Here is a 144,179-nt window from a genome sequence, read left to right on the forward strand (position 1 = left end):
TATCTTGTCGCCGCTTCTCCACGTCGAGACTATTATGCGCCCTTTTGATCGTGGTCAGCCCGGACTTGCGTACTGTTAACGCCGTCCTAGCCCTAGGTGTGTTTCTTGCTGTGATGTCTCTTTGAATGTTTATTTTATGTTTTATCCTCTTTCTAGCTTTATTAAATGTTTGTGTGTGTTTTTGAAACCAACAGCTTTGTCCTAAATTGGTTTCTCGGAGGCTCCGCCTCAGAGAACAGTCTGAACCCTTAAACAAAAGAACCTGCTTCACAAATTGGAATCCGCAACAGGACAAAACCGTTCGTTTGGATTTTTTAAAATTTCTAACGGCTCGGAACCATGACTAGCACGTAAGATCTGCTAGCTTTAGCTGAATACATGGGGCTGGTAGGAGCGGAGTTAAAGGCATGGTTGGACGAGCAGGAGGTGCGGGTGCGAGAAGAGCGGGCGGCGGAACGCGAGGCTAGGAAGGAGCAGCTTGCATTTGAAGAGAGGAATTTACAGTTACGGCTAAAAGTAGCAGAAGCTGAGGGCAATCGTGGAGAGACAAGTCAACGCCAATTAGAACTGTAGGAGCGAACGCTTCAGTTGCGCCTTCAAATGACGGACTTAGTCACCGTGGCCCAGCGGTTAGGTTAGCATGGGGAAGACTTGGACAAGTGGGTTCAAGAGCGATGGTCGATAATATGCGAGAAAGCTCAGATGAAGCGCGAGAAGCGAGTGGCTGAACAGGCTGCTGACAAAGCGCGTCTGGAAGAAGAGCTTCGCAAGGTACACCTTCGCATCAAATGCCTATATCCATCACTCACGGACGCTAGCTCCAAAGGGACAAGTTCCATTGGGGATACAACACAGCAGTGCAAAGGCGACCCGAAAGCTCTCTCCGACATAGCGTCAAACCTTAATGAGCAGAAAGTGTCTCATGCGAAGACAACTTATAATGATGCCATCATAGGCAAAGATACTGTTTCTCCCAAAGAATATGTTTGCTCACGAAGCAAGGAGCCTATTTCTTCCGCATCTCAACCATTGTTGCGTGAGCCCAGCGCAGGCGATGACTGGTTCGTACATGCTTCCGAGCTACCGTGCATAAGCCTGGCTGAGGAAACTAAAGTTAGAAGGTATCATCTCCTAGAAGCTAAAGATAATATGTTGGATGATTTGCACCATGGCAAAGCTAAACCTGAAGATACCAGAGCTTCTGAGGAACCGTGTTTGGTTTCCATAAAATGTATTGAGGTGCCTTTACCGCATTCCTCGAATCCAACAAAAGCAACTGCTTGTAAAACTATGTGCACCTGGGAGGATTCATCTCTGTCTGCCAAATCGACTCATGGCTTTAAGGACGCAGAATCTCCTGTGTGTTCTCATGTGCTCGTGCGAGGTTCAACCATTCGCAGTGATGCTGCAATAACACATCACAACGTTGGGTACCTTAGAGCGCAAGCAGTGACTTGGTCGATGCCATGCAGAGACCCGACTATAGCTTCATCTAAATACGTCTGGGTCAAGCCTACAGTCGACAACACTAGAGGTCTGATTTTATGTAGATACAGAGACATTAATTCCTGGAGCAATATAATCGCAGACTAACCAGTGTACTCTGACCAAGAACATAGATGTCTAGTTCGGTTGATGTGGGAACGGGTCACCTAAAGGAGCCGTAATGCTTCACTTATGGCTTTTGTCGGACTCCTGACCTCAAACATGGTGACATAAAGACTTGATTATGATTATTCAAATGGAGTGTGTTCTGATAGTCTGTCGAGCACTTAGCGGCAGTTTTCCCTCAGAAAAACTGTAAAAAAATGGGGCTTATGTGATGTGTGTATTGCGCGACACGGTGCGGTGGTTGGAGAGGACAAGAAGCAGATGACAAGCAGTGCGCGCGCCGAGGCGAATTCCGTGCTGGATGGAAAACGACAACGCCGAAGAGCGTTCCGCACGTGAACGTGCAGCGCAAAAAAAGAAACAAAAAGGGAGAAAGCCAATCCAATCAGAAAAGACCACGGAGCTTCAAGCAGCGAATGAGCAAACGACGAATCGGCCAGAGCGGGAGAAAAAGTGAGGTGAGCTGGCAGAATGGCAGAAGGGGGAAGACGCAGGGAAAGTTCCAGGAAGTGACGCCAGGAGAAGGTTGGCCACCGGACCGGGAGTTGAAGACATGCTGTCGGGTTCAGTACCCGAGCCACCAGGACTTCACCCAACCGGGGCCTCCTGCTAACCCGTTCCTGTGCGTCGCCACTCTATCCGATCGTGAACTGTTGCCTGAGGCCGGCGATCAAGCTTCTGTGCCTGTGGGCAGGACGAGAGCAGTCAGGCTACAGGCCCGAGTTCTACATCCAGCTGCCTGGCCAGAACGCTGCCGCCATCTGCTCGTGCCGCCTGCTGCCCAAGCCCGGCGATCGAGCTGCTGCGCCCGTGGGCAGGACGAGAGCATTCGGGCTATGGGCCCGTGTTCTACGCCCAGCTGCCTGGCCAAAAAGCCGCCGCCATCTGCTTGCGCCGGCAAGCCGCCTGCCTTCGCTCTCCAAGCTAGAGCTGTCGCGCTCTGGTCGCCCTACCAACGGTCCAACACCCCGACCTTTGGTGAGACCGGCGCCACTTCTCTCGTCATCTTGTCACCGCTTCTCCACGTCGAGATTATTATGCGCCCTTGCAATCGTGGTCAGCTTAGACTCGCATACTGTTAACGCCATCCTAGCCCCGTGTTTCTTGCCGTGATGTGCATCCACACCGCCAGCACTATTGGTGTAGTTCGCTGGCACTGGGTATGGTTTGCCTGCCATTACAGAAATTCAGTGCTTGTGGAATTGAACTTGCTTTTCAATTGACTTGCCCTACATTTGCTTGACATTCCTTCTGCATCAACGATTCTCCCAGTACTGTATCAATGGATATCATGGAGACAGAGCCATTCAAAGAAGAATGTCCACACCTTTGCCAAGTGACATCACCCAATACACCACACTCTGGACTTTGCACAACACAATAGCAGCGGCATGTATAATTTATCTAAATGCAACATTCTCCGCAGCTTTACAGAGCTTTGATGCTATCTTTTCGTAATTGGAATGCCAAAACGGCAGCGGCATGGTCATGGCTTTTGCCAGCATCACAGCTACAGAATGGCCCTTGCCTAGCTGACACACTGCGTAGACCAGCTGCAGGTTATTTTCAGTTGTACTTCCGCCACCTTAGACAATTCAAATGAGTGTTCATATGCACATGCATGACGTAGAACATATGCAAAGTATATTCCATGCTGCGAGTGCCCCTGCAGTCTAAGCGAGGTGTTCTTGCATTCCGGGCAGGTCAGTTTTACAAAAAGAAATTAAAGGATCTTCACATTACTGACCCCATTACCTTGCAGTAAATGAACTTGCAGTGGCACCTCACAGCTGTCCTCCAAACTGCTAGGCTTTGTCACACTTGCCGATATATTCAAGTCAACGCGATTTTCAGTCGGAGCATTCACAGTGTGCCGAATGTCAAACAACTTTTGTTTAAACCGCCGTTTTACACTAAACTTGGCCATACTTTAAAAAAAAATAATTCAGTCTATCTTGCCAATAAAAAGACGAACTAGGTAGCCTTCACAGCGATAGCACAAAGCGGGTGCAAAGTAAGCAACAGAAATGCTTGTAGCGTCGCACGGCCCCATTACAGGTATTTAAAGCAACGTTGGCAAACAGGAAATGTAACAACTTCCCTTTGAACAAATTTTGACATATTAGACCCAAATATAGGCCAACTTCAATATATACTGCCGATCGGGCCACAAGCCTTTCTTGTGTGGGTCATGAAGGGTCCCGCTATCACTATCACCAATGACGTCAATGCCTTTTACCAACTTCTCACACGAAGCTTCGTACTATCTGAAGAGAATAAAAAACTGGGCATGATGGTATTGATTTTTGGCTAATAACAACAGTGCACTGAAAACAACGATGAAGGTAGACACAAGTTCCCTCTTCGGGCTCTTTCGTTTATGGCTGTGAGAGGATGAAATGTTGCCTCGGAGGTAACCGAAGCAATGCTATAGTACTTAAAAACCAGGCCTCAAGGGCTAAACTGCATCCTTATCATTAAAATACATGATTAAATCAGTCCTTGTTAAAAAACACTAACAATCATTTTTGGTAGCTCTCTCTGCTGCCGTTAATGTCTTCTAAATAAATTAAAACGTACATGTATCCACGTCATCGAACAAAGTAAATTTTCAGAAGGCTTATAAAGGTGAGTGGGTCATGGAAGGTTTGTACTACTAAGAGGGGTCACATATTGGAAAAGTTTGCAGAACACTGTCCAAGAAAACATTGTCCAGATGCGGAGTGGAGCCCTTCATTTCACAGGGGAAATGCCCCTAAGTTCCACTCCTTCTAACTCCTCAAAACGGTGAGAGTTGGACCATTCCTGGAATGGGAATGGTCCAACTCAGCAGCACTCAGCGGCACAAAGTCAGTGTCATGTTTCACTCTGGCAGCACCATGGGCATCGTATTCCAGCATCACCCACCAGCTCGATTTCATTTCGGTTTCTCATTGCCGATTGCAAACACTGCACAATAGGAAAACTGCAATGTGCACCTCAAGTCACTTGGGCCTCACCAGATGGACGTGCATTGGCATCTCCTGCCACAACGATTCGCACCTTATGGTTACATCAAGACTTCCCGCCAAAATTTCCTGCTTTAAGAAGCTGCTGACCCAGGCCGAATCTGAGGAACGCAAGCGTAAGCTTGCCAAAACTGCAAAAACGACAACATGCGTCTTGAGCCACTCGGGCCCCACGTCATCACGTGCCGCAATGATTTGCATATCATTTCGCACTACATAGATGTCAACTACAGTTGAGTCTGCCAAATTTTTAGCGACTTCAGATCGTATGTCTTCCTTGTTTGTATGTTTTTTTTCGTGCTTTCTTTTCAAAACTTATGAATGAGGTTCTACTGTACTGTCATTCTTATGCATGTATGATTTGCCACATAATGCTTGTCTTCATAAACGTGTGTTGAAAAAAAGTAAATTTGTTCAGCAATGTTTGCATAACTTGATAATGCAGAAATTATTAAAAATATATTTAATACTGTTTCCATAATTCAGTCACATCACACCTGTCAAAGAAAGTTGCACTTTAGTTCTCACGCTTTGAACCTAATGCTTATTTTGCTCATACTACTAACACGTTAAAATAGCTTTCTTCTTCCATTGTACAAGAGAATACTAGAATTTATTGTCAGGTACTGTTTATACCATGCCCATAAATCAGCTTTTAGCCATCATTGGAGAATATTTTTCAAATACAGATAATTTGCATTACCTGTAAGATTTCTTTCTGTGCTTGTGTTTGCTTCTTTACGTTACCTGCTTCAGTTGTCTGCTTGTGTTTGCCTTGTAGTTAGCCAATTTACCAATCTCTACCTTTTTCACTCCTACTATAACTTTGTACACGGCTGTATTATGTATAAGTAGATAAACACGACATCCTTGAAATCAACTACTGCAAGTAAAAATGATGAGCAGGCATCATCTTTGATGCAAAACCACAACAAACAGATACATATACAAGTAATATATTCTGCACAGTAGATAGTGTCCCAAGAATGTCTGAGGTTATTTACATCCCTCAGGTGCCATTGTCTTCATCACTTTCATCATCCATTTCTTCATCACTTGTCACATCTGGCTGATCAGCTTCTTCACAACACCTCTTGCAGCAGCACGTGAGCAAGTGGTTTTCTCTGCAAAAAGAAGAATACAAGTAAGCAGTGAATTCAAAACATTAGGAGAACTTCTTCAGAAAATTGCTGCTGTGTTTGAAATATTGAAAAATAATTAAATTTCTTCAATATGATTTAAACTGGCCATCACATGGCTGACTGACATACTAGTGGAGTTCTACATTTCAGTGAAAAGTATGGAAACAAATTGACCTAAGCGAAAAATTTTTCTATACGCTCTAATTATATTCCAAAATGGGCTACAAAAATTGTCAGCTTGAAGCTTGTTTACTGGCAGCAACCGTGGCATATAGGCACATAGTTTAAATACATACCGCTCAGCTAAACTGAGCTCCTCACAAAGCCCATGAGTCAGCTAATATGGACCCCAATTTACTATTACTTCCAAGTCTTTCCAGGAGCTGCCAAACATGACCATGCTTGACCTGTGTTACCGGACTCAATCTATGTGAGCATGACGCAGATGCCGACAGGATGCTGTTGCCATGGAGGAAAAAAAAATGGCTGTCGCGAACAGTACACTCAGTCATTGGGACATTTGGTGCTGCTGATGTACTACCATCCTGCCATGCTGCACGGACAACAACAGCAATACCAAATAGAAGTGAAAATTGTTGCGGTGTGGCTGGCTGTTGTGCCAATAATATAGACAAAAACAGCCTGCTGATTACCATCGAGCTAGTCTCCAATGCTCATTGCACTGGTGCCTGGGATATCAGACACTGAGCAAGCACTTACTAGTAAAAAAACATTCTGCATGGATGCCCATGCTTCTATCTATTTTACTAGTGCTCAAAATAAATCAGAACAAGCTTCTGGTGCTTAAACACACAAAATTCGATATTTGTCAGCCATAACTGCACCGATTTTTACCACTATCGTCTCTATTGCATGGATGTTAAGGCATTTAGTGTGCCCACTAAGCTTGTGCCGAGCAGCAGCTGAGTCTAGAAGTTCACTGTCTGAGAAGTTCAAGCGCAATGTTAAACCTTGCTACCGATGTCAATGCTTTGCTTTTTGTATGAATCCGGCAAACCTTTTACTACTACTATCTCATAAACTGCTCCCGTGGCTAGTTCAAATACAATAGACTACTCTCATGGCAAACCCCTTCTTAATTTGGGCAGAAGTGTATTTAGTATTCTTTTATGTCCTCTATGTGATGCCAAAGCTGACTGTTCCTAGAGCGAAGCACTCAAGCTGATGAACAGACATTCAAAAGAGGAGCCTGCTTTTGACCAGCGCAGAGAACCAAGCTTTGCAGGAGCACTGTGTAGCACTGAGGTGGATTTGCGCTCTTGTAATATGATGCCTTTAGATGGCAGTCATGAAAGCAGAATAATCACAACATCTAAGCAATCCATGTACCCTCAGATAATACTACATAAAATCTAAGCTCGACGAATGCAGCATCGTTACAGAATACCGCATTTACTCAAGTCCAGGCCGGCCCCAATTCTAAGCCAACCCCAAAGTCCGAAGCCAGAAATAATAAAAAACAAATCTCGAATGTAGGCCGAACAAAAAAAAAAGTGAGGACAGCGCTTACAAAATGAAAACAGCATTTATTTAATATGAACAGGCTGAGCTCTCTCTACGTTATCATCGCTGCTAGCCCAGACCACACACGCACTTGCGGACACATGCAAGCTCGCGTCCGCAAGCTCAGACAGTGCAGCACAACTCGCACGCATCGAAACGAGGCTTGATCTCGGTGAACAGCTCCTCTCTGTTATCGTGCACTTATTTTCCTTATCACTGTCATCGCCTCGTTGTGGCACACGCAAAAGGCATCCCCCTTGCCCCCTCCAATGACGGACGTTTTTCTCATCGATACCGAAGTCCCACCTGGCTTGAATGCTTGACGATGCCTCCGCGGCTAACACAACTTTTTGTTTGAAAGTTGTACTGTAGTGGCATCGTCTGCCTAGTGCTATTACAACACCACCACATTATGGGCCATGTCGCACATGCAGAGATGCGGCACGCTGATACGACACAGGTCAAGATAGCAATGACGATCGTGTACTTCACTGGCTAGTGGCACGGCTAACAGCGGCTGTGATACTGACTTTTCTAGATAGTGCTGCCTATGCACCATATTTATCGTAATCAATTACAAACTGGCAAGTTTCTTTAAATCCTCGAATCTAAGCAAACCCTAGAGTTTGGTATACAATTATTTAAAAAGACTATTAGTAAGACTATTAGTAAGGTGCCTGGTGGGAGTAAGGTGCCTGGTGGTGGTCTCGTACGGACGATGCCCTCTCGGTGAGCGCAAATTTCCCCTCATCTTTTAAGAGGTTCAATACTTACAAGCATTTGTCTCGCAAACCATATTTATTTCAAGGAAATTTTCCACGTCTCAATAATTTCTCTCGTCGTATTCGAGTTCTGATTGCGGTGTTATAGTTTGTTAACGAAGCTTTCCCTCAAGTCTAAATATTTTAAGGCAGTTTGTCGGGTGCGTACCATGGCCACGTACGCTTATATCGCCTTCCTTTCTCTACCACGGGTGGGCTTTAAAACCACGGCGCTGCAATTTTGCTTCAGAGACTTTCCTTTCCTTCCTTCTTCGCCTCCCTTAAACTGGCTCTCTCAACTACTACACGCAGAGACAAAGCAACAGCGCGCGCATTAGACCCCATAGATGATATGAATATTTACAATTATTATTAGGGTTATAATTATATTCGAGTGCTGATTGCCGTGCTAACGTTTGTTAACGAAGCTTTCCCTCAAGTCTAAATATTTTAAGGCAGTTTGCCGTGTGCGTATCATGGCCACCCACGCTTATATCGCCTTCCGTTTCTCTACCACGGGTGCGCTTTAAAACCACGGCGCTGAAATTTTGCTTCAGAGACTTTCCTTTCCTTCCTTCTTCTCCGCCCTTAAACTGGCTCTCTTAACTACTACATGCAGGGACAAAGCAACAGCGCGCGCATGCGATCCCATAGACGAGATGAATATATTTTATATATATATATATATAGAAAACTATCAGTCATAGCTCTCGTAGTATAGCCCTCTGGGCCGTTTCCTTTTTTTCTTTCGAAAGTAGTCCTATTAGGGTTATTATAATTACACGAAGGTATTTCGCCCTCGTCAGCAGCAGTCCTTGAGATTGTTATTCTGGCGGCTAGCTTCCCACACTATGCGTGCCGCCATTGCACCTGGTTAAGCTTCTCCTAGACGCTAGAGTTATACTATGTCCGCGCAACCTTGAGCGATCGGAAAGCGCGTTTCCCCCTCTTGGCCGGCGGGGACGGGAGGCTTTGTTCCGGCCGCAAAGCTCTCCACGTCTCAGTAAGGTGCCTGGTGGTGGTCTCGTACGGACGATGCCCTCTCGGTGAGCGCAAATTTCCCCTCATCTTTTAAGAGGCTCAATACTTACAAGCATTTGTCTCGCAAACCATATTTATTTCAAGGAAATTTTCCACGTCTCAATAATTTCTTTCGTCGTATTCGAGTTCTGATTGCCGTGTTATAGTTTGTTAACGAAGCTTTCCCTCAAGTCTAAATATTTTAAGGCAGTTTGTCGGGTGCGTACCATGGCCACGTACGCTTATATCGCCTTCCGCTTCTCTACCACGAGTGCGCTTTAAAACCACGGCGCTGCAATTTTGTTTCAGAGACTTTCCTTTCCTTCCTTCTTCGCCTCCCTTAAACTGGCTCTCTCAACTACTACACGCAGAGAAAAAGCAACAGCGCGCGCATTAGATCCCATAGATGATATGAATATTTACAATTATTATTAGGGTTACAATTATATTCGAGTGCTGAGTGCCGTGCTAACGTTTGTTAACGAAGTTTTCCCTCAAGTCTAAATATTTTAAGGCAGTTTGTCGGGTGCGTACCATGGCCACGTACGCTGATATCGCCTTCCGTTTCTCTACCACGGGTGCGCTTTAAAACGACGGCGCTGAAATTTTGCTTCAGAGACTTTCCTTTCCTTCCTTCTTCGCCTCCCTTAAACTGGCTTTCTCAACTACTACACGCAGGGACAAAGCAACAGCGCGCGTATTAGATCCCATAGATGAGATGAATATTTACAATTATTATTAGGGTTATAATTATATTCGAGTGCTGAGTGCCGTGCTAACGTTTGTTAACGAAGCTTTCCCTCAAGTCTAAATATTTTAAGGCAGTTTGCCGTGTGCGTATCATGGCTACGCACGCTGATATCGCCTTCCGTTTCTCTACCACGGGTGCGCTTTAAAACCACGGCGCTGAAATTTTGCTTCAGACTTTCCTTTCCTTCCTTCCTTCTTCTCCGGCCTTAAACTGGCTCTCTTAACTACTACACGCAGAGACAAAGCAACAGCGCACGCATGCGATCCCATAGATGAGATGAATATATATATATATATATATATATATATATAGAGAGAGAGAGAGAAAACTATCAGTCATAGCTCTCGTAGTATAGCCCTCTGGGCCGTTGCCTTTTTTTTCTTTCGAAAGTAGTCCTATTAGGGTTATTATAATTACACGAAGGTATTTCGCCCTCGTCAGCAGCAGTCCTTGAGATTGTTATTCTGGCGGCTAGCTTCCCACACTATGCGTGCCGCCATTGCACCTGGTTAAGCTTCTCCTAGACGCTAGAGTTATACTATGTCCGCGCAACCTTGAGCGATCGGAAAGCGCGTTTCCCCCTCTTGGCCGGCGGGCACGGGAGGCTTTGTTCCGGCCGCAAAGCTCTCCACGTCTCAGTAAGGTGCCTGGTGGTGGTCTCGTACGGACGATGCCCTCTCCGTGAGCGCAAATTTCCCCTCATCTTTTAAGAGGTTCAATACTTACAAGTATCTGTCTCGCAAACCATATTTATTTCAAGGAAATTTTCCACGTCTCAATAATTTCTCTCGTCGTATTCGAGTTCTGATTGCCGTGTTATAGTTGGTTAACGAAGCTTTCCCTCAAGTCTAAATATTTTAAGTCAGTTTGTCGGGTGCGTACCATGGCCACGTACGCTTATATCGCCTTCCGTTTCTCTACCACGGGTGCGCTTTAAAACCACGGCGCTGCAATTTTGTTTCAGAGACTTTCCTTTCCTTCCTTCTTCGCCTCCCTTAAACTGGCTCTCTCAATGCTACACGCAGAGAAAAAGCAACAGCGCGCGCATTAGATCCCATAGATGAGATGAATATTTACAATTATTATTAGGGTTATAATTATATTCGAGTGCTGATTGCCGTGCTATCGTTTGTTAACGAAGCTTTCCCTCAAGTCTAAATATTGTAAGGCAGTTTGCCGTGTGCGTATCATGGCTACGCACGCTTATATCGCCTTCCGTTTCTCTACCACGGGTGCGCTTTAAAACCACGGCGCTGAAATTTTGCTCCAGAGACTTTCCTTTCCTTCCTTCTTCTCCGGCCTTAAACTGGCTCTCTTAACTACTACACGCAGAGACAAAGCAACAGCGCGCGCATGCGATCCCATAGATGAGATGAATATATATATATATATATACAAAACTATCAGTCATAGCTCTCGTAGTATAGCCCTCTGGGCCGTTTCCTTTTTTTTTCTTTCGAAAGTAGTCCTATTAGGGTTATTATAATTACACGAAGGTATTTCGCCCTCGTCAGCAGCAGTCCTTGAGATTGTTATTCTGGCGGCTAGCTTCCCACACTATGCGTGCCGCCATTGCACCTGGTTAAGCTTCTCCTAGACGCTAGAGTTATACTATGTCCGCGCAACCTTGAGCGATCGGAAAGCGCGTTTCCCCCTCTTGGCCGGCGGGGACGGGAGGCTTTGTTCCGGCCGCAAAGCTCTCCACGTCTCAGTAAGGTGCCTGGTGGTGGTCTCGTACGGACGATGCCCTCTCGGTGAGCGCAAATTTCCCCTCATCTTTTAAGAGGCTCAATACTTACAAGCATTTGTCTCGCAAACCATATTTATTTCAAGGAAATTTTCCACGTCTCAATAATTTCTCTCGTCGTATTCGAGTTCTGATTGCCGTGTTATAGTTTGTTAACGAAGCTTTCCCTCAAGTCTAAATATTTTAAGGCAGTTTGTCGGGTGCGTACCATGGCCACGTACGCTTATATCGCCTTCCGCTTCTCTACCACGGGTGCGCTTTAAAACCACGGTGCTGCAATTTTGTTTCAGAGACTTTCCTTTCCTTCCTTCTTCGCCTCCCTTGAACTGGCTCTCTCAACTACTACACGCAGAGAAAAAGCAACAGCGCGCGCATTAGATCCCATAGATGATATGAATATTTACAATTATTATTAGAGTTACAATTATATTCGAGTGCTGAGTGCCGTGCTAACGTTTGTTAACGAAGTTTTCCCTCAAGTCTAAATATTTTAAGGCAGTTTGTCGGGTGCGTACCATGGCCACGTACGCTGATATCGCCTTCCGTTTCTCTACCACGGGTGCGCTTTAAAACGACGGCGCTGAAATTTTGCTTCAGATCTTTCCTTTCCTTCCTTCTTCGCCTCCCTTAAACTGGCTTTTTCAACTACTACACGCAGAGACAAAGCAACAGCGCGCGCATTAGATCCCATAGATGAGATGAATATTTACAATTATTATTAGGGTTATAATTATATTCGAGTGCTGATTGCCGTGCTAACGTTTGTTAACGAAGCTTTCCCTCAAGTCTAAATATTTTAAGGCAGTTTGCCGTGTACGTATCATGGCTACGCACGCTGATATCGCCTTCCGTTTCTCTACCACGGGTGCGCTTTAAAACCACGGCGCTGAAATTTTGCTTCAGACTTTCCTTTCCTTCCTTCCTTCTTCTCCGGCCTTAAACTGGCTCTCTTATCTACTACACGCAGAGACAAAGCCACAGCGCGCGCATGCGATCCCATAGATGAGATGAATATATATATATATATATATATATATTTATATATATATAGAGAGAGAGAAAACTATCAGTCATAGCTCTCGTAGTATAGCCCTCTGGGCCGTTGCCTTTTTTTTCTTTCGAAAGTAGTCCTATTAGGGTTATTATAATTACACGAAGGTATTTCGCCCTCGTCAGCAGCAGTCCTTGAGATTGTTATTCTGGCGGCTAGCTTCCCACACTATGCGTGCCGCCATTGCACCTGGTTAAGGTTCTCCTAGACGCTAGAGTTATACTATGTCCGCGCAACCTTGAGCGATCGGAAAGCGCGTTTCCCCCTCTTGGCCGGCGGGGACGGGAGGCTTTGTTCCGGCCGCAAAGCTCTCCACGTCTCAGTAAGGTGCCTGGTGGTGGTCTCGTACGGACGATGCCCTCTCGGTGAGCGCAAATTTCCCCTCATCTTTTAAGAGGTTCTATACTTACAAGCATTTGTCTCGCAAACCATATTTATTTCAAGGAAATTTTCCACGTCTCAATAATTTCTCTCGTCGTATTCGAGTTCTGATTGCCGTGTTATAGTTTGTTAACGAAACTTTCCCTCAAGTCTAAATATTTTAAGGCAGTTTGTCGGGTGCGTACCATGGCCACGTACGCTTATATCGCCTTCCGTTTCTCTACCACGGGTGCACTTTAAAACCACGGCCCTGCAATTTTGTTTCAGAGACTTTCCTTTCCTTCCTTCTTCGCCTCCCTTAAACTGGCTCTCTCAACTACTACACGCAGAGAAAAAGCAACAGCGCGCGCATTAGATCCCATAGATGAGATGAATATTTACAATTATTATTAGGGTTATAATTATATTCGAGTGCTGAGTGCCGTGCTAACGTGTGTTAACGATGCTTTCCCTCTAGTCTAAATATTTTAAGGCAGTTTGTCGGGTGCGTACCATGGCCAGGTACGCTTATATCGCCTTCCGTTTCTCTACCACGGGTGCGCTTTAAAACGACGGCGCTGAAATTTTGCTTCAGAGACTTTCCTTTCCTTCCTTCCTTCTTCTCCGGCCTTAAAACTGGCTCTCTTAACTACTACACGCAGAGACAAAGCAACAGCGCGCGCATGCGATCCCATAGATGAGATGAATATATATATATATATATAGAAAACTATCAGTCATAGCTCTCGTAGTATAGCCCTCTGGGCCGTTTCCTTTTTTTTCTTTCGAAAGTAGTCCTATTAGGGTTATTATAATTACACGAAGGTATTTCGCCCTCGTCAGCAGCAGTCCTTGAGATTGTTATTCTGGCGGCTACCTTCCCACACTATGCGTGCCGCCATTGCACCTGGTTAAGCTTCTCCTAGACGCTAGAGTTATACTATGTCCGCACAACCTTGAGCGATGGGAAAGCGCGTTTCCCCCTCTTGGCCGGCGGGGACGGGAGGCTTTGTTCCGGCCGCAAACCTCTCCACGTCTCAGTAGGGTGCCTGGTGGCGGTCTCGTACGGACGATGCCCTCTCCGTGAACGCAAATTTCCCCTCATCTTCTAAGAGGTTCAATACTTACAAGCATCTGTCTCGCAAACCATATTTATTTCAAGGAAATTTTCCACGTCTCAATAATTTCTCTCGTCGTATTCGAGTTCTGATTGCCGTGTTATAGTTGGTTAACGAAGCTTTCCCTCAAGTCTAAATATTTTAAGTCAGTTTGTCGGGTGCGTACCATGGCCACGTACGCTTATATCGCCTTCCGTTTCTCTATCACGGGTGCGCTTTAAAACCACGGCGCTGCAATTTTGTTTCAGAGACTTTCCTTCCTTCTTCGCCTCCCTTAAACTGGCTCTCTCAACTACTACACGCAGAGAAAAAGCAACAGCGCGCGCATTAGATCCCATAGATGAGATGAATATTTACAATTATTATTAAGGTTATAATTATAGTCGAGTGCTGAGTGCCGTGCTAACGTTTGTTAACGATGCTTTCCCTCAAGTCTAAATATTTTAAGGCAGTTTGTCGGGTGCGTACCATGGCCACGTACGCTTATATCGCCTTCCGTTTCTCTACCACGAGTGCGCTTTAAAACCACGGCGCTGCAATTTTGTTTCAGAGACTTTCCTTTCCTTCCTTCTTCGCCTCCCTTAAACTGGCTCTCTCAATACTACACGCAGAGAAAAAGCAACAGCGCGCGCATTAGATCCCATAGATGAGATGAATATTTACAATTATTATTAGGGTTATAATTATATTCGAGTGCTGAGTGCCGTGCTAACGTTTGTTAACGAAGCTTTCCCTCAAGTCTAAATATTTTAAGGCAGTTTGCCGTGTGCGTATCATGGCTACACACGCTTATATCGCCTTCCGTTTCTCTACCACGGGTGCGCTTTAAAACCACGGCGCTGAAATTTTGCTTCAGAGACTTTCCTTTCCTTCCTTCCTTCTTCCCCGGCCTTAAACTGGCTCTCTTAACTACTACACGCAGAGAGAAAAAATTAAAAATTAAATTATGGGGTTTTACGTGCCAAAACCACTTTCTGATTATGAGGCACGCCGTAGTGGAGGACTCCGGAAATTTCGACCACCTGGGGTTCTTTAACGTGCACCTAAATCTAAGTACACGGGTGTTTTCGCATTTCGCCCCCATCGAAATGCGGCCGCCGAGGCCGGGATTCGATCCCGCGACCTCGTGCTCAGCAGCCCAACACCATAGCCACTGAGCAACCACGGCGGGTACGCAGAGACAAAGCAACAGCGCGCGCATGCGATCCCATAGATGAGATGAATATATATATATATATAGAAAACTATCAGTCATAGCTCTCGTAGTATAGCCCTCTGGGCCGTTTCCTTTTTTTTCTTTCGAAAGTAGTCCTATTAGGGTTATTATAATTACACGAAGGTATTTCGCCTTCGTCAGCAGCAGTCCTTGAGATTGTTATTCTGGCGGCTAGCTTCCCACACTATGCGTGCCGCCATTGCACCTGGTTAAGCTTCTCCTAGACGCTAGTTATACTATGTCCGCGCAACCTTGAGCGATCGGAAAGCGCGTTTCCCCCTCTTGGCCGGCGGGGACGGGAGGCTTTGTTCCGGCCGCAAACCTCTCCACGTCTCAGTAGGGTGCCTGGTGGTGGTCTCGTACGGACGATGCCCTCTCGGTGAGCGCAAATTTCCCCTCATCTTTTAAGAGGTTCAATACTTACAAGCATCTGTCTCGCAAAGCATATTTATTTCAAGGAAATTTTCCATGTCTCAATAATTTCTCTCGTCGTATTCGAGTTCTGATTGCCGTGTTGTAGTTGGTTAACGAAGCTTTCCCTCAAGTCTAAATATTTTAAGTCAGTTTGTCGGGTGTGTACCATGGCCACGTACGCTTATATCGCCTTCCGTTTCTCTATCACGGGTGCGCTTTAAAACCACGGCGCTGCAATTTTGTTTCAGGGACTTTCCTTTCCTTCCTTCTTCGCCTCCCTTAAACTGGCTCTCTCAATACTACACGGAGAGAAAAAGCAACAGCGCGCGCATTAGATCCCATAGATGAGATGAATATTTACAATTATTATTACGGTTATAATTATATTCGAGTGCTGATTGCCGTGCTATCGTTTGTTAACGAAGCTTTCCCTCAAGTCTAAATATTTTAAGGCAGTTTGCCGTGTGCGTATCATGGCTACGCACGCTTTGTCGCCTTCCGTTTCTCTACCACGGGTGCGCTTTAAAACCACGGCGCTGAAATTTTGCTCCAGAGACTTTCCTTTCCTTCCTTCTTCTCCGGCCTTAAACTGGCTCTCTTAACTACTACACCCAGAGACAAAGCAACAGCGCGCGCATGCGATCCCATAGATGAGATGAATATATATATATATATATACAAAACTATCAGTCATAGCTCTCGTAGTATAGCCCTCTGGGCCGTTTCCTTTTTTTTTCTTTCGAAAGTAGTCCTATTAGGGTTATTATAATTACACGAAGGTATTTCGCCCTCGTCAGCAGCAGTCCTTGAGATTGTTATTCTGGCGGCTAGCTTCCCACACTATGCGTGCCGCCATTGCACCTGGTTAAGCTTCTCATAGACGCTAGAGTTATACTATGTCCGCGCAACCTTGAGCGATCGGAAAGCGCGTTTCCCCCTCTTGGCCGGCGGGACGGGAGGCTTTGTTCCGGCCGCAAAGCTCTCCACGTCTCAGTAAGGTGCCTGGTGGTGGTCTCGTACGGACGATGCCCTCTCGGTGAGCGCAAATTTCCCCTCATCTTTTAAGAGGCTCAATACTTACAAGCATTTGTCTCGCAAACCATATTTATTTCAAGGAAATTTTCCACGTCTCAATAATTTCTCTCGTCGTATTCGAGTTCTGATTGCCGTGTTATAGTTTGTTAACGAAACTTTCCCTCAAGTCTAAATATTTTAAGGCAGTTTGTCGGGTGCGTACCATGGCCACGTACGCTTATATCGCCTTCCGTTTCTCTACCACGGGTGCACTTTAAAACCACGGCGCTGCAATTTTGTTTCAGAGCCTTTCCTTTCCTTCCTTCTTCGCCTCCCTTAAACTGGCTCTCTCAACTACTACACGCAGAGAAAAAGCAACAGCGCGCGCATTAGATCCCATAGATGAGATGAATATTTACAATTATTATTAGGGTTATAATTATATTCGAGTGCTGAGTGCCGTGCTAACGTTTGTTAACGATGCTTTCCCTCAAGTCTAAATATTTTAAGGCAGTTTGTCGTGTGCGTACCATGGCCACGTACGCTTATATCGCCTTCCGTTTCTCTACCACGGGTGCGCTTTAAAACGACGGCGCTGAAATTTTGCTCCAGAGCCTTTCCTTTCCTTCCTTCTTCTCCGGCCTTAAACTGGCTCTCTTAACTACTACACGCAGAGACAAAGCAACAGCGCGCGCATGCGATCCCATAGATGAGATGAATATATATATATATATATATATATATATATATATATATATATATATATATATATATATATATATATATAGAAAACTATCAGTCATAGCTCTCGTAGTATAGCCCTCTGGGCCGTTTCCTTTTTTTTTCTTTCGAAAGTAGTCCTATTAGGGTTATTATAATTACACGAAGGTATTTCGCCCTCGTCAGCAGCAGTCCTTGAGATTGTTATTCTGGCGGCTAGCTTCCCACACTATGCGTGCCGCCATTGCACCTGGTTAAGCTTCTCCTAGACGCTAGAGTTATACTATGTCCGCGCAACCTTGAGCGATCGGAAAGCGCGTTTCCCCCTCTTGGCCGGCGGGGACGGGAGGCTTTGTTCCGGCCGCAAAGCTCTCCACGTCTCAGTAAGGTGCCTGGTGGTGGTCTCGTACGGACGATGCCCTCTCGGTGAGCGCAAATTTCCCCTCATCTTTTAAGAGGTTCAATACTTACAAGCATTTGTCTCGCAAACCATATTTATTTCAAGGAAATTTTCCACGTCTCAATAATTTCTCTCGTCGTATTCGAGTTCTGATTGCGGTGTTATAGTTTGTTAACGAAGCTTTCCCTCAAGTCTAAATATTTTAAGGCAGTTTGTCGGGTGCGTACCATGGCCACGTACGCTTATATCGCCTTCCTTTCTCTACCACGGGTGGGCTTTAAAACCACGGCGCTGCAATTTTGCTTCAGAGACTTTCCTTTCCTTCCTTCTTTGCCTCCCTTAAACTGGCTCTCTCAACTACTACACGCAGAGACAAAGCAACAGCGCGCGCATTAGACCCCATAGATGAGATGAATATTTACAATTATTATTAGGGTTATAATTATATTCGAGTGCTGATTGCCGTGCTAACGTTTGTTAACGAAGCTTTCCCTCAAGTCTAAATATTTTAAGGCAGTTTGCCGTGTGCGTATCATGGCCACCCACGCTTATATCGCCTTCCGTTTCTCTACCACGGGTGCGCTTTAAAACCACGGCGCTGAAATTTTGCTTCAGAGACTTTCCTTTCCTTCCTTCTTCTCCGCCCTTAAACTGGCTCTCTTAACTACTACATGCAGGGACAAAGCAACAGCGCGCGCATGCGATCCCATAGACGAGATGAATATATTTTATATATATATATATATATAGAAAACTATCAGTCATAGCTCTCGTAGTATAGCCCTCTGGGCCGTTTCCTTTTTTTCTTTCGAAAGTAGTCCTATTAGGGTTATTATAATTACACGAAGGTATTTCGCCCTCGTCAGCAGCAGTCCTTGAGATTGTTATTCTGGCGGCTAGCTTCCCACACTATGCGTGCCGCAATTGCACCTGGTTAAGCTTCTCCTAGACGCTAGAGTTATACTATGTCCGCGCAACCTTGAGCGATCGGAAAGCGCGTTTCCCCCTCTTGGCCGGCGGGGACGGGAGGCTTTGTTCCGGCCGCAAAGCTCTCCACGTCTCAGTAAGGTGCCTGGTGGTGGTCTCGTACGGACGATGCCCTCTCGGTGAGCGCAAATTTCCCCTCATCTTTTAAGAGGCTCAATACTTACAAGCATTTGTCTCGCAAACCATATTTATTTCAAGGAAATTTTCCACGTCTCAATAATTTCTTTCGTCGTATTCGAGTTCTGATTGCCGTGTTATAGTTTGTTAACGAAGCTTTCCCTCAAGTCTAAATATTTTAAGGCAGTTTGTCGGGTGCGTACCATGGCCACGTACGCTTATATCGCCTTCCGCTTCTCTACCACGAGTGCGCTTTAAAACCACGGCGCTGCAATTTTGTTTCAGAGACTTTCCTTTCCTTCCTTCTTCGCCTCCCTTAAACTGGCTCTCTCAACTACTACACGCAGAGAAAAAGCAACAGCGCGCGCATTAGATCCCATAGATGATATGAATATTTACAATTATTATTAGGGTTACAATTATATTCGAGTGCTGAGTGCCGTGCTAACGTTTGTTAACGAAGTTTTCCCTCAAGTCTAAATATTTTAAGGCAGTTTGTCGGGTGCGTACCATGGCCACGTACGCTGATATCGCCTTCCGTTTCTCTACCACGGGTGCGCTTTAAAACGACGGCGCTGAAATTTTGCTTCAGAGACTTTCCTTTCCTTCCTTCTTCGCCTCCCTTAAACTGGCTTTCTCAACTACTACACGCAGGGACAAAGCAACAGCGCGCGTATTAGATCCCATAGATGAGATGAATATTTACAATTATTATTAGGGTTATAATTATATTCGAGTGCTGAGTGCCGTGCTAACGTTTGTTAACGAAGCTTTCCCTCAAGTCTAAATATTTTAAGGCAGTTTGCCGTGTGCGTATCATGGCTACGCACGCTGATATCGCCTTCCGTTTCTCTACCACGGGTGCGCTTTAAAACCACGGCGCTGAAATTTTGCTTCAGACTTTCCTTTCCTTCCTTCCTTCTTCTCCGGCCTTAAACTGGCTCTCTTAACTACTACACGCAGAGACAAAGCAACAGCGCACGCATGCGATCCCATAGATGAGATGAATATATATATATATATATATATATAGAGAGAGAGAGAAAACTATCAGTCATAGCTCTCGTAGTATAGCCCTCTGGGCCGTTGCCTTTTTTTTCTTTCGAAAGTAGTCCTATTAGGGTTATTATAATTACACGAAGGTATTTCGCCCTCGTCAGCAGCAGTCCTTGAGATTGTTATTCTGGCGGCTAGCTTCCCACACTATGCGTGCCGCCATTGCACCTGGTTAAGCTTCTCCTAGACGCTAGAGTTATACTATGTCCGCACAACCTTGAGCGATCGGAAAGCGCGTTTCCCCCTCTTGGCCGGCGGGGACGGGAGGCTTTGTTCCGGCCGCAAACCTCTCCACGTCTCAGTAGGGTGCCTGGTGGCGGTCTCGTACGGACGATGCCCTCTCCGTGAACGCAAATTTCCCCTCATCTTCTAAGAGGTTCAATACTTACAAGCATCTGTCTCGCAAACCATATTTATTTCAAGGAAATTTTCCACGTCTCAATAATTTCTCTCGTCGTATTCGAGTTCTGATTGCCGTGTTATAGTTGGTTAACGAAGCTTTCCCTCAAGTCTAAATATTTTAAGTCAGTTTGTCGGGTGCGTACCATGGCCACGTACGCTTATATCGCCTTCCGTTTCTCTATCACGGGTGCGCTTTAAAACCACGGCGCTGCAATTTTGTTTCAGAGACTTTCCTTCCTTCTTCGCCTCCCTTAAACTGGCTCTCTCAACTACTACACGCAGAGAAAAAGCAACAGCGCGCGCATTAGATCCCATAGATGAGATGAATATTTACAATTATTATTAAGGTTATAATTATAGTCGAGTGCTGAGTGCCGTGCTAACGTTTGTTAACGATGCTTTCCCTCAAGTCTAAATATTTTAAGGCAGTTTGTCGGGTGCGTACCATGGCCACGTAAGCTTATATCGCCTTCCGTTTCTCTACCACGGGTGCGCTTTAAAACAACGGCGCTGAAATTTTGCTTCAGAGACTTTCCTTTTCTTCCTTCTTCGCCTCCCTTAAACTGGCTCTCTCAACTACTACACGCAGAGACAAAGCAACAGCGCGCGCATTAGATCCCATAGATGAGATGAATATTTACAATTATTATTAGGGTTATAATTATATTCGAGTGCTGAGTGCCGTGCTAACGTTTGTTAACGAAGCTTTCCCTCAAGTCTAAATATTTTAAGGCAGTTTGCCGTGTGCGTATCATGGCTACACACGCTTTATCGCCTTCCGTTTCTCTACCACGGGTGCGCTTTAAAACCACGGCGCTGAAATTTTGCTCCAGAGACTTTCCTTTCCTTCCTTCTTCTCCGGCCTTAAACTGGCTCTCTTAACTACTACACCCAGAGACAAAGCAACAGCGCGCGCATGCGATCCCATAGATGAGATGAATATATATATATATATATACAAAACTATCAGTCATAGTCTCGTAGTATAGCCCTCTGGGCCGTTTCCTTTTTTTTTCTTTCGAAAGTAGTCCTATTAGGGTTATTATAATTACACGAAGGTATTTCGCCCTCGTCAGCAGCAGTCCTTGAGATTTTTATTCTGGCGGCTAGCTTCCCACACTATGCGTGCCGCCATTGCACCTGGTTAAGCTTCTCCTAGACGCTAGAGTTATACTATGTCCGCGCAACCTTGAGCGATCGGAAAGCGCGTTTCCCCCTCTTGGCCGGCGGGGACGGGAGGCTTTGTTCCGGCCGCAAAGCTCTCCACGTCTCAGTAAGGTGCCTGGTGGTGGTCTCGTACGGACGATGCCCTCTCGGTGAGCGCAAATTTCCCCTCATCTTTTAAGAGGCTCAATACTTACAAGCATTTGTCTCGCAAACCATATTTATTTCAAGGAAATTTTCCACGTCTCAATAATTTCTTTCGTCGTATTCGAGTTCTGATTGCCGTGTTATAGTTTGTTAACGAAGCTTTCCCTCAAGTCTAAATATTTTAAGGCAGTTTGTCGGGTGCGTACCATGGCCACGTACGCTTATATCGCCTTCCGCTTCTCTACCACGAGTGCGCTTTAAAACCACGGCGCTGCAATTTTGTTTCAGAGACTTTCCTTTCCTTCCTTCTTCGCCTCCCTTAAACTGGCTCTCTCAACTACTACACGCAGAGAAAAAGCAACAGCGCGCGCATTAGATCCCATAGATGATATGAATATTTACAATTATTATTAGGGTTACAATTATATTCGAGTGCTGAGTGCCGTGCTAACGTTTGTTAACGAAGTTTTCCCTCAAGTCTAAATATTTTAAGGCAGTTTGTCGGGTGCGTACCATGGCCACGTACGCTGATATCGCCTTCCGTTTCTCTACCACGGGTGCGCTTTAAAACGACGGCGCTGAAATTTTGCTTCAGAGACTTTCCTTTCCTTCCTTCTTCGCCTCCCTTAAACTGGCTTTCTCAACTACTACACGCAGGGACAAAGCAACAGCGCGCGTATTAGATCCCATAGATGAGATGAATATTTACAATTATTATTAGGGTTATAATTATATTCGAGTGCTGAGTGCCGTGCTAACGTTTGTTAACGAAGCTTTCCCTCAAGTCTAAATATTTTAAGGCAGTTTGCCGTGTGCGTATCATGGCTACGCACGCTGATATCGCCTTCCGTTTCTCTACCACGGGTGCGCTTTAAAACCACGGCGCTGAAATTTTGCTTCAGACTTTCCTTTCCTTCCTTCCTTCTTCTCCGGCCTTAAACTGGCTCTCTTAACTACTACACGCAGAGACAAAGCAACAGCGCACGCATGCGATCCCATAGATGAGATGAATATATATATATATATATATATAGAGAGAGAGAGAGAGAGAAAACTATCAGTCATAGCTCTCGTAGTATAGCCCTCTGGGCCGTTGCCTTTTTTTTCTTTCGAAAGTAGTCCTATTAGGGTTATTATAATTACACGAAGGTATTTCGCCCTCGTCAGCAGCAGTCCTTGAGATTGTTATTCTGGCGGCTAGCTTCCCACACTATGCGTGCCGCCATTGCACCTGGTTAAGCTTCTCCTAGACGCTAGAGTTATACTATGTCCGCGCAACCTTGAGCGATCGGAAAGCGCGTTTCCCCCTCTTGGCCGGCGGGCACGGGAGGCTTTGTTCCGGCCGCAAAGCTCTCCACGTCTCAGTAAGGTGCCTGGTGGTGGTCTCGTACGGACGATGCCCTCTCCGTGAGCGCAAATTTCCCCTCATCTTTTAAGAGGTTCAATACTTACAAGTATCTGTCTCGCAAACCATATTTATTTCAAGGAAATTTTCCACGTCTCAATAATTTCTCTCGTCGTATTCGAGTTCTGATTGCCGTGTTATAGTTGGTTAACGAAGCTTTCCCTCAAGTCTAAATATTTTAAGTCAGTTTGTCGGGTGCGTACCATGGCCACGTACGCTTATATCGCCTTCCGTTTCTCTACCACGGGTGCGCTTTAAAACCACGGCGCTGCAATTTTGTTTCAGAGACTTTCCTTTCCTTCCTACTTCGCCTCCCTTAAACTGGCTTTTTCAACTACTACACGCAGAGACAAAGCAACAGCGCGCGCATTAGATCCCATAGATGAGATGAATATTTACAATTATTATTAGGGTTATAATTATATTCGAGTGCTGATTGCCGTGCTAACGTTTGTTAACGAAGCTTTCCCTCAAGTCTAAATATTTTAAGGCAGTTTGCCGTGTGCGTATCATGGCTACGCACGCTGATATCGCCTTCCGTTTCTCTACCACGGGTGCGCTTTAAAACCACGGCGCTGAAATTTTGCTTCAGACTTTCCTTTCCTTCCTTCCTTCTTCTCCGGCCTTAAACTGGCTCTCTTATCTACTACACGCAGAGACAAAGCCACAGCGCGCGCATGCGATCCCATAGATGAGATGAATATATATATATATATATATATATATATATATATATAGAGAGAGAGAGAGAGAGAGAGAGAGAAAACTATCAGTCATAGCTCTCGTAGTATAGCCCTCTGGGCCGTTGCCTTTTTTTTCTTTCGAAAGTAGTCCTATTAGGGTTATTATAATTACACGAAGGTATTTCGCCCTCGTCAGCAGCAGTCCTTGAGATTGTTATTCTGGCGGCTAGCTTCCCACACTATGCGTGCCGCCATTGCACCTGGTTAAGGTTCTCCTAGACGCTAGAGTTATACTATGTCCGCGCAACCTTGAGCGATCGGAAAGCGCGTTTCCCCCTCTTGGCCGGCGGGGACGGGAGGCTTTGTTCCGGCCGCAAAGCTCTCGACGTCTCAGTAAGGTGCCTGGTGGTGGTCTCGTACGGACGATGCCCTCTCGGTGAGCGCAAATTTCCCCTCATCTTTTAAGAGGTTCTATACTTACAAGCATTTGTCTCGCAAACCATATTTATTTCAAGGAAATTTTCCACGTCTCAATAATTTCTCTCGTCGTATTCGAGTTCTGATTGCCGTGTTATAGTTTGTTAACGAAACTTTCCCTCAAGTCTAAATATTTTAAGGCAGTTTGTCGGGTGCGTACCATGGCCACGTACGCTTATATCGCCTTCCGTTTCTCTACCACGGGTGCACTTTAAAACCACGGCGCTGCAATTTTGTTTCAGAGACTTTCCTTTCCTTCCTTCTTCGCCTCCCTTAAACTGGCTCACTCAACTACTACACGCAGAGAAAAAGCAACAGCGCGCGCATTAGATCCCATAGATGAGATGAATATTTACAATTATTATTAGGGTTATAATTATATTCGAGTGCTGAGTGCCGTGCTAACGTTTGTTAACGATGCTTTCCCTCAAGTCTAAATATTTTAAGGCAGTTTGTCGGGTGCGTACCATGGCCAGGTACGCTTATATCGCCTTCCGTTTCTCTACCACGGGTGCGCTTTAAAACGACGGCGCTGAAATTTTGCTTCAGAGACTTTCCTTTCCTTCCTTCCTTCTTCTCCGGCCTTAAACTGGCTCTCTTAACTACTACACGCAGAGACAAAGCAACAGCGCGCGCATGCGATCCCATAGATGAGATGAATATATATATATATATATATAGAAAACTATCAGTCATAGCTCTCGTAGTATAGCCCTCTGGGCCGTTTCCTTTTTTTTCTTTCGAAAGTAGTCCTATTAGGGTTATTATAATTACACGAAGGTATTTCGCCATCGTCAGCAGCAGTCCTTGAGATTGTTATTCTGGCGGCTAGCTTCCCACACTATGCGTGCCGCCATTGCACCTGGTTAAGCTTCTCCTAGACGCTAGAGTTATACTATGTCCGCACAATCTTGAGCGATCGGAAAGCGCGTTTCCCCCTCTTGGCCGGCGGGGACGGGAGGCTTTGTTCCGGCCGCAAACCTCTCCACGTCTCAGTAGGGTGCCTGGTGGCGGTCTCGTACGGACGATGCCCTCTCCGTGAACGCAAATTTCCCCTCATCTTCTAAGAGGTTCAATACTTACAAGCATCTGTCTCGCAAACCATATTTATTTCAAGGAAATTTTCCACGTCTCAATAATTTCTCTCGTCGTATTCGAGTTCTGATTGCCGTGTTATAGTTGGTTAACGAAGCTTTCCCTCAAGTCTAAATATTTTAAGTCAGTTTGTCGGGTGCGTACCATGGCCACGTACGCTTATATCGCCTTCCGTTTCTCTATCACGGGTGCGCTTTAAAACCACGGCGCTGCAATTTTGTTTCAGAGACTTTCCTTCCTTCTTCGCCTCCCTTAAACTGGCTCACTCAACTACTACACGCAGAGAAAAAGCAACAGCGCGCGCATTAGATCCCATAGATGAGATGAATATTTACAATTATTATTAGGGTTATAATTATATTCGAGTGCTGAGTGCCGTGCTAACGTTTGTTAACGATGCTTTCCCTCAAGTCTAAATATTTTAAGGCAGTTTGTCGGGTGCGTACCATGGCCAGGTACGCTTATATCGCCTTCCGTTTCTCTACCACGGGTGCGCTTTAAAACGACGGCGCTGAAATTTTGCTTCAGAGACTTTCCTTTCCTTCCTTCCTTCTTCTCCGGCCTTAAACTGGCTCTCTTAACTACTACACGCAGAGACAAAGCAACAGCGCGCGCATGCGATCCCATAGATGAGATGAATATATATATATATATATATAGAAAACTATCAGTCATAGCTCTCGTAGTATAGCCCTCTGGGCCGTTTCCTTTTTTTTCTTTCGAAAGTAGTCCTATTAGGGTTATTATAATTACACGAAGGTATTTCGCCATCGTCAGCAGCAGTCCTTGAGATTGTTATTCTGGCGGCTAGCTTCCCACACTATGCGTGCCGCCATTGCACCTGGTTAAGCTTCTCCTAGACGCTAGAGTTATACTATGTCCGCACAATCTTGAGCGATCGGAAAGCGCGTTTCCCCCTCTTGGCCGGCGGGGACGGGAGGCTTTGTTCCGGCCGCAAACCTCTCCACGTCTCAGTAGGGTGCCTGGTGGCGGTCTCGTACGGACGATGCCCTCTCCGTGAACGCAAATTTCCCCTCATCTTCTAAGAGGTTCAATACTTACAAGCATCTGTCTCGCAAACCATATTTATTTCAAGGAAATTTTCCACGTCTCAATAATTTCTCTCGTCGTATTCGAGTTCTGATTGCCGTGTTATAGTTGGTTAACGAAGCTTTCCCTCAAGTCTAAATATTTTAAGTCAGTTTGTCGGGTGCGTACCATGGCCACGTACGCTTATATCGCCTTCCGTTTCTCTATCACGGGTGCGCTTTAAAACCACGGCGCTGCAATTTTGTTTCAGAGACTTTCCTTCCTTCTTCGCCTCCCTTAAACTGGCTCTCTCAACTACTACACGCAGAGAAAAAGCAACAGCGCGCGCATTAGATCCCATAGATGAGATGAATATTTACAATTATTATTAAGGTTATAATTATAGTCGAGTGCTGAGTGCCGTGCTAACGTTTGTTAACGATGCTTTCCCTCAAGTCTAAATATTTTAAGGCAGTTTGTCGGGTGCGTACCATGGCCACGTAAGCTTATATCGCCTTCCGTTTCTCTACCACGGGTGCGCTTTAAAACAACGGCGCTGAAATTTTGCTTCAGAGACTTTCCTTTTCTTCCTTCTTCGCCTCCCTTAAACTGGCTCTCTCAACTACTACACGCAGAGACAAAGCAACAGCGCGCGCATTAGATCCCATAGATGAGATGAATATTTACAATTATTATTAGGGTTATAATTATATTCGAGTGCTGAGTGCCGTGCTAACGTTTGTTAACGAAGCTTTCCCTCAAGTCTAAATATTTTAAGGCAGTTTGCCGTGTGCGTATCATGGCTACACACGCTTATATCGCCTTCCGTTTCTCTACCACGGGTGCGCTTTAAAACCACGGCGCTGAAATTTTGCTTCAGAGACTTTCCTTTCCTTCCTTCCTTCTTCTCCGGCCTTAAACTGGCTCTCTTAACTACTACACGCAGAGACAAAAAATTAAAAATTAAATTATGGGGTTTTACGTGCCAAAACCACTTTCTGATTATGAGGCACGCCGTAGTGGAGGACTCCGGAAATTTCGACCACCTGGGGTTCTTTAACGTGCACCTAAATCTAAGTACACGGGTGTTTTCGCATTTCGCCCCCATCGAAATGCGGCCGCCGAGGCCGGGATTCGATCCCGCGACCTCGTGCTCAGCAGCCCAACACCATAGCCACTGAGCAACCACGGCGGGTACGCAGAGACAAAGCAACAGCGCGCGCATGCGATCCCATAGATGAGATGAATATATATATATATATAGAAAACTATCAGTCATAGCTCTCGTAGTATAGCCCTCTGGGCCGTTTCCTTTTTTTTCTTTCGAAAGTAGTCCTATTATGGTTATTAAAATTACACGAAGGTATTTCGCCCTCGTCAGCAGCAGTCCTTGAGATTGTTATTCTGGCGGCTAGCTTCCCACACTATGCGTGCCGCCATTGCACCTGGTTAAGCTTCTCCTAGACGCTAGAGTTATACTATGTCCGCGCAACCTTGAGCGATCGGAAAGCGCGTTTCCCCCTCTTGGCCGGCGGGGACGGGAGGCTCTGTTCCGGCCGCAAACCTCTCCACGTCTCAGTAAGGTGCCTGGTGGTGGTCTCGTACGGACGATGCCCTCTCGGTGAGCGCAAATTTCCCCTCATCTTTTAAGAGGTTCAATACTTACAAGCATTTGTCTGGCAAACCATATTTATTTCAAGGAAATTTTCCACGTCTCAATAATTTCTCTCGTCGTATTCGAGTTCTGATTGCCGTGTTATAGTGTGTTAACGAAGCTTTCCCTCAAGTCTAAATATTTTAAGGCAGTTTTCCTTGTCTCTAAAGCCGCTCGAGTTCGCTCTTCTCCTCGGGCAGTCCCTTTCCACGTAAGTGTGAGGCTCGGAGCAGGAGCTGTGGCGCTTGAAAGTAGCCTGGGGCCCAACAAAAAAACCGACTGAGCTATCTTTCCGGGCAACATCGAAGGGTCACGAGTTCAAATCACCTGTTATGTTCTTTTTTTCGCCCCTTTTTCTTTCTTTTTTTTTCTTTCTTTTAATGTCTTTTCCTTTATTTTATCACTGTACGGGAACCCTCCTAAAATAAAAAAAAGAAAGATATATATCTTCAAATATGTATGGCCTCACATGTGCAGGTCATAAACACCAGGTTCTCTAGCCGAGTGCCATCCGTGCGGTATAACCGAGCTCAGATTGGTCCACCTTGACTGATCAAGTAGGGCACCACTGTATATTAAATGAGGCGTACAACTCCTGCGGAACCCGCCGTGGTTACTCAGTGGCTATGGTGTTAGACTGCTGAGCACGAGGTCGCGGGATCGGATCCCGGCCACGGCGGCCGCATTTCGATGGGGGCGAAATGCGAAAACACCCCTGTACTTAGATTTAGGTGCACGTTAAAGAACCCCAGGTGGTCGAAATTTCCGGAGTCCTCCACTACGGCGTGCCTCATAATCAGAAAGTGGTTTTGTCACGTAAAATCCCACAATTTATTTTTAAATTTCACTCCTGCGGGGACGGTACAGTATCCGCCTCCCGTGCAAGAGGACCGTGATTCAAATCCCGGGCCGCACAATTCTCCACCGGAAAATACCAGAAGAAAAAACCGTGTGTTGAGAAAATTGCACAAACAGGCCTGGAGTGCGGCCTGATCCCGGTGACCAGAACCGGTAACGCACTCTCTCACCAGAGCAGGATTGGCCGCCCTGATGCATTACTTGGCCACAACCTCCTATATGAACACAACAATCAAACCCCGGCCGTCAGTCCCCAGCAGCTGCGAAGCAACTGACCACGGCGGCGGTCAGACCTGCGACGCTGCAGAGGGTGCTAAGAATGCCTGGCTCCGGACAGGCCGCCATTGGAATATGAACCTGGCAACGTTTAACGTTAGAACGTTATCTAGTGAGGCGAGTCTAGCAGTGCTTTTGGAGAAATAAGAGGGCAGTAAATGGGATATAATAGGGCTCAGTGAAGTTAGGAGGCCAAAAGAAGCATATACAGTGCTAAAAAGCGGGCACGTCTTGTGCTACCGGGGCTTAGCAGAGAGACGAGAACTAGGAGTCGGATTCCTGATTAATAAGAACATAGCTGGTAACATACAGGAATTGTATAGCATTAACGAGAGGGTGGCATGTCTTGTTGTGAAACTTAATAAGAGGTACAAAATGAAGGTTGTACAGGTCTACGCCCCTACATCTAGTCATGATGACCAGGAAGTCGAAAGCTTCTATGAAGACGTAGAATCGGCGATGGGTAAAGTCAAAACAAAATACAGTATACTGATGGGCGATTTCAATGCCAGGGTGGACGTGGAGGAGCCCGAATGGTGAGACTCGAAATGAAATCGACTTCATACTTTGCGCGAACCCTGGCATCATACAAGATGTAGACGTGCTCGGCAAGGTGCGCTGCAGTGACCATAGGATGGTACGAACTCGAATTAGCCTTGACTTGAGGAGGGAACGGAAGAAACTGGTACATAAGAAGCCAATCAATGAGTTAGCGGTAAGAGGGAAACTAGAGGAATTCCGGATCAAGCTACAGAACAGGTATTCCTCTTTAACCCAGGAAGAGGACCATAGTGTTGACGCAATGAACGACAATCTTATGGGCATCATTAAGGAGTGCGCAAAAAAAAAAAAAAAAGATCTGATCAAGAAACGCCAATGTATGAAAGCCCCTAACCCTACAGCTAGAATAGAACTGGCAGAACTTTCTAAGTTAATCAACAAGCGTAAGACAGCAGACATAAGGAACTATAATATGGATAGAATTGAACAGGCTCTCAGAAACGGAGGAAGCCTAAAAGGAGTAAAGAAGAAACTAGGAATAGGCAAGAATCAGATGTGTGCGTTAAGAGACAAAGCCGGCAATATCGTTACTAATATGGATGAGATAGTTCAAGTGGCTGAAAAGTTTTATAGAGATTTATACAGTACCAGAAACACCCACGACGATAAGGTGAGAGAGAATAGTCTATAGGAACTTGAAATCCCACAAGTAACACCGGAAGAGGTAAAGAACGCCTTGGGAGCTATGCAATGGGGGAAGGCAGCTGGGGAGGATCAGGTAACAGCAGATTTGTTGAAGGATGGTGGGAACACTGTCCTAGAAAGGTTGGCCGCCCTATATACACAATGCCTCATGACCTCGAACGTACCGGAATCTTGGAAGAACGCTAACATAATCCTAATCCATAAGAAAGGGGACGCCAAAGACTTGAAAAATTATACACCGATCAGCTTACTGTCCGTTGCCTACAAAGTATTTACTAAGGTAATCGCAAATAGAATCAGGAATACCTTAGACTTCTGTCAACCAAAGGACCAGGCAGGATTCCGTAAGAGCTACTCAACAATAGACCATGTTCACACTATCAATCAGGTGATAGAGAAATGTGCGGAATATAACCAACCCTTATATATAGCCTTCATTGATTACGAAAAAGCATTTGATTCAGTCGAAACCTCAGCAGTCATGGAGGCACTACGGAATCAGGGTGTAGATGAGCTATATGTAAAGGTACTGGAAGCTATCTATAGCGGTTCCACAGCCACCGTAATCCTCCACAAAGAAAGCAACAAAATCCCAATAAGGAAAGGCGTCAGACAGGGAGATACGATATCTCCAATGCTATTCACAGCGTGTTTACAGGAGGTATTCAGAGACCTGGAGTGGGAAGAATTGGGGATAAAAGTTAATGGAGAATACCTTAGCAACTTGCGATTCGCTGATGATATTGCCTTGCTTAGTAACTCAGGAGACCAATTGCAATGCATGCTCACTGACCTAGAGAGGCAAAGCAGAAGGGTGGGTCTGAAAATTAATCTACAGAAAACTAAAGTAATGTTTAACAGTCTCGGAAGAGAACAGCAGTTTACGATAGGTAGCGAGGCACTGGAAGTGGTAAGGGAATACATCTACTTAGGGCAGGTAGTGACCACGGATTCGGATCATGAGACTGAAATAACCAGAAGAATAAGAATGGGCTGGGGTGCGTTTGGCAGGCATTCTCAAATCATGAACAGCAGGTTGCCACTATCCCTCAAGAGGAAAGTGTATAACAGCTGTGTCTTACCAGTACTCACCTATGGGGCAGAAACCTGGAGGCTTACGAAAAGGGTTCTGCTGAAATTGAGGACTACGCAACGAGCCATGGAAAGAAGAATGATAGGTGTAACGTTAAGGGATAAGAAAAGAGCAGATTGGGTGAGGGAACAAACGCGGGTAAATGACATCTTAGTTGAAGTCAAGAAAAAGAAATGGGCATGGGCCGGACATGTAATGAGGAGGGAAGATAACCGATGGTCATTAAGGGTTACGGACTGGATTCTAAGGGAAGGAAAGCGTAGTAGGGGGCGGCAGAAAGTTAGGTGGGCGGATGACATTAAGACGTTTGCAGGGACAACATGGCCACAATTAGTACATGACCGGGGTAGTTGGAGAAGTATGGGAGAGGCCTTTGCCCTGCAGTGGGCGTAACTAGGCTGATGATGATGATGATGATTGGCCTAGATACGAAAAAATATGGTATATATAAGAAAACTGTCTTACAACTTAGTGACACACGATTAATGCTGACTTCCAATTAAGGTACTTCAGTGATGGCAGCATTGCACGCAAATGTTCAACGCAGAAACAAGTTCTCCCTCCTCCTGTCATTACAAAAAAAAGGTACATCTGATGCATGCCTGTACAGCGTTAAGTGCTCACCTGAGAAGCTTGGCTCGACTGTGACGGCTCCTATTCAAGCTGCATTCATCCAGGTAGGAAACGGTGATCTCCTGCACACGATAGTGTGATTCTATTATTGCAATCAAGGGAACATGGAGTTGCTTGCTAAAGACAATATTTTAAAAAATTGATGGGGAAAGTTGCAACACCCAATTAAATTGATGAATTATTAATTTGCATTACTGAGCTGTTTATTGCATATTTCACTAAAGTCAGAGGTGGTAAAGACACAGGTCTCGAAATTGTGCGTAAAGGAGTGGGGAGGGTCCACAGGATGATGCGATAGTCGCATAGCATCCTGATGCATGCCACCAGACTTGTAAAGGAGATCAAGGAAGCTATATCCTTGAGGCCTTAAGGACCAGCATCCAAGCCAACCAGCCGGTTCTTTGAAGGATGACAGCCAACACAGTGCATGGGGCACAGAGCAAGATGAACATGAGCACCAACTCGCCTGATGAGGCATTCCAACTGGTGTCCTGGCGAGCCAGCTGCTTTGTGGCTCAACTCGTACATGGCACGAAAACTCCTTACTAGCACTAAGAGCTGCGTTGCACTACGTCGCCCACCACCCCATGCGTGGCAAGGCATGTAGCAATGCAAAGAGTGTTTTATTTTGATTGACTAATCGCTCGTAGAATCATGGGCATGTTTTCACTGTTGCCTGCATGGCACTGTATACTGCTGTGTCCACTTGTCACCTACCAAAGTTCGTAGGATATTTTGTTGCTTTTAAATGGATGAAAATTTACCGCAGTAAGTGCCAGTGTCCTGGTAGCAGCTGCTAATCACATTTTGCACATTAGTATTGGCGGCAAGGAGTTACGGAGTCGCTATCTGTCGGAAGCGCCTCCCTTGCGTAGTATGAGGGATCACGCGGCGTGCTCCTCATAGGTCTCGCTTACGGCGCTCAATAAAAACACCCCGTGGCAACCCTCCTGGACATTTATGTAGGTACTCTCAAAACGAGGGAAGTTTTTAGTGTTGGTATAACAATCTTGGGCAAACTGAAAACACAGAATCGTTTACAGACGCTTTCTCTTTACCAAATAGTACGTACAGTGACCTGTGCACGGTCGCTGTGATGGAGTCTCCCAAACCGGCTTCTTGCGTGAAAGGTAGGCACACGCTGAGAGTAAACTAAGTGAAATGTGTTCTTATAGTGGGCTGTCTGTATAACCAAATGGGGCATAACAACATGAAGCCTAAATGCAGCGATCACACGGGTTCGTAGCGACCGACTGCGCGTCTGCATGCATGTCCGCGCACAATGTTTTGCTTTCACTGTGAGCGCGTTCTCGCTCCGTGCCGTGAGCCTTAGGCCGCAGCATATGAGCATTTTACAGTACACTAGCAACCATTGTTGCGTGGACGCTATCAGAACTGTTCAAAAATAATTTCGTTATTGAGACTTCGACACCTACGGTGACTGTGATGTGCCGTCGTGATGATTCAATCTTTTTTTGTCTTCTAAATTCTCGGATATTTGAATATTATTTCTCAAGTTGCGTCGCACCGTATGTTTATAGGTGTTCTCAGCGTGCGATTTCCCTGTGCTTCTTTTTCGTACTCCAGTGCGTTAATTCATAACACAAACATGACCATATGCCATGCCTTTTTTTAATGCGCTTCTTACCGCTCCCTTTCCATTCTAGTGAACTTGCCAGATTCTAGTATCAACAAGTTCATAGACCTAATAAAGCGTCATGACATTAGCCGGGCAGCAAGCGCGTGCGAGCGTCTCAGTACGCGCTTTCTGCTACTCACTGAACATCGCGCAGTCCCGGTGCCGTAGCAGAAATATTCCTCGCAACTGTGCTTGCTGCATACCCGAGTTGTAGCCGATGGCTGTCAGCCAGTTCTAAGTTTCGCCAGCCAAGCTTCATGCAGCTCCTTGCCCTGTGGCTACGTGTGAATAAGGCTGATACCGAGCTCCATTGCGTACGTCCGGCACTGCGGCACTGACCAGTAGCCTACCATGCTTCACGCCTCCAAAGGCAGCCAATACCTATTATAGTACTTTCAGATGTTGTGAAGCAGACACCCAAGGCGGTAAAGCCTCACCGTTTATTCAGAACCGCGGCGCAGGTGGGACTTTAAACTTTCGTTTTCAGCTCGCTTCGGCGCTTCCGAAACAGCCAACGTGGCTGCCGTGTCCAAGTGATCCCTCATGCCCTGTCACGCCGACGATAGCGCCAGCTTTTCCAGTGGTGGAGCTCGCCCCTAATACCTTTACTGAAGTTAAATTTGGTAGTAATAAACTGAAATGAAAAGCAATAAACAATTGCCTCGCATTTGCCAGCATTCATAATACTCTATCACTCTGAGAAAAAATCTGATATGGCTTTGCTTACTTGTGCGTGTTTGCGTATCTTGCCTGAGCTCTGAACTGAAACTCGTGGCATGCTTCCACCTGTGTAATGGCATGGTTCAGCTGGCATGCTATACATGATGCGAGCCATGCAACCAGGCTAACATGTTGAGCTACAATTAAAGCTTCCATGTGTGTTTGCCATGCACAACACCACTTATTCTGGCGACTGGCGCTCTGAAATTAGTGAGAGTACACCACAGGCCTCCAGGAATATGAGCACACTTTTGCTTTATCCTGGACCTTTGCTTAAAACAACTGCCATTTTATTCAAGTGATGCTACTGGCAGCAGAATAAGCAGACTGGCACCGATGTACCAAGCATTTCATATTGCTTTCTACTTAACTTTGTCACCACGAGCACCATCAAAGCCAATAATGTCACTGCTGCTCCACCAAAACAGCGCACTGTTATTGCCTTTATCGTCGCTAGCAGAACTGTGATGGGGTACTTCGGCGACACAAGCCCTTTCCACTCTTGTAAATAAGCCTACTGTATGTTTACTGTTCGCAGTAGCAGCTGAAAAAGGCACCAATACTGCTTCAAGCAATGGCAATAACAAAAGCAGGCCATTTGGCCACCTAATATTTTTTTAGCTGCTAGGGTTCTCAACACGTTTGTTTTTCAACTTGAACGCTGCACAACATGCACATTTGGTGCCAAGAGCTAGGAGAGGAAGAAGAGGAAAGTGCATTGAAAAGCCACGAAGAAGAGAGGAGGTGAGTGGAGGCAGAGAGCGCGGTGCAATACTGGGCACCTTTAATCACTGGGCCATTAGTTGCACCAAATGCATTGCTAGATAAGAGTGTCGGCGCTCCTGTCTATTTTACACTGTGGCATGAGGGTCCGTGTGAACAAAAGGTGCAGGCTAACAAATATGGCAAAAATTTCGTGACTGTCCAAAGTGGATTAAGGGAGCTGCATCCAGTGATTGAGAACATTTGGGACCTGCACTCTAACGGTAAGAGGAGGCGACTGCCGCAGGCAATGAGATGCTCTTGTCCTTGTTGCCATTTGGCAAGGACAGCATCAATAGGTATAAGTTTGAACTACAGTGACGCCAAAAAGGTCTAAATACGCCAAGGTGAGTGGGGTGATGAGCAACACGGCAAATGTGCAAAAAAGCGTCTAGTCCAGGACTCCATGAAAATAAGATGCTTAAAGGATGGGTAACAACAGCAAAACTCTTGACAGAACATCGGAACATAGTCCAAGACTCTGGATGTCTTTGGCTAAATGCAGCAAAGGGAAATCTTTCATGCACAAATGTTGTCCTGGTCAGATTGGACACGAGAAGCACATACAAGGTGACCAAGAATGCTGATTTGAGGAGTTCGAAGGTAGGCTAGCTCAGCAGGAAACACCAATAACAGGTGGCAGGTGGTTCAAGTGCCTCTCAAATAAATGTAAAAGAAAAAAATAAGAACATCTAGACAACAAAGGCATCTGGGTCATTTTTAGCAATGAAAGAGAGAGTTGACCATCTTTTTCGATGTGGCTGGGGCACTAACCAAGCCAAAAGGCATAACTCAACTGGAAAATGTGGTCCTTTTGCAGTAAGGGTTTCAGCAAAAATCAGCCAGTATCTATCTTGTGTGGATGATGATGCATGAGAGGTAGGTAGACTTATGGAGAGAGCTGATGGCATAATCAATCGGCAGCAGAAGGTAGACGACCTTCTATGCAACTTTTCTCAAGTGACGGTAGTCGACGCATAGGTGCCAGTGGCCAGTGATTCCAAGGGACTGGGCGTCACCTAGGAGGAGGTTACACGTAATCATCTTGTCCAAACTGTCACTAGATGAACTGCATGACGTGGAGGCTGCAGCAATGAATTAATCATCAACAGCAAATTCAGAAACTGCGCACTCATATATAGAAGAGAGGCTGGCCAGGATCATTTGTGCACATGAGCTGAAGTTCAAGATGGGCAGGGACACTTCGTTGTCAGTCACAGTGAGGAGGCTGTCGGAGAGTGGTGATACTCCAGCCTAATAGAACACCTACAGTTAGAGTGAAGGTGTAATCACCATTGAGTATAGAAGCAGAGGATGTCAAACTGACATGCTTAACAGCTTCAGGTGGCAGTCGAGATTAATCAATGGAGCACAGATGCAGTTTATGTGGCCCAGAGTGTCAGAGTACCGTATAATGCGGAATATAGGTCGAGGCGGAATATAGGTCGACCCCCTTACTTTGAAGCAAAGAAGTCAACATAAAAATTATAAGGCACCAAACTTTGTTTTATTTAGTGGTGCCGCCAGACTCGTCACCTGCTCATTTGTCTGAGCTGTCTGAACTCTCGTCCGAAGACGACTGCTTTTCGCTGGCTGCATCCCACAACATGTCATCCTCGGTGCCGTCCAAGGAGTTGCTAATGCAACACTTCTTGAATGCCCGCACCACCATATCGTCGGGCAGCGAGCGCCAAGCCTGCGACACCCATGTGGCCACAGTGGCGAGAGGCAGCCTGCACAGCCGGCCGGTTGGGGTCGTCGGGTTGTCGCCGGCCATCCACTGATTATATTGTTCACGGACACGGTCTTTAAAGGGCTTGTTGAGCACAACGTCCAGTGGCTGAAGTGTTGACGTCATGCCTCCTGGAATGACGGCGAGTTCCGTCCTCCCGTCGCGGAGTGCCTGCTTCACACCTGCGATCAAGTGCCCGCGAAAGGCATCCAAGACGAGCATGCTCGGACACCGCAGGAGTGCGCCGGGTCGGCGATTCCAGACGGTCTTAATCCAATTGAGCATGAGGGCCTCGTCCGTATAGCCCTTTTCATTCACGCGAACGACAACATCCCGCGGGAAAGACTCTTTCAGCAGCGTCTTCCTCTTGAAGATTATGTATGGGGGCAGCTTTCCGCCTTCTGCAGTACACGCGAGCATCACCATGAAGCGTGAATGCTCGTTCCCCATAGAAAGAAGCTTGACTTCTATTGCGCCGCGTTCGCACACTGTGGCGGGCGACGGCATGTCGAACCACACCGGCGTTTCATCAGCGTTGCCCATCTGTCCCAACATGTAGCCATGCTGCTGCCGGAGACGGATAACATAGCGCTAGAATTTGACCAGCTTGTCCTCGTATGCCTCTTGCAGCTTCTGGCTGATTGATGTGCGCCATCGAAGTGTGAATACCTTGCATCGCATGAAGCGATGAACCCAATAAATGGAGCCCTTGAATTGTTCCTTGGGCAGTCCGGATTCTCGGGTGATCTCAATAGCTTTCATGCGGATGAGTTCCGCTGTCACTGCCAAAGATCTGGCACGATGCTCGCGGACGAAATCCGCCACCTTGTCTTCGAGCTCTGGGAGCACCGTGCGGCGCCTGCGAAAGGACGTCTTCCACGCGTTGCAGGCAGACAGCTTGACTTTCTGCGTTCACCAGTACCGGACGCTTTTTTCCGAGATGCCAAATTGCCACTGGGCAGACATGTTCCGATGCATTTCATCATATTCGATTACTTTCTTTTTAAACGCCACGGTGAACTGACGTCGAGTACTCGTACTCATTTTGCGGGTTGTCGGGAAATTAGCAACGCCAAGAACGATCGCTGCACAAAAAGGGAAGATGGCGTCGGTCCAACTGCGTAGGCCGCGTTAACGTTGGGCTGCGTCGGTCACCAAGGAGGCGATAACGATGTGGATGCCGAAAGGTCTGCGCTCCTACATGTTGCCAGATGACTATTGATGTTGTTCCAAGGGCCGGTATATAAGTCGAGGGGTGACCTTTTAGTAATAGTTTTTTGAAAAAACCTCGACCTATATTCCGCACTATACGGTACACCAGTTTCATAATCAGTAAAGATAGAATGGGCAGATAGGAAGTCGAGGCCGAGGACGACTTCATGCAAGCACTGCTTGAGCCCAGCAAGTAATACAGTCATGCCGCAGTCAGTGGTACTTATGCGCGCTGAGCAGATCCAAAGGGCAAGAAGTTTTTTAATTTTTATTTTATTTATAGTACCTACTGAAGTCCAAAGCTGGCGGGGACCAAGCAGCCTGAGATGAGCACTGTTGTTTTTGTGGCTTCGGTAAGCTTACGTTTGCTCTCCTCGTTCAGCCCGAGTCAGCAGCTTTTTCGGCTGGAGCATTTTGGCGGAAAGTTTTGACGAGTCCACTCCGTGCGAATCACTGCGTCACAAGATGCTGATGCACGCAGAGTTGGTAGCATCCGAGCGACCGTACGGTGTCATTCAACGGAACATTGTTTTCCTTTGCGAAACCGAAACGAAATCGAGCTTGTGGGTGACACCGGAATACGATGCCAGCTGAGAGAAGCATGATGCTCACTTCATGCTGCCTGCAGCAGAGAACAGCGGCACATTTCAGTTATCGCCTGTTAAAAGCATGCAGTATGCTTCCAACAGCACTAAGTCACATGTGCTTTGGAGCTAATAGGTGGAGATGCTTATCGCAATAGCGTTGGTGGCGACAGCTGTGAATGCGGCGTGCGATGATCCGGGAGGAGATTTGCCGGTACCAGAATAGGAAGCTGAGTGCGCAGTGGTGTCTTCACGTGAGATAAACAGGTGAGTACTGCAGGGAAGCTGCTGTGGCAGATGACTATGTACTGTTCTCGATTGCACGTGCCTTCTTACCTTTTCCTGCTTACATGGGACCTAGTAAGTGGAAAATGTACCATAACATTGCAGTTTGGCGATGCATTGAATGTTGCTGCCGAGAGATTGTGTTCTCTGGGAATGTATGAACTGGTAAAAAAGAAGCATAACTGTATTGGGACATTCCTTTGTGTTCTCGATCGTGAACATTGGTGCCGGGAAATCATACGTAACAGGATTCTATCAACGAGGTTCTACCGTAGTCTTTCGCATCTCTTAGAGTGTCGTTGTTCAGTCAATTTTATTGATTTCCTCATGCATATATTGCCTTCAGGGCAATAGGTACAGCAGTTGGTAGTCAGTGGTGCATCTGTGTCCACTCCCTTGTCCTATTTTTCATGCTGTGTTTTACATGAGATTGCAAAGGTAGCCATACCTCTCCTGGTTGGATGTCACGAAGGGCCACCAAGCTGAGGACGTAGTTGTTGTGGGGGAACGATGACTCAGCATTGGGAATACAGCTGTGAGAGCCTGACAAAAAGAAACAAAAAAATACATTTGAGACATTACGCCTAGCTTGTTCGATGAACGCAACACTCTATGTGCATCTGGTGATGTGCTCTTCCTGTGTTTGATTCCTGTCGTTGTGATAATGTGCCAAATACAATCTCCTTTCAGTTGTTTCTCATTTACAAGCTCCTCACTAGGTCAGACTTCTATTTCCTAATGGCATTACACGCATCAAATGATGCAAATGGACCTTCTTCTTTTTGCCTAAAGAACTTCACACAAGCTTTATATTTAACTTTGTTTAGAAATGACCAAATATTTGGTTACTTGATTCAATACTCAAAAGTGTATTTTAGAAAATATTGTTATTACATTCTATTTTGAATTTTCACTATATTAAAACCCACATAAAAGAATACACCAAGGAGCACACTGGGTGCAGTTAGGGCAAGTGCTTCAACTTTGCCTGTGGCAGCAACAGAACTTGTAGTTCAACACGAGCAGAATATCATAGGAAAGAGCTTACTCCAACAGTCGTCCTTAATATGGATTTATAGAAACTGAAGGGAACCCTGGAATGTGTAATTTGCTACAAAGTTGTGGCATACAGCGGCAGGGATACAGCAAAATTCGTCACCTTGCCATGAAGCACGGCACTCAAGGATAGGACAACCAACTATTTTTAATATATGTATGTATATATATATATATATATATATATATATATATATATATATATAGACCCAGTCGAACCCACTTATAACAATATTCTGTTGCCACAAAAATTCCATTGTTATGACCGATAATTATTATAACTGGGTTGCATGAAAAAATCAAAATAGGTGGATGGCTGAGCTGTTATGAAAAGACCATAATGGTGGGGAGGCCAGCACCCCTCTGCACCACCTTCCTCCATCCGGCTGCTGCCTGTGTTCACTCGTTTAAGTGCTTCCTGGGTGCTCCGATCGCGTGTAACAAGCCGCGGCTGTCGGCGTTAAAGAATGGCACTGCTACAACAACTGCAAAGAGGTGTCACGGGTGGCAAGCGATATGCGAGCACCACCAAGGCATCGCTTTGGTGGTCCCAAAAGGGGCCATTTAAAAATTGCAAGAATGCTGCCACGGCAGCCTGTCAGCTTGGGAAATCCGGAAGAAGTGCTGAGGTGAGATCGCCACAAGCATCTGGACACGTACTTCTCACTGGCTTGCATGAGAAAATCCTATGTCCCTCAGCCTTGCATGCTTTACACGTAGCTTGCCGACATCCTTCTCTAAGGCATCCAGGTGCTCCATGTAGTGCAGCGGAAGGTTCGTCGTGAAAATGAAGCCCCGGAGCGACTGAATCATCTGCCGGACCTCCTGTAAGGTCAACATTGAGGCAGCCTGCCCTACCGCGTCATCGCTGTCGTCGTCGCCGTCGCTATCTGATGCAAGCACGTTCGCGACGATCGCCTGATCGGGCAGCCTGCCCTACAGCGTCATCGCTGCCGTAACTATCTGATGCAAGTACGGTCGTGACGATTGCCTCACTTAGTTTCCAAATCTACAGCAGTGTGTTTTCTTTTCACCAGCAACATCGTGCGCTGCCAATGATCAGCGGGCGGATCAGCCATCTTCCGTTTCAGCGGCGAGAAACCGTGTGGCCAGGAATGATTTAGACGCAAACAACGAAGACCAACGAGAGCGATTAAGCTGTTCGCACAACTGCGCTGAATGAGGAGTAGGCGAGCAACATGCGAGCAACCTGCAAGCAGCGCAGTTGGCGTGGTCCATTCGTGTTTCGGAAGGTGGGGCGGCTTTAACTGTGGGTGCAGCCGAGCTGTGCACGGAGCACATTCGTGTTCAGAGGGGGGGAAGGGCGATGGGAGAGAGGTGCGCAGAGATGGCTAGAAAATGAGCGAGCAGCGGCTGTTGGAGCAGCGGCCCATCGTGGAGCAGCTCGAATTTCTCGTTTTCTTTTTTCTTTTCAAGGATTTCGCATTTTACTACCTTTCGGCTCGGACACCCAGCAGCCAAACTGCATTGTTATAACCAATAATGCGGCATTGGGGCATTGTAGTAAGCGAGTTATTTCACCATGAAAAACATACAAAAGTTGACGATACAGCAGCTTCTCACTGTTGTAACCGATATATTGTTAGAACCGGTATCGTTATAAGTGGTTTCGACTGTATGTATGTGTATGTATGTATGTATATATATATATATATATATATATATATATATAACAGCTGGAAGCTCTGGAAATAGTTTAACACAAACTGGTTAGCAATTTTTTTTAACTGGTACTCTTACTGAACTTGCTTTTCAATAAAATAGCATTGCACAAAAAATTAATGTGACGCTGCATACTTGTGGTTAAGCCTGTCAAGTCCTGCTTTTGGCCTCACCCTTAAATGCCGGAAGTACACAGTCGCAGTCCTAATAAGCGTGTCTCAGTGTAGTTGTCAATTTCTTGAAGTCAGCTTCGCCACAGTACAGCTGTGTTCTGTGGTAAAGCATGTGCAAGATATTGTGGCGAAACATATTAAGCGTGTAAAGGCCACGGAACATAGTACATGTCCCCTAATTAGTATACATGCATGCGCCATCTTTGGTCAGAGTATGAGTGCCGAGACGTGTAAATACTCTACTAGCAGCCATTTGGCGCTGTTTCTGATGGTGGTGTGGCAATTTGCGGCCTTCGCCACTGTTATGTTTCCCGGTTGTCAAGTTTTTTTCTTTCCGCGGCCCCTTGAAAACTGTATCAACAAGATTCCAGTGTACTTGCTCCCATCAGTTTTTCTCGGCACAACCACAGTTTCTGATTCCAATACTGAAGGCAAATAGCAATATAAAGCTAAATCTCAGTGCTGGTTTCAGCTTTCAGCAAATAGAAACCTACAGTTTCAATACCACAGTACCAAAAACAACACTGATGAGCTGGAAGCATTTAAACATGACCGAAACTCACACAGGCTTTGAAGAGGGAAGAGCCCAACACCTTCGTTGTTCAGGAATGCACCCGACTCTGAAAAAAAAAAGGCATGTGTTAACTAACAGCAGAAGCTTGATGTGGGCGAGTTGGTTTTGCATACTTGAAGAAAAGAGCGCTACGAAGACGTGGACCAAAAGAGCGCCTTGTCCGTCGCACATGTTCCTCTTTTAGTCCGCGTCTTCGTAGCGCTCTTTTCTTCAAGTACGTGTTAACTAGCTCTATATGAATGCAGTGCCATGGAAGTTGCTGTGTGAAAATTGGGCCCCTTGGTTAACTCCCTTCCTTCTTGAAACAGTTGTCTATGATGGAAGAGGGTCCCTAACCCTTCTTGCATTGGTTGGTATGGTCACTGGTTTGAGCCCTCATGACTGCGGCGCTCTCAGTTTTCAGAATTGTCTGTATCATCAACTGCGCGAGCTACCACTTCAATTAATCTTGCAAAATTTGCAGCTTTGTCTCAATCGACACAGCTTTGTGCTTTTTCAGTGCCATCTTCTGCAAATTGGGCTGTTTGCTGCTCCGTTGCTGCTGCTGCGGTGCATTTCCACGCTGAGAGAGAGAGAGAGAGAGAGAGATTGTAGAATGGGTGGGCACCCCCACATTGCTTTGCTTTCACTTTTTGCCTTTTTTTTCTCTCTTCTCTGGATGTGTATGGATCACTATCAAGGGCAATGTGCATGCGAAGCAACTGGCACCATATTGTAGCACACTGTGCCAATTTGTGATGCTCTCTGTGGCTTTCACAATCATTGCGCAGGTTGGACGTACTGTGAGGTAATGGCAGCAGATACAAAATTGCATATGAAAACTTTTCACCCCATCTTGGCAACTTTCATTTAAGCGATTTTAGAAGCCCAGATGTCAAGCTCAGTCTGCATGGAAAATGCCATCCAGAAGGTGAAATTTGGTCGACGTATCTGACATGCGGTCATAACATATTGTTATACAGCTGAATCTTGATATAACAAACCTCGATTTAACGAAATCCGTGAGGTAACGAACTATTTCCGTTTCCTGATCTTAGCTCTATTGAAAACCATTAATTTTCTTACTGCGATTTAACAAAGTCATTTGTGGCACAGTTTTGATGTAACAAAGTTTCCAGTCATTTCAAGATTGTACTTGGAGCCTCTATGGCTGATAAATGTAGCAAAAAACTAGAAAAATGTCAGCCAAGGCAAAAGTCATTATTGTATGCAAAGTTTGCATGGCTAGAGCACGGTTGTGTGCTCTGCATGTGGAGTGTGTGCATGGTATGCAGGAAACACTACTGCACCATTTGTCGCACCCATGAGGTTGCAGAGCGTGCATACATATCGGAGCAAGAGTAGTGAATCTCAAAGGCTATACAAAGGCTGCTTGGAGCAACATTACTAAATTTGATAATGTTAGCTCGGAGTAACAGTAGCCAATCTTGCAAGACATGCTGTCATGTGCTAAAGGCACCAAACGCAATTTCTAAAGCTGCAAAAATCTAGAGTCAACCATCCCTGCAGCAATGGTTTCCTCGGAGTAACAAATGCCCATCTCGAAAGCTATGCTTCAGTGTGCTGCAAGCCTAGAAAGTGATTACAGGAGCCAGAAACAAGACATGATTGCCACATTTGATTTGTGTTTATGAATATGTGACTAGGTACTGTAACGATCGGCCAGCGGGGCAACGAACTTCAAGCCTCTCCTGCTTTACTGCGACGAATCAGCTTTGTGAAGCTAACAATGTATCCCCTTGAACAGATGAGCAGTGACATCAAGGCAAGACACGTTTGGTGACTAGAGGGCTGATGTATGCTACTCCATCACCAACCCCAAGACCAAGAAAATCCAGAAAAAAGGGTGTTCTACGCCACTGCCTTACACCCGTTGCTAGCCGCTAAGGCCATTCGACAGACGCACCAGCTAACTGCTTGGCCATCCCAGGAACTGAGATGTGCCAATTGAGTCAAGTGTGACAATCCCTGTCTGCGAGTGTCCCCCCACCCCCCCTTTCTCTGGGCCAGTGAACTGCGTTGCCCTTGGGGTATTTCTTCAATTGTGTCCAGTGAACAAAGGCACCAGAGTGACAGTGTACACCTTTGCCCTCTCAAGATGAAGTTATCAGTGACTTTGGCCGCTCCAGTTGGACGAAGGTGTGACAGCAGATTTCCCTGGCCTAAGGATTTAGGGAGGACAGAGGGGATTTATGTGGACTTCTCGGGCTCCTCAGGTGTGCTTCAAGTGAGGGTGCTGAGGTGTGCTGACGTGCTTTCCCAGAAAGATGTCTGCTTTGACCTGGAGGTCATGCTACGAGAACAACGTACTGTGCTCTGTGCCATAGGCGCCGACTACGGGGAGGCTCTGGAGATCGAGCCCCCTCCAGTGTGTCGGGGGGGGGGGGGGGGAGCTTAGCTCCCCCCCCCCAAAAGAAAACACATTTAAAGTGCCATTACCAGAGCTTTGTCACCCACATCATTTGAGGTTTCTTTGGACTTTCCTTGACCTTTTCACTTACAATTTTGCTGGGCTAATAGCTTACTGCATCATTGTTGGTGCAGACCTGCACGGCGTTTTTGCCTCATCCGTATTTTCTCACTGCAACATTGTTTTAAATTTCCACAGTAAACGCAATACACAATACACTATATACTTAAGTATACACACAGGGCAAAGTTTATTACATTTTTGAGAGATGGAGCTGGCCAATTGAAAATTATTTCTAAAGGTTGGGATAGCCTATGCTTAGAGAAAGAATACGTTGCTGTATACTCACCACGCTTCAAATTGCTTTGCGTGCTTTTTTTGACCATGAAAAAAAAAAAAAAAACTATAGACTGCAGTGAGCCCTTCGGCAGAGCCTTTTACCAATGGCATGTGAACTGCTCGTGAATGTTGTGTGTCTCGGCATTGCTTCTCTTTCCAGTAAGTAACGCTAACGACTTGTGAAAAAAAATATATTTCTAATAATTTACAACATTTATTAGGCATGGAAACATCGTCACTTGCATGCAAAGGTCATAAATATGTACAGGGTGTCCCCGTTAACTATCATGCACCAAAATTAAAAAGAAGAGCAAGGTGTTACTCGAAGAAAACCTACTGCATATTGTTTATACTACAGTGGAGTAGCTGCCAATAACTTTTTCGTTACTGAGATTTAATTAGGTAATTGTAAATAATTATATAACTCGAGGTGTACTATTCTAATTATCAAAGTGTCAATGAGGCATATGAAGGCACAGCCAAGCGGCATCTAACTGTGGTATATTCAGTGAACGTATTAATTGCATACCAATTTTTTTTGAACTGAAATAAACCTTCAGAGACAAAGCCGGCAATATCATTACTAATATAGATGAGATAGTTCAAGTGGCTGAGGACTTCTATAGAGATTTACACAGTACCAGTGGCACCCACGACGATAATGGAAGAGAGAATAGTCTAGAGGAATTTGAAATCCCACAAGTAACGCCGGAAGAAGTAAAGAAAGCCTTGGGAGCTATGCAAAGGGGGAAGGCAGCTGGGGAGGATCAGGTAACAGCAGATTTGTTGAAGGATGGTGGGCAGATTGTTCTAGAAAAACTAGATTGTTCTAGAAAAACGCAATGCCTCATGACTTCGAGCCTACCGGAATCTTGGAAGAACACTAACATAATCCATAACTAACAAATTTCCACAATTTCTTCCGCTAGTTTCTTAACGTTCTCATGATATATATGCATGAAAGAAACATGGCTTCATTAAGATATTCAACTCCTCATGACATAAGCACCACTGCAACTCGATATCTTTACATTTACTTTCCTGTAATTGCCTGATAGAGTGAATTTTTTTCAGTATTCATAAGCATCACCATTTGACAATTTTGTTGAACATTTCCTGTTCTATACGCCAATGAGGTAAGTGGTAGTTTCTGTTAAAGTTACGTTTAACCGTAGTTTACAAAAAGATGGGTTCCGTTTACCCTATTTACTCGAACCTAACAGGCACTTTTTTTCCAATGAAGCAAGCCCAAAAACTGCGTGCGTGTTAGAAGCGAGCGCAACCCTAAATATGCGTTACTATATCGTCATTGCCATTTCGAAATAGTCGCCCTCGTATGCACTTTGAGCCTAGCTGCTGTAGTATCTAGTACATTCCAGCCGTAGCTTCCATGCGATGCAGTATGTGTGCTTAGGTTCATGGAGGAAGGAAAAAGTAAAGCCAGTTCCATGCAGTGAAAGCTGTCAAAACAGCAAAGCTGGTGGTCATTTTCTCAAGTTTGAACTCGTGTTTAGCGGGATTTTGATGAAAGTCTTTTGTCTGGTTGTCATCGTTTTCCAAGATTCGAGCTTTGGTTCTGGCCTACGCACACTCTTCAGGTGTGTGAGTTTGTGGTCAAACCACAGTCTATCACACACCTTGCAGCTGGGGTCATGGTCAAGGAATTCTCTCTTGAACCGTCCATCGGCACCCTCTGTCGAAAGAATTGCTCTGCGTCGATGTCTCTTCTTGGCCTCCCACTCTCGAAGATGGGGGTTATCTGCTGGCCCTTAGCTTGGGTTGCCTTCTCTTGAAAGTGGGGGTTGGCACTTGGCTTGTGCTTCCTGCTCTCGATCCTCTGCGGTAGCGGCTTCCCTCCGCTGGCGCTTTGCTCGCGCTTCCCGCTCTCAAAGCTCGGGATTTGTGCGACATTGGCGCTGCCGCTCTCATGTGAGCTCCCGCTGCCACTCGCGCCGAGCGGAATGCATGGGGTGAAAGGGGGCACGCCAGCTAAAAACTTGCTCCTATATTCCTCTCCTCCCTTCCGCCGGGCGCGCCCTCTGACTGGTCTGCTCCCACTCTCGGCGCGCCCTCTGGTGGTGAGCTCCGGAAACTAGCCCCGTGCGTGACACCAGACAGCAAAGGCTCGACTTAGAACAGCTCCGCTGTTAAAAGTTAGGAGAGAGCATCAAGTCACTCAGCCAACCTTGGCAAGTGAACGGTCCACGACGCCAGTCCCTTTGCTCAGTGTTGGCCCAACATGTGACCTTTGCATTGAGATCACGAAGCAAGAATCGAGATTTGCAAAGATGTTTGGTTTCCAGTAGTTTTTATTCGCTGTGCACTTGTTCGGCTGCCCTGCCGTGGTTGTGCCTGCAGAGCAGGAGCGCTAAAACAAACCATGCACTCTGACGTGATGATCACGTGTTGGGCAAACAGGTTTGGTTTCAATCACGTTGCGTGATGCTCCCTCATAAGCTTTTCCTTCCTCCAAGCTTAGGTTAGTCCACCAACTGCCTTCGTGTTTTCCGCATTTGCTCTATCAGCATGGAAGTGCCTGCGAAGACACGCCAAGTTCATTATGATGCCACAATTACTGTACTGTAAAAGACTTTTCTTTTTTTTTCAGGCCTCGGCAAACAGGTTCGCGTTACCATTGAGGGCATTGTTTTTCTTTTCTGTTTTCTTATATTTTCTCATGGGAAACAGACCCGCATTACAATCGAGGGCACATTAGAATCGAGTAAAGACGGTAAATGAAGTTTGTTACCACTGCCCCTATGGGCAACCAACCAAAGTTGATACCATTGTTTTGTTTATCTGACATTCCCGTTGAAGTGAGTTCCATTTATCTGGAGTCCACTACAGTCAACGACCGATTTTTCGGACCCTCTAGGGAACGTAAAAACGGCCAAAAATTCAGGCAGTCCGAAAAAATGAATGCATGCAAGAAAACGCACCCTTTTTATTTTTTTCTCAGATCTACAGGTAAAGGGCGAAGTAACAGGCTTCCGAAACCCTGCCACAGGATCAGTGAAGTGGCTATAAAAAGAGGCGTTCAAAAACTCTGTATGCAGCCGACTGCCGGTTTATTATGTACATGTGCATCGTCGGGCAGCCGATGTTATTGCTGCAGTGGCTTGAAGAACTTGCTGATTGTTGTTTTGACGGCGTTCCAGTTGCATGCGATCTTATTCGCCTCGATCTGAGCAAGGGTCATGTCAGCACTGTACACCGATGAAAGAGTCAACAGTGCTCGCGTCAACTCGGCGCTTGTAGGTGGCGCAGGCATTGGCTCCTCATTTTCAACATCGGAGTCTTCTGAATCTCCCACAACCCGACGGACTATTTCCTCGTCAGTCAGTTCTGCACGGAAATCGAGCTCGTTGTCAGCGTCAACAAACTGTTCAAAAGTTATTTCCGTGAGTATGGAAACCCCAGCAGAGCGGAGGTCGTTGATCACGTCGTCCGACGGTACTGCTTTCCGCGCTTCGATGCCATCGGCGAAGACGACGAAGACGGAGTGGGCGCCATTGAAGGCACGCGAAATCCTCAAGTTGCGAACAGTGGAGTTCGCTGACGAGCGTCGAAGCACCTAGGCCTAGCGTCGCAGAGCACACTTGACACAACAGACAACCACACACCACGCTAGCCACAACGTGGCCTGCGCAAACAAACAAACAAAATGGCGCCGCTCCGAGAACTTCGCCGGAGGCGGAAGTGCAGCGATGAACATAGCCAACGTGGCCAGACCAAATCGGTGTGTGACGACTAGATTCGGCTAGTTGTGGTTCAAAGCGGTGATATGCTTCGGCTGCAAGTGGATTTCCTTCTCAAGGGCGCTGCGCGAGGAGCCAAAAGACCTTCCGTCCGTCAAAAAGTCAGGAAAATTGGACGGCGGGGGGTTTGAGCATCCGAAACTTCAGATGTCCTTATACATTCATTCTATGGGGCTCGTGGCGGTGCCGCAAAGACGTCCGAAATATCAGGCATGTCCGAAAATTTGGGAGTCCGAAAATTCAGTCGTTGACTGTATATGCTGTATGCAGATCCATGGTAATGGGCATGGACTGTGCTTCATAACCTCCGTAGAAAAAGTAAATGACAGCTGTGGTTTTGCAAAGTGGCAGCAGTTACAGAAAACTGTCTTCAAGGGTAAATTTTGTCAAAATGAATTTCATAATGAGCTGTGCAGTTTGAGGGCTCTTGTTTTTGTTTAGTGTTACTTTTCTCAGATATTTTTGGATGAATTTTTTAACAAACTGCAGATATTTTCATAACATTCATTGCTCTTTTAAAAAGCCTAACCAACTTCCAGTTCTTCACGTTTTTCTTACCAAAAAGCTTAGTGAAAATGGCATCATGCCAATGACAAAACCCTCGTGGATTTTCTGACAGCATTATGCAAATGCTCTATTCTGTGCACCCCAACACCTTCATGCTTATATACCCATAATATTCTACCCCATGATTGTAGACCGACTCCCTCTGTCTCTCAAGTCATTAGAAAAGCAGTGTTTTTCCACTGTGTGTTGCAAGTGATGATAGCCACTTCCTTACCTTTCTCAATATCCTCATACACCTGGTCAATGAATGCATCCAAGGAAACCCGTTCCGCATCAGGGAGGTCAAGGTTATTGCAGTTGTTCACCCAGACACTCAGCGCACTGCAAAGAGCAAACAATGGACAGTTTTAATGCACGCTGTAGATTCATAGTGATGTGCTAATTGGCAATTACTTAGCAGCATTTTCTGGAGAATCGTAAAGTGGGCTCTGAACCAGAAAAGAAAGATATTCAATATACATTTACAGTGAAATTCTGATAATTCGAAATCTCTTCATTCGAATTGACGGATAACTCAAACTGCTCTGTTAGTTTCGGCAAGTTCTTTAACGTCTCCCTTTTCGCGGATTAGTATAATGTTGGCCTTCTTCCAGTACTCTGGAACACTTGAAGTGGTGAGGCATTGCGTATAAAGGCCCGCAAGCTTTCAAGCATATCTCCTTTATTTTTGAGTAAATTGACTGTTATTCCATCTTCTCCTGCCACTTTTTCTCGAGTCATGTCTTTCAACACCCCTCTAACTTAAGTTAGATTAAGGATTACAAAAATGTTTCTTCCTTCAAACTGAGAGAAATCCTAGACTAACCTATGGTCACTGCTCTTTACCCTACCTAAAACTTCTACATCCTGCACTATGCTGGGATCGGCAGTGAGTATGAAATCTACTTCATTCTTTTGTTTCTCCATTAGGGTTTTTGCAGGTCCCCTTCGCATTACTGCACTTCCTGAAAAAGGCATTTGTTATTCGCAGCCTATTCCTTTCCACAAATTCTACCATCATCACTCCTCTAGTGTTCCTAGAATCGATGCCGTAGTTGCCAATTGCTTGTTCCCCAGCCTGCTTTTCCACCCACTTTTACACTGGTCATCCAAGACTACAGTGTACTAAGTTTTCGCCTTTCTCATTGCTAATTGAACATGTTAAAAAAAACTTTTCTATTTCTTCATCACTATGACCATCATGGTGACCATCATCACCATCACCATGGAGGCTTGTACTGCCTTTAATCTGTATCTTCCATTTAGCTTTATTATGACGACTGCTACGCTCCCATTATAGTTGTAGAATTTATCAATGTTGCTTGCTGTGCCCTTAAGAATTAAAAATCTGACCCTGTATTCTCTCGTATCTGGACGACCTCTGTAGCGGAGGACGTGGCCGTCAGCACTGTACTATAAGCCTCACCAGGTCTTCTAACCTCACTAAGGCCAATAATTATCCCAGACAATGCCTGATAATTCCTCAAAGAACCCTGCTAAACTAGCATCACTCGAGAGAGTTCGCATGTTAAACGCTATCAGGTTCAGTTTCCAGTGGCGGCCTGTTGGGATCCAGAGATTCTTAGCACCCTCTGCCATGTCGCAGGTCTGACCGCTTCCTTGGTCAGGCGCTCCGCAGCCGTTGAGGACTGAGGGCCATGCATTAATTGTAAGAGCCACGATGTAAATAGTGGCCGAATACAGTTGAGCCCACTTATAATGATCCCAGATGTAGCGATCCATCGCTTATAACGACCACATTTCAGTGCATCTACAATTGTCTGATTATGCCTATAGAAATTGCTTCCAGATTATAACAAACGTTTTTCTAATCGCCACACTGTTACAACACTCCTAACCCGATCATGGTAAAGAGAGAGTGCACGCAAAGTACTAAAGCACGGAAGCACGACCAAAGTGGGTGCACAGCAGCACACGCCCCGCTCCAGTCGAACTGCGATGACAATACAGTCTTCGAATAAGCACAAGCCCGCACACATATTTCAGAAGCCGCGAAGAAGGTGACTGGCTTTCAAGGCAAGAGTGTACACCATAAACAGCATACACCATAAACAGCATGGCAATTGGACTGCGCGGGGGTGTGTTTTCGTTACAAAAATGTTTTGGATATTGCCTCCCTACAGAAGCTATTGCCAGAGGCTGAGGATATTCCCGACACCGACGAGATCTGGCAGCACTGCTCTACGTGCCTCAAGGAAATCCTGTCTTCATCTAATGACACCCGCGATGAAGCAGACGAGGCATTCCTTCAGGAAGAAAAAGCGATTGACGGCTTGAACAAGTACATCCACCTTTCTTATGATGTTTCACCATTGAAGCCGCCATCTTCCATTCACAAACGCAACAGATGATCTTACGGAAAGAGAAAACAGGTCGAGATTGAAAGTGTCGTGGTGACGACGATATGCTCAACTTTAAGCGCTGCATACGGAAGTGTCAGTACACCTGAACCACCTGTGACAGAATGTCGTGCATGCGCTGGCTGGTTAAACAGCTTGAAGCAAGTGCAACGGGCTTCAAAGTCTTATTGAGAGCGCCTCCGTCTCTTAACCACCGTGCCACAAGAAGTTGAAAACAAACGCATTAAAGGGGCAATCCCAGCTGTCAGAATGTACATGCTCAGAAAGGCCCAAAATTGGCGCGGGAAGCATGGAATGTGGTCAGATTTTGATCCGTACATGAAGTCAAGGTTAAGGTCATCAAATGTACAAGGTGCACTCGACTATTTCACCAAGGATGAACTTGCGTGCTCTTGGCAGAGCCCGAACAAGATGGATGCTGTGTCAATCATCTCGCACGACCAGAGAGAGTATACTTCAAAGTGTGACACATTCTACCTGCGGGACGTTCCAGATGTTCAAAGCAGCTCTCCTCGAAAGTGCCATCACCCTGTCAAAGTTTTACAACCTGCATCCAAAATGGGTGCTGCTCGCACCACAACAAGATGCTTTTGTTTACATTCATTGCGCTAATGCCAATCTTTATGTCTCCGCGCTTGAGAATGTAACAGGCATGGAAATCTCATTCGAAGGCACGAAAGCATTGTGCCTCTGCAGTTCCCCAACCACAGATTGTACGTTAGGTGAATGCAAGCGCTGTCAATGAAGTGAAAGCCTCACTCTGGCCAGTCCGGCAATGGTCGACGAGGATGAAGTCACATTTTCTGTTTGGGAAAGTGGTGACTTGATCAAGAAGTCGTCGTCTCCAACCCTTTTTGTGAAAGAGCTCGGCAAATGCATGACCAAATGGATTTCTCACGAATAAACATGCCACACTCCAGCCGCAGCTATTGATGAAGCAAAAAAGTCCGAGCGACGTGGAAGCATTGTTCTGCATTTTGATTCTGCTGAGAACTGGACTGTCTTTCACTCAAATGAAACACAATCGTACCATTGACACAAGAAACAAATTTCCATTTTCACCAGTGGCACCAAGACAAGGAAAGTGACACACTGGCTTGCTCTCATAAGCGATGACACGCATCACAATGCAGCGCACGCTGGCTGTGCCCTAGGTAGAGTGCACGAAGTGTCAGATGAAAAAGCACCCATCTACTGTCACATAAAATACACCAGTGGCGTACACCAGTAGCAAGCCATTTCAAAAATAGGTACTAACTGTATGAGTTGTGCCACTCCAAGTATACGTCAGCGAGGTGGATATCTTCCGGTACTGCGCATGGGAAGAACGCCTATGACGGTGTAGGTGGACTCCTTAAGCACCAAGCTTCCCTGCACAACCTAAGGTCTCAAAGTGCCGCCTCCATTTAGTCAGCACATGAGGTGGTCTTCCAACTTAGCAGAAACCTCAAGAATGTGGCCCTGCTTAATGCGCATCCTGCAGCCATTGAGGAGCATCGTCAGCAGAAGTAAGTGCCACTTGTGCCGGGAATTCAGTCATGGCATGTGTGCCTGCGATTAGTCCAGTGGTCATACACTGTCCATTGCTAGAATTGCTGCTAGTCAGCTGACGGTGACTGAACCCTTTTAAATATAACTGCAAAGGACACGCAATAAATTTGTTCGAGCACCACAAGTAGTGTTGAGTTTATTGTCTCTTGCGTCCCAGAAGACAAAGCAGAAAGCATGTTCTCTGTTCTTGTCGCACTAAAGAACCTAGGTGAACCTTCCTTCATTTGTGGCAACCATTGTCTTTTCTTTTTCTTTAAAAGAGAGTGTTAACAAAACGGAACGAGCCATCGTGGCACTAAAGCCAGCACGCTCAACATAGGCCTTGGCCTGTTACATTTCGTGAATAAAGCAGACAAGCAAACATATTATCGCATCCAAATTTTGCCTGACATAAGCAGACTTCCATCCAAAATTTTTCAGAAAATTGGAACCGGAGCTTTTTTCTGTTTTATTTCTTGAAAATGAGAATTTTCAAGTTTCTGTGTGAAATAGAATATATACCAAGAAGCATCAAAGTTACAAATTTTTTTCTGATTTGGGCCATGTTTGGAATTTGTTTACATTTCTTTCGTTTGTGGACAGCATAAAAAAACACATGGAACCAATTTACTGTGAAGCGTATAGAATGAGCAGAAAAGTTTTTCAACGCAATGTTTTTAGTTTGCATTTAATTCAGCCGTGAAATCGGAAAATATTGTCGTAAGCAATAGGAGGGCGCTCACGCTGCCACCTTCAAATATTATTTTTGCCTTGCTGGGAATGCCTTTCGGGAATAAAATTGTCAGTTCCGTGCAGTTTGAATATTTCTACATGACATATAAAAAAAACACACAGAAAAAAATATCACGTGGACATGCATGCATGATCTCTCATGGAATGACCCGAAGGTGGTTTTGGTTTTATATCCGAATGCACCACACAGGCATTTCTTGGTCCAAATTTCTCAAACAAAAAAAAGAGGGAGGGGGAAGAAAGAGAGAGAGAGAAGATGCACATTATAATAGGGTAAACACCGTAATCAGACATTGTGAATTATGGTACTTGCTTAATATGCAGGCAAGGCTGAAGATAAGCTTTTTGGATAGATGAGGTGTGTTTTTAATGCATTCAATGTCCTCTAAGCTCCACCAAGACAGAAACTGACATTGATGACGTCACAAACACCAGAAATACTCACACATTTAGAGGCAGGATAACTGCTATACTTACCTAATATCTTTTTTTTATGTCCTGTTACCAAAACAAAATGTTTTCTAATGATGTATTACATGTATGAAACTATGCTTATGTTTAGTTCTGAGACAAGTTGTGCTCTGTTTTTATATAGCCACATTTCTAAAAACCAAAAATTTGTGTAACTACTTTCCTTGATTTCAAGAGTATAATGTCTGGTGTTTGTTGCTAACAAATGTATAACATTTTTCTTCAATCGATGTATTGGCTCTTATGCTTTTGCAATTCACATGTATATGGTCACACTCACGCAATGCTCCCATGTAAAGGAGCGTGTAAGTTATTTGAATAAATTAATAAATAATGGGGTTCCTATTTAAATTACCATAGGGGTCAGACACATGCATGCTGACTGGTCAAGTTGGAATTATCCAGTGAAGGCCGATTTTATTGTTGAAATAATGCAAGTTTTGGTTACACAGAAGTGCATGGGTGCTGGCCGAGACTTTCGGTCGGAATCGAATTAAATGAAAAATCAAATTAACTAGAGTCAAATTAACTGGAGTTGACTTAATGGAAGTCTACTGTATCAGGAATAGGAGAAGACCAAGAACAGAACCTTGGTGTACATCAGATGGTACAGGCACAAGAACACAGGCGAGTTTATTAACAAGAATGTATCGAGATCAATTGAACAAGAATTTCTCAATCCAAACCAGAAAGTTGCCATCCAAGTTTATTGGGTTAGTTTTAATAGTAATAGTAAAGTAATAGTAATGGCACATTATCGAACGCTTATGTAATCTAGGAAAATGGCATCAGATTGTATGTTGGCATGTGGTTTTGTAAAAGGGCCACATGTTCATTGCATGTAAAATGGGAATGTCCAGTAAACTATTTCACAAAACTTCAGTAGCAAACTTGCTAATTATTCGTTTCAGGGCACATGCTACCACTGCAAAAATGAAGCTTGGCATTAATGCCATTAATGCCATAAGTCATATATGCTTAGCGATGCCCCAAAACTCCTGCCCAATAACTGTCCACAAAATTTGAAACAAATACATAAGCATTCCAGTTACACTGAAATCTCAGTATAACAAACTTTAGCAGACCATGGTAAATTGTTCGTTATTCTGAAAGATAGTTATGGTGAAACCCCCACAATTAACAATTCCACCCCTGAACCCATCAGTTCATAAGTTGTCACCATGTGAGCTATCCACGAAAACTTCTCTCTTGGCTCTCGACATGCGCTGCTGCCATTTTCCATAGATTCCACGACCATGCACCACCGAAGCACCGTATTGTAAGTGACTTGTGCAAAGCAGAGGCTGATGCCGAGGGAACTACCGACAAAAGGAAGCTCCATCTCACCTCCAAAGCGCAATGTTTTTGCTTTTTGTTTATTTTTCACATTTTTTGCTGTGGACACCGCAACTGCCTCGCTCGAGGCGGGTGCCCTGAACTAGTTCAGGTGCCCTGAACTATGTCAAAGTGCAAGTGCGCATAAACAATACCGTCTGGAAAGTGCAAAGTGCAACCGTGTGGCATCCATGTGAATACGGAGGTTACATTTCACCGTGCGCATAGCTAGTATGGCCGCAGAAAGAAGTGCGAAAGAAAGAGACATGAGCAGAAAGAAGGGTGAATGAAGGAAGAGACGTGCCTCCGTTGCTAGGTGACACTTTCTTGGGCGGAGAATGCGCTCGCAAAACCTGATGCGCCGTTGCCCCTGCTCGGCCTCCTTTTCTTTTTTTTTTTCTTCGGACGCTGTCTCATGTTTTTCGAACCCATACACCGTGACGTCCACTCTCTGCGCCTTGTCGTCTGCTAGCCTACTGTTTCGGCTGTCGTGAAGGATACATGGCAACCTAAGAATCTCTAAATTTTGGAATATTAGTTCGTGATCCTGAGGCGTTGTTAATGCCGCAGGGAAACTGAATAACAATCGTTATTCTGAAAAGTTCGGTATTCCGAAGTTCGTAGTACTGAAACATTTCATCTTGAAACTATAAGAAGTTAGCAGAGGATTTCTGAAAAGCTTGTTAATGTGGTGTTCGTAGTAACGAGGTTTCACTGTAATAATTCTTCAAATGCCTTTGTCTTTTTTTGCACTGTGCAAGAAGAAATTGGGCTTTGACTTCTAGGTTAAGGAGCTTAATTTGGCTGCTGATAGCGGTAACCTGTAGCACCACTGCAGTCTAGCCAAGTGCCATCAACATTTTCGAAGAGGGTATACCCACCTGGTGCCAATGATCTGGCCACTCTTTGCCACAAACGCCATCAGAGATCGGAACCCTTCATCTGTTAGCCACTGAGAAATGTGAATAGGAAAACAGAACCAGGCAAGCCAATGTGAGGTCCAAGTTATGGCTAATAATTCTTGCACACAACTAATCATAAAGCTTCCATCGCACAGTACAGAAAGCAAGCAACTACGTACTACTACGATGGTGAGCAACACGAGAACAAGGTGAGAGCAGGAGCAGGAGCAAAAGCTCATATTGCTCACTGTCTTGAATTTCCATCTCCCACATTCCTCATCTTTTTCCCGTACTGCAATGAAATATTTCATTAGCTGTTCCGATTCACAAATACAGTGTGATTCCATTGGTCAACTTAAAGGTGTATACAAACAAAATAACTTGCACATCGAATTTTTATGCCTTAGCTGCTGACTACATAATCAAGATGCAAGGCTGTCATGTGCAAACATTGGGCAGTGTGGGCCAGTGAAGGAAGCAAGAAAGGCCAACACTCATTTACGTTTCAATGACTCGGGTATAAATTGCATTAAGCATGTGCTCCCTAAACACGCGGGGCATCATGCACACAAAGACACACATGAACGTTCACAAATGTTGAAAAGGAAATAAGAGGTGGAAGGAATGCAAAAGAAGTTCAGCACTTGTAATTATTATCATGAACAGGAACAAGGTTGAAGTGGCCTCGGCCAGGGAACTCTTTGTGCTGACATACGTTTGTGGCCACATTTTCTATGCACAGGCAACGTTTGCGATTTCACTCTTTGCAAACTTTTGCGTCCAACTTCATGCGAACTCCGAAACATGAAGTGTGCCTATGCCAATTATTTTATCTATGTATTCAAATTCTGTCAATGAACTTCAGGTTTTGTCAGCTGAGCCAGAAAGGAAAAAAATTATACAGTTTAAGATAAAATTGAAGCACTGCACCGATTGGCTGCATCTTGTCATGCAGCTGCCTGCTTTCCCCTGACTCATGAAGACTTGGCTGCGCCATGGCTTATTCCATTCATTGTAACAGAACTGACCGTGGGACCAGGTCGCTACAAGTGGACGGTTTTCTGCCAGATGGTTTGAGAAACTTTTTGTGTGTTGATAAAACTGTTTACATTAGATAAAAGTTTCATTTAAATGGGACTTCTGTAAGTGGGCTTGATTGTACTGATATAATGACCTCTTTTTACAAAATAACATATCCATTAAATTGGCAAGCAGGTTCGACAACAGAGTCAACTGGATCTGGTTAGATTTCATGATAGCCGAGAGCCACCACGTTTGTTGAATTCAAGCTTTTAAGGCAAGCTTGGGGCAGCCTGTGACATCTACAAAATAGTGGGCCCTATGCAAAGTGTAAGCACAGTTTGTATCTTGCACATGTGCAGAGGTTATATAGTTACTCCCAATCCCTCAACAACGAGACCCCTGTTCTATGACTCTTTATTATCATTGTTGTAGAAATGCTTGGTACTCTAACAAACACTTATGACTGTTACCACGTTGCTCTTGCTTGTTCTGTCTCTTCCTGCATATACCTAGCAGCAACCTCAATTTTATTGCCTGCCGTGGTGGCTGAATGACTAATGGCAATTGGCTGACGAGCACGAGCTTGCGTGTTCAATTCCCGGCAGCCTTGGTAAATGATGAGGGTGGAATGCAGGAACGCTCATGCCTGAAGCATTAGGAGCGTGTGGAAGAACCCCAGGTGGCCAAAACTATTCTGGAAGCCTCCACTACGGTGCCCTCACAGCCCGTTGTACTCCAGATCATTGTGCCTCTCAAGATGAACCTCATCCAAACAAGCCCCCTCGCAACTTTAGTGACCTCACTCTTGCATCAAGGGGAGCCCACAGCTGCTCCCCAGCTTCCACAGTGACACTTGAGGTGATGTTCCCTTACCGAGGTGACGCAGGGGTGGCCACGAAAGATGGCAGCTGTCAGCTCACGCAACGTCCTGAGCCTCTCTACCCACTTCTCACCCAACAGTCTGGACAGGATGCTGCCTTGCTCTTCAGTGGTGCCACCCAAGGCAAAGCGTTCGAGCACAGCCAGTGCTTTAACCTTGTCTTCAGACTGGACAAAGGCAGCCATGATCCTGACTGCCAGCTCAATGGTGGTGGTCTCTGGAGGGTAGTGCATGGTCCTAGGAGAAATGCAGCACGACTGGTTTACAATAAACCTGGGTAAAATTAATAGTGCAAGTGCCCGGTATTCAGCAAGTGCACGATAGGGGACTCCATCTTTTCTGCATCTGCTTTTATACTTTTCTAATCATGCACAGTGAGTATTCCAAGCTGTAGGAAATGAAGTCAAATGTTTCATGTCAAATGTGCATGCCAAATTGAGTATTAAAAACATAGATAACCTGATGGTGATAGTGTCAGTTCATCTATCTAACATGACACTTTGCAAATAGCAATCTGACAGTGTAGACATTCAAGAAGCATTAATCATGAATACATCCACAAATTAAAAGTGGCTATACAAGCTTAATACAGTAGAACCTCGTTGGTATGATCCCATTACGTACCATTGCATGGCACCAACATTGGCGATTGAGAACAAAACAAGACAAAGACCCAATTGAGTTACACTTATTTTTTACCGATTCATATGTTCCCGGAAAACATGGTCTTTCTGCACTAATGTTTAATACATCGGCAAAGTGCAATTGTATGAAACGCTTTCTGGCCGCTAGATGCCATGTAAACAAGAAAATGCACGAGGCACCCGCTATCGAGAGCAGTAGCCATCCGCCGCGGCCGCTCCACTGCAATACTCGCCCGCCCGTCTCGCATGAAAACTCAGGCGTGCAGTGTTTCTTATTCCGGTACCGGCAAATCTCCACCTCTATCGCCGCACGCTGCATTCACAACTATTGCCTGTCTTTACCTATCTGTTTCACAGCGTGTGGTGCTGTTAGAAGCGTACCACACGCTCTAAATAGGCGATAACCCAAACGCAGCGCTGTTCCCTGCTGCAGACTGCGATCATATGATACATTTTTCGGCCGCTAGATCTCATTCAAACAAGAAAAGGCACGAAGTGTGTACAATTGAGAAGAGAGTTGTCGCCCGTCTCAAGTGAAAACACCGGCGCGTACTGAGTTTCTTAGTCCAGTACCAGTAAATCTCCTCCCAGGTCATCGCAAGCCGCATTCACAGCTATCACCACCAACCCTATTGCGATAAGGATCTTCACCTATCTGTTTTACAGCTCGTGCGACGTAGTACTGTTGGAAGAGTAGTGCATGCTTTTAATAGGTGATAACACAAACATGCCGCAGTTCCTTCCTGCAGGAAGCGTGATGTGAGCGCCATGTTTTGCTCCAGCTGCATCCAACGTCACCCACCACCTTGATTTTGTTTCGGTTTCCCGTTGCCGTCCTAAATCACTATACAATGTGAAAACAAAATCTGTCTCGGGCCACCGGAACCCCACCAGTTCGACGCACGTCGGCATTACATACCATAATTCGCCCAACGCTTCGCATTAAGTAGACGTCAACTACAGTTGAGCCTGTCATATTTATTAGTTGCTTCGGATCGTACGTTTTCCCGGTTGGTATGGTTTTCCATGTTTTCTTTTTCAAAAATGTATGAACACAGGTTATTCAAGGAATTGGTTTCAATATTCCTTGAAATTGAGATGCTGCGAAAATTAAGCAATTTCCTTGGGATTGGTTTTATCATAGAGGCACACAATAAAAAGAAAATTAAAGAATTAAGCAAACTAGGATGAGTAATTAACTCTTTAATCAAAAGAGCCACATCTCCAATTCTAATGCAAGATGAAGCATGTCATTCTAGAAGCTCCGTCTCCACAAATGAAAGGAAGTTGAGCTTCCAAACTTTTACAGCATAATGTTAACTCCAGGCAATATCATCCAAAAAATCAAAACTGCAGAGCGCAGATGCCTATGAATAATGTGACCGTTGGTGCCTCACTTTCAGTCAAGCACATAGCGGAAGTCGTTATCAAGATGCAATCTTGCTTGCTTCTTGTTCAGCCGATTGCGAGTCACATTTACATCATTCATAAGGCGTCTGCAATTTGATTTGATTGATTGATGATTGGGTTTTAATGGTGCAAGGGACAGTTCTGGCCAAAGAGCGCCAAGTGTCTGCAATAAAAAAAAAAAAAAAAGCTTTTCAGTAAATTTATTTGTCTTACTTTTCTTGAATTGTGTTTTTGCTTGTGCATATACATATATGCATATACACCAAGTCCTTTCATTCAAACATTGGCTTCACCATGGGACATCCTTTGCTCAATTACTGTTGATCCATAATAAAGAGAGTACCGTAAAAACCCGCGTATAATACGAACCCACATATAGTACGAGGTGAAATATTTGGAATGCGAAATGGAAAAAAAAGAAGTTTTATCCACGTATAATATGAGTTAGGAAAACATTTATTTAATTGCACTCCGCACTTCAATCATTGTCTTCTTCAGCTGCGTTCTCTTCAGATAGTTCCTTGTCGGACATATCTTCCCAGAGGTACTCATCCTCTATGCCATCGAGCACGTTCAAGATGCCAAACTTCCTGAATGCGCGACGCACAAGGTCCTCTGTATGCTGGCCCATGCGTCCACAATCCACTTGCATAGCATGGCTGGCGAAGCCCGCTTCAGCCACCTGGTCAGCTGCAGGCTCACCTGAGCGCATCCAATCTGCGTAACACCGCTTGACCGCGTCCTTGAACGGCTTGTTCACGCAAACATCTAAAGGCTGCAGCTTAGACGTCATCCCACCCGGGATAACGATGAGTTCAGGGCCAGATTCGCGCAACAGCCTCTTCACTGAGTCGGCCAAATGGCAACAGAATGCGTCCAGCACGAGGATGGACAGGAGCGACAACAGTGCACAGGGCCGCCTACACCAGACGAACTTTATCCAATCGAGCACAAAATTCTCGTTCATCCAGCCTTTCTCATGGCATCTCATGACCACATTTTTTGGCAGCTCTTCACCTTTAGGCACTGTCTTGCGCTTGAAGACAACATGGAGCGGGAGCTTGCGTCCGTCTACTGTGCACGACAACATGACAGTAACTTGCATTTTCTCGCTGCCAGTTGACCGGACATAAACTAATTTAGAGCCCTTTTTGTGCATGGTGAGGGGCAATGGCATGACTAGATAAATTGGCATTTGGTCAGCCTTGCCTATTTACCCTAGCTGGAAGTTCTTGGACTTGCGCAGAGAAATAATGTGGCACTGGAAAGCCACAAGCAGCTCTTCGAATGATTCGGGCAGCTTTTGAGAAATCAAAGTTTGGCGGCGTAAGGAAAATCCAGCACAGCACACGCAGCGATAAATCCAGTGCTTGCTCTCTTTGAAGGCAGAGCTTGGTAGCCCTTTTTCTCGTGCAAGCTCCTTAGCTTTTGCCTGCATAAGCTCCACGCTCACAGCTAGATGGACGGCTCGCTGTTGGCGTACGAACTAATCAGGGGGTGTTTGATTTCCGAGAATGTCCCACTCTTTGGGCTGCGAAAGCTTCTTCGCATTTCGCTGCACGCAAAAAGGGCTTCCTTCTGTCGATGCCATCCACGAATGCTTCCCTCGCTTACGCCAAACTGCCTCCCGGCTGCACTGTGGAAGATGTCCTGTGCAGCTAAAATAACTTTCCTCTTGAAAGCAGCCGAGTACTGTTTTTGTGGTCCAGACATCTTGGTCCTTTAATGCAGAACAAAAAGATGCATTTCGCGAAGCGTGGTTTGCACGTGTGCTGCCAAGGTGCACACTCAACAATAAAGAAACCAAGCCGTAGCCATGCAGCAATAAGGAAGCCAAGCCGTAGCCACGCAGCAATAATGAAATCAAGCCATAACCACGCAGAAATAACGAAACCAAAGCTTCTAGCCCAAATTTCTGACTGAAATGTTTGTTCGGATCCGCATATATTACAAGGCGAAAATTTGGGATGCTAGTAATAGGAAAAAACCTCGTATTATACGCGGGTTTTTATAGTATTGCAACATGCAAACTTGTGTTTGCTTGGGCGCACAATGGTGGCATTGAAAGAGGAAAATTTTTGTCCACCCAGCCATAGCTAAAAAGGGAACCTAATACAAGCTTTGCACAAGGAAAGCTTCACAGTTCAAGAAAAATTTATCCTGGTCCACGAATCAAACCTGGGACCAATGCTTCTTCTGGAAGGTTGTTCTATGTTCTAACATCTATAAACTAAACAGGAGGCTAGCAGATTGCAGAGCACGTCCAAATGATTAAATTATAGGGTTCTACGTGCCAAAACCACACAATATGATTATGAGGCATGCCGTAGTGGGGGACTTCGGAAATTTGGACCACCTGGGGTTCTTTAACGTGCACCTAAATCTAAGTAGTACACGGGCGTTTTCGCATTTCGCCCCTATCGAAATGCGGCCGCTGTGGCCGGGATTCGATCCCGCAACCTCGTGCTTAGCAGCCTAACACCATAGCCACAAAGCAAGCACGGTGGGTAGATGTCCAAATTATTAAACAAATCAAAGCACTGGGACAATGCATATGGCAAATCAGTTCTGATGAAGCCTACAAGGTGGAGGAAGACACCCTCATGCTACAGTTGGGTGGATGACTATTTTTCCCTCTCAAGTATCTTCCTCCACCTTGTGGGCTTTTGCAGAACTGATTTGCCATGGTGGTGACAGCGAACATGGGTTGCTTTAGAAAGCAGTCATGCGTGGACTGCCTTCAAGGTCCAAGTCACTCACTTCCAGGCTTCCAGCAGGTTGTGGAGTGGGCGGCTGGGCTCATTGCTCACGGCACAGATCACCTGGTGGTACAGTTGCCAGGCCTTGGAGCGGCACGCCTCACTGCAGTATGCTGCCTGCATGAACGTCACCATCATTATCACTCTAATAAACTAATTAATTAGTCTACTGTAGGTCAATCACCCAGTGACTTACACTTACCCATTTCCTGCACCTACCCACCCACTCAACGTTAAGACATCATCACTCGGTCCTATTCTCTGCCCTCCTGAATTTTATTTCCCTCTCTGGACACCAAATCTCTTTCTCTAAGGTATTTTCTCCTCTTTATATGAGCTGCCCAACTTTGCCCTGACCGGATCATTAGGAAACAAGTGCGTGTCTGAGGTGCTGGCTCAGTGACAAATAGACAAAGACAGTTACATAAATGTAAATGCACCAACACTTTAAGTCACGCATATGCACACACACACAAAAAAAGAAGTCCCACTGAGAAAACCCAGATTTATGTCATGCCGTTTTTTTTTTTTTAAATATCATTGTTTGCCATTGCTGAGCATTTGATGATTGCATGAAACTACCGAAGAATATTTTGGTGGTCACCAGCTATGTTTCTTTATCTATCTGGTGACGCCATCTGTGTTCCCTCCTGTATTCCGGCGCATGAATAAATTGCATTCGCTATTGCAACACTACAGTGTATGGCCGTGTCTCCAGACAAAGTGCGGCCCTAAGGCCAGTCTCGATACATTGTGTCGGTGCAGCCTCCACATTCAAGTCTACAACATTCAACAAAAGCAAGAAAACAAAAATCTCCATTCAGGCACTGCAGCCATCACTTACTTCCACAAGGTCTCGTAAAACATTAAGAAAAATGGTACAAAAAGCTGAGGTAAGAATAGACTTCACTGCACACACGAAGCTCACTGGTCTTTGCAAGAAGGTCAATAAAATGAAAATAGTTTCTTAGATTTGCAGTAGAAAAAAATCACACAAATAAATATACAGAATGAGGTCCGAGAGCACAACTTGACAAGGCTGTAGGGGGACCTGCAATCAAAGTTCAGAATCTGAGTAACTGCTAAAACAGCATTAAAAAGTTAGTAGATTTATTATTTTTACTTTTTCATTTAGTGAAAAGCCACACCACCAATAGGCATTATTGCGGGATGCATAAACCAGAGTAAAACATAACAGAGTTGTGCAAGAACAAAAATAATGCCACAGAGAAAGGCAAGTACGAAAACTATGAACAATATTCTAAAGAGAACAACAATATCTGAAATAATGCTGCACTAAGAGGAAGAAAACTGGGAAATCTATTTACAAGTTATGCAGAGGACAAAGGCACAGCAGCCAAGTACCTAGTGTCCTTTCCAGCACCAAGCTTGTGCTCTCTTTATTTAAAGGGGCAGCGAGACATTTTTTGAACACAGTAAAAAAAAAGTGAGAATCTGTTGATGAGGCTCCTTTGAACATGTAGGCCAAATATTATTGCACTGCATACAGCAAGGAAATTACAATCTCATGTAAAAAGCATTGGACAAATGCTTGCTCTCACATTCGCAATGTCGTCATCAAAAGCTGATTGAAAGCAGTTGGCCGGCCAATGCTATTTGACGATTTTGTGACCGTGAGAACATTGTCAGTCTATAAGACATTGATAATTTTTAGTAAAATAAATTAAAGATGTATATGTTTGCGATCTCAAAGAGAGAGAAAAATAATTTCATCTTTGCACTGTGTGTAGCTGCATCTCCTGTGCATGGCGTCCAAGATGGCAGCAGCATGCTGCGTAGCATAGTCTACCATGGCCGCCAAAGGGTGTTGCGACGAGCTCTTGCACCAGCCCGACACTCAACTTTTGGCTGGCGCTTTCTTTCCTTGGCTTCTCCACTGTGTAGCCTGTAGCGCACTAGCAGAGCCAAAATGCCAGAGGAAGCAGGGCATCGTTGTGATGGCTCTACTTATAGTTTAAGGATTCAAACATTTTTGTGGCATGAGATTCATGGGATGACATATTTTAATACTGAGGCCATTCTAGGATTAGTTGAAAGTGTTTCAGGGTCCCTTCGACATTGTGCACAGCATAGCAACATACCGTATTTACTCGCATAATGATCGCAGTTTCTTGTCAGAAATATTGACGCAAGTTCCGGGGTGTGATCATTATGCGGGTTAAATTTCCCGCAAAAATATTTTCTTCTTTTTTATCCCGGTTTGCTGAGGGATGACAACAGGTTAACAAGCAGGCGGCTGCCACTGCAACAGTTCGGGACACCAAAACCAATATGGCGTGCGGCGGAGCTAGCCAAACACGCTGAATGTGATTTTTGTTCTTCTTGCGAGCATATTACGTGCATTGAAGCAGTTTCTTCCATATCAGTAATGAATAATATTGTTAATATCGGCAAGTTTGCGACAATAACATAGCCATGTCCGCTTTGAGGGGACAGAAACAGAGATGGGCTCGCATAGCTGCCAGTGACATAGAAACACATAGCGGGCATGCTGCGGAAACCGCGGCATTTGTCTTCACTACTATCCTAATACGGCACATTTCCGCTAAGGGTGGGCGAATATCTTAGCTGTGTTACAAGCATCGGTAAATGAATAGGGTACACTTCTAATGTATCTGTGTAAACGTGGCCACTGTATTTGCCACTCTCGATTTGTTACGTGCCCACGTGTGGAGACGAGAAGAATCGGAAGGCGGCGTTTTTTGTTGTTGTTGGCCAAAACCATTATGAAGCCTTTAAGTAATAAAGCCAAGGCAAGTTCAGTCGTAGCTTTTTTTTTTTCATGGAAATGTGGAAAGTGATGAAGGGAATGAAATGGGGCATCTGCTTAAGAATGTTGGGTTCGTGCAGACCGCTTGGCATGCCTTCAAGCGCCGTTCGCATAGCATTCGACAGATGGTAAGCGCGATCATCATTAGCTAGACTTGGCACATGACATATCGCTGCGACAAGTTCAGGGTGCAATCATTACACGAGAAAGAAAAAAAATCAAATTTTGACGACAAAATTCACGGGTGCGATCATGACGCGAGTGCAATTATTACGCGAGTAAATACGGTAATGATTCATGCAGGACCGCCGAAAATCATTCGTTATTCTGAAGGTCATTATAGTGAAAGCCCCAAAATTAACCATTCCACCTATCAACCCATCAGTTCATAAGTTGTCACCATTTTAGCCAGCCACAAAAACACTGCTATTGGCTCTCAACCCGCGCTGTTGCTATTTTCCATAGATTTTGCTGCCACGCACCACCGAAGCACCGTATAAGAGTAACGCAAGCAAAGTAGACGCTAACGTTGAAAAATCTACTGACAAAAAGCAAGCTCCATGTTGCATCCATAGTATGCGGTATGCGGTATGCCTTCGAGAGTTGTTCGCGTAGCATTCGACAGATGGTAAGCGCGATCATCATTAGCTAGACTTGGCACATGACATATCACTGCGACAAGTTCGAGGTGTGATCATTACACGGGAAAGAAAAAAAAACTAATTTTGACGACAAAATTCAGGGGTGCGATCATTACGCGAGTGCGATCATTATGCGAGTAAATACGGTACATCCCCCCAGCATGGAAGCGTAGTCCCGGTGCACCTCAGGTAGGGGAAGACTGCTGGTGTTTTGGGTGGCCAACATAAACATCAAAGGAAGCCTCAATGGGCTGTGTGTTAGGCACGGCTGAATAGATCTCGTAAGTTACATCCGTCACCTGGTAGAGGACCCGGTAAAGACTGGAGTATCAAGACCGAAGTAGTCTAGTTCCGAGAGGATGATTGCGCAGATCGGAGACCATCGATGGACAAGGTCAGTGGGAAGATAGTGATGATCCCAGTGACGACTGTCATAAATGTGCCTCTGCTCATTCTGGGAAGCACAGAGGCAATGGTAAGTGAGTAGGCATGTCTGTATGGTTTGGGCAAAGACATTATGGGCATACCATAGGCAGGGCAGTGAATACGGGATCGCTTATTGTACAGCAGATAAAATGCAGAGTAATCTGCAGTGTCATTGCAAGAGGAATTGTATATGAGTGTAACAAAAGGGAGAGCAGTGCTCCAGTCACAATCGACATAAGAAACATACATTGGGAACATGTTCATGGTGGTCCGCTTAAGCCACTCAGTTCTGTCTGCAGATGGCACATAGCAGTAAGGTAGTGTTTGGTGGTGCAGGAATGGAGTAGGTTGTCTGAAGCTCTGGATATGAAATAGTGGCCCCTGTCGGTAAAAGGTTGACGAGAAAGGTCGCAGTGAAAAATGATGCCTCGCAAAAGGAACTCCGCAGAATCTGTTGTGCAGAAGGTTATGAGAGCTCTGGTGATCCTAAATCAAGTTGCACAATTGGTGACATGGAGTCAGATGCAGAGAAAGGTCAAAGAAGTTCTACACCAGCATAAAAGAGCAGTTCTGATGGTACATCAGAGGTTGAAATTGAAAAGCAAGGAGTGAAAGTGGCTCCTTGCAGCGCTGATATAAGTTTCAAAAAGTGAAGTAGCACTATGGTGATCAGTATAAATTAGGCCAACGGAAGTGGTGCCGAACACTGCAGTGCATGCAAGATACCTCAAGGTGACGAGCAGTTGGTACACCATGTAGCTGGGAGACCAGGCACGTTTCAGCAAGGGATACTCTACAATGGATCACATCCATGTCATCAATCAGGTAATCGAGAAATCCGCAGAGTACAATCAGCCTCTCTATATCGCTTCCATAGATTACAAAAAAGCATTCGATTCAGTAGGGATACCAACAGTCACAGAGACATTATGTAATCAAGGAGTACAGACTGCTTACGTAATTACCTAAGGAAAATATCTACAGAGATTGCACAGCCACCTTAATTCTACACAAGAAAAGTAGGAAGATACCTATAAAGAAAGGGGTCAGACAAGGAGACAGAATCTCTCCAATGCTATTCACTGCGCGCTTGAAAGAAGTATTCAAGCTATTACACTGGGAAGGCTTAGGAGTAAGGATCGACGGCGAATACCTCAGCTACCTTCGGTTTGCCGATGACATTGTTCTATTCAGCAACACTGCAGACGAGTTACCACAAATGATTCAGGATCTTAACAGGGTGTGTGTAAGAGTGGGGCTGTAGATTAATAAGCAGAAGACAAAGATAATGAGGAATAACAGGGCAAGGGAACAAGAGTTCAGGACCGGCAGTCAGCCTTTGGAGTCTGTGAAGGAGAACGTTTACCTAGGTCAATTAATCACAGGGAACCCTGATCCTGAGAAGGAAATTAACAGAAGAATAAAAATGGGTTGGATCGCGTATGGCAGACATTGTGAGCTCCTGACTGGAAGCTTACCGTTATCGTTCAAAAGGAAGGTACACAATCAGTGCATTTTATTGGTCCTGACATATGGGGCAGAGACTTGGAGACTGACAATGAATCCTGAGACAAGTTAAGGACCACGCAAAGAGCGATGGAACGAAGAATGCTAGGCATAACTTTAAGACACAGAAAGAAAGTGGTTTGGATCAGAGAGCAAACGGGTATAGATGATATTCTTATTGGCATTAGGAGAAAAAATGGCGCTGGGCAGGTCATGTAATGCGCAGATTAGATAACCGTTGGACCATTAGGGTGATAGAATGGATACCAAGAGAAGGGAAGCGCTGTAGAGGACGGCAGAAGACTAGGTGGTGCGACAAAATTACGAAATTTGCGGGTGCTAGTTGGAATCGGTTGGCACAGAACAGGGGTAATTGGAGATCGCAGGGAAGGCCTTTGTTCTGCAATGGACATAAAATAGGGTGATGATTATGATGGTGCTGATGATGATGATGATGTAGCTGGGAGAGAAAGTGGGTCTCTTGCAAAGCGAAAGCTATGCAGAGACCCACTTTTAAAAGTTTATTCTTTTCACGATCTTTTGTGCGACAGAAGTGCACGCATGGCGCGGGTCACTAGGTTGTTGGCTCTGAGTACAGTGAAACCTCGTTAAACCGTAGTTGGCCGGAGCTCGGAAAAAGTATGTACTAAACGGTAGTGCTGTTTAACCGAAATAGCATGAGATCGCCCACTTACCTGTTGAAAACGGAACACGGAACTCAGAGAGAGGGCAATGAAAGGGGAAAAAACATGCAGTATTTATTCACTTCGCGTGACAAAAGTGTTATTTTCGTGTGATGCCACGGTGGCCTGGCACGACGACAGTGGTCTCAAACTTACTGAAGCTGCGTGCCAGCGTTTCAGCCAGCCCCCCTCTTCTCGGCAAACACTCGCATGGCACACTGCATGGTTGGCGTTACGCATTCTCCGTGCACGCGCGTGGTAGTGCTGCAGAAGTCCCGGGGCACTTTTTTCATTGCCAGGCGCTGTTCTCGTCGCGACGATTGCATTCATGAGGCTGACGTAACGCACAGCTTCTGCCACCGTCGGGCCTGAATCGCCCGTGCTGTCGCTTTCTGTGTCGTCCTCATCACTGTCGCTAGTCGACACTTCGGCAACAACAGAGGCAACGATGGCGAAAAGTCGAACCTCGTAGCCGACATCTCTTCGCGGTCGCAGCAGTGCTGCCAAGCAACTTCGCATTCCAAATGCCACACACCGTAGTCAACAGCAGATCCCTGTCGCGTGCCAGCACTGACTTCTTTGTGTCACGTTCAATAGCACAGACGATGTCTAATTTTTCTTCTATGCTGAGCACCCTGCGTCTTTTTTTATCCGAGCCTCAGCATGACGAGAGTCCTCTTGCACGACGCCACAACACTCTTTGGCACGGCGCGGAAATGATTGTGATGTTGATGTGGCTTCACGCGCAAATGCACAGGGTGCTTGGAGGCCGTTGTTCCGATCTGTGAGGCTTGCTGTTCTACCGGGCTGCCCGATGGAGACGACGCACCGCCGTGTTTGCACGATGAAAAGTGGAAACGCTACGTCTTAACCGATGCGTACACAATAAGCTGGTATGGTTTATGCGGATACAAAACACATTATGTTCAATGGTCTCTGAGTCGGGGATTTGACTTTACTACTTTTAAAACGAAACTGCTGTTTAAGCGGGTATGGTTTAACGAGGTTTTACTGTTCTCACATCATACGTCCGCTTCTGTCGCAGAAAAGACGGTCTCTTGACATGTTAACTGATAAACATGTGATTTCTTTGTCGGGTAGTACAACAGATGACGTGCTCACAAATTTTTCATTCTACACTGCAATTCTGTCGGCCTCAATAATTTCGCGTGTCATTTGGTTTATGTATTTTGCTAAAACTTCACAATTTTAATTTTCAGAACGGCACCCTTACTGCTTACAGTGAACATGTAGATAGCCACTGATGGCTCTAGTTGCATTGTAATGATGCTCGCAATAGACCTTTCCACATGTCGAACGGATGCAGTACACAAGAGTCGCAATACATGGAACAAACGGTCACTGATGTTTCTTAGTGCAAGTGAAACCATACTTAGTTTTGCTGCTGACTCTGTTACACAATTTTGACTTGTTTGGCACGGTTAATACAACTCAAGTATTCTCGCACTGGCCAATCCGCTTCAGATTGTGTGAAAAGGTATGAAAGTAAGGTATTTCGGTGGTGTTGCAAAACTATTTTGTTTTCGCTATTGCTTCTATCTCGTTTGGAAGGATCTATTTTTTATTTCTTTCATGATTTTTGTACGACAGAACCGAGCACATCACGTGGGTCGCTAGGTTGTTGGCGCTGAGTACCCATCAGTTGTAGAAATACGGCAAGGGTCAGAGAGATGGGCTCACAAGCAGTCTGTATCTTGGTGTAAACAGCCGGTCTTGTAGGCAATCGTGTTCGAGCTTTCTTGAAGGCATAGCACACTGCGACGAAGTGGTGGGTTCCTTCAGCAACGAAAGCCAGGAGAGTGTGAAGACTGTACGTGAATGACCGTATAAACAAGCGCAAGATTTTTCTATTGCACATAGAAGTGCAAGTCCCTTCCCCATGGTGTTGGAATAATTCTGCTTGACTGGAGAAAGTAAGTGACTTGTATATGCAATCCCACAGTCATGCTCTCGCTGATGCTGGCACAAAATGACGATTCCTTGACCACTGGACTGGCATCAGTGCAGACTTCATACACCAGTGGCGAACTTCACAGTTCATCTTTCACTGATTGTGGCTTTGAATCAAAGCAAAAAGAAACTCCATGACACTTTGTATTGAGAGCCGTGTTAACGATAATATGTTCCAACTATGGAAACTTGCGCAGCAAGCCTGGTAACAAGAGATGTGTCTATGTTTAACTGTGATGACTATGTGGTAAATGAAACAGGTAACGCAGATTGTAGCAGCAGGGTGCCCTGCTGTAGCAATGTGTACTCTACTATACTGTGCTGATAAGTCAGCAGTGCCAGGTTGAACTCGTACACCAAGTTGAATTTTTCTTCAGGTTTTGATGAAGGAGCCTGGAACAGTTTGGTATATATGGCACTAATGCTGCACTCAGACGGATGACAACTCTTCAACACAGAAAGCAGCAGTGAAGATGAAAGCCCCATGATGTATGTGAGGCACAAAGTAAAGGAAAGGTAGAAGAGAAGCAACAAATGCTAGGCTGAATTTGGTTAGAAGCACCACGCTGCTGGCTCAACGGGTTAAAATGAGTTCTGTCAGCAAGACTTCTAAGAAAATTTCATTTCCTTTACGGCAATGCTTTTCAGTGGCCAACTAATTATTAGTGCTCTTGTATCACTGTGTTGCTGTTTTATAGAGTGTATTATAAGCACCTTGTTCACAAAACCGTTTTCATTCCCCCTACACCCTTATGTAATGCTATTTGGGCCTTTATATGTAAGGAAACAAGTAACTAAACAAAACAAATAAATCTGGCAAGATGAAGGCATGCAAGTTGTACTCGACCACGTTTGCACAAACCTGGCATCCGGGGCAGGCAATGTGCTCTTGTACACGTGTTGCGCAACAATCTGGATGCGGCAGCCTAAGCTGAGACTTGGCGGTCAGGCGCTGTGCGTTTGCCTCGGCCGTCTCCAGGGGCCGCATGCAGAGGTCGCAGGCGGCATACTTGCACGCTCGGTTCCAGGCCAGCTGGGAGGAGGTTACAGGAAGCTCCGTCAGAACAGCCTCACCCTCTGCAAAGTGCCGGACCGCAAAGAGCCGCTCCCTTGCCTGGCAAGTAGCAAGACACAGTGTGATCATGACAAGCACTCATTAAGATTAAGCCTTTGTTGCTGGGTGAAGTGGTTATACAGCTCCCTATATTTTATTGAAACAACTTTTAAAAAAATTTTCTGCTTACTGCTGTTCCATTTTACCTCACATTTTGAAACAAAGTTCCAAGGCTTGGTCCCCATTGTTTAATAAAGCCCTCACAAGCTTTGACGATCAGCTCACGTGTTAAATCATGGAGGTTGTCCACCATTAAGAAAAAAACGCCATGATATCTTATTTCAATGGATACCAGGTGATTGCGGTATCATTGGAAATGATACCGCAGATAAGGCAGCTCGGACATCAAACAAAGAGGACCGCTGCATCCCCATTCTTCTGTCAAGAACCGACGCTGCGAGGCAACTACGCATTCTAGCACACATGCTCTCCTTAGGAGAGTGGAACACCAACATACAAGGCACACCAGACTGCACAGACTAAACCCTTCACTGCAACTCAGACTTCCGGCCGGACTGCACTGGTGCGAAATGTCTCTTCTGTGTCGGTTGTGGTTGGGAGTTGCCTTCACGAAAGCTTACTCAGCACTAATTGGTATGGCTGATAGTCCTACACGTGATGTTTGCAGATCCGAGGAGAACGTTGGCCACTTATTGTGCCACTGTCCTCAATTTCAAGCACAAAGACAATCTTTGTCTAACACATTGAGGAAACTAGATGATCGTCCTCTGGGTGAACAGACCGTACTAGAGCACCGTACCCACCGATCATCGGCTCAGAAGGCAGTGAAGGCGCTTTTGCGCTTCCTGAAAACAACTGGTTTACACGAGCGGCGTTGACTCAATGACTGTCTGTGCACGTCTCTATACTCTCTCTCTTCTCCTTCTCCCTTCCACCAGCGCAGGGTAGCCAACAGACCCTTGACTGGTTAACATCCCTGCCTTCCTCATATTGCCCTTCTCTTTCTCTCACAAGCTTTGCTTCCCTAGTTCATCCCAGAAGTCTGCTGCTGCAGATACATGAACTGGTTTTGAAGCCTGTGAAGCCTGTGTGTGGTATCATTGTTTGTTAGACAAACCTAACAATGATACCAAGTGTTTTATTGTGCAATATGGATGGACGCATAAATGCGACCGTGCCACAAAGTCTGCATGAGAACAAAACAGCAGTAAATTCACCAAACTAGCTGCACTAAGGTTGAACTTGCACACGAGAGAACAGAAGGATTTAAACTTGTGTCCAAGTTCTATTTTCATGCTGTTATGTTAATTATGCCCAACAAACTAGCCAAAACATACACCCAGCTGTAGATGCTAAATCTTCTTCAAATGTTATCTGAATTATAAGAGGTCATTGCACTATACCTCACACATATGAGAGCAGCATAAGACAATGTTTAAAAAGAGATGTCGTACTAAACTTATGCCAGTATTCTAGAACATTCAACAACCTTCCTAGACTCAAGGAAGTAGACGACAGTGCTGTCTCTCGACAGAAATTGGTCACTGCACTTCCTTGACACCCCATGGCAATTGTTCAGAAGCATAGTGTCTGTTTTAGTCAAGCAGTTTTAGTCACGGTTCAACCCGGAGGAGTAGAGAAAGAGATTGGAGATGAGGTTCATTTGAGAATATGGGGATTAGTGCCTGTCCAAGTCCCCCCTTGTGTGTCACATTTTACTTCTGCATTAACATGTATTGAGTGCCCAGCAATGCACATCAACATAGCAAGTATGGGCTCACTGGTACAAGACTGCGAAATTTGCACAAAGGAAACATGATGGCAACTACGGCAACACAAATGCTCATGCGCGATTCCCATGCTCTACACCGTGAACTTCCGTTGGTTCTTCAGCAAGCGGCATGGAAGGTTCCTTTCTCTTGGATTCTTAGACATAAGTTGTACAAAACAAGGCAGACATCATATAATAGATTCACAAAGACTTGAAGTTAAAGCTGCAACACTATTTGCACTGGATATATACCAACATTCTAGATTCCTGGTTAAAACTAATAGTGTGGTGAAGACAAAGGCAAGTTACACAACATAAACATTAGCTAGTTTGCCTGCACTTCGGTTCACGCACTACGTGACGCCAGTAGTTAAAAGGATGTTTTACGTCTACCACCATGGCCATGAATGGCGCCGGTTAACACTCCCATGATCAAATCTCATACACATACACAAACAGCAAGAAAGTGAATGGAACAACAGCCACTGCCGTAGCTCTATCACATGCACTATTTGGAAAATGTGGGCTTGGGTCCCACTAGTGGCAATTCTGTTTTACAGAGAAGCTGTTAGCCTCTAGTTGGCCAGGATTTTTCGTGGCATGTGCACTCCAAAAACGGCAGCTGGAAAAGGGGTTTGCATTCGAGTTTCCACATAACAGAATCATGTTTTTTCATGTCTTCAAATTACAATCCAACGCTATCTTGTCTGTAGGTTGCATGTAAGTTGTACTTTATGAATTTGCTGACACATTCCACTTTGAGAAATTCAATTAGTTCAATAACACATTTGTGTGAGGCAGAGGGCTTACAAGAGTAAGGATGAATGAGGATGGACCTCAAATGGCAGCTGGAGAGGGTCTCAATTAAAGTCTTTCAGTTACTGCACAACAGGATTATGTTTTGAGAGGAGTGAACAGAAGGGCAAATTGAGAGAGGGGTGAGAAAGCAAGAGGAGGGAGTGATGAATATGATGATGGCATATTTAGGCACTGTAGAATGTTCCACGGGAAAGACTAATGTTTATTTTTATTCTTGGTTTGTAAACAGTTCACAAGTGTGTGAACAATTTTCTGTAATTGTCAGTTTCCAAGAGTACACCTACATATATGGTCTATTAGAGACAATTTTTGAATGATTACTTAATGCATAATTCAAGAAAGTCTCTCGATTTGAACAATGACAAACCATAATCCACCATGGGCTGCACCATGGCTTGTCACTTTTATGTCTGTCCTGGTCTTTGTAGCACTACTAATTAGCATAGCAGTGTGATTGTTGGTGAAGAAGACATATTCACAAGAGAAATATTCTGTGTACGAGCGAGAAATGTATTTTCAAACAAAAGTACTCTCAACTGCAAGCTACTAGAACAAAATATTGTTCCTATTCGACAGCTTGGCCTTTACCACTGCCAAGCCCCTCTTCACTACGAGGGCTCGGCTGTAGTAAAGGCTATTGAATGGCAACAATAGATTTGACCTATGAGGACATGAAACGGAGCAATCCTCAGAAAGCCTTTATGTTGATGGCTCCTCACTGGACATAAACAACTCCCAAAATGCACTTCATTTCAATCTTAAATTAGAAACTCTCATCCACAAACAGAGGTCCTCCTCCTAAATGCCCTCACGCTCCTCGTTAGGAAGAAGCACATAGATTCACCCTAAAATGTCCTCCCTAGGGGCAGGAAGTGTACTGTTGCAATTCAATAACATTTACCGCAGCCCTATCTACAAAAAGTAGAGGGGTGTGCAAAGGTTTGGTGTAGTGGTAAAGACAAAGCTTTTGGATGCAAACAATAATTTGTTCAACTAGTTTGTGGGCAATCTTTCTTTTGCTGGAAAACAGCCTTTCATGCAGATGCACATTATATTTTTGCAAATGATCCATTGTCAAGGACAACTCAGACATATGTAAGCCAGTGTGCAGTACCAAAGCACAAGCACAACCTCCTGCAGTAACCCAGTGGCTATAGTGGTATACTGCCGAGCTTGAGGTTGCGGATTCGGTCCAGGTTGGGGCAGCTGCATTCCAGTCGGGGGTAAAATGCAAGAATGCTCAAGTACCATGCATTTGGTGTACGTTAAAAACACAAAGTAGTCAAAATTAATCCATTAAAATTAGCCTTTAAGGTGTACCTGACAATCAGATTGCGATTTTAACACATAGATCACCAAAATTTAACTTTAGCAGCTCTAACTTGTGCTGGTGATATTCCTGCTGTGTCAAAGAGACTACAACTGTAACATGACATAAACCTGGTGTTTCAAACAAAAGAAATAACTCCTGCAAAACCCATCTCACAAAGGGTGTCCACAGTAATGCGATCAGCATTCAAGCAATGTAGCAACATGCGTTATTCCTGAAGACATGCTTGTTTAGGATCTGCAGTGGTCTCGGACACTTCTGCTGCTTCGGCTATATGTGCCATATACTGTCTTCTATGGAGCCCCTTTACTATGGCATTCACTTGCCAAGATTTGCCATGTTCATCATTGAATAACGATGCAGTGATGACAATCAACGACAAAGAAGAAATTCTGGCTGAACGCATCTCATAATAAGTGTTGACGTTATTGCGATTAGCATTGAAGCTATGTAGTGACACACTGCATTGCCACTGCTGAAATGCAGCAGGTATGAGGCCCGTATGCAGCCAGGTTCCTCTTTTGTACTTTTCAGTGAACATGCTGCACTATCTAACAGCAGCGCTGCGAAATCCGTGTGTGAAACCTGTGTGAGTACATATTCCGGCAAGATTGTATTAATATATTGTTACGCCAGAAAGTTAGGTGGGCAGAAAGTTAGGTGGGCGGATGACATTAAGAAGTTTGCAGGGACAACATGACCACAACATGACTGAGGTAGTTGGAGAAGTATGGGGGAGGCCTTTGTCCTGCAGTGGGCCTAACCAGGCTGATGATGATGATGTTTGTTATGCCCACAAAAGGCATTGTCAAGCCGGGTAGAGTTAGACGCGATGGCCTTGATCAGCTGAGAGGCTGTCGAGATTCAGCTAGCCAGCCGCACGTCGTCTTTTTCGTTCACCTCTCTTAGATGCCCCCCATACTGTTTGTTGAGGCATAAACCCACTACGGACGTAAGAGTGTCACAATATATTGTTGCATTGTGTCGACACTGACGAAGCAATGGCAGCAACAGGAAGAATGACAGAGTGAAGAAGAGATGAACAGTGTCCAGTACCACCTGGAAGTTGTTGTCCAGCCTCTTTAAATTAACCCCCTTTCAAGCCTTGTAACACCTGCTGGAGGTGCTGGGTAGCTAAGGAGATGATGGAACCGCTACCACCCGAATGTCGTCAGGGTTGTCGCACTGCAGGACTGCAACCCGCATGAGGAGACATACCCCAAGATACTGAAGGTCCAAGGACAACAGGCACTACTCTAACCTGGTACAACTACTGGGACGATACCTTGAAAACTTTGGATAGTTTTGTTAAAGAACTAAAGAAGTTCTTTAGTGATTCTACTACGAAAAAGCGAGCCAAGCAAACTCTCATTCAAAGGGCACAGATCGCGGGCAAGACTTGTACCATGCACATCGAAGAGGTCTTTAAGCTATGTAAGCTTTTGAACACTAGGAGATCTGATGAAGATAAAGCAGGACATCTCCTTAAAGGCAGAGCAAAAGACGTTTCCTACTTTTTTTTAATTATCCCCAAAGAGAACCTGGCATCGGTGTCCGACGTCACTGAACATCACCATACGTTTGAGGCACTGGAGACGCAACATATATGCTGAAGTTAGGTCATTTGGCTAATGTGTCCACAGTGGCCAGCACTGATGGGAATCCAAGTTCTGATCTGTCATGGAGAATACGACAGATAGCATGTGAGGAACTGCTCCGGTGTCAGGAAACCAGCCAGTGCAGTAATAACGACACTTGATATAGATAATCCAAGCAATCATCTGTTTTCTGGCAAGCATCTGTTCATGTGGCAAATGTGGATGACTAGCGAGTGGTCCTGCGGTCTGAACCCATCAACCGACAGCGCTTCAACAACAAGCAGCAGTTCTGCACCATTTTCTTATTACTTATTCAAAGACAAATGGATACAGCGATTATGACAATTGCAGCAGCTATCCCATGCCTGCCGATGTCAATTAGAGCTTTTAGCCGCAGCAAGTATTTTGGCCTCCTCGTGTGTGCTACAGCTGCAGAGTCCCAGGCCACATCTCGAGGTTTTTCAACAAGTGCCAGCAATTTCGGGAGGAGTGGTAACCAGTGTCATACAAGCTGAATTATCGACCCTTTCCTACATCATGGCCAAAACGTTTGCCTTTTAACTGTCGATTCTGCCCAGGCAGCTTCCAGAACCCATCACCGGCCTCTGATCGCAGTGTAATGCCACAAGCTGCTCCACGTGTTCTGAAGTCCCCATCGTTGTGATGTCGCCTGGCATCCCCACCACCGGAAAACTAGGTGGTGCGGTTGATGGGGGGTGCATTTCGATGGGGGCAAAATGCGAAAACGCACATGTACTTAGATTTAGGTGCACATTAAGGAACCGTACCCGCCGTGATTGCTCAGTGGCTATGGTGTTGGGCTGCTGAGCACGAGGTCGCGGGATCGAATACCGGCCACGGCGGCCATATTTCGATGGGGGCGAAATGCGAAAACACCCATGTACTTAGATTTAGGTGCACGTTAAAGAACCCCGGGTGGTGAAAATTTCCGGAGTCCTCCACTACAGCATGCCTCATAATCAGAAAGTGGTTTTGGCACGTAAAACCCCATAATTTAATTTTTTTAACTTGAAAAACCCCAGGTGGTCCAAATTTCTGTAGTCCCCCACTACGGCATGCCTCATTATCAGAAAGTAGTTTTGGCATGCAAAACCCAATAATTAATTTTTTTAGTTGATGGGGGAGGTGTTGCTGAAACCATTCACTGCCAACAGATATGCCTTTGTCAGTTATTATGCAGAAAAACAAAGCTCACATGCTTGTTGATGGTGTGGCTACTCTTGCCGATACTGGGGCTACAATTGTCATACTGAGCCTGAGTGTTTAAAACTGTGCTCAGACAGAAAGTGATGTTTTGCTGGAACAATGTTGTGGCATTTTGTGGTGTTAATGGTGGCATGTTGTGCCCCATCGGTGTTTGTACTACAGAGGTATCTCTGTGCGGCAAAGTGTTTATAACGGAATTCGCAATTATTCCCCAATCAACCCACAATATTATTTTAGGAATTGATTTCTTGCAGGAGTGTGGTGCAATGCACTCACCACCTTCAGATTCATGGATACCATCCTGCGCCATTTAAAATGGGAGATTTGTATGCGCTACCTCGATGATGTTATAAATTTTGGACACCCATTTGACGAGTACAACATGTCTTGACAACGCCCTGAGCTGCATCCAGAAGGCATATCTTTTGCACGAGAGCAGTGCAAGAATCATAGTTTAGAGTCACTTTCGCCTTCCATGAAAGACTCAGCAACAAGATGTTTCTGTGTTCAGGATAGTTTTCTATATAAGAATTTCTCCATGACAGGTGCATGCTTTCTTCTGGTGGTACCAGTAGCCCTCTACTTTTCCATTAGTGTGGTGCATGATGACCCAACCTCTGGTATTTAGGAACAACATGAATGCTTCATCATGCCAAAGAAAGGTTTTACTGGCCTCAAATAAGCAAGACAGATATGTGGCAAGTTGAGCTGAGTGCAACAGTCACAAGCGACCTACCACAGCTCCAACTGGTTGCCTAAAGCCTGTAGTGCCCCTCTGCTTGCCTTTTGAACAAGTTGGCGTCAACCTTCTAAGACCATTTCTAGATTCATCTAAAGGCAACCGCTGGATCATCGTATGTGACGATTACTTCACTCTGTTCTGTGAGATGGCAGCCCTACCTTCTGCAACCGCAGTCGAGGTGTCACAGTTTATGCTGCATTCTATTATACTTCGTTATGGTCCCACTCGTGTGATAATTAGGGACTGTGGGCATTTATTGATATTTGATGCTGTGGAAGACCTTCTCCTCTTGTGCGCGTCCTAACCTGCAACCCTCAATGCCTTATCATCCTCAGGCCAATGGTATTACAGAGCACACAAACAGAACACTTATTAGCACGCTTTCAATGTATGTTAGTGCTGACCACAACAACTGGGACATGCGTTGCCGTTTGTCACACATGCATGTAACACCTTACAAAACGAGACCACTAGCCACAGTCCATTTATTGATCTTTACGCACGCCTGCAATGGTACACATTACACAGTATCTTTGCCTTTTGTAGTCATGACTGCCCTTTTATTTCTGGAACTCTATGTCAGGCAGAGAAGGCTCGACGCCTTACTCGCTTACGTACACTAGCTTCACAAGAGCAGTATAAAGCCTGCTACAATATTCGACACCGGCGCGTAACTTATGTTCCCGGCGATCTCATGTGGTTATGGACTCATGTGTGCAAATGTGAACTTTGTCGAAACCTGCTTGCTGGCCTGTGACCGATCATTTTAGCGAAGTGTACAGAATGGCTTGCCTCACTGCCAGAGGCTGATACTCATCCAAGACTGAGATCACCCACGTAGCCCACCTTATGCCATTTACCCGGCAGCTGCCGAACTGACTTCTCGCCTGGATGGCTTTGTCTGCATGAGGAGTACAGTTACAGAGCATCGACGCTAATGAAGCAATGGCAGCAACAGCAAGAACAGTGGAGGGAAGAAAGGAAGAACAACGCTCAGTACCATCTGGCAGTCGCCATCCAGCCTTTTTAAATAAACCTCTTTTCACACCTCATAAACAATATGCGGCAGGATTGATTCTGCCCAGAACAGGACAAATTTTACAGAATTTTTTGGGGCTGTCATTGGAGAGCCGCACATGCCCAGTGACCCAAGTTGGCGTCCAAAGAGGTTCACTGAAGTGACACATACCCAGAGAGAGAGAGAGAGAGAGAGAGAGAGAGAGGATAAACATCCTTGTTATGTGATTGCAGCTGTGGAGAGGCGTCCTCATTCCAGAATGCACATACCCAGAGGCAAGTGTGGATGAAAGAAGTTAACTGGCACATAACCACTGGCACACGCCCAGTGACTCAAGCTAGTTTGGCGACTGGTTTCGAACTCTGTTCTTTCAGCACAGCAGCCCGATGATGTACCATTAGACCATAGACTGCTCAGCAACTCAAACTGCTGAGCAGTCTGTCACACAAAGAGCACATGGGGCCCACAAGAGTGCAACTGCTAAGAGCATGGTTTCAATTCAAGGTAGGACTGCACTTCGTGTCACGTCAGGTTCGGTTTGGACTAGAACGAGGATCTGTCATCCCCACCGCGTTGCTGGCCATGAAACCCAAAATGAAACCCAGCCGATTTACTAGGACAAGCGAGGTCCAACAAAGGCAATGGCAAAGTGTGAGCCAACTCCTAGGCGCTCTACATGGCCATGAAAGTGTTACAGCCAGGGTCTCGAACAGAACCAAGACCGAACAGTTATTTTTCTCCCATTTTTAGAATTGAACCTGAACTTACTGCAGGAAACATTGAGAACGGTTTTGACAAATGGTTCAGAACACTCTGTGAACCCTCTGCTAAGGCAAATCAGAGGGGAAACGCAAGACAAAGGTTCAAAGGCTTCCGCAGTCAGCAAACAAGTGTGCTTCAGGCAGGACTACAAAAACTTCAAATAAGTTTAACTCAGTTTTTGCACTTCTTATGCTATTAATTTTAGTGCAACCAAGGCTGGTTGTAGTGCCACATGCTTGAAAAGTGATTTATCTTCATCATATGTGCCGCGAAGATAGGCAAACAACGTGAAATAGCATCTATGTTTCAGCTACTTGTGTGCGTGCAACTTTGGAGCATGTTTGCAGAGGGTACAAAACAAGATATCCCTTGTAAGGGCAACGCCTGTCACAAAGGCCTGTGCCATTGCCAAATCTTACTATATTAGTCCCTCACTGGTCCTTCAAACTCAATGAATGAAGTCCCTACAGCTGTAATACCACTGTCACATGGAGACCCGCAAACTCCGTTGACATGAAACTCCCTTATGGAGATTTACAGCACGGAAGTTGCGGCCATGCAACGAGGCCCAATGCAAGCTTTCGAAGGGCATCGCATGGGACAGGAATGGCGCTGCTGAGCTTACTTTCACATTCAAATGCTCAGATATACAACAGCTGTTAAAGGTAGCTTTTTTTTTTTACGCAGTGTGTAATCTAATAAAACCCCAGCGAGAAAGTTTGCTGTATGTCACCGCAAGACTTTTGTTTCCAAGCACAGTGAAGTTGAAAGCGATGCTGGCCACAGCGCAGTCTTGGTTTCATGCGTGGACAGCGTGGGTTACGTTTTTCAACCAATACGCTTTGAGTTGTGATTCCGCACTGTATAATCGTACGTGTGCGTGTGTTTGTGGTAAGCTCAACTGCTTCCAGATGAGTGACAATGTGTATAAACAAACAAAATGGCAGAACAACATTTCCCCATGTGGCATAGCGAAGCATTGGTGTACAGAATACAGGCGCTATGTCCTTAAAAGCAAATGAAAAACTCCCAATTTCGTGGTGTATAAACCAAGGCAAAAAATAATGCTAAAATTTTTAAGGGAGCCAGCTACAATGATTTTATTAGCATGGTTTTCTTCGCAGCTGTAGCTATCTGGGAACAAGAGTACTCCATTCAGTCGTAATAGTCACTGCCGAACTCATTTCACCAAAATCGCCATTGAACTTCCTTGGCACAAGAGAGACCGCTTGACATGGAGTGCAACCCCCTTGACATCAAGACAAAGAAGTTAAATGGAGTTTGCAGGTGCCTGTGTGACAGCGCACTCTCTACATGTGCACTAAACGAAATTAAATGTTTTCAATGAAGTGGGGCACTATGGCCTTTGAAAACAAATCACAATATGCCTGCGAGCCTTGGGTTAAGCCCCCTGATATGCAATTTCACACTATGTGAAAGTCTGATATGAAGACAAAATTCATACATTGGTATGCTAGCCCAATCGTGATGCAGATCAAGCAGAGAAAATATGATGAGAGAGAAACAAGAAAGAACAAGAATGTTAACCTGATGGACATCTGGTTGGCTTTACTGCAAGGTGGAAGAGGAATTAGAGATTAAAGAAAGAAAAAAAAGGAAAGAAAAGGAAGGCAAAAGGAGATAGTTCACTCGCACATTAGTAGATGCAGAGCATCTATATAAGCATCTCTTTAAGTCTGCCGGTTTTAGAATAATTATTAGAGCACGCATAGCTTTCTGGATCGGTGATGGATGAGGCCAAGCAACCAGGACATTTGCCTCTGTAACAGGTCGATCCTCCAGTTGACTGAGCGCACTCCAACGAGGATGGCGATCAAGGCAGGTGTAGTGGCAGAGAAGGGGCTCGTTGTTTTTCGCACAGTTACAGTACACACATAGAGGAGAACCAGCCATTACAATAAAGAAGAAGCATGAATTTGTGAAGGCTGCATGTAGTCACAGGTGGCACAGCGGTGTAGTGTCACACCGGGGAGAATGTTGGTAGTAATCATAGCAGCAGAGATGGATAAGTGCGCATAATCGATGTTTGAAATACTCCATAGTTTTTAAATGCCAGCATGATGTAGTGACGCAATTTGTTGAAGTTCCCTGCCTGTGCTTTATCATAGGCTGATCTAGCAGCTTCGTCAGCAAGATGGTTGCCACAAATGCTGCAATGACCAGGCAGCCACTGGAATATAACTAGATCTTAAAGCCACTAGATCGTCAAATACAACCGATCAATATATAAATAAATATAATACATAAATAAATCGATTCACTATCGTAAATTGTAGATACATTTGAAATGAAACAAATATGGTGATCCACCCATCTTTAGCATGAAGCTACAAATGAAACCTATACGGATTCTTGGGAAATGACGCTTCAGAGATGAAGAAACATTTTTCCTGGTCCAAAGATCAAACCAAAAGACAGCACATTTCCGGGACAGTCACTTGACCATGTGAGCTATACAGGATGCTATCAGACCGCAGCATGAGGGTGAATGAATAATATATGGGAAATCAGTTCTGCTGAAGCCTACAAGGTGGAGGAAGGTTCATGAAAGGGAAAAATGTCATCCGCCCGACTGTAGCACGAAGCTACATCAGGGTGCATGAGTTCGCACAGAGTTCGATCCCCAGATCAGAATGAATTTTCTTCAACTGCGAAGCTTTCTTTCTGAGTGAGTTTCTTTTGTAGCTTTGTGCTACAGTCAGGTGGATGAAACTTCTTCCTTTGATGAACTTTGCTACCTTGCGGGCTTCTACAGAACTGATTTGCCATGTCTGAAATCAACGGCTCACAATTCAAACAGCACAGTGCCACCTGAAGGCTTTACAGAGCTGCTTTAGAATTGTGGAAAACCACTCACTTAAATGATGATTCCTGCTCAATATATTTAACAGCAGCACGAAGGGCGGCACGTTCTGATTCCGTGCAAGAGGTCATATGCAGCTGTCAGAGTTGTGACCTGGGGCCATATTCTGAAACAATCCACTTCGGCGATACTATCGCCTCAGCCACGCCTTCGCCATCTGTGTGCACTGATTGGCTGTTACGTACGCGACGTTTTCGAAACTCGAAATTTCCGTAAATTAAAGGCGCGCTTAAGTAAAGGCCTTTACAATAAACTATACTTCGCTTGTGGGTAAAACTAAACATTTTTATTCTCCTAAATTCCGAACCGTTATGAACCGGTTGGCACTGTTATATTCTTGATCCGAAGCAGAACCTGAACCGAACCGGGAAACATGCACAAGTCTGAACCACAACGCGAACCGAACGCGAAAACTTTTCGGTTCGGCACCCTGGTTACGGCTCCGCGTCTGCCACACAAGTCAGTGCAATTCCGAAACATCGGCAAGACGAATTTGTATGCATGCACGTGAACGCCGGGTCTAGTCATCGATGGAGCGACACCACGACTGCGCGCGGCGCGCCAAACACGTTGTAGACTCAGTAGTAAAGCCACTAAAGCTACAGAACGGCACGATCCGGCAACATGGCAATAACGGTGCCTTTTCAACTTGATCGCTTCGAGGACAGGAGAGGGACACAGCACCGCTAGCGCCGCATTTGTGTCGCATTACAGAACAAACGACCCTAGGAATATACACACACATATACATATTGTTATTACACGCGATGTTTCATCGAAATTCTGCCTTGAGAAGGCAAGCACTGGGTCTACAAAGTAGTTTTTCAGAAGTCCCTTTCTGATAACGTTCAAGATGCTTTCTCGGCTGTGCATGTAATAGCGGAAACAACACGGTATGACAAAGTCCGGCGAAATATCTTAATACAGCGGAGAATCCAATACGCTGATAAAATTAAGTTCGTACCCTGGATGTGTCCATGCGACGTACTTCTACACCCGATGAATGGATCACCGTAGACATGATGTGTAATCCTCATTAAATGTCGAAAAAGAAGTAAGGTGGCCACCACCTTGACCCAACACGTGAGTGCTGTTGGTTTGTTTACAGCGGAACAAGCCAAAATCAAGAACCCCGATTTTCGCATTTAACAATCTTGTCGTTGTAGTTTGTATTCACCATCAATTACAATTGCTAATTTGTCCTTCACAACGTTAAAAGTAGTGACTTGAAAAGCATTTCTGAATTTTCGAAAGGTGGAAAAGCGTTTCATAACGAGTCGGTCGGCAGCACCCGTAGGCGTACATCACGGAGGAAGGAAACTTAACCCTGACGTCACTCCTTGTGAAGCGAAAGTGAAGACGGAAATCGGCGTTGTTCATGGCGTTGCTCCGCCTATCGGGCCAGCTCTCCTCTCTCGTTTACATTTCTCGCGAAACCACACCGCGCTGCGCGCAACCGTCCTCGGACTCGACCACAGCCACCCGAAGTGAACGGACATGCCGTCGGTGCGCACTCCGAACCGATCCGACGTGAGCTTTGCCCGTCGCCCCCTGCCCGGGCCTCCCGAGGCGCGAGCTTTGCCCGTCGCCCCCCGCCCGGGCCTCCCGAGGTGCCGTGTGCTGTGTGCGCCAGTCACCACGGAATACGCACGAATCCCCTCCGTTTGCGCCGCTGCCCGACCGCTAAACCTATATCCGAACCTTTTTTGGACCGTATCGATGTCGGAAAGTTTGCTCCTGGCCAGCCGCCGCACTGGGTCTTGCCTCGCTAGAGGCTAGGGCAATCACTGGTAGCGCACCCACCCCCAACAGCCATGGAGGTGCAATCGCAGGGCGAAGACCTCGACCCGACAACGCTCAGACCCAGTGAGTGGACCACGATACTCCGCGCGTACAAGGGAGGCAAACCAAGCCCGGAAACGCTGGTTGTGCCTCCTCATGCAGCCCCTGTTCGAGATAAGCCTGCCGCGCCCGCCGTCGGTGCTCCGGCCGACACTGCCCCTGCGACCTTCAAGCCGACATACCGTGCTCAACAACAACAGCTGCGCGTGACGCACGCGATCGCATTGAGAAGTAAGCAACTTGAAATGCGATTGCAAGTTGCTTGCAAGAGGCACTTAAGGGTAGTCTTCCGACCAAGAGGAGGCCTCGCTTTGAACGGAGCCAGGGCGCAGCCACTCATGAAAGCTCTGCGAGTCACCGCCGCTGACCGGGACCTAGGAGAGTTTCACCTCCGGATTCACCCGACGAATAAGACCTTCACGGTCGCTACACCTCACGAGTCAACGGCCCTTCACCTCGTCCAACTCAAGGAAGTGGTCCTTCAAGAAACCAGTTACCCCGTCGCCGCCTACATCGCACCGCCGCCCGCTGCTGCGCGCGGAGTCATCTCGCAAGGCTACTGGGCGGAAACACCGGAAGAGATGCTACAAGACTTACAGAATCGCAACCCGGAAGCTGATATCATCGCAGCCCGCAGAATGGGTAGGACCCCTTCCATATTGATCACATTTGCGCATGGCCCAGTGCCTCACACCATACGCTACATAAGTGTAGTGCATAGATGCACGACGTACAAGGGAAGTCCAGACGCGTGCGCAAACTGTCGTCGACCGGGCCACAGATACGACGCGTGTCCCCACCCAAGAGTGGTCTAGCATGAGCCGCAAGATTTTCCCTCCTGCATCCCGATCTGCATTCTCTGTGGGGGGCAGCACCTCACGGGCACCGGCGCGTGCAAGGCAAGAAATGGCGCCACCAAACGACTCAGCCGACCGCCCCAGAAGACAAAGTTCCCTACCAAGAAGAACTTTCCCCCGCTTAGCACGACCCTCCCGTCTACCTCTACATGGGCTTCCAAGGTTCCCAAGACGAACATCATGACCTCCCAGGACTCGGACGTGAAGGCTTTGCGGGATGAGGTAAGGCAGCTCAAGGCAGCCCTCTCTACCTCCACTCCTGCTCTACCCCCCACTCCACCATCCCCATCTTCTTCATCCACCCCGTCCGACCAACCTCCTCAGAAAAAGAGGAGGCCTGACGAGAGCCCAGTACAACCTATAGACCTGGAAGCCAAATTTCAGGACCTCGCCCAAAACCTAGAAGCCAAGTTCACAGAGCGCATTACTGCGCAGGTCACTGCACAGTGCCAGACTATGATTGAAGCTACCATTACCGGTATAATGGATAGGGTCATATCTAGCATCATGGCCAAGGTTGAGGAACGTTTAGCTAACCTTATGCCTGGACTCTCAGCGGCCTCTCCTCCCGCAGTCCCACCTTCTGCAATCCTCCTTCGCCCCGCCACCCTTCAACATGGCTCATCCGAGGCACCATAATTCCTTACAAATTATTCAATGGAATTGCAGGGGCTTCCGGCGAAAGCGCGACCCTCTGCAGCAGATTATCGCCAATTCTTTGTACCCACCAGACATTATCGCTATCCAGGATGCCAATGTTTGCAGGCAACTTCCAGGATACGCTGTTATCCCCTCTGCCTCCACTGATATTCCTCGGGTGGTTACCACGTCTGTAATACCTTGCATTACGCAGAGCACGACGTTACCTCCGCGATTGCTCTCACCTTCATCGAAATTTTACCCCACACCCCTGCACAATCTCCCCTGTTCATGCTTAACTGCTATCTTCTCCCATGACAGCCGATTAACCTACTTGCTTCACTCCTCAAATCCGCAACCCAAATGGCCGGATCAAACCCCCTACTGGTTGCCGGTGACTTTAACTGCGCTCACGTGGACTGGGGCTATCGACGCACTAACCTCAGAGGCACAGTTTTATACAATAATACGCTATTACTTCACCTGACCATCTTTAATGATTTTAGCCTACCTACGCGGGTGGGTAACAGTGTTACTGCCGATACTAGCCCGGACCTCACGCTTGGTAGAAACTTGGCTCACCTACAGTGGGAAAGAACGCAAGCCACACTAGGCAGCGACCACCACATGATTCGCATAGCGGTGAACTGTCGCCGACCTCAGCGCAAATTTACCACTAGGCATACTAATTGGGATCAGCTCCGTAAATTTAGGCAAGCACAGCCAGCACAGGGCCCCTTCGACACACCTGGACTGCTGAGTTACAGAAAGACATTCGCCAACATACCCAAGCGCTCGATACTACCCCAGACATCCCTGTTATCGACAGTAAGCTCGCCCACATTCTTGAAGCTCAAGAGAACATAACGCGAAGGTGGAGAACTCAAAAGCACAACAGGAAACTAAAACTCAAACTCACCCAGCTTCAATCCCAAATAGAACACCATAGTGCCACTTTTTGCAAAGCTAACTGGGCTCAAGTTTGTGACGGCCTCCGAGGCAATCTCTCCACAACCCGCGCTTGGCACCTGTTACGCCATATGCTCGATCCCACGCAATCTAAAACTCAGACGCGTCTTAGCATTCGCCGCCTCACTCATAACCGTCGGCAGCACACCGACGCCTTCCTCGCGCAGGTGAAATGCACCTATACCACCCCAGGTCCTCCTTGCAAACATCCCGAGTACACGGGCTCACCCCAACCACAGCTTGACGCTCCTATTACAGAATCTGAATTTCGCGCAGCCCTATTGAAATTGCGCAATACCACACCTGGGGAAGATCAAATTACCAATGCTGCCATCCGAAATCTTGATGTCTCCATATCTCACCTCGTTACTTACTTTAACGAATGCTGGGAGGCAGGTACCCTCCCTGCCTCCTGGAAGCATGGAAAAATTATATTTATCCTAAAACCCCACAAGCCCATCACCCTCGAGAACATCCACCCCATTTCTCTTACATCTTGTCTCGGCAAGACGTTTGAGCACATAATCCTTACCCGACTGACAACGTACATGGAAGAAAATCACCTTTTTCCCCACAGTATGGTGGGCTTTCGTGCGCATCTATCTGCGCAGGATGCCCTACTTCAAATTACGCACGATGTGCTTGATGATACCATCCCCCATCTTACTAAAGCCATTCTGGCGGTTGACCTCATTAAGGCATTTGACAGAATTCGACACGCTGCCATCTTACGGGAACTGCAGGAACTACAGGTAGGCCCTAAGACCTACAACTACGTTCGCGCCTTCCTCTCCGGCCGCACTGCCTCCTTGCACATTGATCAGCTCAGCACACCCTCTTATAAACTCGGTGAATTCGGAACCCCGCAAGGCGCGGTCCTCTCCCCCCTTCTATTTAACATTTCTCTCATCCCCTTAGCCCACAAGCTCAATCTCATCCCACACCTAAAACATACTCTGTACGCTGATCATATTACCGCATGGACCACTCATGGCTCAGACGGGGAAATTGAGGAAGCTCTACAATTAGCAGTCGACACGATCTCCGCTCACGTATCATCTATCGGACTCGAGTGTTCCCCCTTTAAGTCCGTGCTCCTCCTAATTAGACCAAAATCTGCCGCTAACTCACCCATCCAAATCACTTTACAAGGATCCCCTATCCCCATCACTCCCACCCTGCGCATCCTTGGCCTCTACCTGCAGGATTCCGGACGCAATGACCATACCCTTAAAACGCTCAAGGCATCCACGCAATCAGTGTTGCAGCTTCTACGCCGCGTATCTTTCCAGCACAAGGGTTTAGACGAAGCAGACAACATGAAAGTTGTACATGCTTTTACGCTTAGCCGCATTCTGTACGCCACTCCATATCTCAAGCTGAACTGCACGGAAACCGAGCGCGTGAACGCCATGATCCGCCTTGCAACTAAGGCAGCCCTCAACCTACCTCGCAGTACTAGCACAGCCAAACTCCTTGCACTAGGCATGCATAACACGCTTCCTGAACTAGTTGAGGCGCACCTTCAGACGCAGTATTTAAGATTTGCCGCGAGCGCCATGGCCGCCATATCCTCGCCTCCCTTCGCATCAACGTACCCACTAGTCAGTCAACCCTTATGGCCATTCCTCGACACATTCATACACCCCTTGTAGTGAAACCCCTTCCTCGAAACGTTCATCCCCAGTATCACTAGTATCACGTAGCTCGCGCAAATGCCCTCCACAAGTATTACGGACAAGTCGAGGAAGCCATCTGGGTGGACGCCGCATGTACAACGCATGAAGCTGTAGCAGTTGCTTACAACCCAACCTTACCCCGACCCCTAACTCACCATCTTCCCTCGGGCTCTACACCTGAGGAAGCAGAGGAGACCGCCATCGCCTTAGCCCTTGCCCTTTCGGATGCTGAATACATCTTTAGCGATTCAAAGACTGCTTTGTCCAACTTTGCCAGAGGCAGAATTCACAACCCTGCTTGGAACTTGTTGAACATCCCCACCCAGAATTTACCACGCAGGGTAGAGCTCCGGTGGGTGCCGGCTCACTCTGGGAACCCCGGAAACGAGGCTGCCGATAAACTGGCCCGAGGTTTAATTTGCCGGGCTCAGGACAGCCTCGATCCGGGTTTCTCGAGGGAGCGGGTGCACAGCTTTGCGGAGCTCACGCAAATACCCCGTTTGGACCATCGGACTTACCCTCCTTCCCACCCCTCCATGACACACTCCCAGCAGATCCTCTGGAGACGCCTCCAGACCCGCTCTCTTCCATCCCCTCAGCTGCTATCCCACTACTGTGGCATCTCCCCTACATGCTCCCTATGCGGAGACCCTCACGCCACGCTCTCTCACATCCTTTTTGGCTGCCCTGCCGATCCTCCCCCGCAGGGACAGCCCGCCATCTCAAGCTGGGAGGACTGGGAGGTCCTGCTCTCGTCTACGGTCCCGACATCGCAGCTTACTGCGGTGGCTCGTGCTGCCGACGTCATGAACAAAAGGAGCATGGACGTCTCGACGTAGTGCGGGACCGTGCGGTGGTCCAGGGACCCAGAGGAGTCCAAACTCACTTGCTATGAATAAAGTTTTTCTGTCTGTCTGTCTGTCTGTCTGTCTGTCTGTCTGTCTGTCTGTCTGTCTGTCTGTCTGTCGGACCCGCGCGCTCCGCAGCAATACTAAACAATCGTCAGCACGTTAGCATGATTCCGCCAAAGAGGGCAAAATGTCTCGCGGATATTCCTTCGTCCGTTGCCATTGCCGTGGCGCGGTACATTGCGTACAGCGTTGCATGCGCGTTCATTTCACGCTCTTTAGTTCCTCCTGTCCAACCTGGCCACAGCAACATCCGGTAGAGCACGGTCCAGATAACGCAGCGCAACAAAACACGCAGACCAACGCAAAGCTGCCCGCACGGCGCCTTTGCCACGGTACGAAACCTACGGAGCAACACGTGTGAGCACACAGAACAATAACAAAGCCGCCATTGTGGCCCGAAAGGCGGGGTCACTACAGCAAAGAAATAAAAAAAACACCAAAACAAAGGAGAACCTACTACGTCATTATTTCCTGCACACTTTTCTCCTAGCGCGCGGAGTGGGTAGGGCCTCTCCTCAGTTTCCTTCCTCCATGGCGTATATCCAAGGAGATCATATACTAAAACTACTGGAGTGGCAGCCACTGCGGCCACCTAAGGGGGCACGTCAAACCACCGGCGGCCATATTGCCGGGGGCAAAAGAGCGTAGGCCTAGCATATCGATCCTTTTCACGGCGATCCCGTGGGCGATACCATGTTTGATCACTTGGTGACGCGTCCATTGCTTGCCTCCGTTGCCTCCATGGTTGCCTTTGTGTTTACAATGGATGCTCATGATGCAGGTGCGGCTCTGCAAACCTCTGTTTCGGTGGGTATCGTAGATGGTGAACGACACGAGAAGCTTTGACTACATCTTCAAAGGACATGTAAGCGCTTTCGGAGCTCATTACGCTTTGTCCAAACGGTCAGAGCAGCGTATACGGTGATTGTAATAAAAGCAGGCCTAACGATTTATTCCAAACTATTCTAACGGTCCGCGTATGAATTCGATCAGTATCAGTGTATTTAGCACTTCGTATTTTATTTAGCAAATACTTTTAAGCAGTGGCTTGTCATGTTTCTCAGTCAGGAAAGTTCCACGGACTGTCACTATCTGATTGTTTATTTTCTGCCTGATCGCTCGCGGGTGTGCTCAGGTGCGATAGATTTGTTCTTGCAATGCACAAGGCTTCTAATGTAGATGTTCTGTATGTCGTAATAGCTTGTAGCAAATACGTATTATCGCTAGTAACTTGCTTATACTGTGTAGAGCGTTACGAAACGTTCAGCTTCAAACATTTTTGTGCTGTCGGTGTAGTTCAGTCATCCATGATTTGGCGCATTGATTCAAGTGTGTGCCCGTCGCTTATTCTTGATACCAGTGGCGTAGCCAGAAATTTATTTCGAGGGGGAGAGGTCCCGCCTACAACTATCACTCCTTATATATATATATATATATATATATATATATATATATATATATATATATATATATATATATATATATATATATATATATATATATATATATATAGAGAGAGAGAGAGAGAGAGAGAGAGAGAGAGAGAGGTTGTACATCATGGAACGACAAGCTCCCTGGAAAGCATGCTTTAACAACGAGGAAGCACGTTTTGCAGGCACTTCGCATCAAATTATGCTGTCATCTTTATGCTATTTTTAAAATGATGATATTTAAAAAATTCAATTTTGTTTACGGATTCATGCGTTTATATAACGTATGTCGATTACCTAGCTGGTACATGACTTGGGGAAACGAACGCTAAAAGTAGGGCCATGCCAAAACAAGCGCACTATCGTGTGTCTTCTCATTTGCAGGCCAGACTTGTTGCAGCCTAGGTAACAGCGGAAATCATCTTCGTTTTTCTGCCAGACCGTCTAGTGAGTGGTACGGCCACGGCTACGTACGAGAGAGGGCGGGCAGTATTTTGCAAGTTTCCTATCCCTCAATCGCGCTTTTGGCGTTGTGGGCATGCTATATTATACTAGATTTAAATATGAAGGAACGAAGCTTTGCGCTTGAACTTCGATAGCATAGATGCAAGTGTCACTCACTTTTGGTGACCTGCTGTCCGACTTGTTTGAAGAGATGTTTGGAAGTAACTTGCGATCATGGTATATTGTAGTCATCACGCGACGCATATTGTTGTTTCATCACACTGGAGAACTGATGAGGCAGATAGTCAGAAGCAGGGCTGTTTCCTGTTTAGAAGCATTTGTGAAAATTACGGCATCTGTTGTTCGCAATAAAATGAGGGCCAGTAGCTCCGAGAGATTTGAAGGCGTCGTGTCTCCTGACAACCGTATATTCTGAAATTTGCCGAGAGGTTTCGTTAGAATGGGCTCTCCGCAGCAAGCAGCACGTGGTAGGTGAGGATGAAGAAATTGCGGCCACTGACCAAGTCAAGGTGAAAAAACACACAGAGACGTTGTGAGCCACACAGGGAGAAAAACACACAGAGACACACAGGTGAGCCTTAGCTAGGCGACTGGCCACGGCCGTCTGGCGTTGAGCGATTGGGCAGTGACGAGACTCTATGTCCATAATTATCAGCCAACTTCGTTGTTGACGCCTTTCATGCGCCCCCCCCCCTCCTCGTATCCATCCCTCTATTCCCCTTAACATTCATTTCCGTTAGTCACTGTCACACTCTTCGACATTCACCGGTTCGGTGAACGGCGCGGCGGCCGCTAACATACCTGTGTTTTTGTTTCCGCGTGGCCTTGGAGGCCATTCTCCTACCCGCTCTCCCACCTTTGTTGTGTCAGTTTCTTAGCTTCCCTGGCCCAGCACGCTCGTCCTTGATATATCTTGCCGTGCGCAAATCAGCGTTTTTTTAAAGCGAAGCTTTTTTTTCTCGAAAGTTGGCCCGCGTTGGGGGTGGTTCAGAGCATGTATATACATGGAAGGAGCGTAGCAGAGAGGAAGGAAGACGCGAGAAACTCATTTGGACCTTTGTACCGCGTCGAATATGCACAATGACCTCTGGACCTCCCTGGATGTCGATCGCCACACAGCTGTAATTAAAAGCTGTAACTATCCGTGACCGCCCCCCACTCCCAAGACCGCTGCAGAAATGGCAGCGCTTATCTTTCTACTATACCCAAGTCCAGAGGGAAGCTAGATAGAATGGTAGAGAAGAGGCACATAATGGGTAGAACCAACGCAATCGCTACACGAGTTATAAACAGCTTTGCCACTCTTCGCTGGCAGTTCCCGTACAGGGTGGGAGAAGGGAATAGGGAAAAGGTGACGTGAGAAGGCAACAAAACGCTGCCACTATAGACACTACAGCGGTTGCGGGGGAACTGGATAAACTTAAGTTCTAGGTACGGTGAATGACAAAACCCCATCCTCCCCGTCAGACATTCCCTTTCATCCATGTCGCTCTTTCGGGTACCCTCCTGAAACTTTCTGTTCTGTGGGAAAGGGGAGGGGTCTCGACAAAAAATTTCGGGCGGTTTCGACCCCCTTGGCTACGCCAATGCTTGATACCTTGGCGATAGGGTAGGCGTAAGTTTGCGTGTTAGTTGCGGTATAACCGCATGAGCCGCACTCGCTCGTGCAGACGTTTCGGGTTTGAAGTTCTTTCCTTGGATGTTAGCGTTACAACGCTTATGGATGAGTGATTTTTCTATCCTCGACGGAAGCCGTGTATCAAGAAGATAGGGCAATACAGACAGTATTTATGTAGCATTGGTCCGTGAACTTGGACACACAGATTCATTGCATTCCTTAATATGCCAGTCATGGCGGCGAAATGCGAAAACACCCGTGTACTTAGATTTAGGTGCACGTTAAAGAACCCCAGGTGGTCAAAATTTCCGGAGTCCCCCAATACGGCGTGCCTAATAATCAGAAAGTGGTTTTGGCACGTAAAACCCCATAATTTTTTTAATATGCCAGTAACAATTCTGCAGCCAACTATGCACACGTCTTCACTCCACCGCTCGATATTTTGCAGCATGAATCGGGTATAGTGCGTTAGGGAAAGCCCAGTTGCATTTCGACAGCTGATCACACAGAAGCAGAGCGCTGAGGCAACGTGCGGCGTGCCACCGAAAGCGCCATCTCATTTCTCTGAAGCAAACTGCTTCGCGAAAAGGTTCAACAGGCAGCCGCGGTATATGCGCTGCGCTCGAGTGCGTTTTCGGTTCCCCGATTAAAAATTTCACAAAAAATTTTTACCTTATATACATATTGTACGATAAGGCAATTTAGAGTAACATATGATACAACATTTATTTTTTGTGAGCATGCAATCGTTTTAATGATTAGCTTCGTTTAATGCGTAAGCATCCTTTGGCGAATTCTCCAACTCCGTCACGCGAAATGTTTAATGCCTTGTACCTGCACAAGAATGTGTAGTTTTCGGGGACTTTTAGTCGTTATAGTAGTCTAAATGTAGATGATTGGTAGTTTTATAAGCGATTAGAAATAATTAAAACCAACAAAAAATTACTACAGAGAATATGCATAGGGGTACATAGGGCTCTATAGAAAATACATGGGGAAGCTTATAGCAGGGGTGGGCCAGTTATGGAAGTGGGCTAACTGAAATTTGAGGCTGGCCCAAACTGAAATTGGGGGTGCGCCAACTTGAAATTTGGAAGTGGGTAAACTGAAATTTGTAGGTGGGCCAACTTGAAATTTGTGGGTGGGCCATTTTGAAATTTGGGGCTGGGCTAACTTGAAACTCGGGGTAGGCCAATTGAAATTTTTGGGTAGGCCAACTGACATTTCAGAGTGGGCCAACTAAAATTTTGGGGTGGGCTAACTTAAATATTGGGGGTGGGCCAACTTCAATTAGGGGATGGGACAACTTGAAATGGGGGTGGACCAAATTCAATTTGGTGGTCGATGGAAAATTTGGGGGTTGGCCAACTTAAATTTGGGGTTGAGTCAGCTTGAAATTTTAGGGTGGCCCATCGCAAAATTTCAGTTAGCCCAGGCCCAAATTTGAAGTTGGCCAACGCCGAATTTCGGTTGGCCTACCCCTACTATAAGCTTCCCCATGCATTTTGTATGGAGCCTTATTTATCCCTATGGGTATTCTCTCTTATCAATTTTTTACAGCGAACCTTTATGAGGAAGCTTTAGCTCGGATGTATATAAATACATGTAAAAGGAGAATTCGTCTTTTTCGGCAACCACTGCACCAAACTTGACAAGGTTTGTTGCAGTTAAAAGAAAAACCTAAATTTTGTGACTGTTGGTTTCGTATTTTTCATTTAGGTCGTAAATTTTTTACTAAATATTGGCTAAAATCAGAACTTTTCAGAAAACGAAACTATCAAGTTTACAACTCTGTATTTAAGCACCGAAAATGGTGTCACAATTCTGCGAATGACATCTCATAGTACATCTAAAGCGGACAAAATTGATATGTTACACATGAATCTAAAGATATTGAGTAATGTGTATATACAGGTTTTGCATAACCATTGTACACAACGTAACAAATTGATATAATATATAAATTGAGAAACAGAATTTGTCCGCTTTGAGTGATCTAATGGATGGCATTTACAGAACCGCGATATCTGTGCTTGACGGAGAGCTATTAATTTGTAAACTTTGTCAGTCTATTTCTTTCGAACGTTCGAATTTCTGAAAATTTTTAAACAACATTAAGGCCTTCAATCGAAATTCCGCTTCCAGCAGAGTCTAGAATTTAACTTCCTCTATAAAATGCAGAAAATTTCATTAATATCGGTCCAGGGGTTGCCTCAGGAAAACGTTCTTGCGTTTTACATGTATTTGAATAAGCCACGTCGGTGTTGGGCTCGAGCTAAAGCTTACTCTTAAGGGCTAGTTCCCTTAGGATCGTGTGCGTGTATAGACACAAAACTCCCCATACTTGGGCCGATCCCGAAGATAGTGCAATGCCGGGCCGACCCGTGGCGGAGGTGAAGCAGGCGTTAAGCACTCCCCCTACGTGGGCCGGTCCCGAAGATTGTGCAATACCGGGCCGGCCCACAGTGGAGGTGAAGCAGGCGTTAAGCACTCCCCGTACTTGGGCTGATCCCGAAGTTAGTGTAATGCCGGGCCGACCTGCGACGGAGGTGAAGCAGGCGTTAAAGGGCAACTCCGGCGATTTTTTGAGGTCAACGGATGTCGATGAAATTCGCTTGGTACGTCCCTCCGAACACTTCCGTCATGTCCTCAAAAAAGCACGTTTGAGAGTTGCGCAGATTTCTTACAAATGAATTTAAGTAATTGCCTCGAACACCCTACCTTGCCTCCTCCTCTCTTCCAGGCCACATTTTGTATGACGTCAAAAATGTTCCATGCAGAGCATGCCGGGATCATTCAGACGACAGCGATGAGAGCGTCGAGGAGTCGATGATCGTGAGCTAGTGCATGGCGTGAGAGGTTGCTGTCGCGAGAAGTTGTGTTCCCTGTAGACGTGCAGGAGATGGGAGGCAAGCGCTGTTGCATTGTTGGCCGAACTTCAGCCCTCGCCATCCGCACACACAGTTTGAGCCGATGCCAATCGCATTCAGCCGAGGTTAAGCCTATATGTTGCAGTCGCGTAGGTCATGTGTCTGCTGCTGGCGGACCTTATCGACTGACCTGAAGCTAACCAAACCATCAGGATGAAGAAAACTCCTTCTGTAGTTCAGTTTTGCCCATACGGATTTGAAATAAACCATTCCTCATTTCGTACAGTGCACACACAAAAAGCGGAAAGCGATGACATGGAGCAGTATTGTTATCAGTACGTTGCCGTTTTCGCCGGGAAGCTGCCCGCCGTACTCACTGGCACATCCCTAAATTAAATGCGACAACGAAGATGAGTGTATTTTTACGTATTGTCATGCCGACTCATTATTTAGCTTCTGAGGTGCACTGCTTGCCTCGTATTCCAAACGGGCAGCAAGCGTAGGACCAATGGGGTAGCTAGGCCGTCTGCCGCCCGGGGCCCATAGGTATTGTGTAACCCTTTCCCCCGGGGGGTTGTCAGGAAGGCGAGGATATCGAAAATTTCCGTGGAGGGGATGGCGGGATGATGTTTCAGCACCAACACAGCCGCCTTGGATACCGCGCATGCCCCCCCCCCTCCCGCTTTTGTTGCCAGAGGTCGCGAATGCAGCAGGTATAGACGATGTTTTGTTTTCTGCACCAAATAACACAGGGTGCTGATGATGATGATGTATGGGGTTTTGTGGCGCAAGGGCCAGGTATGGCCAAAGAGCGCCATGCCTGTGCTAATGAGTTGGCAGTGTAATTATGATTACTATGAAGTTCGTGTGAGGTGGCTGTAAAGAGGCCTTAAAATATACGCTCTAAAGTGCGTAAAATCTGTATGATAAAACTATGGCGATGACGTATGACTTGTACAATGAACATTTAGATGGATATAAAAAGAATGATACGATAGGTAAAATATATCAGATTATGAGAAATGCCAGAGCACTACTGCCTCCTTAGAGCCCTTGAAACACAAGGGCCTGGAGGCATGTGCTATACAAAACAATTATCGCAGTGGCATCCTCTAAAGAGAGGAAGCGCTACGAATGCATGGGACTAATAACATGTAAAACCACATCTCTAAGAAAACCTAGCACTGTGTCTGTATTAAAAAGCGGATCTGGACCAAGAAGCATTGCAGGATGAAGAGGAATGTGCTGTCGGTATGCTAATGGAAAATGTCTCTTTCTCTCAGATTCGGCTTCCCGACACTCCAGGAGGACGTGGAGTACGGTCAGCCTCTCCCCGCATCTACCACAGGCTGGAGGCTCACTTCCGGTGAGTAGAAAATTATAGGTGCCAAACGTATGTCCTATTCTGAGACGACAGAATAGGACATCTGTTCGACGCGATTTTGTAGTAGGGGGCCAGAATCCTAACTGTGGTTTTATCAGGTGGAGCTTATTATCCGTTTCCGCGTCCCACATGCGTTGCCAGTGGTCTCGCAATCTCCTTCGCAAGAAAGGCCTCAGATCTGTGACAGGCACCGCAGCGGTAGGGTTAACAGCTTGCAATGTGATTGACGTGGCCATCTCGTCCGCCAGAACGTTACCTTCGATTCCCGTATGGCCAGGGACCCAGCATATTATGATATTCTGGTTAGATGAGTACGCTTTGCACAAGACCGAAAATAGTTCATTAAACACGGGATTTTTATGTTTGCTGAGTGACATTAAGGCTTTCACGACGCTTAGAAAGTCAGTATAGATCGCTGCTTTTGGAAGTTTTGATTTTCTTATATGCTTCACAGCAGAGAGTAATGCGTAGGCCTCGGCCGTAAAGATACTTGTTTCCGGATGCAGTACATCGGATTCCGAAAACGATGGGCCGACGGCTGCATAGGATACCCCGGCATTTGATTTCGAAGCGTCTGTGTAGAACTCTGCGCAGGAGTGCTTGTACTGTAGTTCTAGGAAATGCATCCGGATTTCTGCCTCAGGAGCGTGCTTTGTAACTTTTATAAAGGATATGTCACATTGTATCACCTGCCACTCCCAAGGAGGTAAGAGCTTGGTTAGGTGGATTAAGCGATGCTCGAGGAGTGGGACATGCATTTCATCGCTAAGCTCTTTCACACGCAGCGAGAAAGGCTGTCTTATAGAGGGGCGATTGCTGAAAAGTGTAGCGCACGTCATATCGGTAACGGTATCAAAACATGGATGTTCAGGATTAGAGCGCAATTTAAGGAAATATGTAAAGCTGTTGTATGATCTCTGTAGGTGGAGAGACCATTCATTCGATTCGGCATATAAGCTTTCAATCGGGCTTGTTCCGAAAGCGCCCGTGGCTAAACGGATGCCTAGATGGTGAACCGGGTCTAGCATCTTTAGCGCGCTTGGGGCGGCAGAGTTATATACCACAGCACCATTATCTAATCGTGACCGGATGAGGCTCTTATACAGATTCATTAGGCACTTTCTGTCACTACCCCACGTAGTCTTGGATAGAAGTTTCATTAAGTTCATTGTTTTTAGACATTTTTCTTTCAGATATTTGATGTGCGGAATGAAAGTGAGTCTATCGTCAAGTATAATACCTAGGAATTTGTGCTCTTTGTTGATAGGAATTTGTTGTCCACACAGTTCTAAGCAAGGATCCGGGACCAGGCCTCTCTTTCGTTTAAAAATTACACAAGAACTTTTGTGAGGATTGATTTTAAATCCGTTTTTCTCTGCCCATTTTGATACTTTGTTCAAACCATGCTGTACCTGTCTCTCGCACACTGCGAGGTTACAGGATTTAAAAGCTATTTGAATGTCGTCCACATAGATAGAGTAAAAAATGGCCGGAGGTAATGAAGCACGAAGTGTGTTCATCTTCACTATAAAGAGCGTGCAGCTAAGCACGCCTCCCAGTTTCTTGAGTAAAAGGACGTGTCAGTACATTGCCGACTTTTACACGGAATGTGCGATTGGACAAATAGCTTTCTATGAGGTTTAGCATATTACCATGCATGCCCATTTCTGCCAAGTCTCTTCAGATCCCGTATCGCCACGTTGTGTCGTATGCCTTCTCCATATCGAGGAATATGGATAGGAAAAACTGTTTGTGTACAAATGCGTCACGGATGTTTGCTTCAATACGTACAAGGTGATCAGTTGTGGAGCGCCCTTCCCTGAAACCACACTGATAGGGATCAAGTATTTTGTTCTGTTCAAGGAAATGGATGAGGCGCCGATTTATCATTTTTTCAAATACCTTACACATGCAACTTGTGAGGGCTATCGGGCGGTAGCTTGCCACTGAGGAAGGATCTTTGCCTTGTTTTAAAACAGGGACCACAATGGCTTCTTTCCATGCAGTCGGAAGGTACCCTGCGTCCCAGATAGTGTTGAAAAGTGTAAGTAGTGTAACTTGCGTGTCATTGTGTAAGTTTTTCAGCATTTCATACATGATTCTGTCAGATCTCGGTGCAGAGCTCTTGCATGCGCTCAAGGCAGCTCTAAACTCTGCAATACTAAAAGGACGGTTGTATGGTTGATTTTGACGACATTTTCTGTTGAAAGGCTTACGTTCTTCTATTTGTTTGTATTTGAGGAAGGATTGTGAATAATTTGTTGAACTTGACACGTTCTCAACATACTCCCCAAGTGAGTCTGCCTGTTCTTGCAGTGTATCGCCCTGTGTGTTTACCAGAGGGAGTGAATATGTTTGGCGCCCTCTAATCCTATTCACCCTGTTCCAGGCTTTGGCCTCATCTCTGAACGAGTTAATACTCAATAAAAACTTGTGCCAACTTTCTCTTTTGGCCTGTCGGCGGGTTCGCCTGCCTTGGGCCTTTACTTTTTTAAAGTTCATAAGGTTCTCTGCTGTGGGAGAAGCGCGTAGCAACCCCCACGCCTTGTTCTGATTCTTACGGGCGATCCTACATTCGCTGTTCCACCACGGTACATGTCGTTTGCATGCCAGACCACTTACTTCAGATGTGCATTTTGCTGCGGCATCTATTATGAATGATGTAAGATGATCCACAGCAGCATCAATTTCTAAAGAAGGAATGTCGGCCCATGAGATGCTGGTGAGAATTCGAAATTTCTCCCAGTCGGCCGTGTCTATCTTCCACCTAGGAGCTTGTGGAGGATATTCGTTTTCTTTACATGTTCTTATCAGTATGGGGAAGTGGTCACTCCCGTAAGGATTGTTTGTAACTTCCCATTCGAGTTGGGGCAGTATGGATGGAGAAACTATGCTGAGATCAATTGAAGAGAAGGTTTTGTATGCAAGACAGTAATATGTGGCTTCCTTCTTATTCAGAAGGCACGCACCAGAAGAGAAAAGGAACTGTTCAACAAGACGACCTCGCGCGTCTATACGAGAGTCGCCCCACAGGCAACTGTGCGCATTGAAGTCGCCAAGAACAACGTAAGGTTCAGGCAATTCGTCTATAAAGGACTGAAATTCATGTTTGTTTAAATTGTAATGTGGGGGTATGTAAAGGGAACAAATGGTAATGAGTCTGTTTAGGAGAACAGCTCGAACCGCCACTGCCTCAAGAGGCGTTTGTAGCTGTAAATGTTGACACGCAACGCTTTTGTGGATGACAATGGCAACACCGCCCGATGATGCGACACCATCATCGCGATCTTTACGAAAGGTTATATACTGTCGGAGAAAGTTTGTGTGTTTTGATTTTAGGTGTGTTTCCTGTAAACACAGCACTTTTGGATTGTGTTGGTGGATGAGTTCTTGTACATCGTCAAGGTTTCTCAGAAGACCTCTGACATTCCATTGTATGATTTGTGTATCTATATTTAATGTAAATTGGTGCTGTGTATACGGAAACAGAAATAATGAATTAGATTACAGAACCCTTGCGAGGCCCTGTACCGGGGTTTTGCCTTTTTTGGAGCGTTCGAGGGAGCCTCGCCGCTCCTTAGGCGCTTGGTGCGCCGTGGGGATAGGTGTTGTGTCCATTGCCTCTTGTGAGGCGCCGGACACGCGCTCTTGAGAGCGAGAAGTTTTTCGAGAGAGTCTCACCTCGGAAGGCGAGACCCCTGCGCCCACGAGCCCGGAGGTCGATGAGGCTCCCTGTGGAATTTGACTGCGCCGGCTGTTGCCAGCGCTGGGAGGGGCCGGGGAGGTCGAGGCAGCCTCGGCTGCGCCTACCTTCGTGGCCGCTATCGGTACTGTGGGATCGCTGCGTGTAGCGCAGGTTGCCGCAGATAACTCTTGTGGGGCCGGCAACCCAAGGGCAGCCTGGCCTGGTTGCTGGTTGGATGGAGTAGGCTTACCTACTTCCACCCTGGGGGCAGTAGCCAAAGGTACCTGCTCGCTGCACGCGGGCTGGGTACTTGGCATTGGCCGCTGCGACGCTGCCCCCCGGCGCGCCGCATCAGAATAAGGTGTGTTGTGGAAAGGTGAGCACCGTTTACGGGCTTCCTTAAACGAAATATTTTCCTTGACTTTAAGTGTGATTATCTCTTTTTCTTTCTTCCAGTTCGGACAAGAGCGTGAGTAGGCTGGATGGTCACCACTGCAGTTCACACAGTGAGGTGTGCCACTGCAGTTGTCGGAGGGGTGGCCCTGGACACCACACTTTGCACAAGTTGTTTGACCACGGCAGCTCTGCGAGCCATGGCCGTACCTCTGACATTGGAAACACCGTCTAGGGTTGGGGATAAATGGTCGAACATTTAACCTTATGTATCCTGTTTCGATTGTTTCTGGCAGTACGCTGGATGAAAATGTTAGGATAAGATGTTTAGTGGGGATTTCCTTGTTGTCTCGTCTAATTTTAATACGTTTTACGTCAGTAACATTTTGTTCTTTCCACCCTTCCAGGAGTTCAGTTTCTGTCAAGTCTAGGAGGTCTGCCTCTGACACGACTCCCCGTGAGCTGTTCATTGTTCGGTGTTGTGAAATAGAAATTGGTATGTTACCAAATGTCACAAGACTGCCAAGCTTCTCGTACTGATGTTTCTGAGGGATCTCAAGGAGAAGGTCTCCGCTAGCCATTTTCGTTACCTTATAACCTGACCCTAAGGCTTCGGTCAAAGATTTTGCTACTGTGAATGGAGAAATAAATCTAGCTTGTTTTTCATGATTCACACTGTGTACTACGTGGTATTTTGGGTAGGTCTCTTTCGTGCGGTTGAAACAAGTGCTTAAGTCTTCGGTGCGTCCCCTCTTCTGAGGGTGACGATCAAGTAGGCGGGGAAATGCGGGTGTTCCCATAGTAGTTTGGTATGTTTTCAGCAGCAATGGCGGCCACCCACCATGGAGCCCAACTTGGGGACGCTGCAGGACTTAAACGGGTAAGGCTGCAGGCGCCAACCGTACACTGCCACTATAACCTAATATATTATACCCAAGGGAGGGAACATACACAAGGTTAACCCTTGCCGCCGTGGAGAAAGGAAGTAAATGGAAGAGAGAAGAAGACAGGAAAGATCAAAAAGGGACAGATAAAGACGAAGGTTTGAGGAAAGAGAGACAGGAAAAGGTGACTACCGATTTCCCCCGGGTGGGTCAGTCCGGGGGTGCCGTCTACGTGAAGCAGAGGCCAAAGAGGTGTGTTGCCTCCGCCGGGGGGCCTTAAAGGTCCGAACATCCAGCATCGGCTCAACCCCCAGGATCCCCCTTTCCCCGGACACGGCTAAGCCGCGCACGGCTACACGCGGGAGGGTCCAACCCTCGTGTGCTCGGGTCCGTGGTGCCGCAACACACCAAACGCCTGCTGACGCTGACGCCCCTGCGGGGTAACACAGGGTGCTGCACTGATAACTTGTGATAAGCGCGTTTGCAGATCTGCTGTCAGACTGTAAGGTTTGGCAGCTAATACAGATGCGGCATCATAGAAAATATGGGTCACAAGTAATAAAATTATCCTAATAAAGTTTTAATTAGCAATTTTAGAGGCAATATTGCATTTGCGAAATTGAAGCCAGACAGTTGTGTCCAACAACATCACTTAACTCGTCGTAAGTACTACGGCATGTAATTTTGGCTGTTGGCTGCCCTGAACCCAAACGAAAATTAAATAGAGTGTCAGTGATGCTGACATTTCCACCCTATTAGAAAATGCCACATGCTTCCCTGCTGCGCGAGCGCCAATGCAGTGACAATTACGAGTTCCCTTCATTCGAGTCCATAAAGTCTTTCTTTATTTGCTGATATTGGCAGACGCGATTATCTGAGCTGCGGTACCGCCACAAGCTTGGGAACGGAATGGAGCACGCGTCGCGTCGGTTCGTGGCATCACCATGAAAAAAAAAAAAAAGAAAGAGAGAGAGAGAGAAAGCCGCGATGAAGCCCATGCAAGAGAAAGCTTGCGCTACTATTGGTCTGTACTCACAATGGAGAGGATAGAAAGTTGTACGTCACTCGTGCACTACTTCATATTTCTTTCCGCACGGCCATACGGAACATCAGTGCCAAAGTACTGCAGGCTCTAGCGCCCATGAATATTTTGTTTAGATAAGTTTTATTGCGATAGCAATTATATGAATGCTCCAGGCGCATTTCTGCAGTCGCCGTCGCCGTGAAGTTCCGTATGAGTGAAAACCGTGTGAGGGTGAGCCAGCGAACGCGGTTGAACCTCGCGTGCGCGAGCGAGGAACGCCGCACAGATGCGTGCCCTCTCCTGTGGCACGTGAGGCACGGGGAGAGAGAGAGAGAGAGAAAAACATTTATTGAATCATAAAATGGAATTCTCGCGGATCGAGGTCTTCTCTTCTTCACGCTGTCTTCTCTTCGAAGGGAAGCCTCTTCAGCACGGGTGGTCCTTCAGTCCAGGGCTCCACTTAGTTTGGCCGCGTCCCTAGCGTGCTCCACCATACTTCTTTGGACGGCGAGCTCGCAGCTAACGAGCCGGCTCTCCCAATGCTCCGCACTCGGGGGTTTATGGTCGCGGAATGCGTTGTTTCGTTCGCACTCCCAAGTTATGTGATAAGTGTGGGTGTAGCCCCGCACCAGGGGCAGGTGTCCCAATACTGCGTTGGGAGCATCTTGTTGAATATGAAAAGGTTGGGGAAGGTGTTTGTCTGGAGCCTACGCCAGCCCGTTGCTTCCTCCTTCGTCAGCGCTTTATGGGGCGGTGGGTACTTGAATCTAGTCCCCCTGTAGTGTTGCAGCAATTCCGAATAACTGTCACTGAGGATCCCGGCGTAACTAGCGCGGTACTCCTGCTGCTGCCCAGCCCGGAATCTATTAGCTCGAGCTAGACCGTCCGCCGCCTCGTTACCCCTTATGCCCTCGTGTCCAGGTATCCAGATCAGATTGTGTTTGATTTTCGCCTCCTGCGAGGGGTTACCCCCTCTGAGGATCCTAAGGGCAGTTTTGCATATTCTGCCCCTCATGTATTTGCGACAGGTCTCTTTCGAGTCTGTGAGAATATTTAGCGATTTATTCTCCCTATATCCTTGCATCGCCGCCAGCGCCACGGCGATTTCCTCGGCTTCAGCTACGCTCCATATCTCGGCCGAGACGCACGAGACAAGCTTTTCCTCCTTGTTCATTACTACCGCGATGGCCTTTGCCTCGCCTCCTATTACACTTATGCTCGCGTCCGTGAAGAGAGTGTTCTCTTCTCTAGCCACTGTCTTTTCTATGTATTCGGCCCTAGCTTTCCTTCTGCCTTCGTGGAGCTTGGGATCCATGTTCTTCGGTATAGGCTTTACGTTAAAGGTTTTCCTAATTCCCGCCGGTACGTCCTCGTACCGGTCGACGTCTCCTATTTCGAAGCCCAGCCTACCGATCAGGTTTCGCCCCGTGTAGGCTCCCGTTAGTCTTTTCATTTGCGCTTTCCGCTGTGCTTCCGCCATTTCGACGAAGGTGTTGCTCACCCCTAGTTGCATCAGCTTTTCGTTGGAGGTGTTTCTCGGCAGGTGCAGCGCCGTCTTGTAGGCTTTCCTCAGGACGACTTCAATCTCTTCGTTGGTCGTTTTAGTCCTCACTTGGTAGGGTAGCGAGTACATGACTCTGCTGACGATCAGGCTGTTGACCAGCTTGAGAGTGTCTTCTCTCATGCCGTGCCTCTTCTGGGAGACCCTGCTTATCATTCTGCTCACGTTCTCGGTCGACTTCTTGAGGAGGCCGATGGTGTGGTTGCACTTTCTGCTGCCTAGCAGCCACATGCCGAGGATGCGTATCATGTTGCGTTCGGGGATGAGTTGTCCTTCGAGGCTGACCTCCAGTTTCGCCTTGGTGGGATGTCTGCCGACTCTTAGCAGTTCGGACTTTTCGGTGGAGCACCTGAGGCCCCTCTCCTTCACGTAGTCTTGGACGCACTTGGCCGCATCTTGCAGCGCCGCTCGCTTTTCTTCCATCGCGTGCCGGATTCCCTGGATCTTTTCGAGTCTCTTCGCTAGGCCCAGTATCGCCACGTTAAACAGTACGGGCGAGATTACCGAGCCTTGGGGCGTACCTCTGCTCGGCGTTGCAAAGATACCGCTCCTCAGCTCGCCCAGGCCGACCGTCGCCGTTCTGCCCAAGAGGAAGTCCCTGACGTAGTCGATGGCCTCGTGGCTGACGTTGTCAAAGGCCCCTTTGACGTCGAGGGCCATGACGACGTTTTCGCCCTTTCTCGGCATTGTAGTCAGGACTTCCTTCTCGAGCTGCAGCAGAACGTCTTGCGTCGAGAGGTTGGCTCTGAACCCAAACATCGAGTTTGGATAGTATCTTCCCTTTTCTAGGTGCCGCTGTATGCGCTTGGTGACGATTTTCTCGTAGAGTTTTCCTAGGCACGACGTCAGCGAGATGGGCCTCAGGTTCTCAATCTGGATTTTCTTTCCGGGCTTGGGGATCATTACGACGACGGCGTGCTTCCACTCCGCCGGAACTTTCCCTTCTTGCCACAGCGTGTTTAGGTACTTGACGAGCTGGTCTATCGTTCCGTCACTCAGGTTGCGTATGAGGGAGTTCCGGACTCTGTCCGCTCCCGCCGCCGTCTTCTTGGTGGCCGATCTGATGACCTCGACGACCTCCTCCCTCGAGATGGGTCGGTCCATGTCCGGGTTGTCTTCGCCTCGGTACTCGCCGCGGTTCTCCCGTTCCGTAGCATTTCTTGCGGACCTCCTCGAGCAGCTGCTCGTCGGTGCCTTGGTATTAGTGGGTCAGCCTCTGGATCGAGTTGCTGCTCTCTCGCTTGCTCTTGCTGGGGTCCAGTACGCGTCCGAGTATCTGCCACGTCCTGGCCGTGCTGAGGGTGCCGTTTAGCGAGTCGGTGAATTGCTGCCACCCCTGTCTGGCCAGTTGCGTCGCGTACTCCTCGGCCTTCTTGGTGAGCTCCGCAATCTTCTTATTTAGCTTCTTGTTCATTCTCTGCTTCTTCCAGCGCTTGGTGAGGCCGCGGCGTGCTTCCCATAGCCCCAGCAGCCGCTTGTTCACCTCCGGTGCTTGTTCTGTTCTGTCCACCTCGCGGGTGTAGAGCTCCTGGATTTGCTTCAACTGTTGGCTCTATTCTTCCGGGGAAGTGATGTCGCCGCCCGGTTCTCTGCAGTGTCTTCTGAAGGCGTCCCAGTCCGTCAGTCTGGTCGAGCCGATCTTTCTCTTCGTGTTTACCGCCTCGAGTACTAGGCGGAGGACGTGGTGGTCGCTGCCCAGGTTTTCCAGCAGGTTCTCTCAATCCGCGTTCTTGGCGTTCTTGACAAACGTGAGGTCGGGGCACGTGTCTACACTGACGCTGTTACCCATTCTCGTAGGCTGCGCCTCGTCGGTTAGGAGCTCGCATCCCGCATTTTCCGCGGCCGTGCTAATCTCCCTCCCTTTCTTATCCTCTTTGGCGTAACCCCACAGGGGGCTCTAAGCGTTGAAATCTCCCGCTATTACTAGGCTGTTTTGTCCCGCTAGCCTCTTGGCTTCGGTAAAACGTTTTAGAAAGTCCCCGTCCCTTTGTTTGGGCGAGCTGTATACGCTAATTACGAAAGTGCTCTTCGATTTTCTTTTCTTTTTAGGAATAATCTCCGTTATCACGTGCTCGATTTTTGTATCCTTAATCTCGTCGTGAGCTATGGTGACGATTTTGTTACTTATGAGTGTCGCGGTGTTCCCTTTCTCCAGACACGTGTAGCCCCTAAGTGCCGGAGTGCTAAAGGTTTCCTGTAGTAGTATCAAGTCTGGCGCGGTTCCTCTGTGATAAATGAGTTGCTGCAGGAGCCCTTGCTTGCGCTTGTAGCCCCTGCAGTTCCACTGCCAAATCTCTAATTGGTTGTTTCCTGCCATGTTGTTGAGGTCGATGGGTTAGTCGCTCCTTGGGTTTCTGTGCTACCGCCAAAACGGCGCTCGTTAAAGAGTCTTTCTCTAGAGTCTATTATTTTTGGGTGTTCTGGTTCTTAATGTAGTTTCGGAATCTCTGCTCCTGGAGGGCCATCTTTTGTTGGGTATTCTGCAGTTCCTTCTGCATATCCTTCATCTGTTTCTGTGTTTCTTGTTGCATTTGCTGCATACTTTGCATAAAGTTCTCTAGCTTATCATTAAAGCTTAGTTCTCCGGTCACCTGTTGAACGGGGCTAGGGGTCTTCGGTGGCGAAGCTACCCTAATAGGCGAGGAGTACGAGGGCGGCGAGACGAAACCTAGCCGTCTAATCTCTTGTAGTTCTTTAATTATGTCATTAAGTTGTCTCCTTAATTGTTGGTTTTCTTTCCTTAGTTCCTCTATTATTTTGTCCTTGGTATTGTCTGTGTTTGGGTTTGAGTGCGGAGCATCTGGAAAAAGCGTGATGGGAGGGCCGGCTCCCCAGCTTACCTTAACTCCTCCTTGCTTCTGTTGCTGCTGCTTCTTTGGCTGCTGGCCCTTCGGAGGTGGGGGTGGCCAGGACCCGTCCCGGTCTCGGCTCCGGCTCCGCCCCCTCTTCTGGCTCTCGTCACCCTCGTCCGAGAACCACCGTGGACGTCTGGCTCCGCCGCCGCCGCGGCTCTTGCTGCGGCTGTGGCGGCTTGCCCCACTGCAGCTCGCTCGCCGTCTTGAGTCTCATCTTGCAGTCCGTGGCGCCGGCGGCGTGGTCGCCTCCGCACAGCAGGCACTTGAGTGTGCACTCGTGGCCTTCGACTGGATTCTGGCTGCCGCACTGCCGGCAGGTCTTGGACTCCGGGCTCGGGCAGACGTCTGTCCGGTGTCCTTGCTGACCGCAGGCGTAGCAGACTTGCCGCGTCGGGCGATACGGGTAGCACCACATCTGCCCGCCGTAATATATGACTTGCTTGGGGAGACGTGGGCCGTCGAAAGTGACGACGGCGGTGCTGGATCGCCCGAGCATTCTGGCTGCCAGTACCTTTACTCCTTGGGTGCGGACGCGGAGGTTCGCCTTCAGTTCTTCGGCCGGAGTCCCCGGGTCGACGCCGTGGATGACTCCGCGCAGCGTCCCCTCGGGCGCCGCGACGTGGCTGTTCATTGCGTAGCTCTTCCCGCCAAAAGTCAGCTCAGTGATCCGTCTGATTTTCTGGGCCGCTTCTTCGTCGTTGGTACTGATGATTATGATACTGGAGCCGTTGCGCAGCCGGACTATAAAGTCTTCCGCCTTACAGCCCTGGCCGGTGGCTGCCACCACCGCCCGCGCCACTTGGTGCGTGTGCAAGTCCTTGACTGCGAGTCCCTTCGGCCTCAGGACGATCTTTAAATCTTCGCGCGGGAGCGGCGGCAGCCTCCTCCTCTCACTCCTTCGCCGGGGCAGCTGTCGCGGCGCCTGACATCATGGCGGCGTTCTGTGATTGGATGTTGCCATGCGCCGTTCCCGCCAAAACCGGGCCTCCGCGCTGGCGTCTCTTTTGCCGTCTAGACATGGCGATTTCCCATTCCGGGTCCGAATCTCGAATTAAATGGCTTACTTGCCGGTTTGACGCCGACGCGGGGGCCGACGTTGTCGCTGGGGTGCTGCCTGGGGTCGGTCGGGGGCCTCCTCCTCGGGTTAGGCCTACCGCCGTCGACGGTGCGGTGACGACGGCTTCGTGCGGGTCTTGTTCCATGAAATCTTGCGCCTCGGTGGCGGTGTTCAGTAGGCTTGATATCGTGAGGTGGTCGTAGCTCGAGATGTCGTGTCGGGCCATCGCTCCGGGTCCGCCTCGCCGCTGGCCGAAGCCGGGGGAAGACCTCGAAGCCCCGTACGCATGCTACGCCTCGTTAGGCTTAGCGCCTGGTCGGCCACTCGGAAAATTCAAAGTCCGGTAAATCCGAAACTTTTGGACGTACCGGCTTGAATTTGGTGTCCTCGTGGTCCGCTTCGCTTCCGGCGTCGATTCCCACAAAACTTTGGGCGATCCAATCGGTTTGACCGGGCCAAAACACCCGAAATTCACGGAGCGCATGTGACACGCGTCCGCTCGCTTCGGCTGCTCGCAGCGCCCCCCCTCCCCCCAGGCACGGGGAGCAGGCGAGGTAGGAGGGGCGATCTGCGGCAGCTGCTAGAGTGCTTCGATGGCCTCCTCGCCCGCCGCTCTGTACAGAGTGGAGACAACCGCGGCGTCTGCTACGACGTTGACCACGGGAATCGCGGACGGCATAGTAGACGCCGGTGGCGGAACCCGTAGGGATGCGTTGCCAGCGCTCGTATGTCTTGAAAGCGATCTGCGAGTGGCCAAAGTTTGCGTCCGCGCAGGCCTCATCATCATATGCGCTGTGCTTTCGACGTTTCGTGCGCATATAAGCGACAGATGCACGGATGTCAATTGGCTCGTGGCTGCTGCCGCGATTTCTAGTTCCAGCGTTTCCACAGACAGTTTCCGCTGTCATCGAGCGAGATGTGTTCATGTTTACCTGTGCGCACGTTACACCGCGCTAATTAATTTATTTAAAACACGTTGGCGGGCTAGGTGGTTTGGATCCATGATAGAATATGTAAGCGCGACTGAACAAGGACGTAGAAAAAAGCAGATACACAGACAGCATTGTCTCTGTGTTTCTGTTTCTGTCTACGCCCTCGTTGAGTCACCCTTACATATTCTATCATTGTTAATTTAGTAATAAGCGAATGTTTACAACTTTATTACTACAACTTTATTACAATTAGTACAAATACCCGGGCAACTCAAGCGCACCTTCAGAGGGCACGGCGAGACCACCGCAGATGCAGCCATGAACCGCCTTATGTTCTTTGTACAGGTTCGTCCTTATTATTCCTGTCGTTGCTTTCGTAGTGATGATAGGTGTATTATCATCCTGCCGTGCCCTCAACAGTGCATTTCTTTACTTGATGATGCATGGAGTGTGCTTTTGCTGTTGCTTGCTGGTGATATTGTGCAAAATCCCGGACCTTCTAGGGATGAGATTGAGCTTCTTCTTTCCGATATGTCCTCATCCTTACAAGCATCTATTAATAACCTAGCTACGTCGCATTCCGATCTCGAAAAATCTATGAGCGCCTGTTTCAATGAATTAAATGATACGCTAAAAGTGCTCGCTCAGCATACCGAAGAAATCGGCCAATTTCAATCTGAAGTTGCTTCTCTTAAGAAGATCAATGCGCAACAAAAGAAATTGGACGAATTTGAAGACAGAAGTCGGCGCCGCAATTTAGTTGTTTTTGGCCTTCCTGAATCTGATGATGAGAGTCCGAGCACTTTAAAGCACGCAATTACTGAAGACCTAATCCGCGTAAAGCTGGGATTATCGGTCAGTACCGTAGAAAGGGTGCATAGAATAGGAAAGAAACGGCCTGATAAACATAGACCAGTCATAATGAACTTCTTTGATTACAATGAGAAACTGCGCGTTCTACACAATTCATTCAAACTGAAAGGCTCAACCATTTCTGTTAGCCACTACTTTTGTGTGGCTACTTTAAAGAAACGTTCTAAACTATGGCGACATGGCAAACAGTTTAAAGCTAAAGGCCATAAAGTTTCTCTGGACTATGAGTGACTTCGGGTAGACGATAGCGTTTACGTTTGGGATGAGGCCACCTCGCAGCCAGTTATGCTACCTCAGACTAATTTCCCTAGAACTGGTCCATGATTGCAAACAGAGACGCTCCGTTTTATCTTGCTTAATGCAAGAAGTCTTGCCAACAAGTCAACCCAGTTAGAAGATATCCTCATCCTCTATGACCCACACATTTTGGCAGTCACAGAAACTTGGTTGACACCGGAGATAAATGACTCCTAAATAATTCCCCCATCCCACAAAATAATTAGACATGACCGCACTGGGCGAGGAGGGGGCGTTGCCTTGATCGCAAAAAGGGAGATAAGTTGTGTCCAGCTTCCAAACATACCGCAGCATGAAAGCATTTGGTGTGACGTTAAATATCGAGATTTTTCTATTTTAGTCGGTGTCGTGTACAGGCCTCTCAAAAGCCCAGCGTCATTCGTGGAATCCCTTGCCGTCTACCTAGAGCGCATGCTCCGACCTAATCATAAATTTCTGATGGCCCGTGGCTTCAACCTACCTTGCGTTGATTGGGAACAGTTATCAATCTCTGGAACACACCCAATCAATTCTTGATCTTGTTTTTATCAAAGGCTTGTCGGAAAACCCTACTGTTGTCTTAACTGAAGGTATAGCTGACCACAAACTTGTACATGTGGACTTAGAAATACAAAAAAGCGACCAAGTTACACCCATCACGAAGTCGTTTCTAGATTTTTCATCGGCTGATGACGAATCCGTCTTGGATTGCTTACACCTTTCCCTCGATGAATTCAAACGTGATGATGACGTCATGCTTCTCTGGGACAAGTTTAACTCTGTGGTTAAGTATTGTATCGATAAATTCGTACCGACGCGTCGAAAGAAAACTAAACGTCATAATCCATGGATCACTCGTGAAATCGTTCATCTCAAACGTAGAATAAAGCGCAAACGCAAATATAAGCTACCTCAGAGTACCGAACTCCTCTCTTTAAGGGATGCTTTACTCATCAAGCTTCGCAACGCCCGTGACAAATTTCATAATCAGACTATGATTACATTCCTAAAAACCTCCCCAGACAAGTTTGGGCGTTTCCTGTCTGATTCTAACTGTAGCGTTCAGCAGCTAAGAATAAACAACAGCGTAAGTTCTAATCTTAATGATATCGTCAATGAATTGAATGACACATTTTATAAGCATGCACTCCACCTTCAGTTCTCAGCGCCCATGATAAGTCATATACGCTATCTACATCTCAATCAATTCCTGACATTTCAATTAGTCGTGAAGGCATTCTTACTATCTTGCTTGATATTGACGTAAAAAAATCACCTGGAGCCGATGGTTTGCCTAACAACTTTCTTCGACGCTACTCCGAACTAACTTCTGAATTCCTATACATTATTTTTAATGCATCTCTTAAACAGAGCTCTGTACCGAAAGACTGGCTCACGGCCAAAATAATACCGGTGTTTAAATCAGGTGATAAACTTACTCCTAACAATTATAGACCTATTTCCCTCATAAGCACATGTTGTAAGCTCTTGGAGCATATTATCGCTAACCACACATCTAACCACTTGGAAGCGAATAAATTTTTTGTTGATTTTCAGCATGGATTTCGTAGAAAGTTTTCAACCTCAACTCAATTGTTATCCATTGTACATGATTTTGCCAGTGCCATTGATGACCGCCTGCAGATTGACGCTATATTCCTAGACTTGTCAAAGGCATTTGACCGTGTGCCACATGCAAATCTAATTAAAATTCTTAAATCACTTGGGTTACCAGAAAATATAGTAGAATGGATTCAAGCTTATTTAGCGAATCGTGTTCGATTTGTCGAAATCGATGGTGTGAAATCTAATAGCCTGCCTGTTTTATCCGGTGTACCACAGGGGTCAGTGTTGGGACCCCTGCTGTTTCTTATCTATGTAAATGATATTGCTAAAAATTTGGATCCTAATGTCAAGGTGAAATTGTTTGCCGATGATTGTGTCATTTATGTCAGCGCAGCGGTGGCGTAGAGGTAGAACACCCGCCTCGCGTGCAAGAGGTCCGTGGTTCGAATCCCGGTGCCGCGCAATTTCCCACCGGATTAAAAAAAAAAAAAAAAAATCCGCGTGTTGATAAAATTGCATAAACAGGCCTGGAGTGTGGCCTGATGCCGGTGACCAGAACCGGTAACACACTCCCTCACCAGAGCAGGATTGGCCACCCTGGTGCAGTACTTGGCCACAACCTCCTATATGAACACAACAATCAAACCCCGGCCCTCAGTCCCCAGCAGCTGCGAAGCAACTGACCACGGCGGTGGTCAGACCTGCGACGCTGCAGAGGGTGCTAAGAATCCCTGGCTCCGGACAGGCCGCCATTGGAATATGAACCTGGCAACGTTTAACGCAAGAACATTATCTAGTGAGGCGAGTCTAGCAGTGCTATTGGAAGAATTAGAGGGCAGTAAATGGGATATAATAGGGCTCAGTGAAGTTAGGAGGCCAAAAGAAGCATATACAGTGTTAAGGAGCGGGCACGTCCTGTGCTACCGGGGCTTAGCGGAGAGACGAGAACTAGGAGTCGGATTCCTGATTAATAAGAATATAGCTGGTAACATACAGGAATTCTATAGCATTAACGAGAGGGTGGCATGTCTTGTTGTGAAACTTAATAAGAGGTACAAAATGAAGGTTGTACAGGTCTACGCCCCTACATCCAGTCATGATGACCAGGAAGTCGAAAGCTTCTACGAAGACGTGGAATCGGCGATGGGTAGAGTGAAAACAAAATACACTATACTGATGGGCGATTTCAATGCCAAGGTAGGCAAGAAGCATGCTGGAGACAAGGCAGTGGGGGAATATGGCATAGGCACTAGGAATAGCAGGGGGGAGGTATTAGTAGAGTTTGCAGAACAGAATAATATGAGGATAATGAATACCTTCTTCCGCAAGCGGAATAACCGAAAGTGGACATGGAGGAGCCCGAACGGCGAGACTAGAAATGAAATAGATTTCATACTCTGCGCTAACCCTGGCATCATACAAGATGTGGACGTGCTCGGTAAGGTGCGCTGCAGTGACCACAGGATGGTAAGAACTCGAATTAGCCTAGACCTGAGGAGGGAACGGAGGAAACTGGTACATAAGAAGCCGATCAATGAGTTAGCGCTAAGAGGGAAAATAGAGGAATTCCAGATCAAGCTACAGAACAGGTATTCGGCTTTAAGCCACGAAGAGGATCTTAGTGTTGAAGCAATGAACGACAATCTTGTGGGAATCATTAAGGAGTGTGCAATAGAAGTCGGTGGTAACTCCGTTAGACAGGATACCAGTAAGCTATCGCAGGAGACGAAAGATCTGATCAAGAAACGCCAATGTATGAAAGCCTCTAACCCTACAGCTAGAATAGAACTGGCAGAACTTTCGAAGTTAATCAACAAGCGTAAGACAGCTGACATAAGGAAGCATAACATGGATAGAATTGAACAAGCTCTCAGGAACGGAGGAAGCCTAAAAGCAGTGAAGAAGAAACTAGGAATTGGCAAGAATCAGATGTATGCGCTAAGAGACAAAGCCGGCAATATCATTACTAATATGGATGAGATAGTTCAAGTGGCTGAGGAGTTCTATAGAGATTTATACAGTACGAGTGGCACCCACGATGATAATGGAAGAGAGAATAATCTAGAGGAATTCGATATCCCAGAAGTAACGCCGGAAGAAGTAAAGAAAGCCTTGGGAGCTATGCAAAGGGGGAAGGCAGCTGGGGAGGATCAGGTAACAGCAGATTTGCTGAAGGATGGTGGGCAGATTGTTCTAGAAAAACTATCCAGCCTCTATACGCAATGCCTCAAGACCTCGAGCGTACCGGAATCTTGGAAGAACGCTAACATAATCCTAATCCATAAGAAAGGCGACGCCAAAGACTTGAAAAATTATAGACCGATCAGCTTACTGTCCGTTGCCTACAAAGTATTTACTAAGGTAATTGCAAATAGAATCCGGAACACCTTAGACTTCCGTCAACCAAAGGACCAGGCAGGATTCCGTAAAGGCTACTCAACAATAGATCATATTCACACTATCAATCAGGTGATAGAGAAATGTGCGGAATATAACCAACCATTATATATAGCTTTCATTGATTACGAGAAAGCGTTTGATTCAGTCGAAACCTCAGCAGTCATGGAGGCATTGCGGAATCAGGGTGTAGACGAGCCGTATGTAAAAATACTGAAAGATATCTATAGCGGCTCCACAGCCACTGTACTCCTCCATAAAGAAAGCAACAAAATCCCAATAAAGAAAGGCGTCAGGCAGGGAGATACGATCTCTCCAATGCTATTCACAGCGTGTTTACAGGAGGTATTCAGAGACCTGGATTGGGAAGAATTGGGGATAAGAGTAAATGGAGAATACCTTAGTAACTTGCGCTTCGCTGATGATATTGCCTTGCTTAGTAACTCAGGGGACCAACTGCAATGCATGCTCACTGATCTGGAGAGGCAGAGCAGAAGGGTGGGACTAAAAATGAATCTGCAGAAAACTAAAGTAATGTTTAACAGTCTCGGAAGGGAACAGCAGTTTACGATAGGTAGCGAGGCACTGGAAGTGGTAAGAGAATACATCTACTTAGGACAGGTAGTGACTGCTGATCCAGATCATGAGAGTGAAATAATCAGAAGAATAAGAATGGGCTGGGGTGCGTTTGGCAGGCATTCGCAGATCATGAACAGCAGGTTGCCATTATCCCTCAAGAGAAAAGTGTATAACAGCTGTGTCTTACCAGTACTCACGTACGGGGCAGAAACCTGGAGGCTTACGAAAAGGGTTCTACTTAAATTGAGGACGACGCAACGAGCTATGGAAAGAAAAATGATAGGTGTAACGTTAAGGGATAAGAAAAGAGCAGATTGGGTGAGGGAACAAACGCGCGTTAATGACATCTTAGTTGAAATCAAGAAAAAGAAATGGGCATGGGCAGGACATGTAATGAGGAGGGAAGATAACCGATGGTCATTAAGGGTTACGGACTGGATTCCGAGGGAAGGGAAGCGTAGCAGGGGGCGACAGAAAGTTAGGTGGGCAGATGAGATTAGGAAGTTTGGAGGGTCAACATGGCCACAATTAGTACATGACCGGGGTAGTTGGAGAAGTATGGGAGAGGCCTTTGCCCTGCAGTGGGCGTAATCAGGCTGATGATGATGATGATGATGATGATGTGTCATTTATTCCACTGTAAGGAGTTCTTCATGCCAGGATGCACTTAACAACAGTCTTTGTAAACTCGCGGACTGGCGCGACGACAGAGGAATGCAAATTAACTTTTCCAAAACAGTGTCAATGACAATAACTTTGAAACGAAAACCACTACTTTATACTTATCACATTGGCAATCGGAACCTTGAATCAATTACCTCTGTTAAATATTTAGGCATAACAATTAACAGTAACCTCAAATGGGACACCCATATTAACAACATATGCAACAAAGCTTTCAAAAAACTTTGCTTTCTACGGAGAAAGCTAAAGAAGTCCCCTTCATCTGTCAAGCTGCAGGCTTATCGTTCCCTCGTACGCCCAGTCCTAGAGTATGCTTCCATAGTGTGGGACCCGTTCATTAAAAAGGAAATTGACAAACTTGAACGAATTCAGCGCCTGGTTGCACGGTTTATTTGCTCTGATTACAAAACATCTTCATCAGTTTCTGGCATGTTAGGGCAACTTGGACTGGATTCGCTCCACGTGCGCCGTAAAATCACCAGGTTGAAATTTTTTTACCAGTTGTATCATAATCAAACTGGTTTAGCAAATGCCACATATATTACTCATGCTTCACAAGGGTCGTCGCGTATTTTTCATTCTAAAGTTGTTCAGTCATGCTTTGCTCGAACTAAAATCTTTCAGAAATCATTTTTTCCACTCACGAGCGAAGAATGGAATCATTTACCGGAATGTGTTGTTGAATGCACTTCTTACGTTTCATTTGAAAATATGTTGACAAAGCATCTTTTGTAAACCCTCTCCTGCTTGGGCAGCATTGCTGCCTGCAGTATTGTGTAAATAAAGAAATAAATAAATAAATATACGGCTGATAAAACTTACTTCGTACAGCTATCTACTAATTTACAATCGCAATGGGTACTTCGCCTTTCGGGCGGAACTGCGAATTTTTTGTTGAGCTAATAATACGACTTTGCGTCCTCAATTCCCTAATAGCGACGTTTCCTCTATACTTGCTATTTAAGCAGTTACTTAAGATGTCCTACTTTAAGATAGCACGGAGTGACCGGAAGCGGGACCCAAGAGCCACATCGCCAGACGGTATGTTAAGCGACGCCCGGTCAGAGCATGAGCGCACCGCATGAGCGCACCGCACATGAAACGTTCCGCTAAAGTTTAGCGACCACTTAGCGAATAAATTCTTTTTAGCCCGCTGTAAGAGTTGGGGTCGGGCATGCAAAAAGGGGTAGTTGGCCCGTGCCGTCGTCCGACACATCCATGCTAAGGACGTTGTTGAAGGGAGAAACTTGTTATAACCGAGAACCAGCTCGAGTACTGGGTTTCTTTATAATATCTACATGAAGAGTGGAGAACGTTACATCTCATCAGTCCAGCTTGACTGAAGTGAAGCACACCGAGGAGCCGAAATGGTTCTCTTAAACCACCTCTGTCCTCCCTAGGTCCCTAGGCCAGGGAAAACTACCACTCCCTTTCGTCCAATCGGAGCTTCCAAATTCGTCGAATGCGTTGAGGGCGAGAGTGCGCAGAATAACACCTTCACCTTTTTTCACGGAACACACAGAAAGGAGCGGAGCTTCGTAGGCGTAGATTGCGACGCTTCAGGTCGTGCGTCTTGGTTCTTGGGATGACCCCGAAGTTAACTGTCAAACTACCGTGGCGGTTTCCGGTGTCCGCGAGGGAACGCCTCAGAAGACCCTTTTCCAGAAGTTTTCTTGCTCCCATTGGTCAGTGAAAGCGACAATGAACCAACAAACAATACTCGGTCCGCCAAACGTGTCTTGCCTTGCTGGCACCGCAGGCCTGTCCGCGGGGGACGCATTGTTAGCTTCACGAAGCGATTCGCCGCAGTGGGCAGGAGAGGCTATGTCACTACCTCCGCTGGCCGATCGTAACACCGAACATTCGTGCACTTATTACGTAGTCATGTAATAAAGGTGCAGCCAACAATTCTGTGGCGCTGCACATCAGGTACATCGGGTACAAGAGCTCGGGCTGCTGATTGCCGGAGCATTCTTTACCATGCCGGCGGAAAGGAGGGGGTCTTCAGACATATATGACATAGCACCCCCCCCTCCCCCCAGCTGGCGCCTGGCACCGGGGTCCACGGCCCCCCCTCGCCCCCTCATTACTATGCCACTGCGTAGGCCCCTTCGATACAGCAGCGTAAACAACCTCCTCGTCCAGCTGCCAATGGTGTCTATACTGGCATCGGCATTTCCGCGAGAAAACTACGTGTTCTCTAAATAAACGATCACGCGCGCAAAGTCCTCATCTATGTCCACTTTACAGAACATATGGTGTGCATGAAGAGAATACGCAGAATGATAAGCAGGCAGCATAACGGTCCCGAACTAGTCTCCCGCTCGCTGTTTCCGAAGGTGCGTGGTCGCTCATATCGGGGCGATTCAGAGTGATGCAACGGTGCTTACATGCACGAAATCTGTCTGTTTTGATATGTTCTGACATTATTTGATGTCAATGATGAGCGGCTAGTATTATATCTCAAGCGAACGACGAGTGGTCGCTTTACCTGCCGATGTAAACAAATGCATCTTTCGGTGCTTTGGACTGTCACCGGCGTTTCTGCGAGATACAAATGCGTAAAGTCGTGATCCGCATCTTACAGCTAGCATGCGAAGCGTTTCCGTGAGCAGGGGTAAAACACCTAAAATAGAAATCAGCATGTATAAAATCAGTGGTTTGGGCTACCCTTGGTCTTCATGTTGCCGCACGATACGTACCGCATGGGCGCTGGCTTTCGTGGTGGCGGATCGAATGCGAACGGCGATTCGTGGCTATTGAATTCGCCGGAATCATATCTGCCAATATTTGACAGATCTGAAGAACTGGTGCAGCTGACATTGTCACCCGAAGATGCGCCGCGGTTACGATTCAGCCAAGCGCCTGCTTTTGGCTGCCAGCGTGCGAGACCAGCATGCCTTGCGCGCCTTCCACGATGCAGACACTCGGTACGCCACAGGAAGAGGTTCGCTTGGCTGCTTGGTCAGGTTTCGGTTTCGGTTTTGCGCTTTCTTGCTCATTTAAAATTATTTTCAAATTTGCGAAACAATTCTACCATCAGACATGCGACAGAGGGGTCTCGGGAACCGAAATATTCCATTACCTTGAGATGGTAAAAAATTAGCCGGAGTTGCACTTTCAGCACTCCCCATTCGTGGTCCGATCCCGAAGATAGTGCAATACCGGGCCAACCCATGGCGGACGGGAAGCAGGCGTTAAGCACTCTCCATAATAAAGCATAGACGTTGCTGACTCAGGAACAGGACAGGACTCGGTTAGCGTCGGTTGCTCAGAAATATGGACGACCGAGGTTGGCACCGTTTTCACAGGATTCAGACAACCAAGATGAGTCTAACCTTGCTTCTTGCCAGGAAACCGTGGTGATGGAGTTGGCAAGTCCTCCACAGAAGCACAGTCGGTACTATTGGGAGGTTTGACACGGACTCTGAGTAGAGCGATCATATACTGCTCCGCGGAAGCTGCATTCAGTAGGTACTTTGTCATCTTTGGTAGCTTCCTTTCACGGCTCGCACCGATGGCAGGCCACTTGCTCTCAATATGGACCCTACTCAGCGAATGCGGCGCCTTGCATATGCCAAGAGGCATGCTAAAGCTACAAGTTCACTCCCCTTGACTGAACGCATCGTGTACACGGACGCTGCACTGCCTGCAGACGGCACTAGTAACACCTGTTATGCCACTGCGCGGTACGACCAGACAAATGAAAATCAGAGCCGCCGCCATTATATATCAGCAGAAGCAATGTCCAGCACCCGCGATGAGCTAATGGCCATCTTAGATTATTTGGAGTGGGCCCTCGCAACTTCGTCTGAAACTGGCCCTGTTCACCATCATGTGTACACAGACTCCGAGGCTGCCCATCGGGCATTCTTTACGCAGATCCCGTGCTGCAGAAGATCCGGCACCAGGCACGCCTGCTCCGCGAATGCGGTCACGATGTTACCATCCACTGGGTCCCTGCGCACTGTGCACCGCGGTATCCCCGGAAACGAGAAGGCTCATAGAGTGGCGCGCGCTCATCTCTCTACCGCGCTAGCCAGAGCCTCTGATACTCCTTATCCTCTCCTAGCTACCACACCTGAAGTAGCAAACCCGATGGCAGGCAAGCATGCGACCAAACAACGACGCGCCGCCTACCTCACAGCAGTGGGCAATCCATTCTTTATTGGGCGCGAGCTCCATCACTACAAAAGCTGGCGCCACCGTCGGCATGACGAGGCATGCGGGATCACGTGCACACAGCGGCCGCGTTGTCTGCTTCGGAAGCGCCGAAGCGAGCTGAAAACGAAAGTTTAAAGTCCTACCTGCGCTGCGGTTCTGATTAAGTGGCGAGGCTTTCCCGCCTTGGGTGTCTGCTTGACAACATTTGAAATCACCATAATAGGTAGTGGCTGCCTTTGGGGGCGTACAGCATGGTAGGCTACTGCTCGGTGTCGCAGTGCCGGACGTACGCAACGGAGCCCGGTGTCAGCCTTATTCACACGTAGCCGCATGACAAGAACCTCCGTGAAGCATGGCTCGCGAAACTTAGAACCAGCAAACAGACATCGGCTACAACTCGGGTATGCAGCAAGCACAGACGCGAGGAATATTTCTGCTACGGCGCCGGGACTGCGATGTTCGGTGAGTAGCAGAAAACGCGCACTGAGACGTTCGCCCGCGCTCCCTGCCCGGCTAATGTCACGACGGTTTGGTCTATGAACTTGTTGCTAGACACTGGCAAGTTCACTGGAATGGAATGGCAGTGGTAACAAGCACATTAAATAAAGGCATGGCATATGGTCATGTTTACGTTATGAATTAACGCATTGGATTACGAAAAAGAAGCAGTGCGAAATCGCCCGCTGACAGCATACAGTGCGACGCAACTTTAGAAATAATATTGAAATGTCCAAGAATTTAGAAGAAGAAAAAAATATTGAATCGTCGTGACGGCACATCACAGTCGCCGTAGGCGTCGAAGTTCCTTGTTAATTGTGTTTGAACAGCTCTGATAACGTCCACGCAACAATGGTTGCTTGTGGACGGGTAAATGCTCATATGCTGCGGCCTAAAGCTCACGGCACGGTGTGAAAATGCTCTTAGTGAAAGCTAAACATTGTGCGCGGACATGCATGCAGACTCGCAGTCGGTCGCCGCGAACCCGTGTGATCGCTGCATGCATTGAGGCTTCGTTCTGTTATGCGCCATTTGGTTATACAGACCGCCCACTGTAAGAACATATTTCACATAGTTTGCGCTCATCGATTGCCGACCTTTCAGGCAGGAAGCCGGTTCGGGAGACTCCAGTGGCTTTCACTGTACGTATTCGGTAAAGAGATGACGTCTGTAAATGATTCTGTGCTTTCAGTCTGCCCAAGATTATTATTTCGACAGTAGAAAAGTGCCCTCGTTTTGAGAGTACTTACAGAAATGGACAGGAGGGCATCGGCGTGGTGTTTTTATTAAGCGCCGTAAGCCAAACGTATGAGGAGCGCGCCCCGTGATCCCTCATACTACGCAACGGAGGCGCTTCCGACAGATGGTGACTCCATAAGTCCTCGCCGCCAATACCGTCGCTTCCCCCGAAGGTATTCACTCGGCGAGAGTCAGTCTTGCTTCGGAGAATTCCGACAGGCACCCTCCTTACTCCTCACTTGCTGAACCGTTTCCACAGGGGTGGCTCACCATCACCCGTAAGTGGGTTCTGTTCCATGTACACATGTCGTGCTGATCTCAACCACCTGTGTTGGGAGTGCCCCTCTACATCCCACCGAAGCTTCGTGCAGGTCACCATACAGCGGGGACCCTGGCCTTCTTCTCTCCGGACTTGGGCTTGCCCGGATACCACGTCTCCGGACCATGCCTTCGAGCTCTGGCGAGCACAGCTGTGGTTCCTGCAGGACCCGGTGGCACCACCCGTCGGCGATCGGATCCGCGACAGCCACACGCGTCATGCGGTCTCCACTTAGCTGCCTCCAGGAAGTTCGTTAATAAAACGTAGGCAGCCTCACCCTTCCCCTTTTGCAGTAATACCCCTCCCTTTCGCCCGCAGCGTCTTCGGCGCATTTTAATGTGGAATAAACGTGGTTTCATTAATTCATTCTTCTCTTTCTAACTTCACCTTTCGTTTAGACGCACCACTTTGATACTCCCGACCGAGCATTTTCGCATGAATAGATGCAAATTGTTCTCCGGGCACTTCATCAGTCCGACGTGGCTGCAGTGCAACGGTGGCCGTTCCGATGACTGGCGCACGCTGCCTCGATGGTCCGTGGCTAGCCGAGAGCGGTGCGACCCCGGGGAGCTCCTCAGTGTGCGGGCTTATGCAAGCTTACCGGCGGCTCGGGGCTTAATCGCAGACCGCGATCAAGCAGGCTTTCACATACGCACAGAGTTCCTTGTACAAATTCCCTCCTTCTCCGTACAAACTCACGTTTTCTCCCGTTCCGGTCTTGTCTTCCTATTGGCTAGGAGCAATCGTCTGTTCTGGGAGATTCTCGATTTTTCTTTCGCCCCGTCGACGCCGAGCGCGAGAACGAAGTGGAGAGGGCGACTCTTAGCCCGGGCGGAGTTACGCGCCCTCCGTCGCCTCTGAGTCATCTTTTTCTACTTCTTTCTGGTAAGTTCAGCGGCCAGTCTGACCTACTTTTTCCACCGAGCGCGCGAGAGGGTGTGCCGGCACTAGGCAGGAATGGGCCCTGGAGACAGACCTTTGTGTCCAGCTCTCCAACTACCCCCTTCACTCTTCCACAACCCAAGCCCGAACAGTGAACATTGCATGCCCCACGGCACTCGGACAAAAGCAGGTGTGACGTCTTCTTTCCTTTCCTGCCTAGACTCTGCCATCAGACTCATCATCATCTGCTATCGGACTCATCCTCCCCCGCCCAAATTACGATCACGGTAAAGAAAGTCGAATGGGAGGCACTGTTGGGTACTGCAGCGCACCTTTTCTGTGAGAAGGACAGCGGTGGAACTATTTGAGAGGTGGAGGTTCGCGTGGTGGTGACGAGGGGCAAGGGCGATTAAGGTCCTCATCCCACATTATATGTTTTAGGTGTTTCCCCCTTGCCCCTCCTCTCCAGACAGCACCGGACAGACGGGCTGACAGGGAACCACGAAAACTCTTCCAAGCAAACGCACCTCGCTTCGTAAGAAAGAGGGCCCCACCGTGTTGGTAAGGGATTCCTGTTTTTGCAGCTGGTGTTAAGAACGGCCCGCTGAGGTGCAAGTTTTGCCAGCCAGTTGCGACAGCGGCGTGAACTTTTCTTCGAACGCCACCGCAAACCTCTAGCCACGGCGTCACTAAGTCGGCTGTGTGTGGAGAACAATAAGCGCGTCCTCGACTCTCCGTCGCTAGAGCCAAGATGAGTTCGACGAAACAGGCTTTGTGCCTGAACCCGCCACCGCCGATCTGGTCTGCTGTGAACAAGGAAGTCCCCGAGGGAACGTAGTTCGAGGCCCCTTCCCACGCGCCGTTCAAGACGCAAGACAATGGGCAACTGGCGGCCGGGCTGCGGGGGTCAGCTCGGGGAATAAAAGGTACCTTTCCTGACGTAAGCCCCGAGTGCTACGAAGTCCGTCTGACGTCGGTTGAGGACCGTGAACCTGTGCGGAAGTGTGTGTGTGTAATCCCTCGCGCAGAGAGGCGACTTGTTTACGATGACTGGTTGCACGTTTTCCTCACCTTGGGATCGAGGGAGGACCGAGCGTTTATAAACCGCTGTTGTGCGGCCACTCAGTGCACTTTCTCTCGCAGTCATGCTAGACTGATGAACTGCAGCGTCCTTATGTATATACTGTAAATAAACCCATATTCCTCGTTCTCGATGAGAAGCAGTCCTTCCCTTCAACAACGTCCTCAGCGTGGATAATTTGGACGACGGCATGGGCCAGCTACCTTCTAATTCATGCCCGACTCCAATCTTGACAACTGATTACGAGCGATGGGATTGAGCCCCCAATCCTTACACTGGACAAGCTCTCCCCAAATGATCAGGCTTAACGCATGCTGTTACATTAGGTGGGGGGGCCTCGTTCTGTTTCTGCTCGTTCTGGTTTTCTTGCTTCATACATGTCGCTCGAAGTTCCGTTGCCCATGGTTCCATATACTAAGCAGGTTATAATAAATGGGCCCCCCTTCTCCTGCTGTCCGAGGTGAGGCCCTGGGCTGCAGCCCCCTTAGCCCCCCCCCCCTTAATCCAGCGCTGGTTCAGTCAAAAGTAGTGAGTTACAACCGCCAGATAATTGTTTAGTTGTTTTCGTGCGACTGCGCTGGTCAATGAGCTTGGCATCTGAAGATAGGACCAGCACTTTACACATAAAGCTTTCATCGGCCTCCAAAGAAAGTATGTTCTGTGCTGGGATGCGATTTCCACACCCGTACGGCTGGCGTTTTCTTGGATCACTTACCGCGATGAAAGCTCGAAACTCCCATCAAGTCGAATGGTGGGGCATTAGATTTTACAGGTCTAATGGCAGGCCACCAAAACAAATTTTGTGCCATTAAGAGCAAGATGACGTCACTTCTGTTTTTAACGGATATGGCGTCACAGTATTTTTTCTTCCACCGGAGGTGTTTCCTCGTCACATAGATGGCGCTGAGCCCCAGTAGCCGCTGATGAACCGCCATGTTTTGAACGTATGGGCTTCTATGGAAGCTTCGCTACCGGGTATATTTACCATGGATCTAGCGTTAACTCCCCGTTGTTATCGGTACAGCAATCTAGTTCCTGCATGAGGGCATTTATGCCGCCTAATAGGATAAGTTCGGCTTCATTGCCGAAACCCTTAATATCAGCCCTTAGGCATTCCACTAATCCTTGATTCTTCTCTCTGCAATTATTTCCGGTCCACAAATACGTTACGCCCTGCCAACTTTTATTTCCACTCATTGTGCATGATAACCAAAGATGCTCTTGACATTTTCAATTTACTTTTTTCGATTTGGCTCCCTGGTGGATGAGCATTCCGACTTCCCCTCCCTTTCTTTCCAATTTAGTTATGTTGCACCATTCCCTACCGTAATCCTCAATGTCTGGCGGCTCTTCCGGCTCTCGAAGGTGCGTTTCTGTAACCGCATACACCACTATTTGTTTTCTACTTAACGGCTCCTCAATCTCTACCCACATTTCTGCTGCCGCCCTGCATAGTTATGTAGCCTATTGCATGGTGAACTCTCTTTGTTGTTTTTCTCCTTTTTCTGGTATTGACGGCGATGCTATTCTGCGGTTACCCTAGAGGACATTCTTTATCATTAGTACCTACCCGTCGTACCTACCAAGTCGCCAGTCCACTTCTCGTCCAAGTCTGTGATTTGTGTGCATCCCGACACGCTGAAAAGCACCATACCTTCTCACTTCCCTGTTCTACAACCTCGAAACCTTTCTCTCGGCTCCTTGTCCATATAGCTTCATCAGCAGCCACAACGGCTTTTTGTACGTAACTGTCACGTACAGGCACCTCCCGCACTGTGCACACCACGATCTGCACTTGAGGGGACAGCTCGCGCAAATCGTCTGCCCCCTTCGCCATGTGCTGGGCTAGTCCTGCCTGTTTTCTGTTTAGCACGTTATTTAGCCCACTTGCTAGTAAGTCAAGGTTACGTCCGGAGGCATTTTCCGCGAGTTTTGCTCGTTCGATGACAAATCCTAAGGCGCGTCCTTGAAATGTTCCTACCACCACTCTCTTGTCGCCTTTCACTCTCTTTACAATTGTCTCCGGGCTTAGCTAGGTTCGAGTCACCGGCGATTATCACGCTTTCACTCTCTGCTACTGGCGAGGCCTCTCCCTGCTTCCCTGTGTCATCCTTTTCCGCGTAATTCGGACTTGAGAAGGGGCATTGATCCTGCTTTCCTGACTTTCTTTGTGGCCGGTTCAAGGTAGGTAAAGCTCTTTCCAGCTATCCCTACCCCGCATTGCACACATTCCACGTGCATTGTTGGCACTACCTGGTCTGTCACGTCGGGAGACGGCGTTCCATCGTCACGACCATTCTCGTTCATGATGGTGACCTTGTTCAGCTTTTCCTTGGCTGCTTGGAGTCTTTCTTCCACGGCTTTCCGTGCATGAAGCTCCATATTTTGCCTATTTTTGAGCTCTTCGAGCTGTTTCAGGAGATCATCCTGGAAATGCTCAATTTTCTTTATAGTCTAGCATCCACATTACACTGCCTGCCCATTGATTGGATTTACTCTCTATTCTCATCGTTCCCCTTGTATAAATTGAAGGGCCTCCCCACAGACTACGCGCTTTACCGTCTTAATTGCCATGTGTTGCGCTTAGCTTTTTCTAAAGTGGTGGTTATATGGTGGTTACGCTTTATTGGTTGAATAAAGGCAAGAATACATAACTTCGTTGTTTGTTTCGTCTTTCTAATTTGTTTTTATTTGTTTTTTTACTTTACACATATACACTGACGTTTCGACACGCATCGTCATAGACTAGCGTGAAAGAAGACGACGAACGCGCGAGCAGTAGCACTAGCGCGTTTGCGCGGTTGGCGCCGCGAATTCTTTAACAGACTTTTTTGAAAAAGATGTACAAGACATTTTTACAAAAACATCTGTTCTTACCCTTGTGCCTGGGATCTCTTTTGGCCCACGTGTGATAAAGGTAGTTCAATGTCGCGTTTCAGGTAGTGGCGTAGCTAGGTCTGACAGTCTTCTGTCACCCCCCGCCCCCGCCCCTGAGCGTAGTAAGCAAGGCGAGGATATAGAAGATTTCCGGGGAGGAGGGGTGACGTTTCACCGTGACGTTTCAGCACCAGCACAGCCGCCTTGGATACCACGCATGACCCCCCCCCCCCCTTTTCTTTCATTCCCAGAGATCGCGAATGCAGCATGTGTACAGGCTGTTTTATTTACGGCACCAAATAACACAGGTTGCTGCACTGATAGCTTGTGATAAGGGCATTTAAAAAAAAAATTAAATTATGGGGTTTTACGTGCCAAAACCACTTTCTGATTATGAGGCACGCCGTAGTGGAGGACTCCGGAAATTTCTACCACCTGGGGATCTTTAACGTGCACCTAAATCTAAGTACACGGGTGTTTTCGCATTTCGCCTCCATCGAAATGCGGCCGCCATGGCCGGGATTCGATCCCGCGACCTCGTGCTCAGCAGCCCAACACCATAGCCACTGAGCAACCACGGCGGGTATAAGGGCATTTGCACATCTACTGTCAGGCTGTAAGGCTTGCCAGCCAATACAGATGTGGCATCGTGGAAAATATGGCTCACAAGTAACAAAGATACTGTAATAAAGTTTTAATTAGCAATTTTAGAGGTAATATTTCATTTGCAAAATTGAAGGCCGGCAGTGATATGTTGCCCAAAAACAACGCCACAAAAATCCTCGTAGGTACTACGGCGTGTAGTAATTTGGCGGTAGGTAGCTCTGAAACCAAACGAAATTTAAATAGCGTGTCAATGACGCTGATCTCCCCACCCTATTAGAAAACGCCGCCTGCTTTCTGCTGCTTTCTGCATTTCTATGGCAGTTACGAGTTCTCTTCAATCTGATCCATAAAGGCTTTCTGCATTTGCTGCTATTGGCAAACGTGATTATCCGAGCTGCGGTACCACCACCAGATTAGGAACAGAACAAAGCACGCTTCGCGCCGATTCTTGGCGTCACCATGTAAAAAAAGAAAAAAAGGAAAAAGGAAGGCCGCGATGAAGCCCGTGCCAGCTAAAGCTTGAGCTGTTGGTCTGCACTTGCAATGGAGATAATAGAGAGAACGACGTCACTGGTAAAGTTTTTCATATTTCTCTCGGTACTGCCATACTGGGCTGCCCACAGTGCCAAAGTACTGCAGGCTCTAACACCCAAGACGATTTTGTTTAGAGAAGTTTTTGTTGAGTTAATAATATGACTTTGGGTCTTTCATTCATGAATTTCCGCTATGATGGCTAATTAAGCGGTTATTTAAGCTACCGTAATGAAATATCTGCCATATTTCGCACGATATTGAGTTCGTAGTGGTCACAAACACACGTAACCTGATAGAATATTGGGAAATATCCTCACAAGATTGACCTTTCTGTAAAATTCCATGCAGCTCAAACAGGACACGGCATTTCTGCCATGAAGTCAAACAACTACAAAATAATAAAGAGATGGTTAGCTAGGACTAGGAGCACGTAGTTTTATTCAATTGAAAAATGTTTTTACTGTGCACGCGATTAGGCCCTGCGTTTTTTATCATGCTCTGCCATTGTGCGTCTTTCAAACAATGACAACTGTTTCTGCGCCTAGAATCCGCGTATTTGGCTATCTTTGGCTGTAGTTTCTTTCTTTTTACTGTCGTCATAGCAGTTAGTATACTTTGTTATCGTGTGCAGTTTTGCCATGTGTATCACGCCAGCCAGTATACCTTATACTTTTGTGACCCCCCTTACTCAATGCCCTGTGAAGAGACCTGTAAGGTATTTTAAGTAAGTAAATATATAAATAAGTAAATAAACACTGCGAAACTAATACAAAACCAATACTGTCACGTGGTTGTGACGGTGAAGAAGGCAGCAAAACTGTGATTAACGAAACTAGCGTTTTATTGGGCGAACTTGTGCCCTCAAAAGCAGGCTACACTCAAAGAACGATAGCGGCGAATACACTCAGCGATCGTCGAAAATCTGACCAGCGGGTCAAGCGCGTCGGCTTTTATACAGCAGTCGTCGAATGTTCCAGACTAATCGCTGGGACCCGCGTGTCTTCCACAAAGTTCTACACGATTCGCGTCACGCGATGAAATCAGATAACACAAGGTTCGACGACAACAGACAGCGGATAGAAGCATCGATAACATTCCAGAAACTTCCGATACTTGCAGGCGCGTCCCGCGCTGTGCGATAACATTTGTTAGGCGGTGAGACGTGTCGCCCGACAAAGACAAACAAGCAAACGTGTCAGTACCCCCCCTCTTAAAAAGCATCGACCCGATGTTGCAAACGAAAGTAATAAAGAAAAATACCCGTAGCAAAGAGAACAAAATAGGGAGGTTCGTCAGCGTCCGTAAAATGGTTTAAGACGCACCACGCGGACCACTTCAGATCGTGCGCGGCGCCGCTGTGAATGCGAAATGCCGTCTGGCACGACCTCGTAGTTCCATGCGCCAGTACGTCGAATGACCTTGTAGGGTCCGAAATAGCGTCGCAATAGTTTCTCCCTCAGTCCTCGTCGGCGTATCAGGGTCCAAACCCAAACACGGTCGCCGGGCTGGTACTCGACGAAGCGTCGTCGGAGGTTGTAGTGTCGGCTGTCGGTACGCTGCTGGTTCTTGCGTAGGCGGGCGAGCTGTCGGGCTTCTTCGGCGCGCTGGAGATAGGTGGCGACGTCAAGATTCTCTTCGTCGGTGACGTGCGGCAGCATGGCGTCGAGCGTCGTTGTCGGGTTCCTGCCGTAAACCAGCTTAAACAGCGTGATCTGTGTTGTTTCTTGCACCGCCGTGCTGTAAGCGAATGTTACGTACGGCAGGACGGCATCCCAGGTCTTGCGTTCGACGTCGACGTACATCGCTAGCATGTCGGCGAGGGTCTTATTCAGGCGCTCCGTAAGACCATTCGTCTGTGGGTGGTAGGCAGTTGTCCTCCTGTGCCTTGTCTGACTACTGCAGAATCGCTTGGGTGAGCTCGGCTGTAAAGGCCGCTCCTCTGTCGGTGATGAGGACTTCTGGGGCGCCATGTCGCAGCAGGATGTTCTTCGACAAAGAATTTCGCCACTTCGGCTGCGCTACCTTTCAGCAGTGCTTTCGTTTCAGCGAAGCGGGTGAGGTAGTCCGTCGCCACGACGATCCACTTATGTCCGGTTGTGGACATCGGAAAGGGTCCTAACAAGTCCATGCCGATCTGCTGAAATAGTCGGCAAGGAGGCTCGATTGGCTGTAGCAATCCCACTAGCCTTGTTGGTGGTGACTTTCGTCGCTGACACCCTCGGCATGTTCTTACATAACGGGCGACGTCGGCGGTCAGGCGCGGCCAATAATACTTTTCCTGTATCCTCGATAGTGTCCGGGAGAATCCGAGGTGTCCAGCGGTCGGATCGTCAAGTAGGGCCTGCAATACTTCTGGACGCAGCCCTGAGGGAACAACAAGAGTGTAGTTGGCGCGCACTGGTGAGAAGTTCTTTACGAGTAGGTTGTTTTGAAGCGAGAACGAAGACAATCCTCGCCTGAATGCCCTAGGGAAAACGTCGGTGTGACCTTCCAAATACTCGACGAGTTTTTTCAGCTCCGGGTCTGCTCGTTGCTGTTCAGCGAAGTCTTCCACGCTTAATAGGCCAAGGAAGGCGTCGTCATCCTCGTCATGTTGCGGCGGCGAGTCAATGGGGGCATGTGATAGGCAATCGGCATCAGAGTGTTTTCGTCCGGACTTGTAGGTTACAGTGATATCATATTCTTGCAGTGTTAGGCTCCACCGCGCCAGCCGTCCTGAAGGGTCCTTTAATTTCGCTAGCCAATAGAAGGCGTGATGGTCGCTGACGACTTTGAATGGCCTGCCATATAGGTAATGGCGAAATTTCGCTGTAGCCCAAACGATAGCGAGGTGTTCCTTTTCGGTTGTGAATATTTGCCTTCCGCTTTCGATAACGACCGGCTAGCGCAAGCTATCACGCGTTCAAGTCCGTCTTTTCTCTGGACTAGGACGGCACCGAGGCCTAGGCTACTGGCGTCAGTGTGGATTTCGGTATCGGCGTCATCGTCGAAGTGCGCAAATACTGGGGGCGACTGCATGCGTCGTTTGAGTTCTTCGATTGCGTCGGCCTGCGGCGTTTCCCACTTGAACTCGACATAACATTTTGTTAGATGTGTCAGCGGCTCAGCAATGCGTGAAAAGTCTTTGACAAAGCGCCTGTAGTAGGCACACATGCCAAGGAATCGTCGCACGGCCTTCTTCTCGACTGGCTGTGGGAACTTTGCGATAGCAGCAGTCTTCTGCGGGGCGGGGCGGACTCCAGACTTGCTGATGACGTGGCCTAGGAACAGAAGCTCATCGTAAGCGAAGCTGCACTTCTCTGGCTTCAGAGTGAGCCCTGATAACTTGATGGCCTCTAGTACTGTCGCTAGCCGCCTAAGGTGATCGTCGAAATTTCCGGCGAAGACGACGACGTCATCCAAGTAAACAAGACAGGTCTGCCACTTCAATCCTGCTAACACCGTGTCCATGACGCGCTGGAACGTTGCAGGCGCCGAGCACAGTTCGCATGGCATGACCTTGAACTCTTAGAGGCCGTCTGGCGTGATGAAGGCGGTCTTTTCGCGATCTCTCTCATCGACTTCTATTTGCCAGTAGCCAGACTTGAGATCCATCGACGAGAAGTATTTTGCGTTGCAGAGCCGATCTAATGCGTCGTCTATCCGTGGAAGGGGGTATACGTCGTTCTTCGTGATCTTGTTAAGTCGACGATAATCGACGCAGAAACGTAGGGTTCCGTCCTTTTTTTTTACCAAGACTACAGGAGATGCCCACGCGCTTTTCGACGGCTGGATGATGTCGCGCAGCATTTTGTCGACTTGTTCTCTATAGCTTTACGTTCTCGCGGCGAAACTCGGTAAGGGCTCTGGCGGAGTGGTCGAGCGCACTCTTCGGTGGTTATGCGAAGCTTTGCGACTGGTGTTTGTCGAATCCTCGATCACGCCGAAAAGCAGCGTCTGTATGGTCGGAGCAGACTTCTGGGCTGTTGCTGCTTAATCATGGGGAGACTTGGATTTATGTCGAAGGCTGGTTCGGGAACTATGGTCGTCGGGGTAGATGCGGCAGAATACCAGAGGACATACGCTTTACTGGTTTCCAGAATTTCCTCGATGTACGCGATCGTAGTGCCCTTGTTGATGTGTTTGAACTCCTCGCTGAAGTTTGTCAGCAACACTATAGTTTTTCCTCCGTGCAGTCGAGCGGTCCATCTTGCGACGCAAATTGCACGGTCTAGCAATAGACGCTGGTTACCCTCGATGACACGTTCTACGTCGACAGGTGTTTTGGTGCTGACGGAAATGACAATGCTGGAGCGGGGCGGGATGCTGACTCGAATTTCAAGCACGCTTAAGGCGTGGTGACTACGAGAGCTCTCCGGCGGTATCGCTCGATCTTGCGACAGCGTTATCGACTTCAGGTCGATGATTGCGCCGTGTTGGTTCAGGAAGTCCATGCCGAGAATGACGTCTCGTGAACACTGTTGGAGGATAACGAAGGTGGCAGGGTAAGTCTGGTCATGAACAGTAATTCTTTCCATGCAGATTCCAGTCGGCGTGATGAGGTGTCCTCCAGCGGTCCGAATTTTAAGGCCTTTCCGTGCAGTCTTAACTTTCTTCAAGTGGGCGTGGACGGGCCCACTCATTACGGAGTACAGTAGAACCCCACTGTTACGTTCCTCACTGCTGCATTTTCCCGGCTGCTACGTCGTTTTCATCCGGTCCCGGCATAGCTTCCACAGGATCCTATGTATAAGGAACCCCGCTGTTACGTAGTAGCTGTGAAAACGTTCCTGCATGATGCGTCGCAACTCGAACCCGCCTGGGCTAAAGTAGGCAACGCACTCCAACCGCCATTTTGGCTTTTGACGGGTTTTGACCGAGCTTGGCCAGGCTTGGCAATGGAACTGGCTGTAAAAAGCCGCACGCCAATTCGAGAGGCCGCCACTAGGTGGTCATTCGTGAAAAATGCTCTCACTATCATCACTGTGATTACGGTCACCGCATGGTTGTTGGACGGGTCGACTCACGGAGGAAGGAAACTCGGGAGAGGCCCTGACGTCACTCTTTGTGAAGCTAAAGTGAAGCCGGAAGTTGGCGTTGCTCGTGGCGTTGCTCCGCCTATCGGGCCAGCTCTCCTCTCTTGTTTACATTTCTCCCACGCCGCGCTGCGCGCAACCGGGCTGCTCGGACGCGCGCGCTCCGCAGCAATACTAAACAATCGTTAGCATGATTACGCCAAAGAGGGCAAAATTTCCCGCGGATATTCCTTCGTCCGTTGCCATTGGCGTGGCGCGGTGACGACGCGGAGCACGAGCCGCATGATGCCGGGGAGTTGCCAAATCCTAGCTTTGGAGAAGCCGTCGCGGCTATGGACCTCCTCCACAGGTACGTCGCACCTCACAGCGACGCTGACAGCAATGCGGCCTTCCAGGCTATTGAGAAACGTGTGGAGATTTCTAGCGAGCGAAAGAAACGGCAAGCCACCATTCTAGACTTTTTTAAGTCCTAAGCGCACTCTGTGGAAATAAATTGTCCATAGCTGAAGCTGCACTTTTTTTTCATTTTCGGAGCTTTCCTCACTGTTGCGTTTTCCCGGCTGTTACATATTTTTTCCCCGGTCCGGTGAAAAACGTATGAACGGGGTTCCACTGTAATCGGCTCCTGTGTCTACTAAGGCGGTGACTGTGTGGTCGTCGAGAAGCACGTCAAGATCGGTGGTTCTTTGTCTTGCGTTACAATTAGGTCTAGGCGTCGGATCACGGCTGCGTCGCGTTGGCTTGTGGCTGGTACGTGGCTTCGTCAGGTCGTCTTTCGACGGCGTATTCTTTGCTTCCAGACTTTGTCGGGACGGCGGCGTGTCGTTATGTCATCGAGGTAGTTCCTTCGGCGTCTTCGTCGGCGGCGGAGGATCTTCTTTAGTTCGACGAACAGCAACCGCACCTCCATCGGTTGCTGCTTTTAGTTTTCCGGATATGGGCTCGCTGACCGGCCCCGGGCTGTGCCAGTGTATGGTCGGTGCTGCGGCGACAGGTAGCGGCCTGGTGATGGAGAGCGGGACGGTCGTCGAGAGCTCCACTGAGTAGCGGGGAGGTAGTCGGCGATATCGCGAGGGCGTTCACCTTGCTGCGGGCGCGGAACGTTGACGGCGAACCCTCGCAGCCCCATCTCCCGGTATGGGCATCGTCGGTAGACAGGACCCGCTTCTCCCCAGTGGTAGCAGAGCGGGCGGTGGTCAGGAGCGCGCCAAACATCTGTCTTCCTCGGATAGCTGCGCTGGGCGACGGGTGGGCGTGCTGGCGGCGGCGGTGGTAGTCAGCGGAATTGCGGCGTTACAGATCCCCGGCGCGGTCGGGGAGGGGGACCTTGACGGCAGGCGATGGCGGCGTAGGTCACCGCTTCTGGCTGGGGCTGCAATGATTGTGTTTGCACCTTGGGAACTCCAAGCGATCGCTGGACTTCTTCTTTGACAATTTCGGCGATTGAGGCTACTTGAAGTTGCGGTGAAGGGAAGATCTTCTGAAGCTCCTCTCATACGACTGCCCTCATAGTCTCGCGTAGGTCGTCGGTGGCGAGTGATTGAACTCCGGCATAGTTTGTTGACTTGATGCGGCGGTCAAATTGCCAGTTCCGCATTTCCATTGTCTTCTCGATGCTCGTCGCCTCACGAAGAAACTCGTCGACGGTCTTCGGTGGGCTTCTTACTATTCTGGGGAAAAGTTCCTCCTTTACTCCATGCATCAGTAGGCAGACTTTCTTCTCTTCGGACATTTCCGGGTCGGCGTGGCGGAACAGACAGCTCATTTCCTCCGTGAAGATCGCGATCGTCTCATTCGGCAGCTGCGCTCTGGTCTCCAGTAGAGCTTGGGCTCGCTCTTTTCGCACGACGCTTGTAAATGTTTGCAGGAAGCCGCTTCGGAACAGGTCTCACGTCGTCAAGGTGGCTTCTCGATTTTCGAACCACGTCCTGGCGGCGTCCTCCGATGCGAAATAGGCATGTCGCAGCTTGTCGTCGCTGTCCCAGCTGTTAAACGTAGCGACCCTCTCATACGTCTCCAGCCAGCTTTCCGGGTCCTCAAATGTGGATCCGCGGAACGTCGGTGGTTCCCTGGGCTGCTGTAGATTTATTGGGGCCGCTGCGGCTGCCATTGGGGATGTCTTCTTCGTCGTCTCTGGACGATCTTCTTGGACTGTCTTCTTGGTAGTATCTGGTAGAAGACCGTGTTTCGGGGGCAGCTGCTGTAGCCGGCGGCTTGCTCGATGCTCCGGGATGACGTTGGTGTTGCCTTTGCGGTCCGGGCTTGGATTACGGCTTGTCGGGGGTGTCCAGTACATGAACGAAAAGCACTTCCACCAGATGTCACGTGGTAGTGACGGTGAAGAAGGCAGCAAAACTGTGATTAACGAAACTAGCGTTTTATTGGGCGAACTTGTGCCCTCAAAAGCAGGCTACACTCAAAGAACGATAGCGGCGAATACACTCAGTGATCGTCGAAAATCTGACCAGCGGGTCAAGCGCGTCGGCTTTTATACAGCAGTCGTCGAATGTTCCAGACTAATCGCTGGGACCCGTGTGTCTTCCACAAAGTTCTACACGATTCGCGTCACGCGATGAAATCAGGTAATACAAAGTTCGGCGACAACAGACAGCGGATAGAAGCATCGATAACATTCCGGAAACTTCTGATACATGCAGGCGCGTCCCGTGCTGTGCGATAACATTTGTTAGGCGGCGAGACGTGTCGCCCGATAAAGACAAGTACACGTGTCAATACAAACGATACAAAACTGATAAATGGAACACTGTATAGAGTGTCCCAGCTAACTATAGCCAGAGTTTAGAAATATGCGAATGCCACGTAACTGGATAGAAGCAAGGTTATGTTGTAACGGTTGTAACGGTAAGGTAATGTTGTAAGGTAAGGCAAAGTGCATTGAGTGCCCAGTCGCGCGGCAATTTTGCGTGTATTGGTGGGCTTCTTTCACGCTCGGAAAACACTTTTATGTAGCACGTATTGAGCAACAGAAAGCTATATCGGGAGTTTTTCATGTTGCTCTACAATTTTCCCATTGACACTTTTAATGTAATTATTATGTTTGAGAAGTTGGTTAATTAACAAAGCAAGCTATCCTATTAGGCGGAATGAAAAAAATAATTTCAGTATCTCCAAGCGACGGTAAACAAAATTAGCTTGATTCTGCCCAGCTACATGGCACTCGCATATCTTTAAACTCTGGCTAAAGTTAGCTGGGACACCCTGTATATACTGACGTCACACAAACCATGATTGGAGATTAGCGCACCGGATGAGTACATGAAAGATTCCACTAAGGCGAGTTGTTTAGCGACCACTAAGGGAAATAAAATTTTTATCCCGCACAATCGTGCAATTATTTCGTAGGATGTTGATAAAGCTGCCGCCGACCATTCCGCGTGACTACACGTCTGGTACATCGGGTACACGAGCTCGGGCAGCAGGTTACTGGAGCATTTTTTACCATTTACGCCCAGTCAAGCCGGCGAAAAGAGGAGCCTCTTGAGACATAAGCGACTCCTCCCCCCTTGCCGTTTCTACGCCACTGGTTACAGGTCCCCGAGACCACAGGAGATGTGTCATTGAGCTTGGAGCCTTTCTGCACTATCACGATGATTGGTCCATGGGATGATTTGTTTTGTAAACATCTGGGACACACACACACACAAAAATAAAGCTTGACGGCCGCTGTTATTATTCCTGCGTGGTTAATTGGCATAACTAGAAAAGCCATGAATATCCTTATCATTATATTATTTTTTGTGAAAAGTGCGAGCATGAGTGACGGCTTAGTTGCATTGAGGTAGACGCGATCGCACGCTGTCTAAACTATTTCTACAGCTTCTCCGGCAAAATATCCATGTGCATTTGGTACTATTGAAATCGAAAATGACAATGCTACCCGTGCAAAAGCATATACGGGCTTTTAGTACGAGAACACGTATACAACAGCCATTTTCTTGCGGGGGTGCTCAGAGTAATAGTAGTGCGAGCGCGCGTATTAATGCCCAACGAGAGTTCCGATGCAAGTGAAGTGCAGCTGCAGTGCATGGCAGCCGACGGTGCACAGCGAACCGGGTCGGCCGCGATCGCATTGCAGCTGTCGGCGCCGCAAATATCAGCATGTTTTCTTCTACGTCTTAAATTGTTGCGAGGAGAGCGTAAAGCGGCAACAGCGGGAAGAAAACATTGTTGCTTGGGAGTGTCGGTGGTTAGTTCTGAAGCGCCGTCAGCTACAGATTCCATGCGAACTGGGAAAGGCCTAGCGACGATATCGGTGGCGAGTGATTAACGGCGGTGAGGCTGCCGGCGGCGCCATAGCGTAGCCGCGGCCACTCTGTCGCTGAATGGCCACTTGACCGCGTAGCTATGTGTCTGGGACATCTCGCAGGCAGATTCGCTGTGTGACAGGGGGATCTTGCCGTTTGCCAGCAAGACCGCCGTCAGCCGGTGGTCTGCGAACTGCAAACGGCGTGCGGCGAGTTGACGTGTTGCTGTAACGTGGACGCGCCTTCAATTCTGACGCCGTGTACACCATAAGCGACTCTAACCCAGGAAGCACGCAGCTAGCTTGTAGGCGGCTACCTTAGAGCTTGATCTAGCTGAGGTCACAGCGAGCAGCCGTCATTTGTAAGCTGTACTCTAGACCCAGACCTCTACAAAAAAGATGGTAGCTCAGCGAATGCTCCCTCCACTTGCGGCTAATAGACACCTTGGGAAGCACTCCTGTAGCTGCGGTGTAGACACTCATTGTTCTGGCTTGTTTCGGCTTCGTAGGTGCTATAGTTAGCTCTGTATTTACCATGTTTACAATCCTGGAAGGTTGAATTTCTACTTTACGTGTCACTACAAAAGCACAAGAAAGGCAACGGCCATAGTAAAATTTTCCCTCACTGTGGTCAGCGTCTTTCGTGTCAATTCCCAAGAAGATGAGCTGTTGTCAAGCCTTTGATTATGCCACTTTAGTATTGCACAAATACTAAATTGATAATCATTTAAAGAAGTAATAAATACAGTGCAACAAAATACTTTTTTCAATACATAGCACCAGTACCACCATAGTTATACCAACATTCACAAAGAAATATATTTGCGCTCTATGTATTGCTCTCCCACTCCTTGTAAATTGCTCCTTGTAAAGTGCAAGACAACAGTTTTCGCCTTAGTTCATGCAAGTATAAGCATCTTTAGTGATCAAATGGTTTCAGCACTAACTAACATTGATGTGTACCAAAGTTGGCAATGAAACATTATTAAAGTTTTTCATACAAAATATGACATCTGTCGCCAAGTTGTGCAGTAGAAAAAAGCGACTTTTCATTATGCCCCTTTATTTTTAAGAATTTAAGAAACAAGTGAAACAAATGTAGCAGTTCAGCCTAAGCGCACACTGAGTGCACATAATGCATTGCAGTCCACTCATTTTGTTCAGCCATTTTCAACTTTCGAGCACCGTGCCCGTAAATTGTTCTACCTTTTCATTTTTCAGAGACAGAAAAGACCATTGTTTTGTGGTACTAGCAGACAAGTATTAGTATACCATACCATGCATAGCGGTTACAGCAAGAAAGAAAGAAAATGCACCTAATGAGCATGTCTGTGTGAAGTAGTGCAACAAATGTACGATTCTGTTTCCCTATTTCCATTGGCCATTAGTAGGTTCCACTGCATGTGCATCTTATGCTCGAGTAGACTTGTACTGGTATGAAAATGCATGAATTCATATGCAAAAACCACATGTACCATTTCAACGAGCAAATGCGGCCAATAAATACCACTATCACTCCAGGCAAACAGCACTCTCAACAGTTGCATGCAGGACTAATGGCAGAAGAGTTCAATTCAAGTGTGTGGAGAGTGCATTTTAAGAAAGATAAAACAGCATCCCGAAAGGCTGTTTCCTGTCTCTACCCAGACACAACCTTGCATAATGGCTCATAGACGTTCCAAAAGCAGTAAAAATGCAGTTTATTTCATAAACAGAAATGTGATTCAGTATGGATGCTATGAATATGAATAATAGAGCGGGTCCTTAGTAAATGCATTTTCTTTACATAGAACTTAGCAATCCTAATTATAAATGCAACAAAGAAGATAAAACAGTAATTCAAATGTTTATAATATGGGTAGAGGGACCAATTAGCTTTTTTTGAGTGCATCACTAAATGTAGCGCTTTATATTCGAATAAAGCAGTCAGTGCAGAGAAAGAGCAGGCTAAAACTTAAGGAACTGCGACCTTAAGAGGCAGAAAAAGCGCGTTCGCAATGTTCTCTTGAATATATCTTTCCAGTAACCAATGCTCTAAAAGACGTATTTTGCCTAAAGCATGGTTGCAAAAGCTATACCAGCTTTACACTACACACACACGCACACGCAACGCACACGCACACAAAACTGATTTGTGGTGCTTTCAAAAGTTACCAATTGGAATTATAACTGAACTGTGGCTGGCTTACCGCAAAGAGCTCATTGTGGTCCCTGTAGTCATGTTTTGATTAGGAGGCCCACCATATCTGCTAACAAAAAAGGTTTGATTTTTACCGCGGAATACTTTGTTGTAGCCTTCTACGGACAACTTCTGCAGAAAGTTAGTCGACGAGATCACAGCTGCAGAACTTCCTTGGAAAGGTGCAGCTGCTTACACAACGTTTGGCGGGTTCAATGGTGTGTAGTATTCTGCACGAGTTAAAACAAGACGTCAACAGTGGAAAAAAATTGTGCATCATAATTATTACTCTCTTTTAAAATTGGTCAATGCACCTAGGAGAAATTTAACAAGGGAGTACTGACACAAAAAATTGTTTACCCCACTTTTCTGCTTCTTTAGTTAGTTTCTGACCCCACACTTATGACATTCAGCCTCAATTCCCTGAGCAGCACAAACAATTATTACGTAATATTTGATGTAGCTAATTTAAAGTTTACTCCAAGTATAGCACTATCTTATACGTGAAGCAAGAGACTATGCACAGGATCGAAACTATAGTTGGAATTCATGCGGTGTCACAAGTAACTCAAGCTTGAGACAGTTGGCTCAATGCAGTAGTTAATGGTGCCATAATGGCCTTGTGACTTGTTAAGAACGGCCCGCTGAGATGCAAGTTTTGCCAGCCAGGTGCGAGAGCGGCGTCGACTTTTCCTAGAAAGCCACCGCAACCCTCTAGCCACACGCCGTCACTAAGTCTACTGTGTGCGCAGAATCATACGCCGCGCCCTCGACTCTCCGTCGCAGGAGCCGAGATGAGTTCGACGAACCAGGCTTTGTGACGGAACACGCCACCGCCGACCCGGTCTGCTGTGAGCCAGGGAGGTCGCGGGGCAACGTAGTTGGAGGCCCCTTCCCACGCACCGTTCTTGACGTAAGCCCCGAGTTCTGCGAAGACCGTCTGGCCTCGGTGAGGTGCGTGAAACCGGTGCGGAAATGTGTGTGTGTGTGTCCCCCCCCCCGCTCAAAGGCGGCTCGTCTACGATGGCTGGTCGAGCGTTTCCCTCACCTAGGGATCGAGGGAGGACCGAGTGTTTATAAACCGCTGTTGTGCGGCTGCTCGGGGTACTTTCTGTCGCAGTCATGCTAGACTGATGAACTGCAACGTCCTTATGTAGATACTGTTAATAAACCCATATTCCTCGTTCTCGATGAGAAGCAGTCCTTCCCTTCCACAACGTCCTCAGCGTGGATAAGTTGGACGAAGGCATGGGCCAGCTACCATCTAATTCATGCCCGACTCCAATCTTGACAACGAGTTACGAGCAGAGGGATTGACCTCCCAATCCTTAACACTGGCTGACAGGGGTAAGATGGACTTTGCGACGTGGTGCTGTGTCTGCGGTGAGTGCTTCGTTCTTGCTTTGTGGTTGTTCTGTTTAGAACAGTAGGGAAGCTAGATTGTTGATTGTTAGCAAGGTTGTGTTTTCCTAGGTAGGTTTAGCGAGCAGGACCAAGGCAGTAAAGCAGCAATCACGGAGTTAAGGACACTGCTGAGAGATGAATTGTTGATTGTTGGTGAGGAACTGGGCCTAGATGTACGCAAGGAAATGCTAAAATCGGAATTATTGCAGCTAATTTCTGAACAGGCCAGTGAGGAAGAAACTGAAATGTGGTTGGAACTTCTGAAAAAAAGAGAGAGAGGGCCAGGGAGAGAGAAGATCGCGAGTTAAGAAAAATGCAAATTGAACTTGAAAGCAAACGTTTGGAGTTGCTTCAAGGAAGTGAAGGGGCTCTGGGACGATCAAGTGAGGTAGAATCATAGCGCATGGACAAGCTGTTAAAGACATTTGAGGTCGGGACTGACATAGGCTTTTTCCTAAGCAATTTTGAAAGAACTTGCGAGAAGATGAACTTCGGTCCGAGTACATGGCCACAGCGGTTGCTGTCTATGTTGCCGTGTGAGGCGGCGGAAGTTATCGCCAGACTCAGTGCACAGCATGCATATGATTATGCGAAAGTTCAGGCTAGTCTCCTGAAGAAATACCACCTTTCAGCCGAAGCTTTTCGGCAAAGGTTTAGGAGCACAGGCAAGAAAGATAGCGAGGGGTATCCCGAGTTTGCATATAGCTTAAAGGCAAACCTAGTCGAGTGGCTGAAAAGCGCGGAAGCGTACGAGAGCAGAGACAGGATCATTGAATGCATGTGTCTAGAGCAGTTTTACAAAAGCATCCCTCCATCGGTGAAGCTGGGGGTGCAAGACAGAGGGAATGTAAACACTGTGGAAAGGGTGGCTGAATTAGCCGAAGAGTACGCAACGCGTAGAAAGTTGAACGCCGAGGACGGTGAGTGGGACGGTCAAAATGGACCGCGGAAACCATTTCCGTTCAAAAGGGGTTCGCAGACTAGACGATCGGAGCCTGTAGACGTGGAGGAAATGCCCGCAGAAAAGATCGAGGAGAAACCTAACGGGGAAACCGTACAAAAAGAGCAGAAAAGAAAATTCGAATCTTTTAGACCGGTCCGTTGCTATAGGTGCCACAAACTGGGACATATCGCTGTGAACTGCGGAAAGCCTAGCGTAGTTTTTTCCTACCTAGATGAAAAAAACGAGAATATGGAACTTTTAAGCTCATATCTTTACAACCTGCAAGTTAATGGTAAACCAT

General features: G+C 47.0%; 1 protein-coding gene and 1 long non-coding RNA gene across 4 annotated transcripts; one reads left to right on the forward strand and one right to left on the reverse strand.

The window, feature by feature from the left end:
* Positions 1–5,559: 5,559 nt before the first annotated feature.
* Positions 5,560–86,065, reverse strand: LOC126539883 (protein-lysine N-trimethyltransferase SMYD5-like). Of its 3 annotated transcripts, none has more exons than XM_055075679.2 (10): positions 85,909–86,065; positions 72,581–72,751; positions 63,702–63,817; positions 58,881–59,124; positions 56,964–57,034; positions 49,848–49,954; positions 42,549–42,605; positions 39,522–39,616; positions 32,131–32,201; positions 5,560–5,743 (listed from the first exon to the last, which is right to left on the reverse strand). In XM_055075679.2, exons 1-10 carry the CDS (start codon positions 85,963–85,965, stop codon positions 5,629–5,631), a joined length of 1,104 nt encoding a protein of 367 aa, XP_054931654.1. In that variant the 5' UTR covers positions 85,966–86,065; the 3' UTR covers positions 5,560–5,628. The 3 variants fall into 3 exon arrangements, with proteins under 3 accessions (XP_054931654.1, XP_050042653.1, XP_054931653.1); XM_050186696.3 differs by having other exon boundaries at positions 72,581–72,832; XM_055075678.2 differs by having other exon boundaries at positions 72,581–72,795; positions 85,909–86,015.
* Positions 86,066–87,128: 1,063 nt separating this feature from the next.
* Positions 87,129–91,845, forward strand: LOC140216023 (uncharacterized). The gene is made up of 2 exons (XR_011892669.1): positions 87,129–87,865; positions 91,638–91,845. It is a non-coding gene; the product is annotated as an uncharacterized lncRNA (long non-coding RNA).
* Positions 91,846–144,179: the final 52,334 nt, after the last annotated feature.

The sequence above is a fragment of the Dermacentor andersoni genome, chromosome 2 (genome assembly GCF_023375885.2).
Source record: "Dermacentor andersoni chromosome 2, qqDerAnde1_hic_scaffold, whole genome shotgun sequence".
NCBI classification, from domain to species: domain Eukaryota; kingdom Metazoa; phylum Arthropoda; class Arachnida; order Ixodida; family Ixodidae; genus Dermacentor; species Dermacentor andersoni.

Coding starts and splice junctions, on each gene's coding strand:
- LOC126539883 (XM_050186696.3), bottom strand. CDS start 85,965: ATGTCTACGGTGATCCATTCATCGGGTGTAGAAGTACGTCGCATGGAC. Junction 63,818..72,580: donor TTGCCTGCCCCGGATGCCAG/GTTTGTGCAAAC, acceptor ACGTTCATGCAG/GCAGCATACTGCAGTGAGGC. Junction 42,606..49,847: donor GTATGAGGATATTGAGAAAG/GTAAGGAAGTGG, acceptor TTTTTTTTTCAG/AGTCGGGTGCATTCCTGAAC.